General features: G+C 43.6%; 1 protein-coding gene across 2 annotated transcripts; it reads right to left on the bottom strand.

Moving 5' to 3' along the window:
• Positions 1-17,419: 17,419 nt before the first annotated feature.
• Positions 17,420-117,288, bottom strand: MAB21L4 (mab-21 like 4). 2 transcript variants are annotated; one of them, XM_030216874.1, is made up of 5 exons: positions 116,720-117,288; positions 89,418-89,649; positions 56,561-56,708; positions 35,213-35,569; positions 17,420-19,402 (listed from the first exon to the last, which is right to left on the bottom strand). In XM_030216874.1, the coding sequence occupies exons 1-5, from the start codon at positions 117,225-117,227 to the stop codon at positions 19,313-19,315; spliced, it is 1,335 nt and encodes a 444-aa protein (XP_030072734.1). In that variant the 5' UTR covers positions 117,228-117,288; the 3' UTR covers positions 17,420-19,312. The 2 variants fall into 2 exon arrangements, with proteins under 2 accessions (XP_030072734.1, XP_030072735.1); XM_030216875.1 differs by having other exon boundaries at positions 116,924-117,288.
• Between the last annotated feature and the right edge of the window lie 15,342 nt (positions 117,289-132,630).

Raw genomic sequence — 132,630 nt, 5'->3', positions numbered from 1 at the left:
TAAAGTAACTTTAAATTCCTCATTTGCTAACCTAATGCCCTGAATGTACTGATGTTTTCTGATTGTTGCTGCAAGCGACTTAACATCTAGGACAAAAAGGAGTGGGAATAGGGACAACTGTAACGTGTTCCCATGTACAACCTAAATTGGTTAGAATACCCTCCATTTACCCATGTTCTTGCTGTAGGAGAGGAATATAGTGCTAATAACCACTGCCTAAAATTTGGACCCAACCCAAAATGAGTTAATGTCTGCATAATAAATCCCCATTCTACCTGATGAAATGCTTTTTCAGCATTGATGGTGAGAAGAGCCATGGGGAATTTTGTTCTTTAGAGATCCATATTAAATCTTGAGCACATCTCACGTTATCTCCAGTGGATCTTCCAGGTATGAAACCTGCCTTCCTTCTGGAGATCTACCCTACTATAGTCCCAATCACTCCATTAACTATGTTTGCTAAAATGTTATCTAGGATTCTAATATCTAAATTCAAAAGGGATATGGGATGGTAAGATCCACAGGAGATGGGGTCTTTCCCCGGTTTAGGAATTATCATAACTCCTGCTTCTAGCATGGATTGGGGCAGTCCCCCCCCTTCAAAATATTATTAAAAATTTTAGTCAGTACTGGAGCCATGTATCCCACAAAAGTTTTATAAAATGTAGTTGAAAGGCCATCCAAACCAGGTGATTTACCAGATTTTAAAGTAGATCAGGCTTATTTTCGAAGGAGAAGGGCAGCCATCTTCCGACACAAATGGGGACATGGCCGGCCTTCTCCTAAGGCCGGCTAAATCGGTATAATCAAAAGCCGATTTTGGCCAGCTTTAACTGCTTTCCGTCGCAGGGCCAGCCAAAGTTCAAGGGGGCGTGTCAGCAGTGTACCGAAGGTGGGACAGGGGCATGGCTAAGAGATGGCCATCCTCGGCCGATAATGGAAAAAAGAAGGCAAGCCCTGACTAGCATTTGGCCGACTTTACTTGGTCCCTTTTTGTTTAAGACCAAGCCTCAAAAAGGTGCCTGAAATGACCAGATGACCACCGGAGGGAATCGGGGATCACCTCCTCTTACTCCCCTAATGGTCACCAACCCCCTCCCACCCAAAACAAAAATTAAAACATATTTTTTGCCAGCCTTTATGCCAGCCTCAAATGTCATACCCAGCTCCATCACAGCACTATGCAGGTCCCTAGAGCAGTTTTTAGTGGGTACTGCAGTGCACTTCAGGCAGGCGGACCCAGGCCCATCCCCCCCCCACCTCTTACACTTGTGGTGGTAAATGGGAGCCCTCCAAAACCCAAACAAAACCCACTGTACCCACATCTAGGTGGCCCCTTACCCTTTAAGGGCTATGGTAGTGTTGTACAGTTGTGGGTAGTGTTTTTTTGGGGGGGGGTTGGGGGGGCTCAGCACCCAAGGTAAGGGATCTATGCACGTGGGATCAATTTGTGAAGTCCACTGCAGTGCCCCCTAGGGTGCCCGGTTGGTGTCCTGGAATGTGAGGGGGACCAGTGCACTACAAATGCTGGCTCCTCCCAAGACCAAATGGCTTGGATTTGGCCGGGTTTGAGATGACCGCCATTAGTTTCCATTATCGGTGAAAACCAATAGCAGTCATCTCTAACACCGGCGATCTCTAAGGGTGGCCCAAATGTTGAGATTTGGCTGGCCCCGACCGTATTATCGAAACGAAAGATGGCCAGCCATCTTGTTTTGATAATACAGTCAGGTTCGCCGCTTAACGGGGCCATCATTAGAGATGGCCACCCTTATAGATGGGCGCCCCCATTCGATTATGCCCCTCGATATCACATCTTTAACTTCCTGCAGTTGGATCTGCTGATCAACCTTATCAGTCTGTTCTAGAATCAACTTAGGCAAGCAGGCTGCTTCCAAATATGGAGCGTTTTGAACCAGATCTAGCACCACTTCTGAAGTGTATAGTGATTGGTAAAATTGTAGGAAGCACTTCCGTAGTTTGGCAGAATCAGAAACCAAGTTCCCATGTGCATCTCTTAAAAATGATATATAGGATTGCAATTTTTAAGTCTTAAGTTGGTGGGCTAATAACCTACTGGGCTCATTATCTTCCTCAAATATTCTCTTGGTGAATTGTAACTCATTTTGAATCTCATGTGCCCGTAAAGCTTTGAAGTATTCTCAGAGGGCTTCTAGCCTAGCTCTTATTTTAGAGGAAGAGAATTACTGAAATATTGCTGCACACACATAGGTATCTCTTGTCTCAATTTCTGGTCCTGTTCTTGCCTTTGTCATTTGAACCAATTTAATAAAGTGCCTCCAAACATAAGCTTCAAATCCATCCCATATTGCCTGCATAGAAGTCTCTGAAGTGTGTGGGTAAAGTATTACGGTATTTCCTTATGGAGATCTGCCATAACATCCTCATTATCCAATCGGCTATCATTCAGTTTGCAAAATTGAAGGGGTTTATCTACAGAACCTGAGCCTAGGATCATTTGTACAAGTGCATGGTCTGACCAATTGATAATGTCTATCTCCACCTTTGTGACAGCTAATACCAACATTTTATCCAAGAACAGATAATCTATTCTTGAATAAGAAAGATGAATAGGGGAATAGAATGTGAATTGAATCGACTTGGCGTGGAAATGCCTCCACTTATCTATAAGATTTATCTAATAGGTAAAATGTTTTGAGGCAAGTATTGTCTAATAGAGGGAACAGAATAATGTTGAAAAAACTCCTCACCACCCATTATCCAACAACCCACTGGCATATCAAGCATTTTTTCTGTCAAAGCCACATAAAACTCTTTCTTTTGATCATTGGGAGCATAGACTGAGACAACATTAAATATAGTACCAGCAATATTGATTTGTAAAATAATAAAATGACCCCCTGGATTAGAGACTTAACTTAAGATCGTGGCCTGAATTCTACCTGAAAAAGTGTACCAAACCCTGCTATCTTTTTAGTTGGGCGTGAAAGAAATCTTCAAATAGGGAAGGTTTTAGAGCAGAGTAAATGCTCATTTTGTCTTCTAAAATGTGTCCCCTGCACCAAAAATATAGTAGCCTCAAACCCACTGGCCTCCCTTAGCAGGGATTTGAGCTTAAAGGGAGAATTCAGGCCTTTTGCATTAAAAGTAACAACCTTAATGTTTGTCTTAATAATAAAGAAGAAAAAATATATAAAGATCCTATTGCTAGTTGTAGATGTAGAAACTTCCCTAAAAAAGAAACACACACTGTAATCCACCCATATCCCCCTACCCAACCCCAAAACTCCATCCTTCCCAATACCAACCCCTACATACCTCCACCCCAACTCTCATAGCAGAGTGTTGAGGCATTAGGAAGGAAAGACCTCGCAACCCAGGCAAATCCCCTAGAAGTAAGTGACCCAAAAGCCTAAGAATAAAGCTACAGCAATTTAACACATCATGAGTCTAAACTATAGTGGACAATATAATTTATTTCATAAACATGGTAGGCAGTTCACAGTGTAGCCCACTGACCATTATTCTTAAGTTGAGAGTGCAAACCATACAGTCCACCATTGGGCTCATTTTTGAAAGAGAAAGGCGCCCATCTTTTGACACAAATCAGAAGATGGACATCCTTCTCACAGGGTCGTCCAAATCGATATATTTGAAAGCCGATTTTGGACGTCCCCAACTGCTTTCCATCACAGGAACGGCCAAATTCAAGGGGGCGTATCAGAGGCGTAGCGAAGGCGGGACTTGGGCGTGCCTAACACATGGGCGTCCTCGACCCATAATGGAAAAAAAAGTGCGTCCCTGACAAGCACTTGGACGACTTTACCTGGTCCTGTTTTTCTTATGACCAAGGGACAAAAAGGTGGCCAAAATGACCAGATGACCACCGGAGAAAATCGGGGATAACCTCCCCTTACTCCCCCAGTGGTAACTAACCCCCTCCCACCCTCAAAAAAACATTTTTAAACATATATTTTGCCAGCCTCTATGCCAGCCTCAGATGTCGTACTTAGGTCCATCACAGCAGCATGCAGGTACCTGGAGCTGTTTTAGTGGGTGCAGTGCACTTCAGGCAGGTGGACTCAGGCCCATCCCCCTCCCTACCTGTTATGTTTGTGGAGGAAACAGCAAGCCCTCCAAAACCCACCAGAAATCCATTGTACCCACATCTAGGTGCCCTCCTTCACCCATACGGGCTATGGTAGTGGTGTACAGTTGTGGGTAGTGGGTTTTAGGGGGGGGGGGGTTGGTGGATTCAGCAGACAAGGTAAGGGAGCTATGTTCCTGGGAGCATTTTATGAAGTCCATTGCAGTGCCCCCTAGGGTGCCCAGTTGGTGTCCTGGCATGTCAGGGCGACCAGTGTACTACAAATGCTGGCTCCTCCTATGACCAAAGGGCTTGCATTTGGTCGTTTCTGAGATGGGTGTCCTTGGTTTCCATTATCGCCAAAAATCAGAAATGACCAAGTCTAGGGACGACCATCTCTAAGGACAACCAAAATTTCAAGATTTGGGCGTCCCCGACCATATTATCGAAACGAAAGATGGACGTCCATCTTGATTCGATAATACGGGTTTCCCCATCCCTCCATCGGGACATTTTGCGAGGACGTCCTCAACAAAACTTGGGCGTCCCTTTCGATTATGCCTCTCCATATGTCACATAGGGCTTCTTTTACTAAACCGCATATCAAAAAACTCTAGTTGTTGCCATATGTACTCACTATGTTGTTTTCCCAGTGCAGAAATTACTTCCATGTGTTCTTCAGTTCACTGCTTCACCTTTTCTATAAGATTCCCGAGCTCAGCAATATTGGATATTAAATCAAAGTTCAAGGAGGCCAAATCTGCTCGGGATTCCTCAATCTCGGTTTTGATATCCTCACAGCCTAGTCTGGGTGACTCCCAGGTCCACCCCGATCCATCCAGGGCCTCTGCTCCAGGTGTCTAGCACTTCCACCAGTTGCCTTCCAGATGCTGTGGAGGACTTGCAGCCCATCTGCATATCCTCACAGCCTTGTATGGGGTGACTCCCAGGTCCACCCTGATCTACCCAGAGCCTCCACTCCAGGTGCCTAGCACTTCCAACAACTGCCTTCCAGTTACTTTGGAGGACTTGCAGCCTGTATATCCTCACAGCCTTCTCTGGGGTGACTCTGAGGTCCACCCTGATCCACCCAGGGCCTTCACTCCAAGTGCCTAGCGCTTCCACCAGCTGCCTTCCAGGTGTTGTGGAGAACTTGCAGCCCATCTGTATATCCTCACAGCCTTCTCCGGGGTGACTTTCAGGTCCACCATGATCCACCCAGGGCCTTCGCTCCAGGTGCCAGCTTCTTAGGAATTCAGTTTAATTTTTGCCAACATATTTCTAGTTTTAGTTTTTGTGATTACTTTTGTTTGGCATGGATCAATCTTTGTTCTCTGTGTGAAAGAAGCCAGGTACTCTGTTAGCACTGAATGCCTTGGTAGGACTGATTTGTACTAGTCTGTTTTTTTTTTTTCTAGTACTTGTATTGATGTTCTATTGGCCATTGCAGAGTTTACAGTGCTGTCTTTTCCTAGGTAGGCCCTTGTTGTGTGAATCATGGAAGTTAATTCTATTATGGTATGGTAGAATTGCTGTATGGTGCTACGTGACATTTGTAGTGTTTTGTATGACTTTTACAATGTACTGGTAGTGGATTCTGGATTTGGATTTAGATCACAATTTTTTCAGTAGTAGCTCAGAGCAAGTTATATTCAAGTGTATTTCCCTGTCCTTGGAGGACTTACAATCTGCTTGTACCTGAGGCAATGGAAGGTTAAAAGACTTGTCCGAGAGAGAAGTGGGATTTGAATCTTGGCTTCCCTGGTTATTAGCCCACTTCTCTAACCATTAGGTGGAGCTAACATAGATAATACATATTCCAAGTGTTAACTACCTGCACCTAATATTGTAAATACTTTTCTGTTTAAAATCTTGCATTATTTTGATTTTTTTTGCACATAATTTCGTGGAGTGTATTCAGAGTCCATGATACCATCAGTAACAGAGGTACTAGAGAGAGGTAGCTGGTGCAGCTGCACCTCAGATACAGTTAAGGGTCCTTTTAGGCTGTGTTCAAAAGTTCCTCTACTGTCTCTTTAATGCTAATATAGATGTTGTTCTGAGGAATTTAACTTGCCCTACCTTAGCCCTGCCCACTGTAACCCTACCTACCTAAGCCTCCCCAAACAGTTGAGTCACTGACCACCCATGCCCCTGGACAGTTGGTTGAAGAGAGGTGCGGTGGGAGAAGAATGCAGTAGTAGGTGTGCCAAGGGAGTTGAGGTGAGGCATGGGGTTGGTACAAGGGAGTGGCATAGGTGGGGCAATGCAGGGGCATGAAGCAGGGCAGGTGCTGGGGTTTTCTCTATCAAAAAGTTGACAATCTTAAGCAGGACAGTTTTATATAGAAAGAGTACATGTGCTTGTGTATGTTTCTGTGTCTCTGGTGGGAACAGACTCATATAAATACAGCATCCCTTTGAAAATTTGGGCTAGAGTAGAGTAGTCCACTTCTACAAATATTGCTGTTCATATACTAAATGAAGGGAAATTGTCACCCTTGGGAATTTACCAGCTAATTATTAAGTTACCTGGGCAAATTCCTTTAAACACTGTCCTAATACTGCCTCCAATCTCTCTATATCCTTTCAGATGCACCAAAAAAAGCTAAATATTTTATTTTTCTTCTACCATTTATGAAGCTTTTTCACACATAAAGCTTTATAAATTTATGCCACTTTGACACATTCCCCAGGATTCTATATATAGCAACTAAAGTTGCATGCGCAAATCAACATGCACAACGTAATTGATTACTGCACCAGGCACAGGGGGCATTGAGATGGAAGCTAGAATGGAATGGCAGCTACCCTCAAGTTTTTTTTGGACCAAGTAAAAAGGAAGCCATAGGAAAGTGGACTTTAGTGGTTAGTACATAAGTACATAAGTAGTGCCATACTGGGAAAGACCAAAGGTCCATCTAGCCCAGCATCCTGTCACCGACAGTGGCCAATCCAGGTCAAGGGCACCTGGCACGCTCCCCAAACGTAAAAACATTCCAGACAAGTTATACCTAAAAATGAGGAATTTTTCCAGTCCATTTAATAGCGGTCTATGGACTTGTCCTTTAGGAATCTATCTAACCCCTTTTTAAACTCCGTCAAGCTAACCGCCCGTACCACGTTCTCCGGCAATGAATTCCAGAGTCTAATTACACGTTGGGTGAAGAAAAATTTTCTCCGATTCGTTTTAAATTTACCACACTGTAGCTTCAACTCATGCCCTCTAGTCCTAGTATTTTTGGATAGCGTGAACAGTCGCTTCACATCCACCCGATCCATTCCACTCATTATTTTATACACTTCTATCATATCTCCCCTCAGCCGTCTCTTCTCCAAGCTGAAAAGCCCTAGCCTTCTCAGCCTCTCTTCATAGGAAAGTCGTCCCATCCCCACTATCATTTTCGTCGCCCTTCGCTGTACCTTTTCCAATTCTACTATATCTTTTTTGAGATACGGTTCTAAGGTTTGTTTCCTTTGCATTGCTGAAAACACAAGAGAATGAATGCTGGGGGAGGGGCATGGAACCTATGGATAAAGTCTATGATTAACCTGTTCATTGGAGAAAATACAAGTAAAACCTTATTTGTTGTAATTATCCCCCTTAGTAGAAAGGTGAAAGTTTGCATAACATAACAGTAGCCATACTGGGTCAGACCAATGGTCCATCTAGCCCAGAATCCTGTTTCCAAACAGTGGCCCAGCCAGGTCACAAATACATGGCAGAAACACAATTAGTAGCAACATTTCATGCTACCAATCCCAGGACAAGCAGTTGCTTCCCCATGTCTGTCTTAATAACAGACTATGGACTTTTCTTCCAGGAATTTGTCCAAACCTTTTTTAAACCCAAATATGCTAACTGCTGTTACTGCATCCTCTGTCAAAGAGTTCTGGAGCTTAACTATTCATCGAGTGAACAATATTTCCTCCTATTTGTTTTAAAAGTATTTCCATGTAACTTCCTCGAGTGTCCCCTAGTCTTTGTACTTTTGGAACAAGTAAAATATAGATTTACTTCTACTCGTTCTATACCACTCAGGATTTGATAGACCTCAATCATATCTCCCCTCATCCATCTCTTTTCCAAGCTGAAGAGCCCTAACCTCTTTTCCTCATACGAGAGGAGTTCCATCCCCATTTTCATTTTGGTCCCTCTTCTTTGAACCTTTTCTAATTCTGCTATATCTTTTTTGAGATACAGCAACCAGAACTGAACACAATACTCAAGGTGTGGTTACACAATGGAGCGATATAAAGGCATTATAGTATTTTCGGTCTTATTCACCATCCCTTTCCTAATAATTCCTAGCATCCTGTTTGCTTTTTTGGATGTTGCTGCACACTGAGCATAAGATTTCAGTGCATTATCTACAACAACACCTAGATCTTTTTCTTAAGTGCTGACCCTCCTGAAGGAAAAAGAGGTAGTTTGGAGCATACATTAAATAGTTTATTGCATGTGTACAATCTGGAGTCTGGTTCTTGGTTAAAGGGAAAGGAGTCCTTAGAAGGCTTGGTAGCTTAGGCTGAAGAAGAGGAGAAAAGGCCTGTTACTTGGGGGAAGAGGGCCAGGTAGACAGAGTACCCTCTTTTTGGGCTATACTATTTCCAAATTGTTCTAGTTCACAGAGGCAAAATCAGGCAGATGAATGAGCTTGGGCTAGCTGAAGAAAAGGTGTTTGTGTGAGCTTGTGACGGAGGAGTCTAGGGACTGACTGCTGTCATGCCCATGCCCCCCCTACAATATACATCTCAGTTTGACATGCTATTTGTAGTCTCTGATGCTACCAATTGTAGATCTGGATAACTTAGAGTTAACATTTCTAGTCTGATATAATGCTAGAAAATTGCCTTTAGTTTATTTGAGAGCAATGTGCTGCTCTTAGCTTTTTCATTGATCTTAGGAGAAGGCCAAATCAATGAGAACTAGACTTTATTTGTAGTTGAGAGGCCCTATGAAGAAGAGTAAACTTCTCACAGCAAGGTGCTAGTGAAAATTGTTTTCTTTTCTTTTCCAGTCCACAAGCTGCTTAAAGAATGGTTTAGTTAGATAAGAAGACGTCAGTAATTGTTCTCTTTCTCTTATCAATGGTTGAGAAAACATGGTCAAAGTCTCTTTTCTTTCATTATTTTGCTTAGCTATTGAACTGAATGTCAGCTGACCCTCTGATGTACGCTTTTTTTATGTCTATATAATCTTGTACACTCTTTTAGCCCACAAGAAACTCATGAGATGGAAACTGACATGATTGTCAGTAGCCTGTCTCATGAACTTTCTTTTTGTTAGCAATTTATGTCTCTGAATAAAGGAAATTTTAAATGACCACTCTGCTTTGAAATGTTAATGAAGGAGCCTGGATCCACACAATCAAAATCAGGACTTCAGGTCCCATAATAATGTACAAGGATAGGATTGCCAGAAATCTAGTATTGGTCCAGAATTCTCTCTCCCCCCCCCCCCCCCCCCCCCCCCAGAACTGGGTAACTCAGCAACTCTCCAGCTCTAACCAATGAGCCATTCCATTCGAAACATGTGCTTGCCTAGTACCCATGATCACTCACAAACTAATATGTTTTAAGTTTCAAGTTTATTTCTGAATTTATTATCCCACCCATCAACAGTATGTCTAAGCTGCTAACACTCTAAAAAAAATTACAGAATAGAAAGGAGAGAAAATAAGAAATGTGGAGAAGAGGGGGCGGGGAAGAACTACAATTTTGATAGGATAGAAGGGTGATAGTAAAGAGAGGCGTGAAATCTAGTCTGCCAGGTCTGACACATTTACCTCTGTGGACTGCAAAGGGGGTTTAGAGAACGCATAAGAGAAAAGAAAAGTTTTAAGATGCATTTTGAAGTTTTGTAGGATGGAAATGGGACTTGATATATTGCCTTTCTGTGGTATTTTGCAACTACATTCAAGGTGGTTTACATATATACAGGCACTTATTTTGTACCTGGGGCAATGGAGGGTTAAGTGACTTGCCCACAGTCACAAGCAGCTGTAGTAGGAATTGAACCCAGTTCTCCAGGATCAAAGTCTGCTGCACTAAACACTAGGCTACTCCTCCAGGAGTAGCCTAGTGGTTAGTGATGTAGGATGATTGATGTTGAAGGGGTTGAGGAAGGTTGTCCCAGAGACCAGGACCTCGGACCGAGAATAGTTCCTTCCTAGTTTGTTGGTGGATTAGTTCTTGAAAAGATGGAACCACTAAAAGGTTTTGAGATGATGATCACAATAATCCTTGAATTAGAATATGGGATTCATTAACTATTACTGCCACCATGTCCATAGCTGGACTCTGCAGTTTTCCCTACTACTTCTGTAGAGGTGAAATGGGGTGGGGGGTGGGGGAGAGAATGGTGGTGAGAAAAAAAAGTTAATCTGGGAGAGGGGTGTTCATGGTAGAGGGGCTCACAAATAAATGTTTATTTATGGCCCAATGTAGTTTTAATTTGACTCTGATTGAGGTATGAAATTGTTTCACGTTTCTACACAACATATGCTATACTTTCAATGTGAAAATTTTCCCATTCAACATGTAGCAGAATAGCTTAAACTCTTTCAAATTGGCTTGGGATAATCTGTAGACTGCAGCCTTGCCACTGATTTTCTATTGGATTCAGGTCTGAGATTTAACTGAGTCACTCAAGGACATTCACATTCAGTGGCGTTTCTAGGTGGGGGGGGCGGTGGGTGCGGTCCGCCCCGGGTGCACGCTGCTGGGGGGTGCCACGCACGCCTGTCCTTTGTTCGAACGAAAGGACAGGCGCTCGCGTCACCCCCCCAGCGGCGTGCACCCGGGGGGGGTTCTTTTGCGGGGGTGTGTCCTTTCGCCAGGGGGGGGGGTGTCGTGCTGCATCCGGGGGGGGGGGCGCTGCACCCGGGGGCGGGGCGCATCAGCGATCCGCCCCGGGTGTCAGCCCCCCTAGGATCGCCACTGTTCACATTTTTTCCTGCTGAGCCACACCATTGTTGTTGTTATTGCTTAGCATCATTACCCTGCTGAAAGCTGTGTCTTCTCCCCAGTCCCAGGTCTGTAGCAGACAGGAACAGGCTTTCTTCCTGAATTTGCTTACACTTTGCACCATCTACCTTTCCTTCAACAGGAGATGGGATTTGATATACTGCCTTTCTGTGGTTATAAGCAAAGTGGTTTACATATTATATACTGGTACTTATTTTGTAGCTGGGGCAATGGAGGGTTAAGTCAGTGCCTTTCAGAGGGTCATAAGGAACTGCAGTGGGATTCAAACTCTGTTCCCCTGGTTCTTAGACCCCCTGCACTAACCATTAGGCTACTTCTCCACTCCAAACATACCTGCCCTGTTTCTGCTATGCAATCCCACGATATAATGCTGCCGTCACTATGCTTTATTGTATAGATGGGGCTATCAGGATTTAATTCAATTTAATTTTTGTTACATTTGTACCCCGCGCTTTCCCACTCATGGCAGGCTCAATGCGGCTTACATATTGTATACAGGTACTTATTTGTACCTGGGGCAATGGAGGATTAAGTGACTTGCCCAGAGTCACAAGGAGCTGCCTGTGCCTGAAGTGGGAATCAAACTCAGTTCCTCAGTTCCCCAGGACCAAAGTCCACCACCCTAACCACTAAGCCACTCCTCTTGGTATGATGTGTATGTTTTACACCAATGCATACACAGAAGAAACAAGGTCCTCGCAGACTTGAAGACACTCAGGACAAAACTACAAGCTGGACAATTACATAGAAAGTTTCAGACATACGGTAAAATCACAACTTTCCAACAAACAAAAGAGAATTCTATACAATCTTACCCCACCAGGAAGAGCGGCCAGAAGAACTCTACAAACTAACAAATGCATTATCATCAAACCCACAGACAAAGGAGGTGCAGTGGTAATTATGGACACACAAAAATACATTGAAGAGGGGCACAGACAGCTCTCAGACAATAAATACTACAGGAAACTAACTGAGGACCCCACACAGGATTATACAAACCACCTAAAAGACCTTATCAGAACATTTCCTAAACAAGTACAGCCACATCTGAAGAAACTCATACCAAACCAACCTTCTGTAGGCACATTCTACATGCTACCCAAAATCCACAAACCTGGAAACCCGGGCAGACCAATTATATCAGGTATTGGCACACTCACGGAGGAAATATCTGGACTCATAGAGAGAATTCTGAAACCTCTCGTGCACAAAACAAACAGCTTCATACAAGCAGTGGCATTCATGGGGGGGGGGGCGGTGGGTGCGGTCCGCCCCGGGTGCACGCCGCTGGGGGGGTGCCGCGGGCACCTGTCCGTTGTTCGTTCCATGCTCCCTCTGCCCTGGAACAGGTTACCTGGGACAGGCGTGCACGGCACCCCCCCAGCGGCGTGCACCCGGGTGGGGGGTTCTTTCGTGGGGGGGGTGTCCCTTCGTCGGGGGGGGGTTGTGCTGCATCCGGGGGGGGCGCTGCACCCAGGGGGCGTGGCGCATCGACGATCCACCCCGGGTGTCAGCCCCCCTAGGAACGCCACTGCATACAAGACACCACAGACTTTCTGAATAAATTGAAAAATATCAAGCAATTACCACCAAACACCCTTCTGGTCACGATGGATGTAGAATCACTATACAGCAACATTCCCCATGCGGACGGCATAGCTGCATGTGGGAGACTCCTAAAAACATCCACACTGGACCATCAATACTCACCAGAAACTATTACAAAATTAACCAAATTTATTTTAACTCACAACTACTTCCGCTTTAACAATGATATCTATCTACAAATAATGGGCACTGCGATGGGTACCAGGACAGCACCCCACTATGCCAACCTTTTTATGGCTGAGCTGGAAGAGACATTTCTGAATACATACCAGACCAAACCTCAAAAATACTACAGGTACATCGATAACATTTTTATAATTTGGACGGAGGGGGAAGAAACTCTGAAACAATTTTACTATTCCTTCAATACATACCATCCTACAATCAGATTCAAAATTGACTACTCCCTAGAAAAAGTAAATTTTTTGGACACCACGGTCTCCATCAGTGATGGCTATATACAAACATCTATATACAAGAAACCCACAGACAGATGCAGCTACCTCCACAACTCCAGCTTCCACCCTTCACATACAAAGAGATCCATTATTTACAGCCAAGCCACAAGATACCACCATACCTGCTCTGACCCAAGGGACAGAGACAGAACTCTTGAAATCCTGACTGCATCCTTCAAACAGAAAGGCTACAACCCCAAAATAATCTCCAAAAATATTGCCTCCTCCCTCAAAACACCCAGGGAAAATCTGCTACAATACAAAGAAAAAAAAAGCCACAGACAGAATCCCCCTTATAGTGACATACAATCCAGAGCTGGAAAAATTAAGAAAAATCATAAAAGATCTTCAGCCTCTACTCCAAGAGGATGAATTACTGAAAGAGATATTCCCAGCCCCACCAATGCTGGCCTTCAGACAGCCACCCAACTTGAAACACAACCTAATTAGAAGTGGGAGTTTACTCCCAACACAGACTGAAAAAGAAGAGAAGGGCACACATCCTTGCAATATATCCAGCTGCAAGCTATGCCAAAACATTTCACAGGACCCCACAGTCATTCACAAAGGAAACATATTCAACATAAAGGAATATTTCACATGCTCATCTTCCAATGTGGTATATATCATTCAGTGTAAAAAATGTAACGAAGGATGCTATATTGGAGAAACAGGCCAGATGCTAAAGACAAGATTTAATTTACATAGACATCACATGAAGAATACTGGTGCCAGCCGGGTTCTTGTAACTTGGATTGGCCACTGTTGGAAAGAGGATGCTGGGCTTGATGGAACTTCAGTCTGTTCCAGTATGGCAACACATATGTTCTTCTGTTCTTACAGGACTGGGGGGAGGGAAGATGCTGGATCTGACTGAGCGAGGCTGTCAGGCTGGCTGCAGCATCACTGAAAAAAGTGACTTTTCTATGTCCAGCGCTGGACCAGTGGAATCTCTCCCCCACCCCCACCCCCACCCCAGCGGCTCTGATGAAAGCCCATCCCATCTATTTGAGCAGCATGACTTATATAGGTAACTTTGTCCAGGCAACACTGAATATCAGCCCTGCAGGGACTAAGTAAAGCCACATTTTGAGAATGCTCTCGGTATGGCCTATTGCAATGTAGCTACATTTTGTGAACATTTACCCAGGGAGGATAATATTTAAATCTTGAGTTTTGTCCTGCTAATTCCAAAAAATACTTTGACACGCTCTTTGGAGGTCTGATTCAATCAGAGTGGTAGATGATGCAGTTCCCTGGATCTGTTTGGATCCTAAAATGTTTTTGTTCATTTCAGGGGCAATATTGCCAGTAGTGTACACTATTGCTCTAATTTCCGGGATATTTTTTTTCTACCATTTTGGATTAAAAATGGCATGAAACCATATGAAATGTCTTTTCTAGCATTCTCTGGTTCAAGAAGTGAACTTTTCATCTCTATAGTCTTAGCTGTGGAGAAGTTAATCCTGCATATGCTGGGTTCCTAATAGCCAGCTGTCATTCTATCCCTGCAGGTAAGCCACTGCAAAGTTTTTCTCAACCAGCTCATTTCAGTCAGTTCCAGTGAGCTATATTATGTTGTCTGGAAGTCGTGGGATTTCAGTCTGTCAGGCACTAGATCTCTTTAGGACTACTGCAAGTTCATAGAGGAGAAGAAAAAACATCATAACCTTTCAAATTCACTTCTCAAACTAAAATAAGCTTTTTGGAGGAGAGGACATAGCTTCTGAGGCCATTCACATAAGATTGAAATTTTATGTGTAGAAATGATAGATTGTCAGAAACTGCATGTAGCTCCTACAGAAGGCAAATGAGTTGTTCTTATAGCACAAGAGGTTAGAGTGTTAGGAGTAAGACACATCCTAAGTTTTCTATGCAATCTCAGATATTGTCAGTATGAAGAGTGGGACTATGGGAAACTGATTGAACAGTTACAGTGATTCCTATACCCTTCAGCACTATGCACTATTATGCATATGATAGTCCTGGGTGCTACAGATTATAGTAACAGACTTTATGTATCCATGGGGAAAATAATCTAAAAAAAAAGTTCATTAAAAACTGTAGGTATTTCAAAATGTAGCAGAGAGAACAGGCAAAGGCAGCTCCTGAAGGCTGAGTACTACATCATGGAGGGCAATTTTAGAACCAGCTGCATAGGTAGATGTAGGTGGTGTACATATAAATTACAGCACTCGTAGAAAAAGAATGTGCATGTATATTTTCTCTTCTACAATTGCTGCTTACATATGTATCTAGTGGCAGCAGGCATAGTGGAATCATAAACTTTGCTCAACTCCACTCCTGGGAACACCCATTTAAAATGGTTAAAAATATGTCAAGGATAGCCTCAATCACACTTCTATGCATGTGTCTGCCAAATTATTTAAAAACAACTCATTGCATGTGTAAAATCTGGTTTCCCAAGCTATCTAAAACTACCCCATTTTTGTGCAAGCTTTATTGGTTACCAGTTGTTGACAAGGCCAGATTTAAATTGTTGATTCTGGCTTTGTTTTTGTATTTAGTAATAGGGAAATATCCTTCATCCCATATCTTAAAAAAAGATTTTTCTAGATCCATGACCCCATTCTTTGAACTTCCAGAGGCTGCCCTGAAGCCTAGGTGTGGGAGGATAGGCCCTTACATATTACTATTGGGCTGAATGTTAAGTGCCAGTATGTAACTCAGCTGTGCTGGCATTTAATATTCATGTATTCACTTCACTCCACCACTGATTTGTCTTTGCTTATTGGTCCTTTCACAAATTACCCTGGTTACATCTTAATATTTATTAATTAATTTATTTTATTTTCCGTATTTATATAGTGCCTACACCTAAACAGTTTACAACTTTTTCAGGTACTGGTACTGTCCCTAATGGGCTCACAATCTAGTATTATATTGTACCTGGGGCAGTGAGGGCTAAGTGACTTGCCCAGGGTCACATGGAGCTGCAGAGGGAATTGAACCTGGTTCCCTAGGATCTCAACCCACTGCTGACTAATAGGCTTAAATGGGAATCACTCCCAGTTCCCCAGGTCTGCAACCAGCTGCACTAACCATTAAGCCATTCCTTCTCTCCACTGATTTAAATAAGTTGGAAGAAGAGTGGGTACTCAGCCACTATTTTATCCTGCTGATGGGAAGGTGAGGATTTTGCACCATTTGGGCTATTAGTTTCTGTTGTTCTCATTAGGGCATTTTTTTACGTAACCTAACTTAACCACAAAAAGTTTAACAAATAACACCTTTTCTCCTCCTAGACTTAACTGCAACTGCATAATTTTTGGCTGGATTCACAACTGTCTAGACTAAAGCTATAGACTCAGGAAATTTAAACTAGTTCTTTGGACAAAAATACTTTGAATATTGAGTCTAGTGTGATATGATATACTGCTCAGTCCTATTGTCTATGGGTCATCACTTCTCTGCTTTCCTTTCCAATTTTATTGAATTGCTGCAGGTAACAAGAGCAGGTAATAAGTATGAAAAAAAAGCAATTTCCCTTTTAATTAAGTGTAACATCATAATAACTAGTAAAAAAAAAGGCCCGTTTCTGACACAAATGAAACGGGCGCTAGCAAGGTTTTCCTCGGAGTGTATATGTTTCAGAGAGTGTGTGTGAGAGTGACTGTGTGAAAGAGAGAGTGAATGTGCGAGTGTGTGTGTGTGACAGAGAGAGAGTGAGACTGGGTGCGAGTGTGTCTGTTTGAGAGAGCGTGTGTGTGTGAGCATGAGAGTGTGTGCCAGGGCCCCCCTCCCTCCCAGTTCCAGGGTCCCCCCCTCCCTCCCGCCCTCTGAGTTCCAGGGTCGTCGTCCCCTCCCTCCCTCCCTCCAAGTTCCAGGGTTGTTGTCCCCCTCCCTCCCTCCGAGTTCCAGGGTCATCCCCTCCCTGCCTCCCTCCGAGTTTCAGGGTCCCCTCCCTCCCCTGCATTCATCCATATGCAGGCAACGTCCTCTGTACCCTGCCCCCTCCATCCATCCATGTGCAGCATCTCTCCCCTGCCTCCTCCACCTCCCTCCAAGTTCCAGGCCCCCCTCTCTCCCTCCCTCCCCCCTCCGAGTTCCAGTGTCCCCCTCCCTCCCTCCCATTTCCAGGGCCCCCCTCCGTCTGTCCCTCCGTCCCTCCCTCCTAGTTCCAGGGTCCCATGGAACTGGGAGGGAGGGGGGACGGAGAACATTGGAGGAGTGACGTCAGCAGGTGGTTACAATCCCAGTGACACACATTGGAACGTTGGAGGAGAACGTTGGAGGAGTGATGTCAACAGGTGGTTATGATCCCAGTGAGACACATTGGAATGTTGGAGGAGCAAATTATTATATTAGATACTTGTTCAACCATTCAAGTTCATATATTATTTTTATATATAGATTTAAACACTGTGATACATATTTATGTATAGAAGTATGAACATTATTCATTAAAGACTTTTCCCAGGAAAGAGTGGGAGAAAAGCCTTAATGAATCTGAACCTATAAACAGAAACAAGTGCATTTTACATAGAACATATAGGGGTCCTTTTACTAAAGTGCACTACTGAATTTAGTGCATACTAATGATCAGCGTGCACTAAGTGATAAGAAGCCCGTTATATTTCTTCAGGTGTCTTATCATTAGCGCACTAAGGGGCCCTTTTACAGAGTGGCAGTATGCCCAAATCCGACTTACCGCTCACTTTTTCGGGACTGCTGCTGGCCCAATGCAGCCACTGGTGGTAGTCCCGCCCTAAGCATGCGCCATTTCTGGGGGAAAAAGAAAACCCCTGGAAATGGCTTGTGTGGCAGTAATCTGGTAGTAATCGGGCATCCCTGAAGGGGAAGAAACCTCCATGTCTAAAAAGAAGGACACCCTTATTTAGACCTGTTTCAGGCAGTCCAGGATATAAAAAGGTGCCCTGATTGAGCAGCCATCCACTGAAGAGATTTGGGCTTGACACCTCCATAATCCCCCAGTGGATGTTGTCCCTCTCCCTCCCTCTCCCCTGAAAGTGAAGTTTCCAGTATTATCAGCATTCTTAACAGAACAGGAGACAGGGCTGAGAATTAGCCTTAGTGGTTAATGCATTAGACTGTAACCCAAGTGACCCAGGTTCAAATGCCACTTTAACTGATTTTATTTTACTGTTGTTTTGTGATTGTGAGCCCTCAAGAAACAGAAGATTATCTACTGCACCTATATATATATAAGCTACCTGCAAGCTTAAATGCTCTTGAAGTGGTGTACAATCAGATAAAGATGGATGTTTCTGTTCCTGTAGGGCTCACAATTACAACATAAAAAAGTTAAAGTGGGATTTGAATCTCAGTTTCCTGGTTTACAGCCTATTAAACTAACCACTAGGCTGCCCCTCTGCTATACATGGATGTCTGTGTGGCCATTTTCATAGAATGCTGCCATTCAGATGTCCTTGTCCCTTGTTTTCCCCAGTTCATAATTTGGACCTTCAAAAATATGTGTCAATTAAGCATCCATTTAGGAATTTCTGACTTGGATATCCTTTTGAAAATGACCCTCCAGGTGTCACCATTGTAATTCCCCAAGAGGTTTTAAATCTGAGCTTTGCAGCATTCCCTGGCCCAAGAACAAAAGCAAATCTTGGCCATCTCTGCAGCACAGCAGTTCACAGCAGCAATGAGTCACCAGACCAGCTTCAATACTAGTTTTCAAACCCCTGTTATAAACAGAAGAGGAAACTTATCTGGGTGCATTGGGAGAAGAAAAAAAACCCACTAGAACTGGACAAAAATTTCAAAATTGACATGGTTAAGTTAATATGGTTATATGTGGAACATATTAGAACTTGATCTACCACGTTTCCTACTGCAAATATTGATCACATAATAGCCTTTCTAAATACTGTTTTATAAAACAAACCAATGAAGAAGAGGTACAATCAATGTATAATTTATAAAATGCAGAAAAATGACACTTATCTAAAGCCAATAAACAGTTAGACCAGCATTTCTTTTCTTGCTTCTTCCCTTTGGCTATTTTCTTAGGCACCCAAGATTATTCTTAAGCCAATATAATGTGTTATATACAGTTAAGTTGTTTCTTGTCAGCAACTGCAGATTTTCAACAAAATGTTTGGGAATTTCCAGCTGGATAATGTTGCCCATTAAAGTTATTGAATTCATATTGATGAGTTTGTAGTCCTGATGGATACCAGAGTGCAAAGAGTTTAGTGCTGATTAGTCGTATCCTTGATTTTTAACATGAGATTTTGCATAGCAGAGATTCGATCCTTATCTTGAATGTGGTAGACCGAGAACTGCGCATCAGAAAAAACAGAAGACATTTAGAAAGCGCTGAAAACAGAACAAATATATAGACATGAAACTTGATAGAAGCTGGTAGCACTTTATAGATTAACCATTATATTAAGATATGAGCTTATGAGAACAACAGATAAAGTTGACTCTCCTCCTCATAAGCTCATGATTTAATATTTTATAAGGTGCAACAAGCCTCTGTCAATTTTGCTAATCCAAACTTACATAGGTACCCATCTGAAAGATATAAAACTTAACATTTAAGTTTTTATAGAATTCCTCACTTGGGCACAATAGCCCCAAACTGCATCCTGACCAATATTCAGCCTGCAGTAGTCAGTGGTTTTTTTTTTTAATTGAATATCCAGGGCTAATAATAGTGGGTATGGCCACTGGGGCTTATAAGGGGACCCACATAAGACACTTATTCAACTGGGGCTCACATATCAGCCAGGACCCACCTAAGGGATGCAGGTGCCCTCTGCTCCCCTCCCCCCTCCTAAAGGAAAGCAGGGTCGACCAAGACCACACCAACCTATCTCCCATGAACAGCCCTGGTTGTCCAGTGGAGTCTTAAGGGCAGGAGCGATGCCCACCAGCTCTGGTCTCTGGTGGCTTCTCCCATGCTCCACTCATGGACTGCCTCGGCACTAAATGGACAGTGAAGGGGTGGTCTCTGAGCACAGCAGGATATGATAGCCTTATATCTGGGACTCTCTAACTACAGACTGCCTTAAAAAAGGAAAGGGTTAATAAACAATGGTAACCAACAAACAAGAACTTGTAGCCTTTTTATTTTTTGGAAGGCAGTCTGGAACAGAAGATAATAAGCCTAAGGGGGTAGAGCTGGATTCTAGACTCCAAGTAGAATCTGGAGGGCTACTTAGCCAGACCAACTGTCATATCAGGAGTCTTGTGCTAAACAGATGTGAATGTGTGTTGAAGACCACATTGCAGCCCTGCTGATTTTTTCACTGGAGGCTGATCTCAAGTGAGCTACCAGTGTAGCCATGTCTCTGATGTTATGAGCCATGGCATGACCTTCAAGAGATGGTCAATAATAGACATAAGACAAAGAAAAGAAGTCTGTTAGATAGTTGGAAAGAGTGCATTTGTCAGTGGCAGCCCCCATCCTGTAAATGCACCACTGAATCAAGGGCCATTTTTGAAAGCCGAAGTAGCTGTGCAGCCCTTTGATGGGGCTACAGTAAACCCAGATTCTTCTGAGGAGTTGGCCAAGCTTGGCGCTATTGGAGGTAAGAATATGAAAGGAGAGAATTAAGCTGGAAAATCGTGCTAAGCCAGGTTGACCTGATATAGTTACTTTGGAGATGGTTTTGGATACCAGAGGTCTTTTGGAATATTCCCTGCTGAAAAAGTTTGATAATTAGACTAATATCCTTAATACCTTAGCAAGTTTTAAATTATTGAAAAACTTAAAAATACTAAGACAGAGATAGCAGACCAGCAGCGAGAGGGGTGCTAACCAGTCTTTTGCATTCAGTGTCACATGATTGATTATCTCCTAGTTGGTGAGTGGTTATATGTGTGTGCCTGATGCAAAGGGCTCCTAGCTCTCAAAAAACGGGCCCATTCTCTTGAGGCTAGAATAGCAGACGGAGGAGCTGAGGGAGACAGAGAGGTACACAGATGAGACCTACAGGGATGTTGTAGAGAAGTCTCACCTCCAGTCTGGCAAACCCTATGCTGCCTTGGAGAAGGAAGGTCTCCTAGAAGGAGAATATCACTCTGGTGAAGTAAGAAGTACTCCTGTAGCTGGGACCTGCCCACCAGGGGATGCACTATCCTTTTTCACAGAGGATATGTCTCCGAGAACTTCTGCCCAGTCAGGAACAGTTAGGACTGCTGTTGGTAATTTGATCATTAGGCATGTAGATAGCTGGGTAACTGGTGGACATGAGGATCGCCTGGTCACTTGCCTGCTTGGTGCAAAGGTGGCAGACCTCATGTATCACCTACATAGGATCTATAATAGTGCTGAGGAGCAGCCGGCTGTCATGGTACATGTGGGTACCAATGACATAGGAATATGTGGTATGGAGGTTCTGGAAGCCAAATTTAGGATCTTATGTAGAAAACTGAAGTCCAGATCCTCCAGGGTAGCATTTTTAAAGATGCTCCCCATTCCACGTGCAGGACCCAAAAGGCAAGCAGAGTTCCAAAGTCTCAATGCATGGTTGAGATGATAGTGCAGGGATGAGGGATTTAGATTTGTTAGGAACTGGGTAACATTCTGGGAAAGGGGGAGACTGTTCTGAAAGGATGGACTCCAACTTAACTGGGATGGAACCAGGCTGCTGGCGCTAACTTTTAAAAAGGAGATAGACCAGCTTTTAAACTAGAATGGCGGGGAAAGCCAACAGTCGCCCAGGAACTCATGGTTCAGTGTAGAGTATCTTTGAAACAGGACATTTAGGAAATCACAGTAGAGAGGTTTCAACAATGCTGAAAGTAAGCCAGCTATGCTTAATGAGAGAGCAGGATAAAGGATACAAATTATTCCCTTCAATTTCTAAGTACCTTGTAGATCAAAGGAAAAAACACAATTTGAAGTGCCTGTATGCAAATGCTATAAGCCTAAAAAATAAGAATGGAGAGTTAGAGTATATAACACTAAATGATGAGGTAGATATAATAGGCATCTCAGAGACTTGGTGGAAAGAGGACAATCAATGGGATACTGAGTTAACAGGGTACAAATTTTATCACAATGATAAAGAGGATAAAATTGGAGAGGGGGTTGTGCTATATGTTAAAGAGGTAATTGAGTCAAATAACAAACATTCCTCATGAAACAGACAGCAGCATGGAATCATTATGGATATAAATTCCATGTGTGAAGGAAAGGAGTATTCTTGAGGGCTGTACTACTGTCTGCCGGGACAAAATGAACAGATGGAAGAAGAAATGTTTACAGAGATTAGGAAAGCGGGCAAATTGGGAAATGCTATAATAATGGATGATTTCATTTACCCTGATATAGAATGGATAACCGTTACATCAGGGAGTGCCAGGGAGATAAAATTTCTAGATTTAATAAATGACTGCTTCTTGGAGCAACTAGTCCAGGAACCGACGAGAGGGAGAGCCATTTTGGACCTAGTGCTTGGTAGCATGCAGGGCATAGTGCAAGAGGTGGCAGTGTTGGGTCCCCTGGGAAACAGTGATCATAACATGATCTACTATCTGGTAGGAACTCGCAAAGGAAATCTACTGTAGCTGCATTTCATTTTCAAAAGGGTGACTATAATAAAATGAAAAAAATGGTTAAAAATAAACTAAAAGGATCAGCTGCTAAGGTTAGGACACTAAATCAGATGTGGACGTTATTCAAAAATATGATCTTGGAAGCCCAGTCCAGATGCATTCCACGTATTTGCAAAGGTGGAAAGAAGAGAAAATGACAACCAACATGGTTAAGAGGTGAGATAAAAGAGGCTATTGCAGCCAAAAGGTTGTCTTTCAAGGGATGGAAAAAGGATCCAAATGAAGAAAATAAGAAGCAACATAAGCAAAGCATTAATAAAGAAGGCTAAAAGAGAATATGAAGAGAAACTTGCCGCAGAGGCTAAAACTCACAGTAACAACTTTTTCAGGTACATCAGAAGCAAAAAGCCTGTGAGGGAATCCATGGGACCGTTAGATCACAAAGGAGCAAAAGGGGCACTCAGGGAGGACAAGGTCATAGCGGAGAAACTGAATGAATTCTTTGCTTCTGTCTTTACGGAAAAAGATACAAGAGACCTGCCGGTACCAGAAATGGTTTTCAAGTGTGATGATGCGGAGGAACTGAAAGAAAACTCGGTGAATCTGGAAGATATACTGAGCCAAATTGACAAATTAAAGAGTAGTAAATCACCTGGACTGGATGGCATATATCTAAGGGTACTCAAAGAACTCAAGCATTAAATTGCTGATCTGCTGTTAGTAATATGTAAACTGTCATTAAAATCGTCCATAGTACCTGAAGGTTGGAGGGTGGCCAATGCGACACCGATTTTTAAAAAGGGTTCTAGGGGTGATCCAGGAAATTAAAGAACGGTAAGCCTGACGTCGATGCTGGGCAAAATAGTGGAAACTATTATAAAGAATACAATTACAGAACACGTAGACAAACATGGTTTAATGGGCAAGAGTCAGCATGGGTTCTGCTGAGGGAAGTCTTGCTCATCAATTTGCTTCATTTCTTTGAAAGCCTAAATAAACATGTGGATTCCGATATAGATACATTTTCCTTTCCCTCTTTCCAGTTTAAACCATAGCGCTTCTTCCCTACCCCACTTGTCCTGCAGTTCTGTCACTTGGATATCAGCATAAAATGCCACACCTCCACCCTTTTTTACTACTCTGTCCTTCCTGAATAGATTATAGCCAGGTTTAGCAACATCCCAGTCATGGTTCTCCGTGAACTATGTCTCTGTGACCGCCACTAAATCCAAATCCGCTTCCATCATTGTAGCCTCAAAGTTTTAGAAGTTTGTTTCCCATACTACGGGCATTGGTATACAAGGCTCTCCAGATTTTACTCTTTTTATTCCTTTCTATAGAGGCATTAGATGTCCTACCTTCCTTGGGGTTAATTATGGCTTCGTGGCCTTTTATACCCATCTCCATCAATTTTAGTTTAAAGCTCTCTTTAGTACTTTAGCCAGCCTGTTGCTGAAGACACTCCTTCCCTTCCTTGACAGAAGGACACCATCACCGCTCAGTGCCTCTTCGAAAATCATCCCATGGTCTACAAAACCAAAGCCCTCTCATCGGCACCAACCACGCAGCCACGCATTTATCTCCAAAATGAGAGCTTCTCTCATTTGACCTTTACCTTCAACAGGGAGGATCGATGAGAACACCGCCTGTGCATCTAGATGCTTCACCCTCTGACCCAAAGCCTCGAAGTCTCATATGATACGTTCAGTAGGATACTTAGCTGTATCATTTGTGCCAACATGGATGAGTAGCATAGGAGCGTGGTCTGTAGACTTGATGAGTCTAGGCAATCTTTCCACAATATCGCAAATCTTGGCACCCGGCAGACAGCACACCTCTCTGGACAACATATCTTGCCGGCAGATGGGCGCTTCAGTACCCCTGAGAAGTGAATCTCCAACCACCACTACCTTTTGCTTTCTTTGGGCCAATTGTCCGGCCTTGATGGCATTTTTGGTCATTATTTCCTCCTGTTTTTTAGATGTTTCTAGCTCTTCTACCTCCAGGGCTGTGAACCGATTCTTTAGCTGAATAGAAGGAGTTGGAGTTGGAGGATTGATCTTGTGGGACTTGGTGACCTTGGATTTCAGCAAAGCCTTTGACATGGTTCCGCACAGGCGACTGATAAATAAATTGAGTTCCCTCAGTGCGGGACCTAGAGTAACTGAGTGGGTAAAAAATTGGTTGAACGGTAGGAGACAGAGGGTGGTGGTAAATGGAGCTTGCTCTGAAGAAAAGGAGGTCGTCAGTGGAGTACCGCAGAGATCGGTCCTAGGGCCGGCTCTTTTTAACATCTTTGTGAGCGATATTGCGGAAGGGATGTCTGGTAAGGTTTGTCTCTTTGCGGATGATACTAAACTCTGCAACAGGGTGGACACCCTGGAGGGTGTGAATGACGTGAGGAAGGACCTAGTGAAGCTAGAGGAATGGACCGATATTTGGCAACTAAGGTTTAATCCCCAAAAATGCAGGGTCATGCACTTGGGTCGCAAAAATCCAAGGGAACGGTACAGTATATGGGGTGTAGTGCTTCAGTGTGCGAAGGAAGAGTGGGACCTGGGGGTGATTGTGTCCGACGACCTTAAAGCTTTCAAACAGGTAGAAAAAGCGACGGCCAAAGCCAGAAGGATGCTTGGGTGCATAAAGAGAGGCATGACCAGCAGGAAAAAGGAGGTGATAGTGCCGTTGTATAAGTCTCTGGTGAGGCCTCATTTGGAGTACTGCGTGGAGTTCTGGAGACCGCACCTACGGAAAGATGTAAACAGGATGGAGTCGGTACAGAGGGCGGCTATGAAATTAGTAAGCGGTCTTGAATGCAAAAATTATAGGGACAGGCATATTAACCTCAACATGTATACACTGGAAGAGAGGAGGGAGAGAGGAAACATGATAGAAACATTTAAATATCTCAAGGGCATTTATGTTGTGAGAAGCGCAGAAACCACCGATCCCAGAATGCATGGCGGGAGAGGGAAAAGCCGGAGCAGAAAAACTACAGATCCCAGAATGCATTGCAGGGGAGGGAAGGACAAGTCCAGAACAGCTACAGAACCCAGAATGCACGGCGGGAGGGGAGGAGGCAGGAGCGTAGAGAGCACAGATTTCAGACTGCCTGGAAGAATAGGGGTGGTCATGACAAATGAGAACGGGAGTGGCAGGAGAAGGAAAGAGAGGTGGCTAATTGGGAAATGGAATCAGCTGAGGAGAGGGTGGAACGTCTGAGTGAGGGGGTGGAGAATAAGAGGATGGAATGGGAGGAGTTGGAGGAGGTAGGAGGAGAAGGGGGGGAGGAGGAGATGGAGGTGGGTGAGGAAGAGGCTGGAGGAGAAGAGTGATTGCTGGAGGAGCCCAAGGTAACAAGGAAAGCATAATAGTTAGGGGAGATCCGGTGGGTGGATGTCAAGAGTTAAGTTGTTGACAGTTGTGGGTGGTGGATCGTTTTAGCCTGACTTGTGGAGCTGTGTAGGAAAGCCTGGCTGGCTGAACTGTGAATAAAAGCCTGGCTGGTTAGGCTGAGTAGAAAAGCCTAGTGAGCTGAACTGTGTTTAAAAGCCTAGCCAGCTGAACTGTATTTCAAAGCCCGGCTGGCTGAACTGTGAATAAAAGCCTGGCTGGTTAGACTGAGTAGAAAAGCCTAGCTAGCTGAACTGTGTTTAAAAGCCTAGCCAGCTGAACTGTATTTCAAAGCCTGGCTGGCTGAACTGTGACTAAAGGCCTGGCTGGTTAGGCTGAGTAGAAAAGCCTAGCTAGCTGAACTGTGTTTAAAAGACTAGCCAGCTGAACTGTATTTCAAAGCCTGGCTGGCTGAACTATGAATAAAAGCCTGGCTGGTTAGGCTGAGTGGAAAAGTCTAGTTAGCTGAACTGTGTTTAAAAGCCTAGCGAGCTGAACTGTAGGTAAATGCCTGGCTAGCTGAACTGTGGAGAAAGGCCTGGCTGGCTGAATGGTGAAGGGAAGAGCGAACTGCACTAACGAGTGGGGAGTCAGTAGCGGACAGCACGGACAAGTGAAAGAAGGAGAGAGAGACGATTGCTCGGCTAAGCGGAGAGGGTGACAATGTACAGGAAGAGAGCCTTTTCCAAATGAAGGAGAGCTCTGGAATGAGGGGGCATACGACAAAATTGAGAGGGAACAGGCTTAGGAGTAGCCTAAGGAAATATTATTTCACAGAAAGGGTGATGGAGGCGTGGAATGGCCTCCCGGTGAAGGTGGTGGAGTTGAGGACTGTTCCAGAATTTAGAAAGGCATGGGATAAACATGTGGGATCGCTTAGGAACAGGAAGAATTAGGGGTTACAGAGGATGGGCAAACTGGATGGGTCATATGGCCTTTATCTGCCGTCATGTTTCTATGTTTCTATAAAGGTGAGCGGGTTGATGTAGTGTATCTGGATTTTCAGAAAGCTTTTCATAAAATTCCTCATAAGAGACTCCTGAGAAAATTAAAGAGTCATGGAATAGGAGGCAAGATTCTGGTGTGGATTAGGAATTGGTTATTGGATAGAAGGTATGGCTAAATGGTCATTTCTCTCAGTGGAGGAGGGTGAACAGTTGAGTACTGCAGGGATCTGTATTGAGACCAGTGCTATTTAACATATACATAAATGATATGGAAATCGGAACGATGAGTGAGGTAGATGATACAAAACTATTCAAGGTTGTTAAAACACGTGCGTACTGTGAAATATTGCAGGAAGACCTTAGGAAATTGGAAGACTGGGCATCCAAATAGCAGATGAAATTTTATGTGGACAAATGCAAGGTGATGCACATTGGAAAAAATAATCTGAATCATAGTTACCTGATGCTATGGTCCACCTTGGGGGTCAGCCCTCAAGAAATATATCTGAGTGTTGTTGTAGATAATATGCTGAAATTTTCTGCTCAGTGTGTGGCAGTGGCCAAAAAAGCAAACAGGATGCTAAGAATTATTAGGAAAGGGATGGTGAATAAGACCAAAAATACTATAATGCCTTTGACTGCTCCATGGTGCGACTGCACATTGAGTATTGTCTTTAATTTTGGTCGCTGTATATAGCAGAATTAGAAAAGGTTCAAAGAAGAGCGACCAAAATGATAAAGGGAATGGAACTCCTCTTGTATGAGGAAAGGCTAAAGAGGCTAGAGCTCTTCAGTTTGGAAAAGAAACGGATGAGGGGAGATATGATTGAGGTCTACAAAATCCAGAGTTGTGTAGAAAGAGTAGAAGTACATCGATTTTTTACTCATTCCAAAAGTACAAAGACTAGGCGACACTCGAGGAAGTTACATGGAAAAACTTTTTAAACTAATAGGCAGAAATATTTTTTCATTCAACGAACAGTTAAGCTCTGGAACTCTTTGCTGGAGGATGTGGTAACAGTGGTTAGCGTATCTGGATGTTAAAAATGTTTGGACAAATTCCTGAAGGAAAAGTCCATAGTCTGCTATTGAGACAGACATGGGGAAGCAACTGTTTGCCCCAGGATTGATAGAATGGAATGTTACTGCTAATTGGGTTTCTGCTAGGTACTTGTGACCTGGCTTGTCCACTGTTTGGAAAACAGGATATTGGAATAGATGGACCATTGGTCTGACCTAGTATGTCTACTCTTATGTTTTTATGTAAGAAGAGCAGGGTCAGTGGACAGTTTTGATTTCTCTAGGTTTCTTGAGGGATTGTGTCCTGTGATATCTGAAGTCACTCTGATTATTTCCTTTACCTTGGAGCCAGATAAAAACTGGATTCTAAGACTGTCTCTTCAGTAAAAAGATGTAATTTTCTCAGATCGAAGGGGGTAGGCCAAAGAAGTTCCAAACCAGTGGTTTACTAAAAGCAGTCAAAAAGGGACTCTCTTTTTTTTTTTTGTAAGTGACATTGTCGAAGGGTTAAAAGTTTATAGTAGATTTGTAGTAGAGTGGACATCCTGGAAGGAGTGGAAAACGTGAAAAAGGATCTGTAAAAGTTAGAAGAGTGGTCTAATATTTGGCAGTTAAAATTTAATGCAAAGAAGTGATGCACTGGGGAAGTAGAAATCCAAGGGAGTCGTATGTGATAGGAGGTGAGAAGGACCTTGGGGTGATGGTTTCTGAGGATCTTAAAGCAACAAAACAGTGTGACAAGGTGGTGGCTGTAGCCAGAATGGTGCTAGGCTGCATTGAGAGAGGCATAACCAGCAGAACAAAGGAGGTGTTGATGCCCCTGTACAAGTCGCTGTGAGGTCCCATCTGGAGTATTGTGTTCAGTTTTGGAGTCTGTATCTTGCTAAGGATGTAAAAAGACTAGAAGCGGTTCAGAGTAAGGTGACAAAAATGATATGGGGCTTTTGCCAAAAGACATATGAGAAGAGACTGGAAAACCTGAATATGCATAAGCTAGAGGAACGAAGGGACAGGGAGATATGATACAGAAGTTTAAATACTTGAAAGGTATTAATAGAGAAATCTTTTCCAGAGAAAGGGAAACGGTAAAAATAGAGGACATGAACTGAGGTTGTGGGGTGGTAGGCTTATTAATGTCAGGAAATTCTTTTTCACGGAGATGGTGGTCGAAGTCTAGAATGCCATCCCGAGGGAGGTGGTGGAGAAAAAAAAATGGTGACAGAATTCAAAAAGGCTTAGAATGAACACAGAAGATCTTTAACTAATGAAAATGATGGTATAAAACCCCCCAAAACGTTAGATGGCTAACGTATGTGGATGTGTCAAGTGACACTTACTCCGGCTGTGATGAACTAAGGCTTGTGGCTTGTACAGTCTGTGTCCCGTATATGACAATCCGGTTTAGGATGGGCAGTAAAGGGTTTAGGTGACTTCAGTAGTTGGAACCTGAGTCCAGTGCTGGGTAGATTTTTATGGTCTGTGTCCCACACATGACAAGATGGATTCAGATAGGCTGGAGTAGGCTTCAATGACAACTCCAGTAGTTGGAATATAAGGAAAGGGCTGGGCGGATTTCTACGGTATATTTCCCAGAGACACCAAAGAAAGACCATGATCAAGTATATAATATCACAATCCCTCCAGAACATTGCAATCAAATTACTTTTTAATGCCTGGCGTTCAGACCATGTAGTTCCACTACTTATATGTTCTCAGTGGTTACCGGTCAAAAAACGTATAACATAAAAGATAGCTCTTCTCACTTTCGAAGCACTAAGAAATGGCCTCCCGGACTATCTTTCATATCTGGCCATTCCGTATGCCCCATTCAGACTTCTCTGCTCCATCAATGTGTTATGATTGGGGTCTGAACCCCTCTCAAACTTACCTCTTTCCTGGGAGTCAGCTTCTTAGCTGGCTTCTGTTTCTTTCTCTGTCCTTTCTGAGCTGGCTCTGCCTCTCTGTGCTGGCAGCTTCCAGCAGCAGGGCTCTAATTGTTTCACTATACTGCACCTGTGTGGGTAGTCTGAGTTGCTCTAACTCTCTTTGGGTGTACTGGCTTCAAGTGTTTCACAGTTTTGCATTGGTGTGGGTTGGGCCTCTCTGGGTCAGTGCGCTTTTGCCTAGGTCTAGGGAGTGTGACATCATCAGGGAGGGCCTTGATAAGGAAGTGGGTTCTTTCCTTCAGGGCCTTTGCAACGGTTGTGTTTGCTTTAGGTAGGGTGGTACAGTGTGCACTTCTGACTTTGTGTCTAGTTTCCCTGCTTGCTTTTGCTAAGGGCCAGGTTAGTGTTAGTGCAGTGTGCACTGGTGACTGTGTATTTAGCTTTCTTGCTTTTCCCTCTTGGTTTTGAAAGCATTGCTGTGTGTAGGGCTTTGGAAGCTCTGTTGCTGATAGAAGTACTTCAGGGTTTGGTGTTGTTAGGAACACTGCAGAGTTTGCTGTTAGAAGTACTTCTGGTGTTTGTGCTATTGCAGTCTTTGCTGTTGGTGTTTGGTGCTTTAGAAGCACTTTTGGCTTATGTGTTAGCTTCCCTGTTTTTTCCTTGTGGCTCCCCTGTCTTCCCTTTTAGTGCTAGGAGCTCTTCTGGTTGCTTGCCAGAGTAGTGCTTAGGAAGCACCTTGTTAGTTGTATCTAGCTTGCTAGAGCAGTGCTTAGGGAGCTGGTTAGTTCTGTGTTTAGCTTATTAGTGTAAAGCTCTGCTTGTAGCTTGGTGCTTAGTAGCACCTGTGTTAGCTTTGTGTTTAGTTCCCTGCTCTGTTAGTTTAGGGCTTAGGAAGTCCCTTTCTTGAGCAGGGATTAGGAGCTCTTGTTTAGTATAGGGCTTAGGAAGTCCTTTTGTCAGTTTACTGTTAGGAACACTCCTGCTGGTTTAGGGCTTGGGAGCACGTAGATCAGTTTAGGTTTAGGAGCACTTCTGTTTCCAGTCCTGGTCCCTATGTCATCCGGTATCCAGTAAGTCCTGTCGGCTACTCGAACCCAGGAGCTCAATTTCGGGGGGGCTTAGTAGCTAAGTGCAGGTGAAGCTGTGTGGACCAGTCCGGTGTGCTCCAGTCCAGTGTTCCAGTCCTGTGTCCTCCAGTCCGGGGGATTCCAGTCCATGTGTTCCGGCTCGCTGGGCGGTGCCTGCAGTCCCTGCCGGTGCCGGTGTGCTTGCCCAGCGTTGGTTGGTGGGTTTTGCCTGCTGCTGTCACTCCTCGTCAGCAGCCCAAGGGCTCACGTTTGCTCCAGAGCCCGGCCCCGCAGGCTCTGAACCTGAGAACCTGACACAATGATCATTGACTCGTTCTTCCCAGCCCCAAAAGTGCACACTATGAATCCACAAGGAATACTACATTCCTTTCCCTTTTTCCTTTCATTTGGAATTTGTTCCCTATTCACCTCCATAGTGATCTCTCTTTAAACTCCTTTAAAGTTAATTTAAAAACGTTTCTCTTTAAACAGGCTTTCGGGACACAGGGTGATGGACCAGCCAGCATAGGATTTTATTCTATATTCTTACCCTAACCCTGCCTTTATTCTTTTGAAGCATGAATGAATATCTTTTCTATTATTTATATGGTGTTCCTTTCCTTTGTCCTATTAATATATTTTGTAATTTTTATGTAAACTGCTCTGCTCTGCCCTGGCAGTTAGAGTGGTATAGCAAGTTTTAATAAACATAAACATTTAATCATGAATTAATAATTAGTGTGACTGTTGGGCAGACTGGATAGACTGCATTTCATTTACTATAAGAAATATTTTCCATTGTCAAGATTTTCTTGATTAAATATTGAAAAAGTACAAAAATAATTTTTTAAAAGAATTTGAACATTGCCTTAAAAAGGAACTTGGGATGTGTGCACAGAACCACTCTGTTATTATAAAATGTTGTGTAAGATAGATCAGTTATTAGGGCCTGGAGCTTGCTGACCCTGCATGCTGATCGCCACCAAAGTTGAACCTTCCAGGTCAGATACTTCAAGTTGCAAGTATCTAGAGGCTTAACAGGAGATTTCATCAGCTGTGTTAAAACAGCATTAAGATCCCATGATACTGCAGGATACTTAATGCGAGGTTTTAATAGAAGCAAGCCCTGCATAAAGTGATGTTTAAAGATGAGTTTACCTTATACCTAATGATGATAGCTACCAATTGAACTGAGGTAAACCCTAATAGAATTGGTCTTGAGACATGACTCAGACAAGGGTAGAAGGTATGCAAGCAGTTTTGTGTAGGACAGGAAAAGGATTGAGGGTGTTGCCCTCATACCACACAGTAAACCTCTACATTTTAAACCATATGACCTCCAAGCTCATCCTTTGTTTTCACTAGGGAAATGGTTGGGACTCCAAGAACAAGATCTCTGAATTGTCTTGGAGAACCATGAGGGTGGAGGATACCAATACCTTTAAGAGTAATACTGTAGGACATCTATTTTCTCTGTTATAATGCCTCCTGGGAGAGGAGGTCCAGCCAGGAGTGGGCCTGGAGAGGGTCATAAGTGTGTCTGAGTCCTGCTTGATGAGACTGGCAGCATCTTGTACCTTTTCTCCAAACAGATTTTCTTCAAGGTAAGCACATCCACCACTTGTTGAATCTTGGATACTAAATCATTGCTTAAAACTCAATAAGGAAAAGACTAAGGACCCTGTTTACTAAGGTGAACTAATGTTTTTAGCACGTGCTAAAATTAGCATACCCTCAATGCTAGAGTGCGAGCTAATTTTTAGCATGCGCTAAAAACACTACCATAGAGTGCAGGAGTGGTCTAGTGGTTAGAGCACCCATCTTGATATCCAGAGGTGGCCAGTTCAAATCCCACTGCTCCTTGTGATCTTGGGCAAGTCACTTAACCCTCCATTGCCCCAGGTATAAACTTAGATAGTGAACCCCTGCTGGGACAGGGAGCCATCCAGTATACCTGAATGTAACTCACCTTGACTACTACTGAAAAAGGTATGAGCAAAATCAAAATAAATACATGTACAGCTTAGTAAACAGGACCCTGAATTTCTCTTGTTGGGGCAGAATGATAGTGCCTGGACTGATGAAATCTTAACTAGGACCTGCCAGAATTTTCACTTTGATATAAAACTTTTAGGGGAAACCTTTGATAGATAACTGTTATTTGAGACTCAAATAAACATGCTTGTGAAGAAGTCCTTTTCTGTTGATGAAAAAACTGAAGATGATTCATCGTCTGTTTGTTCAACCTGTTTTTGGTTTGGTAGTATGAAGTTTACTTATGCCATTACTAGATTATAGTAATAGTGTTTAAATAGAATGTAAAAAAAGATAGTCCAGAATACAGCTGTACATTTAATTTACCATGCTCGTTTATGTGATAGAGGCACTCCCCTTTTGATTGATCTGCACTGGTTGTCGATCGAGGCTTGTATTTGTTTTAAGGTGTGTACACTAATGTTTTTAAATATTTTATGGTTTGGCTCCAATATATTTGTCAGAATTAGTAGAGCTACCTTCCCAGAACAGAAGATTATGTGATTTTATGACATTGCATATTCCCTTGCCTAAAGGGGTTAAATATAAATCTTAATTCTAGTTTCTGGTATCAGACACCTTGTATTTGGAACTCTGTTCCTAGACATATTAGAACTGTATGGAATTATTCAATATCAAAATCTAATATACTGCTCTACAGAAAAATGGCAACTGGTTAGGTCCCGTGTGAGAGCTACAAGTGGGAAGTCATGTGCATATGCAGCGCAGCACTCTCAAAAGTTTGTTGTAAATAAGCTGGAGAGCATTCCTGTATGGGCTCTATTGAATGATACCACCCCAGATAAGATATCCTGCTTGTCCTTGGAGAATTCTAATTTACAAATTGCATTTTCAGTAAGAAAAGAAAGATTATAAGTAACTGCATGCACTGGGCTAAAACTAGGGCTAGATCAACTCTGTTGGGTGAATCCAGAGCCAGTTGTTAACACTAACCCACAGCCACACTTACCCATAGCCCCACCCCACACATTTAGCCCACATCCCTACATAGGCACCCCCACTTACACCTTAATACACCTAATATACCTTGCTCACACATACACACTCCCATTCAAGCTCCACATATTCCCATGCACACCTTCACAAACACCTCCAACATAACTACACACACATTCCAACCAAACATGTTTCAACCAGTAGCGTACCAAGGGCAGGGCGGTAGGGGTGGTCCACCCCGGGTGCAGGCAGTAAGGGGGTGCAAACAGCAGTCGTGTGACAGTTGGTTCTGCCAGTTCCCTCTGACTTTACTTCCTATTCTGGGGTAGGGGACTGGTGGAGCTGACAGCTGTACTACTGCTCCGTGCACTCCTAGGTTGTGAGGATGATGCGCTTTGGAGGAGGGGGAAGGTTGTGATGCACCAGGGGGCGTAGCGGCAATCTGCCTCAGGTGACATCCAACCTAGGCATGCCACTGGCTCCAACACATACACAAACACATGTACAAACACCCAAACCCCATATACATTTGCACGCATATCCCAATTCCACCTCTTATATTCTTACCACACAAATACTACATCCACCTACCTCCAGTCACACTCTCTATATACCCTACAAACATGCACACCCCTTATACATCCCTCACACCTTTACTATCTTCACATAGCCACATATAAACCTATACATACACCTCCTTACCCACATATATAGGTACCCCACATTTTCCCCACAAACGCATCTCCATGCACACATCCACACACTCCAGTATCACACATTACACCCACAACCTCCACACATAGTCTCAAACACCACAGCCCACCCCTTACCTCTCCACACCCACCTTCCTATATGTACACACAGGACAGGACACGAACACATATCTGTCTTGGACACCACTGATATAGAGGTAGTCATAAAAGGAAGACTGGAATAATTGGGCCTTGGGTCTTCTCTCAACCTGGCTACATTTCTATATTTTGTCTATCCTGACAAGCATGCCAACTCTAGCATTTGAAGATCAAAATTCAGATTTTAGTTCCATCTCTATGTGAGCTAGAATAAATCACTTCATTACCAACATTGGATAATAAATATGATACTGGCATTGCTCCAACTTACTTTTCTTGCAAGATGGAATGTATGATTTCCACAGATTTCTGATGAAAAAGAACATTAGCATACAGCTTGGATGAAAGATGTTATATGCAACTAATTTTTATGGTGATAAGTTAGTATCTCTTCCCATCTAGCATCTGCCCATGACACTGAATTACCTTATTAAGCAGAATATCGAAGAAGGGAGTATCCCAGTAGCTTCCATCATTAGCTGAAAGCTGCAATAATGTCTTAATGCCATTTTCTACCCGCTGACTTCTTTTAGCCACCAGATGAGTGATGTGAATTTTCAAGAATTGCTCAGGTTTATTAGCAAACTCCTCCACCTTACTGTACAAAGAGCTTAGGTCTAGATCCACCCCTTGGAAAAGATTTCGATCTGGATACAAAAAGTCAGGTAGATTCTTACTGGCCAAGCAGCAAAGCAGGATCACTAGGAGCCTATACACAGAGGCTTCCAGGTCATCCCAGTCCTCAGAGGAGGGAAACAGTTCTGTGGCCCAGAAGAGTATGATCTATAACACAAGAAACAGTGATACTGATGTCAAAAGTATGAAACAGTAGAATATAAAGAAAGTAAAATGACATCACAATTTTCTGAACGATATCAAAAAGCACCCAGTTAACCATAAGCATGAAAATGTTATGTAAACATGTACTTCATAATGAAACAACCACAAGATGAGGAGCCCAGTGAAACATCAGCAGTCAAACTCACTCCCTAGTTATTATACATTACATTTAAATAGAAAGAAGATATCAAACAGTTTGATGGTGACATATCAGAAATGAGCAAAATAACTTATATGGGCCCTATTTACTAAGGCACCTTATTGTTTTTAATGTGCCTACAATTAGCGCGCATGCTAAGCATGTAGGCGCCTATAGGGATAATGTAGGAGCGTATAACGTTAACACACGTACATGGTTAACACGTGTTAAAATGCTAATGTGCCTATAATGTGGCTTAGTAAACAGGGCAGTCATGATACAGAGATCCATAGAAGGAACTGTACTTGTGGTGTAAACGCAGAAAAATCTGAATACATAAGTATTGCCATGCTGGGAAAAACCAAAGGACCAACAAGCCCAGCATCCTGTTTCCAACAGTGGCCAATTCAGGTCACAAATACCTGGCAAGATCCCAAAAAAGTACAAAACATGTTATACTGCTTATCCCAGAAATAGTGGATTTTCCCCAAGTCAATTTAATAATGGTCTATGGAATTTTCCTTTAGGAAGCCGTCCAAACCTTTTTTAAACTCCGCTAAGCTAACCGCCTTTACCACATTCTCTGGCAACGAATTCCAGAGTTTAATTACACGTTGAGTGAAGAAAAGTTTCTCTGATTCATTTTAAATTTACTACATTGTAGCTTCATCGCATGCCCCCTAGTCCTAGTATTTTTGAAAACCGTAAACAGAAAAGCTCACTGTCGATGTTCAAGTAGCATCTATTTTACTATGAAATATCTCCTCCAAATATTTTTCCAAAGCAGCCGGGTCAGCAAAATCTCTTTTACGATTATGGTATGTCACCACATAGGAGTGGGGTACAACAGCCCGAATTGGGCGTTGATTTCCTATTTGTAGCTGTTTGAGAGGTTTAACTGTATTCTTATTAAAATCAGGAAAAAAATTAATTATGTTACCTTCATATTTGACCAGAGCCCTTGAACTAACACTTTGCATGATTTCTACTATCTGGGAGTAGCATAATACTTTCAAGAGTACCGGTCATGGATATTTACCTTGTAGGTTGCGATTAGAAGGCACTCGGTGGGGCCTGTCTATTTCGAAGTCTTTAGCAAATTGAATTTCCAGCAAAGAAGGAATAAGCTTTTCCAGAATTGTAACCAAGTTGGAGTCTTCAGCATTCTCAGATAAGCCAAGAAGTCTAATATTGTTTCTTCACATTTGATTGTTACCATCTTCAAAATCACATTCAAGTTGCGCAATGTGCTTGCACTGTCTCTGAAAAGTTTTAATATTGTCTTCTGCCACAGATTGCTTGGTTTCCAATGTTTCTATTCTGTTTTTAAAAAATGCCAATCATTTTTGATCGAGGTAAGTTTTTCCTTAATCCCCCTGATGTCTTCTTTAGTTTTAGACAAGAGCTTTTTCAGAGCATGAATCAAAGTAAGTATGGCTGCCGAGCCATCCTCGGCCTCGGATGCAGAGCCCTTCTTTGGAGAGTTGGGCTCAATTGTGTATCTTTTTCCAGTTTTCCCCACAGCCATTGCAATAAAGTGGACATCTTCATACATTAAAAAGGGATCAGCAGGAGCTCTGTTTTAGTGCTGCTGTCTCACATGGTGCTCGACAGTACCCCCTGTACTGCTCATCTTGTCCTCTCTATATATCTCAACTGCACTAGGCCCCTCACCTACATAATAAGATATTTCATTGTATTGTAAGAACACCATTAGCATCATATCTATGATATTTAAATATCCTACACATGCCTATTAAGTGTTTCATTGGTATTATGCAGACTTTGTATCAAGTCTTTGTAATCTGAAAGTTCTTCTATACTGTCTATTATGGTATCATTTATATTGTACTAACATTTTTCATATTTCAGTTATATGATTGCTCTACAGTGCTGTTAAATGTGTATATTTCTGATACTGTTTCATATTAGTCCTAGGTTTTAATTTGCCATTTCCAATTATAGATCATTGTTATTTATGCATATATTTGGTTATTTTACTATTATTATGCTGTCACCAAAATTCAACGTTTTATGTTAAATTGTACTTGCTGTACACCACCTTGGGTGAATTTCTTCATAAAGGTAGTTATTAAATCCCAAAAAATAAATAATTAAAAATGTTGGACAAATATCTGGAGCAAAAGTCCAAACAGTTATTAAGGCAGACCTGGGGAATTCCACTTTTATCCCATAGACAGGGCTGGCTTAACCACTGGACCAGGTGAGGCTCTGGCCCAGGGTACTGGTGATTAAGGGTGCCAAAATACCCAAACTCTGTCCTCACCTTGTCTACAGGTTAAGCCTTTTCTTTCTCTCTCTCTCTCTCTCTCTTCCCCCCTCCCCCAGTCCAGTCTCTCCCTTCTCTCTTCATCTCCCTGCATGTTCAGCACTGCTCCCTCACCTCTCTCACTCTCCTGTGGTCCTGTAAAGTTTAGGTCAGTGGCTAGTAGCAATAGCAGCATGACAGGCTGCCTTTGGCTAGCTGCTGGGTCTTCCCTCTATGGCATCTTGCCTCTTCTGATGCAAGTTCCTGTGGGTGGGACGTGGTAGAGGGAAGACCCAGACGCTGGCCGAAGGCAGCCTGTCATGCTATTGCTGCTGTTACTGGCAACCAAGTAAACTTTACAGGACCCTTTGTAGGAATATGTGAAAGACAAGTGCTGCATGCATTAACTGTCAACAATTCTATGAGCTATGATGTCATTGGATATAGTGTAATGTCTTGTGGGTGTGTCTGAGCTACTCTAGTTGCAGTGTTGCCAGGTGAGCGGTTTTACCGCCCAATTGGGCGGTTTTCCGCGACCCGCCGCGGGAAATTTTTGCCCGCGGCGGGTTGCGGTTTTTTGGGCTGCTTTTTGGGCTTCGGGCGGTTTTTTGGGCTGCTTTTTCGGCCGCGGTGGGCGGGGTTAGCGACGTTTTTGGGCGGGGTTAGTGACGTGGGAGGCGGGGCCGATGACATAGGAGGCGGAGCCGATGACGTAGGAGGCGGGGCCGATGACGTGGGAGGCGGGACCGATGATGTGGAGGCGGGGCCGATGACATGGGAGGCGGGGCCGATGATGTGGAGGCGGGGCCGATGACGGCGGGGGCGGGGTTGATGACGGCGGGGGCGGGGGTGTCAGGGGCGGGGTTTGAGTTTGGGCGGGTTTTGGGCTGGATTTTGGGCTCCTTTGGGCTGGAAAAATATTTTCCACATGGCAACCCTGTCTAGTTGCTCTGTGAGTGAGTCAGTCTGTGTCAGCATAAGATGGTGTTAGCAATCTCTCTTCAAGCTGTATGATAACCAACGGACAGAATTTTGTATTCAGTAGTTTTACCATGTCTACTGCAAGTATGATGTAAATAGTTATCTGAAGAAACTGTAAGTAAACATCATTTTTGTTTGGAAATTAAAGAAGAGAGAGTAATTGAATCTTTTATTCAAGAGTCTGTGTGAAAGAGAGAGAGAGAGAACAAAACAATGGGAGTTAACACTTCTAAAGCTCTGCTGCGTGTGGTATAAATCTGCTGAAGTAAAAGTCTATTTTTTCATTTCTCCCCATCATATTGGGTTATGGGCCCAGATCACTAAAATAAAAAAAAGAAAACATTAAGAAATTTTTTTTTTATCTCTCCACACACAAAAAAAAACCAACAAGATGGCAGCTGCACCTTTACTATGTTCTCTCAAAGTGCCCCAACTGAATGAATATAACTATATTCAGTGGGAGATGAGATTTAAATGTATTATTGAAGCAAAGAAGCTAAATATATGTTTGGATCAAGTAAGAAATGCTGACAATTTTGAAGAATGGAATACTGCAGACTGTTATGTCAGAAGTATGCTATATGAAGCTCTGACAGAGAAACAGGCAATATTGATTGATGGAACAGACACCTCAAAAGAAATATTGCAAAAATTGAAAACCATGTATGGTACTTCATATACAAAACAACAGCCTATATGGTTATCAGAAATAATTCAATTGAAGTTGAATGACAAGAAAAAATGTAATGATCATAAAACACATTTAATGTCATTATTTAAGAAGCTAGAATTATCGGGTATACCTATCTGCGATGCTTTAAAGAGAGCTTTTATGTTTACATCTCTGTCTAAAAGTTTTGAAGTATTTAGGACAGTGAATGAAGCAATTGAAGGACAATCTTTTGAACAGGCTGTCTCTAAGCTTAGACAAGAATGTATTATAACAGAGGAGATCTGTTCACCAAGAGAGATTAACCAGAATGAAACATTTTTCTCAGCGATGCATAGTAGGAGGCGGAGCTATAATGAAAAAAGCCTGCCCAGAAACAAGCTGATTTGCTATTCATGTGGTAAAGAGGGACATGTATCAAAATACTGTAACAAGAAAAACCACACCCCTTCTAGCTCATTTAAGCCAATGGAGAATAAGCATGGTCAAAGAAGAAATTATGACCATGACAACAGTAAGAATAAAGCTGTATAATGACAGAAAAATCTTTTAATATAATGAAGAACACTTCAGATAAAAATAGTTGGATATTAGATTCTGGCAGCACAAAACATATAACCAATAATAAAGAATTTTTCACAGATATGAGACCAGAAGATGGTAGTCTTCACACAGCAAATGCTGGCTCAACAATGATCAAAGCAAAAGGAAATGGACATTTAAAATGCATAGTATCAGATGGAGTAAAAAAAAACTCTTGTAAAAGATGTCTTATATGTTCCACGAGCAGTTTGTAATATGCTCAGTGTATCAGCATTAGACAAGAAAGGTTTTTCAATTCATTTTGAAAATAGTAAATGTACAATTTCTGATGGTAATGAAATTTATGCTGAAGGTTACATGAATAACAATGTCTATAAGTTAAACATTACAGGTGAATCATCACATCTTATAAAAACAAAGAAGAATACAGAATGTAATCTTGAGACCTGGCATTGTCGAATGGGACACAGAGATCCAAAGGTGATCTTGGAGCTGCAAAGTAAGCAACTTGCAACAGGCATAAAAATAAGTGCCAGTAATGGTAAGATGGAAAAATGCATAGATTGTATTACTCAAAAGGGGGTAAGACCCTCATTTCCATCATATAAAGGAAAAAGAAGTAGTAAAATACTGGACTTGATACATAGTGACTTATGTGGACCATTTAATATTCCATCACTAGGGAATAACAAATATGCATTAATATTTGTGGATGATTTCTCTAGATACTGTATGGCCTATCTATTAAAAGAAAAGAATCAAGTTGCTGATATGTTAAAGAAGTTTGTAGCCTTGGTAAGCAATAAATTTGATAAAAAACCAAAGATTATACAGACTGATAACGGTGGTGAGTTTACTTCACATACCATACAAACATTTCTAGAACAAGAAGGTATTCAGCACATAAAGACAGTTGCATATACACCAGAACACAATTCTGTAGCTGAAAGAAAGTTCAGATCGCTTGTAGAAATGAAAAGATGTATGCTATCTGATAGTAATCTTCCAAAGAGATTATGAGGCGAAGCAATTCTCACAGCAGTATACCTACAGAACAGACTACCTACAAAAGGGACTGATCGCACCCCACATGAAATGTGGCATAGTAAAAAACCAAATCTGTCACATATAAGAATATTTGGAAGTACAGCATATGCTCATGTGCCGAAACAGAAGAGACATAAGCTGGATTCCACAACAGAAAAAGGAATTCTAGTGGGCTATGATTCAGGTCACACAGGTTATAGAATTCTGAATCTAAACACTGGATTTGTTGGTGTAAAACACATCACATATTTTGATGAAAATAAAAAAATTGATAAAGACTGGAAAATTCCAAATGAACCTTATCATCCAGAATATGAAAAGAAACCAATAATCAATATCCCGGTGATTATAAACACTAACATACCAGAATTGTCTGATAATAATTTTTCTGATTCTAATGAGGAACAGGAAAATGAAATAGATACAGAAAGTGTTTATACTGAAGACACTACCACTGATGAAGGGGAAATGATTGGAGATACAATCTTGATCTCAGATGACACGGAGAGGTCAGACCAACAAAATGTCAGACGCTCATCCAGAGAAAATCGAGGTAATCCACCCCAAAGACTATCTTATTTAACAACTTCTGATGATGCACAAGAACCTTTAACTTGGGATGAAATTGATCAAATGTCTGAAAAAGAAGCAGAAGAATGGAAAAAAGCTGCACAAGATGAAATTGATGTGTTGCATAAAAACAAAACATGGAACTTAACTGAATTACCCCATGGCAAAAAGGCCATAGGATGCAAGTGGGTATTTAAGTTGAAAAGAAATGCACAAGGACAAGTAGAAAGATATAAAGCCAGACTGGTAGCAAAAGGTTATCTTCAAAAATATGGTGAAGATTATGATGAAGTATTTGCACCAGTAGTGAAACACACAACAATCAGAACTCTCCTAAGCATAGCTGCATCAAAGAAAATGCAAGTGAAACACATAGATGTTAAAACAGCATTTCTTCATGGAGATATATCTGAAGACTTGTATATGAAACAACCAGAAGGTTTCATAGATACAAATAACAGTCATTTAGTGTGTAAACTGAACAAAGGTTTATATGGTTTAAAGCAAAGTGCAAAATGCTGGAATGAGAAAATGCATGAAATGTTAACTGATTTAGATTTTAAGCAAGGAGAAGCAGATAAATGCTTGTATACTAGACAAAAGGAAGGTCATTGTGTGTACATTTTAGCATTTGTAGATGATTTGCTTATAGCAAGTGAAAGTGAAAAAGAGTATAAAGACATTGTAAAGTGTTTAAATCAGAATGTTGAAATAACTGAACTTGGAAATGTGTCATACTATTTAGGTATGAATATTGAAAAACAGAAAGATGGTTCTTATTTAATAAGTCAGAAACAAAAGATTAATGATCTTATTGAAAGTATGGGTATGCAGGAAGCACACTCAGTAGGTTCACCTATGACCACAGATTTTCAGAGGGATGAAACTGAAAGGGAACCATTACCAGATAACATTCTATACAGATCTGCAATAGGAAAACTTTTGTATCTAACTACCACTTACAGAGTTGATATAGCTAATGCTGTAGGAATTTTAAGTAGAAGAGTGAACAAGCCTACTAAGACTGACTGGACTGCTGTAAAAAGAGTGGTAAGATATTTGAAAGGTACAATTGACTGTAAATTGGTGATTCCGGTAAATAGTAATCAGAAATTGATTTGTTACTGTGATTCTGATTGGGCTGGAGATCATTCAGATTACAAATCCACAAGTGGGTATGTGTTTATGTATGGAAAAACATCTATTTCATGGGCAAGTCATAAACAAACCATTGTAAGTTTATCATCCACAGAAGCAGAATATGTTGCTGTGTCTGAAGCATGTCGTGAACTAATGTGGATAGAAAAACTGTGTACAGATTTTGGTATAGAACAGCAGAGACCGATACAGATTTTTGAAGACAATCAAAGCTGTATAAGGTTGTCAATAAATGATAGGGTACAGTCTAGAACAAAACATATTGCAACAAAATTCCATAATGTCAGAGAATTGTCAAGACAAGGAGTAATAAGTTTGCAATATAAACAAACTGACCAAATGATTGCTGATATCTTGACGAAACCGCTAGCTGTAAGAAATTTTGAAAATCTACGAGAAAAGCTAGGACTGTATGTATATAAATAAATATATAAGAATTGAATTGTTGGACAATAATGCATGTGAAGGGGTATGTAGGAATATGTGAAAGACAAGTGCTGCATGCATTAACTGTCAACAATTCTATGAGCTATGATGTCATTGGATATAGTGTAATGTCTTGTGGGTGTGTCTGAGCTACTCTAGTTGCTCTGTGAGTGAGTCAGTCTGTGTCAGCATAAGATGGTGTTAGCAATCTCTCTTCAAGCTGTATGATAACCAACTGACAGAATTTTGTATTCAGTAGTTTTACCATGTCTACTGCAAGTATGATGTAAATAGTTATCTGAAGAAACTGTAAGTAAACATAATTTTTGTTTGGAAGTTAAAGAAGAGAGAGTAATTGAATCTTTTATTCAAGAGTCTGTGTGAAAGAGAGAGAGAGAGAGAGAACAAAACAATGGGAGTTAACACTTCTAAAGCTCTGCTGCGTATGGGCTAAATCTGCTGAAGTAAAAGTCTATTTTTTCATTTCTCCCCATCACCCCTAGGGGAGTGAAAGAGGTGAGGGAGTGGAGGAGAAGGAAAGAGAGACCATACTGGGGGAGGGGGGAGAGAGAGAGAGAGAGAGAGAGAAAGAGAGAGAGAGAGAGAGAGAAAGAGAGAGAGAGAGAGAGAGAGAGATGTCAAATCCACATGGGGGGCACCAGAAACAATGTGATGGGGAGGGCACCACCAAAACAAGTTGGCTTAGGGCACCACTATCCCTTGAGCCGGCCCTGCCTTTGGATTAAGTAGCATGGAATCATGCTACTTTTTAGAACTATGCTATGTATTTATAACCTGGACTGGCCACTGTTGGAAACAGGATACTAAATTAGATGGACCATTGGTCTGACCTAGTAGACAACTTTTATATGGAGGAGTAGCCTAGTGGTTAGTGCACTGTGCTTTGCTCCTAGGAAACTGGGTTCAATTCCCACTGTGGCTTCTTGTAACTCTGGGTAAATCACTTAACCCTCTATTGCCCCAGGTACACATAAGTACCTGTATATACCATGTGAGCTACTTTGAATGTTGTTGCAAAACTACAGAAAGGTATATCAAGTCCCATTTCCCTTATGTTTGTTTATTTTTCTTTTTCCCTCTCCCTCTCTCTCTTTGACGGCTTGTCTCCAATTCCACAACAAAATGGAGCACTAGATGTACAAGTTTCAAATGCTTCTACCTGGAATAGTTCAATTCCTCCCATCTGCAAGGAGAGAGGAATTGGGGCTCATAAGGAAGTATACTTATTGGACATATGGTTTGTTTCACATGTTGAGGAGATGTTACAAAGAACAGTGGAGGAGTAGCCTAATGGTTAATGCAGTGGGTTTTGATCATGGCAACCTGGGTTCAATTCCCACTGCAGCTCCTCGTGTTAAGGGCAAGTTACTTAACCCTCCATTGCCCCAGTTACAAAGGCTTAGATTGCGAGCCTTCTAGGTGCATATAAAGTGTATAGCACTTCATACATGTAGCAGCACTATATAAATGATTGGTAGTAGTTTTGCAGGAAACTCTAACAAACTTGAAGAGATGGATAAAGCTATTGTTGCTTTGGATACATGTTACTAATATGAAGTTACTATTTACATCAATTCAATCTGCTAATATGGCTGCAATTAAAGCTAGTTTAAGTTTGCATTATAAGAATAAGCAGCTGGAGACTATAATAAGATCTTGCATTTGAGGTTCCTTAATTAACCAATGACTCATTTCTGAAAACCAAATATTCTTTTGACTCACATATTTCAGGGATATATTGAAGATTGCTCAGGCTGATCAAATTTATATTATTAATTGATGTTATTTTTTAATTAGAGGGAAAACAATGAACCTGACTGAAGGGAGAGCCTAATAACTTACAGGTGTCCAGGAGTATGGACATGTCTAAATTTTTAGAAGATTCTTAGGATAACCTAGAAGCCTGAGAAATTCAGCAGTAAGGAGTGTTGCATGAATCCTCAGTGCTTCTACTATAAACCACCAATAGAAGAAAACTATCTGACTGACTTTATATGCAGACAGGCAAACTGGTGTTCTTTAGATGAATGTTCTAACTTCCTGACTTTCCAGAAGGAAATAGAAGAAATAGAAGATTCAGATAGAAATAGAACAAATGGAACGTCCAGTATAATCAGTGGGAGCTTCTGGTGGCAGAAGAATCCTCCTCTGACTATAAAACTGAGACTCCCCCTTGAAACCATATCTTAGATTTGAATCTCCTGTCTCTGACCATACCACAGCTAGGGAGAACTTTCCAGCCTGCCTTACCAGCATCGTACCCGGGCTAAAAAGCCCATTAGATGTGTCATTCAGACCAATGAAATATTAAATATAAGAAGACAGATTGAAGTGTCATGCATTGTCTGGATCCCTTGATGGGTGGGGACCCCTCTACATACCTTCTATTCTACTCCCAAAGAAAGGGGAAGAGAAGAATGGACTAATGTTGCTGTAATTTCCTACACTGGACCAGAAACCTTGTGCTTTAAAAATAAAACATCTTGAGCCTGAAGGACTACAGTGTATATCACCTCTGCTGGAGAGTTTGTGGGTTCCAGGAAAGCTAACAGTCCTAATCAGAGATTCCATTCTGGATAAAGTAAAGAAGGAAAATGTTCACTAATCTAAAAAAAAATGTGCAAACACAATAGAGACAAATAGTGGACAAAGCCCACCAAAAGGTGAAAACTTAATATTTAATAACATTTTTAAATGACATTTTTAATACATTTTTTTTAATAAAGGAGGAAAAAGACCTCATTGAGTCAGAAGCATTTGGACTATTTATTATCTGGCGTCATGCAGGATATGCTATTTTGAGCTGTTCATGCTGGTTTTTTATGAAGAAAATTTCTTGTATCCTTGTCCTGATATATTATTTGATACCGCTCTTATTTAAGAAAGATACAGACTAGCCCCTGACGCAGCCCTATCGTTGGGCGAAACACGGCCTGTGTCGGGTATTTGTCTCATTCACGGTATCTTCAATAAAGTTTTTTTGGGATATTTTACTGATCTGCTAGTTTGTTTTCCACGTTGGATTTTGCAAATCCGTTGCCTTATTGTTTTCTCAGACGTCGCTTCAGACAGGCTGTGGTTCACTGTTCCTCTGGTCCCACCCTCATTTATTCAAGATTAATCTTATGAACCCATCTACCTTACATATACCGAAGAGAAAACAACATTGACCCAGACTCTATCTCCCACCTTACCTTCCTCTCTATCACCTGTCTCTACCTACCTACCCATCCATCCTATTACTATGTTATACTTAATTTCCTACTTTACATAACAAAATTCTGTGTTACCTATTACTATGTAAGCCGCATTGAGCCTGCTTTTAGTGGGAAAGTGCGGGATACAAATGTAATAAATAAATAAATAAATTTCCTGTTTGCGGAAGGGCGGGACCACAGAAACAGCGAACCACAGCCTGTCTGAAGCAGCGTCTGTACTTGGTGGACTTGAGGCCACAGAGACAGAGAGTAGTAACATCTCCTGATGTCAGGCAAGCAGGCTTCTACTGCGGCAAAGTGACTTCAGGAGATGGTTATGAACGCAGTGAGAGACATTGGAATGTTGCAGGAGCAAATTATTATATTACTACTACTACTACTATTTAGCATTTCTTTTTTTTTTTTTTAACAAGAGGCTTTATTGAGAGAAATCACAAGGTACAACTTAAAACCGTACAAATGCTTATCATACAGGTTCCTCTCACATTACTTTACATATTATATGAAGACTCCCAATGCAATGTGCATAAAAAGCAATAACATTTCTTGTAACATTTAAACTTTTTTATATGTATCTAGGAACATCCCCCCACCCTCCCCATTCCTTCTTCTCGTCTTTGTCTCATTCCTAAAGAAGATTCCAAAATCCATATCTACAATGGAGATTTGGTTACATGTGCCCAAATCTGTTTCCATTTTGTTAAGGTTTTATTCTCCTCGGCCTTTAATTTTTCCATATTACTTATATACCATACTAAATTATACCATCTCCGTATTGAGGGACAGCTTTCCTGCCTCCACATCCGAGCTATCGTCAGTCGTGCAGCATTAAAACATTGTTTTGCCAATTGGCCTCCCTGAGTGGTGAGTCCCATAATTGGTTTATTAAATAAAAACACTGCAGGATCCCACGGTATGGAACCCCCCACCCACCTATGTATCCTATCTCGCACCGATTTCCAGAATGCTTGCACTTTTCTACATGACCACCAAATGTGTCCCATTGTACCAAGCTGCCCACAGCCTCTCCAACATAATTTCGATGTCCCAGGATACATATGACACAAACGTGATGGGGTGAGATACCAACGGTATATTACTTTTGTACAATTTTCTTGAATATTAATTGCTGGTGAACTACACACTGAGGCTCGCTCCATCTGCTGCCATTCTTCAAGGGTATATTTCACTCCCAATTCACTTTCCCACTTGTCCCGATGTTTACAGCTTATCTTCATGGAGTCTCTCAGGTACCTATATAATTTAGAGATTAGTCCCTTGGACTTTTCAGTTTCTACACATAGCTGCTCCAAGAGTGTAATCTCCCCTCTTAATTTGCATTTCAGACCTATTGTTTGAAAATAGTGAATGATCTGATTATATGCATATTGATCTTGCTGAGGCAAGTCATATTCATTAGCCAATTCTCGAAATGTAATAAAACTCCCATCTTTTATCAATTGCCCCCACCATATCAATCTCTTTTTCCACCAGTTAACAAAAGGGGACACTTGACATCCAGGAGGGAATGCCGCATTATAAGCTATGGGTGTAAGGCGTGTTTCATAAAATCCCTTCGTCCTCTCCAACCTGTCCCAGCAAGAAAAAGTGTATTGAATAATTGGATTTAAAGGTTGAGCTAAATATCGATATCTGGGTGCCAACCAAAGGAGCTGCCCCAACCGAAGAGGGCTTCGTATCATGTACTGCTCCATCTTAATCCATAGCTTATGATCCGATTCATGAAACCACTCAATTGCAGCTTTCGCCTGGGCAGCTCTGTGATATAGTCCCAAATTGGGTACCCCTAGTCCACCCTTATTTTTCCTAGCAGCATATAGAAGGGACCTAGGGAGACGTGCCCTATGACCTTGCCATATAAAGTGTTCTATTTTTGTTTGTAGCAAGGTGAGCATACGGTTATTTATGGAAAGTGGTATCGACTGAAACAAATAGAGCAGACGCGGGAGAATATTCATCTTTATAGTTGCCACTCTTCCAAACCATGAAAGATATAAAGGGTCCCATCTATCCAAATCTTTCCTAATTTCCTTAATCAGGGGCAAATAATTTGTTGCACTCATATCATTCAATTTACAGGTAAGTACAACCCCCAAATATCGCAGTCCCCGAGAGACCCAAGTTAGTGGATAAGTCTGACAGCAAGTCTGATACTCTCCTTCCTCCATAGCCACTGCCATGGCCTCAGTTTTTGTATAGTTGATCTTAAAGCCCGACACTTGACTATATGACTCAATTTCAGCGAATACTGCTGACAGTGATGTTAAAGGAGAGGTTAAGGTCAACAAAATGTCATCTGCAAAAAGAGCAATTTTTGATTCCCATCTCCCCGCTTTTACCCCTTGGACATTCTGATTAGATCTAATAGTGTGAGCTAGAGGTTCCATAACAAGAGCAAATAATAAAGGGGAAAGAGGGCAGCCTTGACGTGTACCTCGTGATAGTTCAAAAAAAGGAGACGTATTACCATTAATCTTAATACATGCCCTAGGTGTAGTATATAATTCTTGTATTAGTCCCCTAAACATAGGTCCAAATCCAAACTTTTGCAATACCGAGTGCAAAAAGGACCAATGCACTCGGTCAAAAGCCTTCTCAGCATCTATGCTCAATAAACAGCAAGAGGACTGTTGTTGTTGTGTCAAGTATATGACGTCCATTGTTCTCCGAATATTATCTGAGGCTTGTCTGCCCATTATAAAGCCTACCTGATCCAAGTGTATTAGGGTTGGCAGGATAGTTACTAACCGAGTGGCCATCACTTTTGCAAGGATACGTACATCAACATTTAGTATGGAAATCGGGCGGTACGAGGCACATTCAGTAATTTCCTTATTGGGTTTGAGAATGACTGCTATCCATGCATCCTTCATGGTTGAGGGCAAATTCCCTCCATCCCTTACAAAATTTAGTACTTCTGTCAATACAGGTGCAAGGTATGGAGCAAACATTTTATAATATTCTCCAGTATACCCGTCCACTCCCGGAGATTTGCCTGTTTTCAATGTCTTAATAGCCTGGAGTACCTCCTTAACCTCTATCGGAGCCTCTAATTTGCTCCAGTGCTCTGGAAGCAGTGCTGGGAGATTTAATTTCTCTAGGTACGCCTGGATAGCAGTGTTTTGTATGGAGGAATCCCCAGTATATAATTCTGCGTAAAATTCCCTAAATCTCTCCCTGATAGCTCGGGATGTGGAAAGAGCAATGCCCCTTTTATCTTTAATCCGGAATATGTTTCTGTCCATCTTAAGTTTACGCAAACGAAGTGCCAATTGACGGTTAATTTTATTTCTTCCATTATATACATGGAGCCGAAGTTTCTCATTAATAAAATCAAGCTCCCCTAGAAGCAACTCATCCAAGTGGAGCCTCGCCTCCTGAAGAGCTCTATATGCTTTAGTAGAGCCTGTTCGTTTGTGAACAGCCTCCAACTCATCAATCTTGCCCCTCCAATATTGCTTCAAGGACTCCCGCCTTCGTTTAAGATGACCCGCTACTGATATAAAATGGCCACGTGAGACTGCTTTCAATGCGTCCCATACGACTGCAATTGAGGGCCCCGAATCCAAATTAAATTTTAGGTATTCTTTAAGCATTTTCACATAATCTGCACATAGGCATTCATCTTTTAACAGGGTATTATTAAAAGTCCACATTTTCTGTCCTTCATCAACCTCTGAAAGTACCATTTGTACCTCACATGGAGCATGATCTGAAATAGTAATATTTCCAATTTGTGCCTCCTTCACTTGTCCTCCCAGCAATTTATCCAGGAGGAGATAGTCTATAAGGGAGTATGAATCATGCACCGGGGAATAGAATGAGTAATCCCTGTCCAGGGGGTGTCCATCCCTCCATGTATCAAAGAGACCCATCTCTTCCACCCATAGTGCCATCTGATCAGCTAATGTTCTATCTGCCCGAGACACAGATCCCGAGCGATCTAAGCTCAGGTTCATGGTAGCATTGAAATCACCTCCCAATATGAGTTTGCCACCCACCATGGGTCTAATATTTCTTTTTAGTGTTTTTAAGAAGGAGGTTTGGTTCACATTTGGCCCATATATGGATCCCCAGGTATACTCCCTAGACTCCAACTGTCCCCTGATTAGAAGGTATCGCCCTGCTGTATCTCTCTTAATTTGCTGGGTCTGTATGGGTATACTATCGTGAAAGAGTATTGCAACCCCTCCCCTTTTACTATTGGTAATATCAGAAGCAAAATAAATTTTTGAATAAGAGGCAGGGCGGAACAAGTATTCATGTGCTCGCTTCAGATGTGTTTCTTGTAACATTACCACCTGTGGATGTAATCTAGCTAACTCTTGGTATATCATCTGTCTTTTTCTCGGAGAATTTAAACCTTTAACATTCCAAGTAACTATTTTTAGATCTGACTTCATTTACTTTCCTGAATCAGAGAAAAAGCCTGTACCAAAGCATATAACAGCCATTGTAATAGAATCTTTCCCCTTTACAAGTATAGAAGAAGAACAATCCCTCCCACCCCCTCCCCCCTCCCCTTTCCCATCAGTGTATTCCAGTAGGGAAGAGCAGAAAACAAGATCTCCACCCTTACCCATCTAGATCTCCCAGAGAGGACAACAGCCTCATTCACAGCCCAACCCCCAACTCCCCCACATCCTTGAAATACAACACCTCGCATTGATATAAATGCACTTCCTCTCACTTCTCTAGACGTTTTCTTATCATGAATATTCAAAACTCTAATAATGTTCCAGTTCATGTTACGGATCGTGTTGTCGTCTTTCGTGGCTTTTTTGCTGTATTGAAGACTTGCTTCCATTGATGAATTTTATCTCTCACTTTATTAGCCGCTGTTGTTTCCTCAGTTCCCATCTCCATTAGGCCTGCCAATTGAAGTAGTTGTTTCGCATCCGCAACTGTACGTACACGATGTGATTTGCCTGCTATGACAAAGCAAAGGGCAAATGGAAAAGCCCATCGATATTTAATAGTATGTTTATTCAAAGTATCCAGGATCGGTTTCATCTCCCTGCACCATTGCAGTGTATATGCTGATAAATCTTGGTAAACTGTTATCAAAGTATCATTGTACTTCAGTTCTTTCTGCTGGCGAGCTAGGGTAAGTAGTTGCTCTTTTTCAGAAAATTTCCAGAACCTGACAATAATATCTCTTGATCTATTGGTTCGCGGACTACCCAATGCTCTGTGAGCTCTTTCAATCTCAGTTACAGGCATATTTGGCTGTGCCTCCAGGAGTTGCCTACAAATTTCTTGTATAATTTTCAGGACGTCTTCCTGGGCTCCTCCTTCCGGCACCCCACGAAACCGCAAATTTTTCCGTCTGCTGCGATTTTCAATGTCATCTATCTTATATTGTAGCTCAGACATCTGCGTTGTAATACCTTCCTCACATTGTCGCATTTGTTGTACTACTTCCACGTGCTCATCCATTCGCACTTCTAAATCTTCAATACGGGTGCCTACCTCTTTAAGTTCACCCCTTAGATTATCAATGCGCTCTACTATATCCGCTTTCATGTGGGCCAAGTCTTTTTTTAAATCCATAAGCAAACGGGTGGAATGTGATTTCCTCACACCGCCCGTGTCTTCTTCCGATCTTTCCGATTTGAAATCTGAGGCCTCTTCATGGTGCGGGGAAGCATGGCGCGAAGGTGTTTTGGATGTGCGTTGGCTACTGCGCATCGCGCTTCGCGCCTCTAAATTTTTCATTTTTTGTGTCATGTCGCCTTCCTATCTTTCAAGCAAGGTTGTGCCAGCGAAGAAACAACAAAAGTCGTCGTATTTACCGCTAAAGTTCGCTATTGTAGCTGGATGGGTCGGGAGCTACAGAGTCAGGCTTCCATCGAGGACTGTGACGTCACCGGAAGTCCACTATTTAGCATTTCTATAGCACTACAAGGCGTACGCAGCGCTGCACAAACATAGAAGAAAGACAGTCCCTGCTCAAAGAGCTTACAATCTAATAGACAAAAAAAAAATAAAGTAATCAAATCAATTAATGTGTACAAGAAGGAGGAGAGGAGGGTAGGTGGAGGCGAGTGGTTACGAGTCAAAAGCAATGTCAAAGAGGTGGGCTTTCAGTCTAGATTTAAAGGTGGCCAAGGATGGGGCAAGACATAGGAGCTCAGGAAGTTTATTCCAGGCGTAGGGTGCAGCGAGACAGAAGGCGCGAAGTCTGGAGTTGGCAGTAGTGGAGAAGGGAACAGATAAGAAGGATTTATCCATGGAGCGGAGTGCACGGGAAGGGGTGTAGGGAAGGACGAGTGTGGAGAGATACTGGGGAGCAGCAGAGTGAGTACATTTATAGGTTAGTAGAAGAAGTTTGAACAGGATGCGAAAACGGATAGGGAGCCAGTGAAGGGTCTTGAGGAGGGGGGTAGTATGAGTAAAGCGACCCTGGCGGAAGATGAGACAGGCAGCAGAGTTTTGAACTGACTGGAGAGGGGAGAGGTGACTAAGTGGGAGGCCAGCAAGAAGCAGATTGCAGTAGTCTAAACGAGAGGTGACAAGGGTGTGGATGAGGGTTTTGGTAGAGTGCTCGGAAAGAAAGGGGCAGATTTTATGGATGTTGTAAAGAAAGAAACGACAGGTCTTGGCAATCTGCTGGATATAAGCAGAGAAGGAAAGAGAAGAGTCAAAGATGACCCCAAGGTTTCGAGCTGAGGAGACAGGGAGAATGAGAGAGCCATCAACAGAAATAGAAAACGGGGGGGAGCGGGGAGGTGGGTTTGGGGGGGGGGGGGGGAATGAGAAGCTCTGTTTTGGTCATATTTAATTTCAGGTGGCGTTGAGACATCCAGACAGCAATGTCAGACAAGCACGCTGAAACTTTGGTTTGGATGCAAGGTGAGATATCAGGGGTAGAAAGGTAGATTTGGGAGTCATCAGCATAGAGATGGTAGGAAAAGCCATGGGATGAGATTAATGAACCAAGGGAAGAAGTGTAGATAGAAAAGAGGAGGGGACCAAGAACAGAACCCTGAGGTACGCCGACAGGCAGAGGGATAGAAGTAGAAGAGGATCCACCAGAGTGAACACTAAAGGTGCGGAGGGAGAGGTAGGAAGAGAACCAGGAAAGGACAGAGCCCTGGAATCCAAGTGAGGACAGGGTATCGAGAAGTATGCTGTGATCGACAGTGTCAAAAGACTTTAGTAAGCGCAGTTTCGGTTGAGTGGAGAGGGTGAAAACCAGATTGTAGTGGGTCAAGAATAGCATGTGAGGAGAGAAAATCAAGGCAGCGGCGGTGAACAGCACGCTCAAGTAATTTGGAAAGAAAAGGAAGGAGGGAGATGGGTCGGTAATTAGAGGGACAAGTAGGATCGAGTGAAGGCTTCTTAAGGAGAGGTGTGACCACAGCATGTTTAAAGGCAGCAGGGACAGTCGCAGTGGAAAGTGAGAGGTTGAGAATATGACAGATAAAAGGAATAAGAGCAGGAGAGATGGCATTAAGAAGGTGGGTGGGGATGGGATCAGAGGAACAGGTGGTACATTTTGAGGAAGAAAGGAGAAGTGTAGTTTCCTCAATAGTAACTTCAGGAATGGAGGAAAGGGAATGAGGGGAAGGAGAGAGCGGGGAACGGACTAGTGGAGGGAGAGGTGGTGAGGTAGAGAAAGCAAGGTTTATCTTTTGAACCTTGTTGTGAAAGAATTCAGCAAGGGTCTGAGGAGATAATGAAGGGGGAGTTGGGGGAGGGGGCACCTTGAGGAGCGAGTTCAATGTGGTGAAGAGAAGTCGAGGATTAGAGCCAAGAGAGTTGGTCAGTTTGATATAATAATCCTGTTTGGCACGTAAAAGAGCAGATTGGAAGGAGGTCAGCATGAACTTAAAGTGTAAGAAATCAGCAAGGGCCCGAGATTTCCGCCAGAGGCGTTCGGCGGAGCGGGTACAGGAACGTAGGTAGCGGATATTAGAAGTCAGCCAAGGTTGGGGTTTTGTACGCCTTACAGGGCGGGTCATCAAAGGTGCAAGAGTGTCTAAGGCAGAGGATAGAGTATTGTTGTAAGAAGAAACAGCCTCGTTGACAGACGTGGATGGTGCCACAGTAGAGAGGAGGTTTGAAACATGGGAGGATAGAGATGAAGGGTCAATATCGTGAAGATTCCTAGATAAATTAGATAAGATAGGACAGGACTGGGAGGGAGGAGATTTAAGTGTGAAAGTTATAAGATGGTGATCAGAGGAGGGAAGATCAGAGGCAAGGAAACTAGAAGGTGAACAGTTGGAGGAGAAGATGAGATCAAGACAGTGACCATTTTGATGAGTGGGGGAGGTGGAGCATAGTTGGAGATTAAAGGAGGACGTTAAAGCGAGTAACTTGGAAATATAAGAGTTGGAAGGATCATTAGCAGGAATATTAAAGTCACCAAGGATGAGAGAGGGGGAGGAAGGATCATGGAAGAAGGCAAGCCAGGCGTCAAAGTCACTGAGAAAGGATGAAAGGGACTTATCAGGGGGACGATAAATGACCGCTATTCGAAGAGGCAGAGGAGAGAAAAGGCGGATAGAGTGGACTTCAAAGGAGGAAAAACAGTGAGATTTAGGTGGAAGAAGGGGTTGAAATCTGGAGGAGGGAGAGAGAAGTAGTCCAACACCGCCCCCACGGCCAGCAGGGCAAGGAGTATGTGAAAATAGATAACCGCCATGGCACAGGGCTGCGACTGAAGCAGAGTAATCAGGGCAGAGCCAGGTTTCTGTTAGGGCGAGCAGATGGAGGTGACGCGAGATAAAGAGGTCCTGGATATAGGCGAGTTTGTTACAGATAGAGCGGGCATTCCTTAGGGTGCAAGAGAAGGGCAGAGAAGAGGAGGGGAGTAGAGAAATAGAGATGAGGTTAGAGAGGTCGCGGTGAGATCTGTAGAGTTGGGATAATAGTTGGTGAGGGGGGCCAGGATTGGGATTGATGTCACCGGCTGAGAGTAAGAGAAGGAGTAAAAGAGAGCGGAGGAGAGTAGGAGAGGTGTGGTCACGAAGGCGTCGAAAGCGAGAGGTATTTAGGTGGAATGGGGAAGGCAAAATGGACGGAAGAAAGAGGCGAAGATTAAAAGCCACGAGGGAGGAAGAGGGTAGGAGAGAAGGTGAGGTGATGAAGTCAATGGATGGGAAGTGAGTTCCTGTAGCGGAGAGAGGTAGGGGGTGAGGGAAAAGATTAGGAAGGGACAGAGCTAGGAAGAGAATGTGAATAGGGGCCATAAATGATTAAGGTACTTTAGCAACTGGAAAAAGATTAGATACAAAGAGAAAAATGCCCCAAGCGCCGTTAGATATGGAATTATTAGATATGGAATGCATATTGTTAAAATCATATAAATAAAATATGATAGACTCATAATCTTGAATTTGTTGTCCATTCTCACTGCTCTCAATTTACTCCTCAATGTCAATGTTTCTCAAATTGGTTCTGGAATATCACCCCTCCCCCATCTGGTCTTCAGGATATCCACAATGATATACATGAGATAGATTTGTATGCAATAGAGCAGTGGTTTCAACCCAGGGACCACCTGGACAGTCAGGTTTGCAGGATATCCACAATAAATATGCATGAGATAGATTTGCATGCACTTCTTTCTTGGTATACAAATCTCTCTCCTGAAAACCCTGACTGGTCAGGTGGACCCTGAGAATTGGGTTGAAAACTACTGCAATAGAGGCAGTGCATGCAGATCCATGTAATGAACATTCACTGTGAATATCCTGAAAAACCAGACTGATTAAGGGATACTCCAGGACCAGCTTGAGAAATACTACTTACATGACTAGGTTCTGTCATCACTGTACCCCATGTTTAACTTTTTGTTTTATCTGTTACCCTCTCTAAAATTTAGCCTGGAAAGGGTTAACACAAACTCTGAAAATGTTACCTTCAGGTGATAGAAGGAAAGTCCCCTGTCCCCTTCTAGCCAGTATTCATTGTTCACCCTGTCCAGAATGGAAAGACTGTCCAGGCGGTGGCCTCCCAGGGTATCAACAATGTCAAAAAGTTTCCTAAGTAGCTGATGAGAGGAGTACCTGAAAATCAAGAAAGAAAACTCTGCTACTAGGCAAACATTATTGCTCAAGATTGTCATAGAGTCAAATGAATATTTTCAATTCATGTAATGTACATATTTATACTATGAAGTAGCTGACTGGAAACATCATTCAGGTTAGATAACACTAAGTCGATCCATATAATACATATTCTATTACAATTCCATAAGTATCATTACACTGCCAGTTAAAAGGAGAGTATAAAATTTGTGGAAATTTATGATTTCACAGTATGTTTATTCTCAATGTAATAAACCAACCCCCCACCCTTTTACAAAGCCGTGCAGCAATGCTGACATAGCCCATTCACTTTGAATGACTGTGTCGGCATTACCGCACCGGCAGCCACTAGTGTGGTTTTGTAAGGGGGGGGGACAAGTTACTTACCCATAGCAGGATACAAGTCCTCAGAAATGGGTGATGTCACCAACAGATCCTGGTGCAGGAAGCTATTCTAGCTTTCAGTTTCTGTAAACTTTTGAGTAGGCTCAGCGCACATGCATGCCATTTCCCACCTGCCACTACTGCATAGTCCGTTTCTATAATACAACTCAGCAGGAAGGTGTGAGGGTATGTGAGGTCTAGCTTGTATCCTGCTGTCCATGGAGAACATCTGCTACAGGTAAGTAACTTGGTTTTCTCCAAGGACAAGCAGGACAGCAGGTCCTGTCATCATAGGATCCCCTAGCTACAGGCTGCTTTTAACAGACAAAAAGGAAAAATAATACAACTAATACATCTGTTACAGGGAAACACCAACAAGCCCCATGGGGATTTGTTTTACTGGGTTTTTATTTTGTTTGCTTTTTGTTTTGTTTTAAAGAAGGCAGACTGGAACTGAAAGAAATGAGCATGGCGGCTGGAATTGGATTCTAATCCCCAAAGAAATTCTGGAAGACTGACTGGTCAAACCTACTATTGTGTCAGAAGTCCTATTCTAGAAAATATAAGCTGGAATAGCATTTCCTGTGTTGGGTTCCATCCGTGACCTTACCCATGTTGTGAGGAGTTGCTATCTTGCTTGTCACTGCATCTCAAAACAGACATAGTGGAATTAGAAAAGGTACAGAAAAGGGCAACAAAAATGATAAAAGCAATGGGATGACTTCCCTATGAGGAAAGGCTAAAGTGGCTAGGGCTTTTCAGCTTGGAGAAGAGATGGCTGAGGGGAGATATGATAGAGGTCTATAAAATACTGAGTGGAGTGGAACAGGTAGATGTGAATCGCTTGTTTACCCTTTCCAAAAATACTAGGACTAGGTGGCATACAATGAAGCTACTAAGTAGTAAATTTAAAACAAACCATAGAAAATATTTCTTCACTCAACGTGTAATTAAACTCTAGAATTTGTTGTGAGAGAATATGGTAAAAGCAGTTAGCTTAGCAGAATTTTAAAAAAAGTTTGGATAATTTCCTAAAAGAAAAATCCATAAGATATTATTAAGATGTACTTAGGAAAATCTACTGCTTATTTCCAGGATAAGCAGCATAAAATCTGTTTTACTCTTTTGGGATCTTGCCAAGTACTTGTGACCTGGATTGGCCACTGTTAGAAACAGGATACTGGGCTAGATGGATCTTTGGTCTGTCCCAGTATGGCAATGCTTATATTCTTAATAAAATCATTGCTATTTATTTCTGCTAAAATCATTATTTTAAGTGTTAAGCTGTTTCCCTGAGCCCCTGGGACCAATCAGGAGTTTTCTTTGTTCTATGCAAAGTATGCAATATCATATGTTTATAGTTTATTTGCACTCTGACCTCATAACCAATAAAAACCAACTGGAGCAATGAGTGTGAACCATTTTGTGACTTTCTAATTAACTTGACTTGGAGGTTCAAGAAAATTTTAAAGAAGCTGAATTAGCAAAATCACTCCATATTAACATTTCAATATTACTGCTAGTATTCTATGCCTTCAAAATTCTTTACAATCTGCATATAGGTACAACTTTCTTATGTCCTTTTCCCATTGCACTGCTCAAGATCTGTGAATATTCTTTTTTGTTACATCTGAGTAAGGACACAACCAACTCGATCACCCTTAGTACATGTACAAATAGATGGGTGTCCTGTTCACCAATCATATGCCTCTGTTATTGAGACACGTTTGGAACTGTATTAAAAAACCAACCATCTACCTGATCATCTGTCTGTGCTGCCATGTGCATACAAAGCCAGTAACACCTGTAAGATGTATACAACTCTAACAATGATCTACCCCCTCTAATACTCCCCACCCCCACCCTTGCCAGTGCCAGGTTTCCCAACTCATATGGGCCATTTCTCAGGCACTTCCCTTTGTATTCATTGGAATGAGATTAATCAGGATGAACTCATGCAGCACTGATGTGAGCTTTCCATGCCAGTTTTCCACCAAGATCTTATTGATAATAAGAATATTTTATGATAATCTGTGATACAGGAGGGTGGCAGCTAATCCAAACAGAAACTCCTGGGAGCTCATTAAGCTTTGGGCATAATAGAGTGAAACCAATTCCTGTGAGTTTCAACCCCCCATTTTTTGTATGGTACCTCTCTCCAGTATTTTGGGTGAAAGCTTATTGTTTTGTGAGCAGGTTAAGAGTGTTATGCAATCCTTATTTTCAATTATGAATGGTTAGTAAAATAAATCCCATGATTCCTTTTGAAGATCTAAGGATGGTAATGCAAAGTTTAGTATTATCTTGACTAGACTATTGCAATGCTTGTACCTGGGCCTCTCACAGGCAAGATTTGAAGGCATTGCAGTTTCCAAGTTTAATTACTTGATATACTGCACCTTCAGTTGATCCAAAATGCTGCTGCCCAGGGCAATTTTGGCTGTTCAAGATATTACCATGTTACCGCTTATTTGCAGGATTTACATTCATTTCATAAAAGGTTTAAATTTCTGGTGCTTCTTCAACAGGCATTGTGACAAGATGCTCTGCGGTATATGTGTCAAGTGTTGACTTTGTATTGCCCTACATGCTCTCTCCAGTCAGAGGGATCATTTCAGCTTTCTGTTCCATCCAGGGCCATGCCTAGGGTCTCTGGCGCCCCCTGCAGACTATCAGTTGGCACGCGTGCGCCCCCCCCCCCCCCCCAGACCTGCCTGGTTCTAAGGCGCATGGAAGAGCTGGGCTCCATCCCCGATTCCCCAGCGCTTTAGATTTACCTCTCTCCGCCTCCGACGTCTGCGCAGCGTCAGTGAAAGCGCTGCCTGTCTGACGTCTCTCCACCAGCCTTCCCTTCGCTCTTCGTTCCCTCTGTGTCCCGCCTTCTTCTGATGTCATTTCTTTGAGGGCGGGACACAGAGGGAACGAACGAGTGAAGGGAAGGCTGGTAGAGAGACGTCAGACAGGCAGCACTTTCACTGACGCTGCGCAGACGTCGGAGGCAGAGCGAGGTAAATTTAGAGTGCCGGGGAATCGGGGATGGAGCAGAGGAGTAAGGTTTTTGTATAAATACAACTACGGCGCAGCGCCCTTGAAGGCAGGCGTCCCCCTGTGGCGCTTACCGCACTTACCGTGTTGGCACGGCCCTGGTTCCATCATTGTTGAAGATGCAGCTGATAAAAACAAGATTCAGCGGCATTTAACTGCACAGTACCACTGAATATCAGCACTCACCGGCCATTTTGAAAGTGGGAAGGAAAGGAGCAGTAAAGGGCATGGAGCCAGGGAAGAGCCAGGAGTTATGTGGGTGCCAGCAATATTCAGTACCATTGCCTGCAATAGCTATCAGGGTATGTAGAATCATATAAAATGTAATCCTAACTTTGTCCTGTTAGCTATGCAGGTGCCAGCAAGGACTCTGTCATTTCCTGGCCTAGCAACAGGTCTTTCTGTTCCGTTTCAGCCATACACTGCAAGTTCTGGTCAGTAACGATGTTTTATGATTCTGTCAGATCAATTACTGGTGGGTAACCCTTGGCCTCATGTTATGACTTGGTGAATGTGAGCCCTTGTGCCCTGACTGAGCACGGCGAAGATGAAGTGGCACCGCACTCGATCAGGCAGCCAGACAACCCCTAGCTTCACCTGGGGAGCGACCACCATTCCCTGGGAGTTAAGCCCCCAGGTGCAGGCGGCCACCAGGACTTCTGGAACCGGCGGGGTTGCACAACCGCTGACCAGGCTGGCAGGCAGGCAGACACAGTCCAAGAGCAAAGAGTCAGTGAAGCAGCAAAACAGAGAGCAATCCGAAAGTCTGGGCAGGCAGCACCACAACGCGTGGTCAGTAAACAATCCAAGGTCAGGAACACAGGAAAACACTGGAACAGATGAAGACCACAACCTCTAAGCGAATAGAAGCCGAAGCATGGAAGGATTGGAAACAGGGCTTTAAATAGAGCAGGAATTAGGCTCAACCATGAGCAGCTGTTCCAAGATGGCTGCCCCCATCAGCAGAGGTGCCTACATCCAAATATGGGCTTCCTTCCTGACCTCATTACTCCAAGATGGCTGCCCCCTCCTGAGCTAGCCAAGATGACTGCTGTCCATGATCCAACCCGGATGACGGCTGCTAGGTTAGGAAACAGAAACCAACCCATCCTGGAGAAGTGTAGCAGAGCGTAACAGTACCCCCTCCGGAAAGATCTCCCCTTCACCGGTTCGGTCTGGGCTTAGCAGAATGATGAGTGTGGAACTCCCGGATCAGATCTGGAGCATGCACATTGTCCGCCGGCTCCCAGGAGTTATCCTCTGGTCCAAAATGCTTCCAGGCGAGGAGATAGTACAACTTCCTTCCACTACGCTTGGAATCCAGGATGCGATCCACCTCATACTCTGGATCTGGATCACGCTCAGGCACGACCACCTTCTTGGGTTCAGGATGCCACTTTGACCTGCGGAAAGGTTTCAGGAGGGACACATGAAAAGCATTGTGCACCCGAAGTTGACCGGGTAAGTGTAGTTGGTAAGTCACTGCTCCTATCCTGGATCATACAGCAAAAGGTCCAATGAACCGGGGAGCAAACTTCAGAGATGGGAGCCGCAGTTTCAGGTATCGGGTGCTCAACCAAACCTTTTCTCCTGGCAGGAATGTGGGAGCCGCTTGTCTTCTATGGTCATAGGTCTCCTTGGTCTTGACCACGGCTCGTCGTAACTGTTCCTGGATCTTCTTCCAAGCTTCCTGAAAGGAACAGACTGTGGACTGCACCTGAGGTGGAACTTCTGCAGGGGCAATTGGAGGAGGTAGACGCGGGTGGCGTCCATAGATGGTGCTGAAAGGTGTCGTCCAGGAGGCCGAATGCAGACTGTTATTATAGGCAAACTCAGCCCAGGGTAGCAGCGTAGACCAGTCATCCTGGCGCTGGTTAGAGTATGCCCGAAGGAACGCCTTCACCGTCTGGTTGACCCGCTCCACCATACCATTGGTCTGGGGGTGATATGCAGACGAGAATAAAGTGGTAACCCCAAAAGCTGAACACAAAGCTATCCAGAAGCACGAGGTAAACTGCGAGCCTCGGTCACTAATGATCCTCTGACGCAGTCCATGGAGCCGGAAGATGTGTGTGATGAAGTTTCCAGCCAGGGTAGCGGCAGTGGGTAAAGCCTTCATAGGAATGAAGTGGGCCATCTTGGAGAACCGGTCGATCACCACCCAAATGACCGTGTTGCCCTGCAAGGGTGGCAGGTCGGTGATAAAATCCATGGACAGGTCCTCCCATGGCTGTTGTGGTATCGGCATGGGCTGCATCAGCCCCCACTGCTTTTGATGTGAAGATTTAGTTCGGGCGCACACTGGACAGGTAGATACGTATTGTAGAACATCAGCCATCCGAGGCCACCAATACGATCGAGAGATCAGGTGTAGGGTCTTGTGGAACCCGAAGTGTCCAGCAAATTCGGAAGCGTGCCCCCAGCGCAGCACCTTCCTACGAAGCCTCACAGGAACGGCCTTCTGGCAGGTGGCACTGGCCCCGGGCATGGAGGGAATGCATGCCGGATACAACATTGGGTAGGGCTCCTCCTGGTCCTCGGGAGCCTCGAAGCTGCGGGACAGGGCATCCGCCTGGACATTCTTTTCCCCTGGTCTGAAGATCAGACGGAAGTGAAACCGGGCAAAGAACAGAGACCACCGGGCTTGGCGAGGATTCAGTCTGGTAGCATTTTGCAAATAGAGCAGGTTCTTGTGGTCGGTTATTACAGTTACTGTATGTGCTGCTCCCTCTAGTAAGTATCGCCATTCCTCAAAAGCTAGTTTGAGCACCAGAAGCTCCCGATCCCCCACCGTGTAGTTTCGTTCCGGGGGGGGGGGGGGGGGAACTTCCGGGAGAAGAGGAAGCAGGGATGTTTTTTCCCGGATGCCGATGTCTGAGAGAGAACTGCCCCTACTCCCAGGGATGAGGCGTCCACTTCCACCAGGAAAGGCTGAGTAGGATCCGGACTGCGGAGTACCGGGGCAGAGAGGAAGGCCTTCTTCAATGTGGAGAATGCAGAGAAAGCCTCCGGCGTCCAATTCTTTACATCGACCCCCTTCCTCGTGAGGGCCGTCAGAGGAGCCGTGATGAGAGATTAATCCTGGATGAACTGCCGGTAGTAGTTCGCAAACCCCAGGAACCTCTGCAAAGCCCGCAGACCCTGAGGCAACGGCCAGTCTCGGATCACTGTCAATTTACCGGGATCCATCTGTAACCCGGTGGAGGAAATGATATATCCCAGGAAAGGCAAACTCTGTTGGTGGAATGAACATTTCTCCAACTTGGCATTCAGCTGATGTTCCCGGAGGCGCTGGAGCACAGTGCGGATGTGAGTAACATGTTGTGACAATGAAGCGGAAAAAATCAGGATGTCGTCCAGATAGACGATCACCGAGGAGTAGAGCAAGTCCTGGAAAATGTAATTCACAAAGTTCTGAAATACTGCAGGGGCATTGCAGAGACCGAACGGCATCACCCGATATTCAAAGTGTCCTTCGTGGGTGTTGAAAGCCGTCTTCCACTCATCTCCCTCCCGGATCCGTACAAGATTGTAGGCCCCGCGCAGGTCCAGCTTGGTGAAGATCTTGGCCCCTTGAAGACAGTCAAACAGCTCCGGGATGAGTGGAAGCGGGTACCGGTTTTTAATGGTAATTTTATTCAATCCTCAGTAATCAATGCAGGGACGAAGTGACCCATCCTTCTTCGAGACGAAGAAAAATCCTGCCCCTGCAGGGGAAGTGGAGGCTCGGATGAACCCCTTGCGAAGATTGTCCTGGATATACTCCCTCATGGCTCGGGACTCCTACCGGGACAAGGTGTAAAGGCGCTCCCTAGGTGGGTTGGATCCAGGCAGTAGGTCTATGGCGCAGTCGAAAGACCGATGGGGAGGCAGCGTGTCAGCCGCCCGAGCACTGAACACGTCACGGAATTCCTGGTAGTTCTCCGGCAGCATGGGCGAACCTTCCTGTGGGGTCTGCAGCTTAGCTAAGCAGAGCGGCAAAGGTGGCTTGACCTGCTGGAGACAGTGCTCGACACATCGGGAACACCATTTCCCGATCTCCCCGGTGGCCCAGTCGATAACAGGAGTGTGTAGCCGGAGCCAAGGCAGTCCAAGGATCACCGGGTGAATGGCTCGGGCAAGAACCAGGAACTGGATCTTCTCCTGATGTAATGCCCCCACCTGTAGACCCAGGGGTGAGGTGATCCAGGTGATGGTTCGAGGAAGACTATCCCCCTGGATGGAGGTGACCCTGAGCTCCGATTGACAGGGCACCGTGGAGCCACCTAGCTGTGACAGGAATTCGGCATCGATGAAGTTCCCTCCGGCCCCGGAGTCTAGCAAGGCCCTAGTATGAGCCTGGAAACCCTCTCCTTGGAGCAGTATGGGAACAGAGAGCAAGTTGTCCGGAAGGGCAGACAGCCGGCCCAGAGTCACCCCCTTCATAGGGCTCGGGCCGGAGCGTTTCCCGATCTCCCAGGCTTGTTTGGACAGGAGCCCGTGAAGTGTCCGGCCTGCCCACAGTATAGGCATAACCGGTTCTGGAGACGATAGGCCCTCTCCTTCTTGGACAGGCGATGCCGCTCCAATACCATGGGTTCCTCCTTGGTTCCTTCCGAACCCTCTTCGAAGGACCGGGGCGTCTCGGGGCGACGGGGAAGGCCTCTGGATCTCTGCGCTGCCGGCTGCATGACCCTCTCCTGGGCTCGCTCCTGGAACCGGATATCGATTCTAGTGCAGAGTGCAATAAGGGCGTCCAAAGTAGCGGGAATCTCTCGGCCGGCCAATTCATCTTTTATCTGGCCGTCCAGCCCCTGCCAAAAAAATGGCCGTTAAGGCCTCCTGGTTCCACCTGAGTTCCGCAGCCAGGGTACGGAACCGAACAGCATACGCCCCGACCGACCCGGAGCCCTGCTGGATCCACAGCAGCTCCCCAGAGGCAGAAGAAGGTCGGCCAGCAACGTCGAATACCATCCAGAACTGCCGCAAGAACTCCTCCAGGTTTGCTAGAACCGGACTCCGCTGTTCCCATAGCGGGGACGCCCAAGCCAGCGCGGCACCGAAAAGCAGGGAGATGATGTAGGTCACCTTTATTTTGTCAGATGGGAAAGCCTCCTGTTGCAGCTCAAACAGGATCTGACACTGGTTCAGGAACCCCCAGCAAGCTGCAGGAGTACAGTCAAAGCGAGGCGGCTCTGGAAGTCGCAGACGTGCGGCAGAAGTCTCCGCTCTCGGGACTGGAGGATAGGGTTACCATATGGCTCCAGAAAAAGGAGGACGGATTGAGCCAGCCGGGTTTTACTTCCATTGCTTTCAATGGAAGTATTTGAGCCAGCCAGGTTTTACTTCCATTGCTTAAAGCAATGGAAGTAAAACCTGGCTGGCTCAATCCGTCCTCCTTTTTCTGGAGCCATATGGTAACCCTACTGGAGGAACCGCGGCCGCTTGCCGCTGGAGCCCTGGTAGCTGACTGCAGACCTCCTGCAAGGTACTGGACAGGCGGGTTAGCTGCTCCTGCTGCTGGTGGAGAACCTGAGCCAGGTGAGACAGCTCAGACCTGTCTGGCAAGCTCATGGCTTCGGCTTACTGTTATGACCTGGTGAATGTGAGCCCTTGTGCCCCGACTGAGCACGGCGAAGATGAAGTGGCACCGCACTCGATCAGGCAGCCAGACAACCCCTAGCTTCACCTGGGGAGCGACCACCGTTCCCTGGGAGTTGAGCCCCCAGGTACAGGTGGCCACCAGGACTTCTGGAACCAGCGGGGTTGCACAACCGCTGACCAGGCTAGCAGGCAGGCAGACACAGTCCAGGAGCAAAGTGTCAGTGAAGCAGCAAAACAGAGAGCAATCCGAAAGTCTGGGCAGGCAGCAACACAACGCGTGGTCAGTAAACAATCCAAGGTCAGGAACACAGGAAAACACTGGAACAGATGAAGACCACAACCTCTAAGTGAATAGAAGCCGAAGCATGGAAGGACTGGAAACAGGGCTTTAAATAGAGCAGGAATTAGGCTCAGCCATGAGCAGCTGTTCCAAGATGGCTGCCCCCATCAGCAGAGGTGCCTACATCCAAATATGGGCTTCCTTCCTGACCTCATTACTCCAAGATGGCTGCCCCCTCCTGAGCTAGCCGGCTGCTGTCCATGATCCAACCCGGATGATGGCTGCTAGGTTAGGAAACAGAAACCAACCCATCCTGGAGAAGTGTAGCAGAGCGTAACACCTCAGTATCAAGACCTTTAAGAGAAAAGGTGAAAGATTTATTCCTGCTGAAGAGAGATCAGAGAAGAGAAAGACTGAGCCATTGCCCTCTCTTTAACAAGAGCTGTTTACCCCTTCTGGACCTCTGTATATTAAGGGTTTCATAGGACTCTGTCACATGTCCTGGTGGGGAGGGGGCAATGTACACATATGGTGAGGAGGGACAGGGTACTGGGTGATATTAATCACTACCTTACCTTTTTTTAAAGCAGCCAAACTTGCAAACAGTCTAAAATGTGTGGGATGTGCATACTCACACAGGAAGCAGCACATGACTCTGTCTCTGTTTTAAAATTCGATGCTAGTTCTTTTGTCTATGTAGCCGTTAAAACCTAAAATATGTTATTTTGTTTTTTCCCTACATCAATTAAAAAATGTCTTTTTTTCTTTGACGTCTTAAAAGCAAACCTCTTCAGCATAGGCGGTCAGTGGCCCAACTGTTTGGGGAGGCTAAAGGGGGCGGGGTTAGGGGGTGGGGCCAGGGGTGGAGCTTAAATGCATAATTGTCTTATAACACACAGAAAAAAAAAATAAAAGTCACAATTAATACCTTTTATTAAATTTAGATATTAGATATGTATCATATGTCAAAGAATAAAGTGGTTGCTCAAAGCATATTCTAAGCACAATTGCTCAACTGCAAAACACTATACACAACTTTGTGCAAAAACACACTCAGAACCTTACTGTACCATAAATATTACACTGGGCAGAACCTAATACACCAATATACCACCCATACGGAAAATGCAGACCGTCAACAATATGAAACAAGGGATCATATCATCACAATTCTCATGTAGAGCCACAAAACACCCTAATTCATGTTTAATGTGGGATAAAATACCATAAATAAGTAAATAAATATAAGCTTTTAATGTTGAGCACCTGATTCTCAAAGTGGACATATTCCAAACACTATAATGAAAATAACATGATCTTTTCTACCTTTGTTGTCTGGTGACTTTTTCTGATCATGCTGGCCCAGTATCCGATTCTGCTGCTATCTGTCCTCAGTGCAGGTCAGGAAGTCATCCTCGTTAAATATCTCCCTGGCAACCCAAGACACCTCCAGCCAACCCCCCTTGCTCTCCCAGCAGTAAGGTAAACTAACCATAAACCAATTTCTACAACTGGTTACACAAGGCTAGAGGGCTTTCACAGCAGCTCCTGCTGTGAGGATGAGGTAAATCAACAATTTAAACCCCTCAGAGCACAGCAGGGGAGGCTTAGCCTCTCCAAGCCTCTTATACCGGGCGCCTATGCTCTTCAGGCACAGAAAACAGAAGCTTTGTGAGAGGAGGGGCACAGCACATCCTCTTCACACTAGTTCTTTTGTCTATGTGCCCTTTAAAGCAAAGAGGAAGAGGAGGAGGGTCTGGGGTTGAGCCTCTTCTTTTAAAGCCTAAAATGGCTGTCATTCAGCACAAGGTATCCTTTTGAAAGAAAAATAAAAATAAGCACAAGGTATCCTTTTGGAAGAAAAAGAAAAAAAGAAAACAAATGCCTATTTTCTTTCCTGTGAGAAAAGTGTTAAGCTGCACACATTCCTCCACGGCTGTAGGGTGTGGTGTTGGGGGTGCTTAACGTCACTTTCCATCATGTGACCCTATCCAAGATGGCAGTTAGTAGTGAAAACAGGAAGTGATGTGATGTGTCCAGCTGTAGCCACCATTTTGGAAAATGGTGCGTGGCTATGATGTCACTTCCTGTGATATCATCAAAAGGGGTGGGATTATGTAATTGGGGGCAGGGTTTGGGATGGGGCTGTTTATATAAGGTTGGGCAAAGAGCATGGTAAGAAACAGGAGCGGAGCTTGGGTGTGACTATAACATCACATCCGGTGATGTCATCAAAGGGTATGCAGTGTGGGCTGGGGAGTGGGCATGGCTTGGACAGAATGTGGACATGGCTCGGGCATGTCCTCAGTTCTGCTTGACCGGAAGTGGGCATGTCACTTGTCAAAATACATTAGTTTGACAAATGCCGGTACATTGGTTTGAAAAAAGAATAATCAAACTAGATAGGGCTGTTCCACATACCCAAATGACAGAAGACTAATGGGTGTATTGAGATTTGATATACCGCCTTTCCGTGGTACAATCAAAGCGGTTTGCATTTAAAATATTTAGTGTCTATGGCAGTGGCGTAGCCACAGGTGGGCCTGGGTGGGCCAGGGCCCACCCACTTAGGGCTCAGGCCCATCCAACGGTAGCACACGTTTAGTGGTAGCTGGGGGGGATCCTAAGCTCCGCCACCTGAAGAATTCCCCCTGATGGCATTGAAAATGCTACTCTCCACGATACTGGCACTTGTGCATGCTCAGTTTTCAGTGCATGCCTGCTTCAGACTCCCAAAGTGGAAAGAAGCATTTTCCTGCCAGCTGACATATTTTTGTGGTGGTGGTGGTGGGGGGGGGGGGGGGGGAGAACACTTGGTGCCCACCCACTTCTTGCCCAGGCCCACCCAAAATCTATTATCTGGCTACGCCCCTGGTCTATGGATGATTCTGTTATTCATAGAGAAAACACATTTCTATAAAATTACCCACGATATCACTTTCAGAAGAAAGCTTTCTCAGGAGCATAGTACCTTTCCACTTCCCCTCCCCCTCCCTCCCCCCTCCCCCCCAGCAGCATGTAGGAGCAGCTGCTTCGGTAGTGGCTTGGAGAGAAAAGTGCCTTTTAGAGAGTCATGTACAACACACTATCCAATGTTTCATGAAGGTTTTCCATCCAAGAACTGACATACTGGCATGTTACAAAACTATTTGGCTCCTGGTAATATGATTAGAACCAGTTGTGATTTTCTAAACAAATGGTACCAGGTAAGAAGAGGTCTGTGCCAGCCTCTTTTCTGGCTCCCTTCACCTCCATATAACTTTCCTTCCAATAATAGAGGACCTCTCTCTTTGCTTTGGCAATTGGTGGGATAAACTACTGTGACTACTGCCGTTATAATCGTAATTCTCTTTTCTTCAGAAGTTGATAGAATGAGCTCTACCTGCTGCCACAGCCACAGTCTACCTTCTCTCTCTACTTTTTTTTTTTGTTTGCTGCAATGAGACTGTGCCAGGCCACTTGATTAAAGTGGGCAGCAGGCTGTCCCTCTTTTGCCATGGGTAAGCCCACATTCCTGAGAAGTTCTGAGAGAAGAGAACATTTCTCTGGTAAGTGAAAACTATTTTGCTTTGTGCTTTGGGTACTTAAAGATTGGAGTTTAAAGGAGGAATTGTAGGTTAGTGATAGGCAAAATAAAAACATAAAAAAGCAAATTTTATCAACTACTCTCCATAGTCTTTCCCCCTTAGTTTTAAAACCTTGAACTTTGTACCACAGCATTAACAGATAGACTTCTATCAGGCACTGCAGGATCTAATTTAGTATTAAGGGGTAATAAAGAGAGAGAAAGAGAGAGAGAGGGAAAAGCAAGTAGGACCTACTGTAGTTTAGTATTAAGGGGGGAATAGAGAGAGAGAGAGAGAGAGAGAGAGAGAGAGAGAAAAGCAACCATTATTAACTAGTTGCCATAGAGGGGCATTTTTGACCGGGGACGCCCATCTCTAAGGGCGCCCATCTCCGAGGATGGTGCCACGAAGGGGCGGGGCCGACCATATTTTCGAACGAGATGACCGGGTTTGAGATGGCCAGCCTCGGTTTTCGCCCATAATGGAAACCGAAGCCGGCGATCTCAAATCTGGCCAAATCCAAGGCATTTGGTCTTGGGAGGGGCCAGGATTCGTAGTGCACTGGTCTCCCTCACATGCCAGGACACCAACCGGGCACCCCAGGGGGCACTTCTAACAAGTAAAAAAAAAAATTAAAATAGCTCCCAGATGCATAGCTCCCTTACCTTGGGTGCTGAGCCCCCCAAATCCCCCCTAAAACCCACTCCCCACAACTATACACCATTACCATAGCCCTTATGGGTGAAGGGGGCACCTACATGTGGGTACAGTGGGTTTGGGGGGGGGGGGTTGGAGGGCTCTCATTTACCATCACAAGTATAACAGGTAGGGGGGGATGGGCCTGGGTCCACCTGCCTGAAGTGCACTGCACTCACTAAAAGTGCTCCAGGGACCTGCATACTGCTGTCAGGGAGCTGGGTATGACATTTCAGGCTAGCATAGAGGCTGGCAAAAAAATGTTTATTATTTTGTTTGGGTGGGAGGGGGTTGGTGACCACTGGGGGAGTAAGGAGAGGTCATCCCCAATTCCCTCCGGTGGTCATCTGATCAGTTGGGGCACCTTTTTGAGGCTTGGTCGTGAAAAAAAAGGGACCAAGTAAAGTCGGCCAAATGCTCATCATGGCCGGCTTTCTTTTTTCCATTATCAGGCGAAGCCAGCCATTTCTTAAGCACGCTCCCGTCCCACCTTCTGTACCCTGCCGACACGCCCGCTTGAAGTTTGGCCGGCTCTACAACGGACTGCAGTTGAGGCTGGCCAAAATCGGCTTTCAGTTATGCTGATTTCGCTGGCCTTGAGAGATGGCCGGCCATTTCCCGATTTGTGTCGGAAGATGGCCAGCCTTCTCTTTCGAAAATAAGCTGGATAGTGTACAACCCTTTTCCCATAGTTTTAAACTGAAATTTTCTCTAGAAATAGGCATTTTCCCCATAGTTTTAAACTGAAACCTTTTCTAGAAGTAGAAACTTAACAGCCAAAAATTCTTGTTCTAAAAGGCAGTTCTTTTCTGCTCTTTGGCTGCTGGAGAGGTAGCACGTCCAGCGACCTCAATTAGGTGCTAACTAAGGTGTGGGGAAATAGAATATTTGCATAGGTTGCTGAGTTAGCTTCAAAGAGCCTGTTTAAAAAAGGCCCCTTAGATTCAAAACTATATAAAGAGGAAAAGTCCCACTGTACTTGAAGTTCTGAGAGAAGAGAACATTTCTCTGGTAAGTGAACACAATTTTGCTTTGTGCTTTGGGAATGTAAACATTGGGGTTTAAATGAGGAATTGCAGGTTAGTGATAGACAAAATAAAAATATAAAAAAGCTAATTTTATCAACTAATCTCCATAGTCTTTTCCCCTTAGTTTTAAAAACTTGAACTTTGTACCACAGCATTAACAGGTAGACTCTAGCAGGCACTGCAGTATCTAGTTTAGCCCTCAGCTCCCCGACTGACAGCCCTCCTCTCCGTTTCTCCCCCCTCTTGCACGTGTTTAACCCTTTTACTTTCAGGCGCAGTGACGGCAGTGAAGAGGACAACACAGCGGGCTCGCCTCCAGCTTCTCCCTTCCCTCACACAGTGTTCCGCCTTCTGCAATAATGCATTTCCTGTTTCCGCGAAGACGGGACACTGTGTGAGGGAAGGGAGAAGCTGTGCTGTCCTCTTCACTGCCGTCGCTGCGCCTGAAAGTAAAAGGGTTAAACGCGCGGGGGGGGGGAAGGAACAGAGAGGAGGGCTGTGAGGGAAGGGAGAATCGCTGGACATGGATGGGAGGGCGGGGGAGAGAAGAGATGGCTGGAATTGGAGAGAAGGGAAGGGGAGAAGAGATCACTGGACAGGAGAGGAGGGGAGGACAGGGGGAGAGAAGAGATCACTGGACAGGAGGGGAGGGCAGGGAGAGAGTAGAATTGCTGGACATGGATGGATGGAGGGGAGGGCAGGGGAGAGAGGAGAATTGCTGGGCATGGATGGATGGAGGGGGCAGGGGAGAGAGGAAATTTGCTGGATATGGATGGATGGAGGAGAGGTAAGGGGAGAATGGAGAGTTCCTGGACATGGATGGAGGGGAAGGGAGGGCAGGGGAGAGAAGAGAATTGCTGAACATGGATGGATGAATGGAGAAGGCAGGGGAGAATGGAGAGTTGCTGGACATGGATGGATGGAAGGGCGGGATGTCAGGAAGGAGATGCACATGGATGGAGGGGACGGAAGAGAAGAGAAATGTGGGACATTGATTGAGGGGAGGGAAGAGAGGAGAAATGCTGGACATGGATTGAGGGAAGGGAAGAGAGGAGAAATGCTGGACATGGATGGAGTCTGCGTACTCTTTATCTTTTAAAAAATACTATAAATAAAAATCACAAAAAAAGAAAGATTAAAACAAAAAAAAAACATACATAAAACAATCCGTATCTCCTACCCCTGGAGCATCTTACTCATTATACACCCTTCCCAATTATTACTTATCATGACAGGACATTTCTCCTAATGGTTCCCTTAAAAACATAATCGCCATTACATGATAACCTTGCTAGCGCCCGTTTCATTTGTGTGAGAAACGAGCCTTTTTTACTAGTATACTATCCAGCTTATTTTCGAAAGAGGTCGCCGGCCATCTTCCAACATAAATCGGAAGATTGCCGGCGATCTCCTGAACCCGGCCAAATCGGTGTAATCGAAAGCTGATTTTGTCTGGCGCCAATTGCTTTCTGTCGCAGAGCCGGCCAAACTTCAAGGCAGGGTACAGAAGGCGGGACGGGTGTGAGATGGGGTGGGGGCGGGGCAACAAGATAGCCGGCTTCGCCCGATAATGGAAAAAAGAAAGTCGGCCGTGACGAGAATTTGGTCCACTTTATTTGGACCATTTTTTCAGGCCCAAGTCCCAAAAAAGTGCCCGAACTAACCAGATGACCACTGGAGGGAATCGGGGATCACCTCCCCTGACTCCTCCAGTGGTCACTAACCCCCTCCCACCCTCAAAAAAACAACTTTCAAAACTTTTTTGCCAGTCTCTATGCCAGCCTCAAATGTCATACTCAGGTCCATCGCAGCAGTATGCAGGTCCCTGGAGCAGTTTTAGTGGGTGCAGTGGACTTCAGGCAGGCGTACCCAGGCCCATCCCCCCCATACCTGTTACATTTGTGGTGGAAAACCACCCGAAACCCACTGTACCCACATCTAGGTGCCCCCCTTCAACCCTTAGGGCTATGGTAGTGGTGTATAGTTGTGGGGAGTGGATTATTTTGGGGGGGGGTTGGGGGACTCAGCACCCAAGGTAAGGGAGCTATGCACCTGGGAGCTATTTTAATTTATGTTTTTTACTTGTTAGAAGTGCCCCCTAGGGTGCCCGGTTGGTGTCCTGGCATGTGAGGGGGACCAGTGCACTACGAATCCTGGCCCCTCCCATGAACAAATGCCTTGGATTTGGCCGGATTTGAGATCGCCGGCTTCGCTTTCCATTATGGGCAAAAAACGATGCCAGCCATCTCAAACCCAGCCATCTCTGACATTTGGCCGACCCCAACCGTATTATCGAAAAAAAGATGGCTGGCCGTCTTTTTCGAAAATACGGTTGGCTCCGTCCACTTGCGGAGCCGGCCCCTCTATATAAACTAAAAGACATTTTTATATTAGGTTAATATCCTTAATACTGTAGCAAGTTTTAAATTATTGAAAAACTCAAAAATACTAAGATGGAGTCAGCAGTCCAGCAGCAAGAGGGGTGCTATCCAGTCTTTTGCATTGAGTGTCACATGTATGATTATCTCCCAGTTGGTGACATGTCATATTTATTTATTTATTTATTGCACTTGTATCCCACATTTTCCCACCTGTTTGCAGGCTCAATGTGGCTTACAAAAACCTGTCATGGCATCACCATTTCAGGGTACAGAGATACATTTGGTAATACAAAGATATCAGTAATAGCAAGGCTAACAGTCCATCTACTCAAGCAATAATAGAAAGAAGACGATCAAAGTATGGGTGAAGAGTTGCTGCGTTGTAGTTAGTTATGGATTTTCGTGGTAGGCTTTGGTGAAGAGATAAGTTTTTAGCGATTTGCGAAAGTTTGTTATTTCGTTAATTGTTTTCAAGTGGTTGGGAAGAGCATTCCACATCTGCGTGCTTTTGTAGTAAAAGCTGGATGCATGTGTTAGTTTGTATTTTAATCCCTTGCAGCTGAGGAAATGCAGATTAAGGAAAGTGCAGGCGGATCTTTTGGCATTTCTAGGTGGGAGGTCCACGAGGTCAAGCATGTAAGACGGGGCGTCTCCATGAATGATTTTATGAACAATCATGCAAATTTTGAAGGTGATCCGTTCTTTAAGTGGGAGCCAGTGCAGTTCCTTTCGTAGGGGTTTTGCGCTTTCATATTTTGTCCTTCCAAATATAAGTCTGGCTGTGGTATTTTGGGCAGTTTGAAGTTTCTTAATAGTTTGTTCTTTGCAGCAGCGTAAAGGGTGTTGCAGTAATCCAGATGACTTAGCACCATAGATTGTACTAGTGTTCGAAAAATGGCTCTTGGGAAATAAGGTTTTACTCTTTTGAGTTTCCACATGGAGTGGACCATTCTCTTAGTTGTGTTCTTCACGTGGTTTTCAAGTGTGAGATTTCGATTGATGGTAACTCCGAGAATTTTCAGTGTGTTAGAGACAAAAAGGGAGAGGTTTGGGGTGGTTATGATGGAGAATTTGCTTGTGTTATGTTGTGAGGTAAGTATGAGGCATTGTGTTTTTTCTGCGGTGAGTTTTAACTGAAATGCGTCCGCCCAGGAGTGCATGATCTGGAAGCTTTGGTTAATCTCGTTGATGATTTCGTTTAGATCGTGTTTAAACGGGATGTAGATCGTGACGTCATCTGCATATATGTATGGGTTGAGGTTTTGATTGTCCAAGAGCTTGGCTAGAGGCATCATCATTAGGTTAAATAGGGATGGTGAGAGGGGGGATCCTTGGGGAACTCCCCATTCAGGTGTCCATGGGGCTGATGTCGCTGCTGTAGTTGTTACTTGGTATGTTCTTGTTGTTAGGAATCCTCTAAACCAATTGAGTACGTTTCCTCCAACTCCGAAGTATTCTAGGATGTATAGTATTATTCCATGGTTGACCATATCGAAGGCACTGGACATGTCAAATTGCAAAAGAAGTATGTTGTTGCCAGTTGCTATAATTTGTTTGAATTTATTCATTAGAGTTACTAGTACTGTTTCGGTGTTGTAGTTTGATCTGAATCCTGATTGAGATTTATGCAGAATTGAGTGTTTGTTTAGGTGGTTCGTGAGTTGTTTCGTTACTGTGCCTTCCATAAGTTTGGTTGTCAATGGGATCGATGCTACAGGGCGATAATTGGTTAGGTCACTTGTGGATTTCTTTGCATCTTTAGGTAGAGGTGTGAGTAGGATGTTTCCTTTGTCTTTTGGGAAAAGACCACTTTGTAGCATGTAATTCATGTGTTTCGTGAGGTCTGTTTTGAATTGTTGAGGGGCAGATCTTATAAGATAGCTAGGGCAAATGTTTAGTTTGCATTGTGATTTGGCGTAATCTTTTAGTAGCTGAGAGATGTTGTCAGTCGATAGTATGTCGAAATTAGTCCAAGACCGGTCTGCTGGATATTCCCCGGGTCTAGGCATTCAAGGAGATTTGCATAATCAGTTGTGTTGATGGGTATCGTGAGTCATAGCTTTATAATTATTTCTTTGAAGTAGTGTGCTAGGTTGTCTGCTGAAGGAGTGTCTATGTTGTTAGAAGTGACCGGGGTGGTATTCATTAATGTACTCACAAGTTGGAAGAGTTTATGTGTATCTTTGTAGCCTGGTCCGATTTTAGTTTTATAGTAAGATCTTTTAGTTTGTCTAATGGTGTATTTGTATTTTCTTTGTAGTTGTTTCCAATCGTTGAATGTAGAGTCATCTTTTTTCTTATTCCAGGCATGCTCTAGTCTTCTGACTTGTTTTTTTAGTTAAGTTCTTCATTAAACCATGGTATTGAATTTTTTCTATGTGAGGTTCTGGTTTGAAGTGATGCTATGTGGTCTAGTGTGTTTCTGCATCTGTTGTCCCAATCATGAAGGAATTGGATAGACTCTGTTGGTGCTGTCCATTCGTTGTTATACAGTTGTTGCCAAAATATTTGTGGATCTATTTTGCCTCTTGTGGTATAGGTTAGTTGTTCTTGTTTTTTATGAGAATTTTTCTTTCACCGGTGAAGGGCGAGGTGTGCTTCTTAGTGGTCAGACCATGGTACGGCTGTCCATTTTATATCTTTTAGTGTGATATTTAATTCTGGTGAGAATTTGTGGGTAATGATGTCTAGTGTGTGTTCTTTAACATGAGTGGGTTGAGCATTTGGCCAGTGGAGCTCCCAAAGTTGGAGGAAGTCCTTACATTCAGCTACGTTTGTTAGATTTGTATCCTCAAGGTGGAGGTTGATATCTCCTACAATGATGAGGTTTTGGGCAGAAACACATGTATTCGATAAGAAGTCCATGAACTGTGTTTGGCATTCTTGCCAATTGCTTGGTGGTCTATAGAATAAGATGAGGTTTAGGTGGTCTTGCAGGGTTGGGTGATTGATTCTGACTGAAGCAATTTCCAGTTGGGGAAGTATGGATTTGGCTGTTGTAGTGACGGTGAAGTGGGATCTGTAGATTATGGCTATGCCTCCTCCTCTTTTTCCATTTCTTGTCCAGTGGGTGATTGACCTGCTTATAATCGAATGAGAAAAACGCCCAAGTTCCGACCTAAATCGGGAGATAGACGTTTATCTCACAAAAACGAATAAATCGGTATAATGGAAAGCCGATTTTGGACGTTTTCAACTGCACTTCATCGCGGAAGCGTACAAAGTTGACGGGGGCGTGTTGGAGGCGTGGCGAAGGTGGAACTGGGGCGTGGTTATCGGCCGAGGAGAGATGGGCGCCTTTCGCCGATAATGGAATAAAAGTATGCGTTTGTAGCTAGAATTTAGGGCACTTTTCCTGGACCCTGTTTTTTCACGAATAAGGCCCCAAAAAGTGCCCTAAATGACCAGATTACCACCAGAGGGAATCGGGGATGACCTCCCCTGACTCCCCCAGTGGTCACTAACCCCCTCCCACCACAAAACATGATGTTTCACAACTTTTTATTTTCACCCTCAAATGTCATACCCACCTCCCTGGCAGCAGTATGCAGGTCCCTGGAGCAGTTGTTAGGGGGTGCAGTGGACTTCAGGCAGGTGGACTCAGGCCCATCCCCCCCTACCTGTTACAATTGTGCTGCTTAATGCTTAGTCGTCCAAACCCCCCAAACCCACTGTACCCACATGTAGGTGCTCCCCTTCACCCCTTAGGGCTATAGTAATGGTGTAGACTTGTGGGCAGTGGGTTTTGAGGGGGATTTGGGGGGCTCAACACACAAGGGAAGGGTGCTATGCACCTGGGAGCTCTTTTACCTTTTTTTTTGTTTTTGTAAAAGTGCCCCCTAGGGTGCCCGGTTGGTGTCCTGGCATGTGAGGGGGTCCAGTGCACTACGAATCCTGGCCCCTCCCACGAACAAATGCCTTGGATTTATTCGTTTTTGAGCTGGGCGCTTTCATTTTCCATTATCACTGAAAAACAAAAACGCCCAGCTCACAAATTGTCGAATAAAACATGGACGTCTATTTTTTTCGAAAATACGGTTCGGTCCGCCCCTTCACGGACCCGTTCTCGGAGATAAACGCCCATGGAGATAGACGTTTTCGTTCAATTATGCCCCTCTTTATATCCCAGGGGGCACAGTTCTAAAATTATGGGATCTTTGAGGTTATGGATCCATGTTTCGCTTATGCATAGCAGATCGAGGTAGTCTGTAGTAATCCAGTCTGTTATTATAGTAGTTTTGTTATCTGTGGATCTAGCATTTATATAACCTATTTGTATTAGTTGTTGGGGTTCAGTTGGGTTCGGGGTTGTGATGATTTTTATTAGTTGTCTATCCTCTTGATGTTTGAGTTTGTTTTGACCTTTCTTTTCTTTCTGTTGGTTGTTTCCATGGGTGGTGAATTTTCCATACCATTTTTTAATCTTTTGGGAAGGTGAGTTATGCATGGGATGTGTGCATGGTGTTTTTATTGTGGGTGAATGGTTGTCTGTGAGAGGAATTGTCAGTGTGTGGTGGATTAGGTACAGGCAGTAGATGATTATGAGTAGATTGTTCGTATTCATGTTGTCGTTAGGATGTGTTAGTATTTTTGGAGGTTAGAGTCAATGAGCGTTTCGATATGCAGTGCAGTAATAAGGCAGTGCAGTGCGTTCGGCGTCTAGGTCTTTAGGATACGCAGTGTGTTCGGCGTCTAGGTCTTTAGGATAATTCTATTATAGTTCGGTACACTGTTATAGGGTGGCTAGTGAGCGTGGAGTTATCAAAAGAGACAGTAGGTCTTATAGTCCTATTACATTGCAGTATACTGCTCTATGATGTCTTGAGAGCTTGAGGTTAACAGGCAAGACAAACGGTCCTGCTACAGTTTGGTAAAGCGCTATAGATATTTTGTAAGCATAAAATCAACAAACAGGATAAAAAGCAGATAATAGGTTTTATGGCATATCAGTACATCATTATAAGCTATAGACAGAGCTTAAATTTAGCATGTATAGCAATGTGTGTGCCCAATGCAAAGAGCTCCTAGCTCTCTGAGAACGTGTCCGCTCTCTTGAGGCTAGAGTAGCAGACTTGGTGGAGCTGAGAGAGACAGCTACAGGGATATTATACAGAAGTCCCACCTCCAGTCTGGTAGCACCTGTGCTACCTTGGAGGAAGGAGGTCTCCTAGAAGGAGAGCATCACCCTGGTGAAGTAGGAAGTACTCCTGTAGCCAGGACCTGCCCACCAGGGGATGCACTATCCTTTCGCACCAAGGATATGTCTCCAAGTGCTTCCCAGGAGGGAAGGGTTAGAACAGCTGTTGTAGTTGGTGATTCCATCATTAGGCATATAGATAGGTGGGTGGCTAGTGGACGTGAGGATCGCATGGTGAGTTGCCTGCCTGGTGTGAAGGTGGCGGACCTCACGCATCACCTAGATAGGATTTTAGATAGTGCTGGGGAAGACTCGGCTGTCTTGGTACATGTGGGTACCAATGACATAGGAAAATGTGGGAGAGAGGTTCTGGAAGCCAAATTTAGCCTCTTAGGTAGAAAGCTCAAATCCATTCAGATCCATTTTCTGAAATGCTACCCATTCCACGGGCAGGGCCCAAGAGACAGGCAGAGCTCCGGAGTCTCAATGCGTGGATGAGACAATGGTGCAGGGAGGAGGGTTTTAGATTTGTTAGGAACTGGGCAACATTCTGGGGAAGGGGGAGCCTATTCCAAAAGGATGGGCTCCACCTTAACCAGGGTGGGACCAGGCTACTGGCATCAGCATTTAAAAGGAGATAGAGCAGCTTTTAAACTAGAAAGGGGGGAAAGGCTGACAGTCGCTCAAAAGAGCATGGTTCGGGATAAGGTATCTTTCAAAGATATCACCAAAACAGGGGTATCCTGATAGTGAGGTTGCAAAAGAGACCACAGTAGATCAGGTGTCCCTAAATAAAAATAAAAATCAGACAAAAGATTGCAAATTAATACTGTCAAGTACTGAGCATGATGTAAATAGTAACAACAAGCATAGTTTGTAATGTCTATATGCGAATGCCAGGAGCCTAAGAAATAAGATGGGAGAGTTAGAATATACTGCACTAAATGAAAAATTAGATATAATAGGCATCTCTGAGACCTAGTAGAAGGAGGATAACCAGTGGGACACTGTCATACCAGGGTACAAATTATATCGTAGTGATAGGGTGGATCAAGTTGGTGGAGGGGTAGCATTGTATATTAAGGTGAGTTTTGAATCAAATAGATTGACAATTCTGCAGGAAACAAAACACTTCTTGGAATCACTGTGGATTGAAATTCCATGTGTAAAGGGGAAAAGGATAGTGATAGGAGTGTATTACCATCCGCCTGACCAGGATGAACAGACGGATGCAGAAATGTTAAAGGAAATTAGGGACGCAAACAAACTGGGCAACACAATAATAATGGATGATTTCAATTACCCCAATATTGACTGGGTAAATGTAACATTGGGCACGCTCGGGAGGTAAAATTCCTTGATGAAATCAAGGACAGCTTTATGGAGCAGCTGGTACAGGATTCGATGAGAGAAGGAAAATTTCTAGACCTAGTCCTTAGTGGAGCTCATGATCTGGTGCGGGAGGTATTGGTACTAGGGCCACTTGATATCAGTGATTATAATATGATCGGATTCGATATTAGCTTTGAAGTAAGTATACATAGAGGGGCATAATGGAACAGAAACGCCTATCTCCATGGGCGTTAATCTCCGAGAACGGGTCCGTGAAGGGGCGGACCAAACTGTATTTACGAAAAAAATAGACGCCCATGTTTTATTCGCCAATGTGTGAGCTGGGCGTTTTTGCTTTTCAGCGATAACGGAGAATGAAAGCGCCCAGCTCAAAAACGAATAACTCCAAGGCATTTGTTCGTGGGAGGGGCCAGGATTCGTAGTGCACTGGTCCCCCTCACATGCCAGGACACCAACCGGGCACCCTAGGGGGCACTTTTACAAAAACAAAAAAACAGGTAAAAGAGCTCCCAGGTGCATAGCACCCTTCCATTGTGTGTTGAGCCCCCCCAAATCCCCCTCAAAACCCACTGCCCACAAGTCTACACCATTACTATAGCCCTAAGGGGTGAAGGGGGGCACCTACATGTGGGTACAGTGGGTTTGGGGGGGTTGGACGACTAATAAGCATTAAGCAGCACAATTGTAACAGGTAGGGGGGATGGGCCTGGGTCCACCTGCCTGACGTCCACTGCACCCCCTAACAACTGCTCCAGGGACCTGCATACTGCTGCCTGGGAGGAGGGTATGACATTTGAGGGTGAAAATAAAAAGTTGTGAAACATCATTTTTTTGTGGTGGGAGGGGGTTAGTGACCACTGGGGGAGTCAGGGGAGGTCATCCCCAATTCCCTCTGGGGGTAATCTGGTCATTTAGGGCACTTTTTGGGGCCTTATTCGTGAAAAAACAGGGTCCAGGAAAAGTGCCCTAAATTCTAGCTACAAACGCATCCATTATCGGCGAAGGGCGCCCATCTCTGTTCGGGTGATAACCACGCCCCAGTTCCGCCTTCGACACGCCTTCGACATGCCCCCGTCCACTTTGTCCGCATCCGCGACGGAGTGCAGTTGAAAGCGACCCAAATTCGGCTTTTGATTATACCGCGTTATTCGTTTTTGTGAGATAAACGCCCATCTCCCGATTTAGGTCGGAACTTGGGCGTTTTTCTCGTTCGATTATAAGCTGGATAGCAAATCAAATACATTAGTGTTTAACTTTAAAAAAGGAGACTATCCAGCTTATTTTCGAAGGAGAAGGGCGCCCATCTTCCAACACAAAATCGGGAGATGGGTGCCCCCTCCTAAGGGTGGCCAAATCGGCATAATCGAAAGCCGATTTTGGCCGTCCTCAACTGCTTTCTGTCGCAGGGACGGCCAAAGTTCAAGGGGGTGTGTTGGCAGTGTACCGAAGGCGGGACGGAGGCGTGGTTAAGAGATGGCCATCCTCGGCCGATAATGGAAAAAGAAGGGCGGCCCTGATGAGCATTTGGCTGACTTTACTTGGTCCCTTTTTGTTCATGACCAAGCCTTGAAAAAGTGCCCGAACTGACCAGATGACCACCAGAGGGAATCGGGGATCACCTCCCCTTACTCCCCCAGTGGTCACCAACTCCCTCCCACCCAAAAAAAAAATGTAAAAACATTTTTTTGCCAGCCTCTATGCCAGCACTTCAGGCAGGCGGACCCAGGCCCATCCCCCCCCCCCCCTGTTACACTTGTGCTGGTAAATGGGAGCCCTCCAAAACACACCCGAAACCCACTGTACCCACATCTAGGTGCCCCCCATTATCCTTTAAGGGTTATGGTAGTGGTGCATAGTTGTGGAGAGTGGGACATCCAAGTTTCAAGGGGCATGTCAGAGGCGTAGTGAAGGTGGAACTTGGGCGTGCCTAACACTTGGACATCTTTGACCCATAATCGAAAAAAGCAAGGACGTCCCTGACGAACACTTGGACGTTTTCACCCGGACGTGTTTTTGTTACGAATAAGGCTCAAAAAGGTGCCCAAAATGACTAGATGACCACCGGAATCGGGGATGACCTCCCATTACTCCCCCAGTGGTCACTAACCCCCTCCCACCCTCAAAAAAATATTTAAAAATATGTCATGCCAGCCTCTATGCCAGCCTCAGATGTCATATTCAGGCCCATGACAGCGCATGAAGGTCCCAGGAGCAGTTTTAGTGGGTACTGCAGTGCACTTCAGACAGGCGGACCCAGGTCCATACCCTCCCTACCTGTTACATTTGTGGAGGAAACAGCTAGCTCTCCAAAACCCACAACAAACCCACTGTACCCATATATAGGTGCCCCCTTTACCCGTAAGGGCTATGGTAGTGGTGTACAGTTGTGGGTAGTGGATTTTGGGGGGGGGGCTCAGCACACAAGGTAAGGGAGCTATGCACCTGGGAGCAATTTGTGAAGTCCACTGCAGTACCCCCTAGGGTGCCTGGTTGGTGTCCTGGCATGTGAGGGGGACCAGTGCACTACAAATGTTGGCTCCTCCCATGACCAATTGGCTTGGATTTGGCTGGTTTGAGATGGTCGTCCTTAGTTTCCATTATCGGCGAAAACCAATGGCGTCCATCTCTAAGGGCGGCCATCTCTATGGTTGACCCAAATGTTGAGATTTGGCCGTCCCCGACCGTATTATCAAAACGAAAGATGGCCGCCCATATTGTTTCGATAATATGGTCGGGGATGCCACTTTACAATGCTGTCCTTAGAGGTGGGCGCCCTTATAGATGGGTGCCCCCGTTCGATTATGCCCCTTCACGATACAATGATAAGAATGGCGAAAAAAAAAACTTCAAAAACACCATCCTGGAGGCCCAGGCCAAATATATTTCGCGTATTAAAAAAGGAGGGGGTCAGGGAAGAGAAAGCCATAGCAGAGAGATTAAATGGATTCTTTACTTCAGTCTTCACCGAGGAAGATTTGGGTGGGATACCGGTGCCAGAAATGGTATTCGAAGCTGACAAGTCGGAGAAACTTAATGAATTCTCTGTAAACCTGGAGGATATAATGAGGAAGTTCTACAAACTGAACTGAAGAGTAGCAAATCTCTTGGATGGTATTCATCCCAGAGTACTGATAGAACTGAAAAATGAACTTGCGGAGCTATTGTTAGCAGTACATAATTTATCCTTAAAATCGAACGTGGTACCGGAAGATTGGAGGGGGGCCAATGTAATGCCAATTTTTTTTAAAAGGTTCCAGAGGAGATCCGGGAAACTATAGACCGGTGAGTCTGACGTTGGTGCCAGGCAAAATGGTAGAAACTATTATAAAGAACAGAATTACAAAGAACAGAATTACAGAGTATATTCAAAAGCATGGATTAATGAGACAAAGTCAACATGGATTTAGTGAAGGGAAATCTTGCCTCACCAATCTACTACATTTCTTTGAAGGGGTGAACAAACATGTGGATAAAGGTGAGCCGGTTGATATTGAGGGGCATAATCGAACGAAAACGTCTATCTCCATGGGCGTTTATCTCCGAGAACGGGTCCGTGAAGGGGCGGACCGAACCGTATTTTTGAAAAAAATAGACGTCCATGTTTTATTCGACAATTTGTGAGCTGGGCGTTTTTGTTTTTCAGCGATAATGGAAAATGAAAGCGCCCAGCTCAAAAACGAATAAATCCAAGGCATTTGTTCGTGGGAGGGGCCAGGATTCGTAGTGCACTGGTCCCCCTCACATGCCAGGACACCAACCGGGCACCCTAGGGGGCACTTTTACAAAAACAAAAAAAAGGTAAAAGAGCTCCCAGGTGCATAGCACCCTTCCCTTGTGTGTTGAGCCCCCCCAAATCCCCCTCAAAACCCACTGCCCACAAGTCTACACCATTACTATAGCCCTAAGGGGTGAAGGGGGGCACCTACATGTGGGTACAGTGGGTTTGGGGGGGTTGGACGACTAAGCATTAAGCAGCACAATTGTAACAGGTAGGGGGGGGATGGGCCTGGGTCCACCTGCCTGAAGTCCACTGCACCCCCTAACAACTGCTCCAGGGACCTGCATACTGCTGCCAGGGAGGTGGGTATGACATTTGAGGGTGAAAATAAAAAGTTGTGAAACATCATTTTTTGTGGTGGGAGGGGGTTAGTGACCACTGGGGGAGTCAGGGGAGGTCATCCCCGATTCCCTCTGGTGGTAATCTGATCATTTAGGGCACTTTTTGGGGCCTTATTCGTGAAAAAACAGGGTCCAGGAAAAGTGCCCTAAATTCTAGATACAAACGCATATTTTTTTCCCATTATCGGCGAAAGGCGCCCATCTCTGTTCGGGTGATAACCATGCCTCAGTCCCGCCTTCACCAAGCCTCCGACACGCCCCCATCAACTTTGTACACTTCCGCGATGGAGTGCAGTTGAAAACGTCCAAGTTCGGCTTTCGATTATACCGCGTTATTCGTTTTTGTGAGATAAACGTTCATCTCCCGATTTAGGTCGGAACTTGGGCGTTTTTCTCGTTCGATTATAAGCAGGATTGTGTATCTGGATTTTCAAAAGGCGTTTGACAAAGTACCTCATGAAAGACTCGGAAATTGGAGAGTTATGGGATAGGAGGTAGTGTTCTATTGTGGATTAAAAACTAGTTAAAAGAGAGAAAATAGAGAGTAGGGTTAAATGGTCAGTATTCTCAATGGAGAAGGGTAGTTAGTGGGGTTCCCCAGGGGTGTGTGCTGGGACCACTGCTTTTTAACATATTTATAAATGACCTAGAGATGGAAGTAACTACTGAGGTAACTAAATTTGTTGATGACACAAAGTTATTCAGTCGTTAAATCGCGGGAGGATTGTGAAAAATTACAAGAGGACCTTATGAGACTGGGAGACTGGGCATTTAAATGGCAGATGACATTTAATGTGAGCAAGTGCAAAGTGATGCATGTTGGAAAGAGGAACCCGAATTATAGCTACGTCATGCAAGGTTCCACATTAGGAGTCACAGACCAAGAAAGGGATCTAGATGTCGTCGTTGATGATATGTTGAAACCTTCTACTCAGTGTGCTGCTGCGGCTAAGAAAGCAAATAGAATGTTAGGTATTATTAGGAAAAGAATAGAAAACAAAAATGAGGATGTTATAATACCTTTGTATCGCTCCATGGTGCGACTGCACCTCGAATATTGTGTTCAATTCTGGTCGCTGCATCTCAAAAAAGATATAGTAGAATTAGAAAAGGTACAGAGAAGGGCGATGAAAATGATAAAGGGGATGGTACTACTTCCCTATGAGGAAAGGCTAAAGTGGCTAGTGCTCTTCAGTTTGGAGAAAAGGCAGCTGAGAGGAGATATGATAGAGGTCTATAAAATAATGAGTGGAGTTGAACGGGTAGATGTGAAGCATCTGTTTACGCTTTCCAAAAATACTAGGACTAGGGGGCATGCGATGAAACTACAATGTAGTACATTTAAAACGAATTGGAGAAAATGTTTCTTCACTCAACGTGTAATTAAACTCTGGAATTCGTTGCCAGAGAATGTGGTAAAGGCGGTTAGCTTAGCGGAGTTTAAAAATGGTTTGGACAGCTTCCTAAAGGAAAAGTCCATAGACCATTATTAAATGGACTTGGGGAAAATCCACTGTTTCTGGAATAAGTAGTATAAAATGTTTCATACTTTTTAGGGATCTTGCCAGGTATTTGTGACCTGGATTGGCCACTGTTGGAAACAGGATGCTGGACTTGATGGACCTTTGGTCTTTCCCAATATGGCAATTCTTATGTACCTTAGACCAGTGGGTGTTGGGAGGTGGTGAGTCAAGGCTACAGCTTGGACCCATTTCAGAGGCCTTCAATATCTCCTCTTATGGTGTTGGCCAATACATTTCTTCATCCAGCTGGAGGATGTAGAAGTGGTGCCTCCCAAGGACCAGGGCAGAGGATGCTATTCCATCTATTTTGTGGTGCCAAGAAACAGGGGCTCCTTCAGACCCGTCCTAGAGCTCAGAGGTATCATCAAGGGCTATATTTATTTTCTTTCACTACCTCTGCCATAATCGTCTTTATTTGTCCACCCCACCCCACCCCTCCTTGTTGAAACTGTCAGGCTACTGCAGTGTTTCCAAAACCTGGTTATGGAGTAGCCCTTGAAAATCAGGATATCCACAAAGAGATCTGCATATAATGGAGGCAGTGCATGCATTTCAAGTTCATACATATTCATTGTGGATATCCTGAAAATTTGACTGGCAAGGAGTACTCCAGGAATGGACTTAGGAAACACTGGGCTACATCTTCCTGCCTGCTGATCTCGCAAGCAGAAGATTAGCAACTAGGAAGTGCAACCACCTGTTTTGAAAAATCTGGTAGAGCCTTAAAATGTGCAGTGCAAAAAGATTCCAGGTCAATGACCTGGCTTGACCCAGCAGAAAATCATTACTGTTATAAGTTCTAGAATCCAAAGTTGTATGCCAACAGAACACAAATGCACTAAGCTAAGAACTAAGATGTAATCTATATTTAGTTGAAAAGAGGTTAAAAAGTATTATGTGATCAAACTTGTACCGCAACACAGGATGTAAAACTAAACTTTCACACAAAATAAACTCCCTGGTACAATGTATCATGATATCAAGCCAATGTTTCTAGAACACCTAATGGGCAGATCATGTCTGTCTGTCTGTTACCTAGAATTAACAGAGTAAAGAGGCAAGGAAGAGAGGCAGTGTCAGATTTGTTTTAGGACAGGGTCTGTGTTAGCAAAAAAACACTGTTGGCATTTCTGTATCCAACTAACAGGAGTAGATATTGTGAACGTTTTTTAAATTAATTCCAAAGACAAAGTAATAGAGTACATGTTTAGAGAGATCTTGAGTTCTAGATAAGAATGCCATATCTGGTAAACTCATTTCCATTTAGAAATACCATATAGTTGATGCCATTAAGGACAGGCTGAACCCATACTGGTATTATTCCCACTGCGTGCATGGATTGTAGTTCCACTTCCCAAGAACTGCCGGGTCAATATAATGCCAATGGTGGGCCAGCATTTTTAAAAATGCTGACCGCCATTGGCTTAATATTGACTTGGCAGTTCTTCTTTATAAATGCTGACTGGAACTGTCTAATTTAGACCTGGATATTGAGTGTTGAGTCATTTGTAGGCACCAGCACTGAATATCCAGGTCAGTGGTGGTACCCAGAAGTTACAGTGGGGGAAATAAGTATTTGATCCCTTGCTGATTTTGTAAGTTTGCCCACTGACCAAGACATGAGCAGCCCATAATTGAAGGGTAGGTTATTGGTAACAGTGAGAGATAGCACATCACAAATTAAATCCGGAAAATCACATTGTGGAAAGTATATGAATTTATTTGCATTCTGCAGAGGGAAATAAGTATTTGATCCCCCACCAACCAGTAAGAGATCTGGCCCCTACAGACCAGGTAGATGCTCCAAATCAACTCGTTACCTGCATGACAGACAGCTGTCGGCAATGGTCACCTGTATGAAAGACACCTGTCCACAGACTCAGTGAATCAGTCAGACTCTAACCTCTACAAAATGGCCAAGAGCAAGGAGCTGTCTAAGGATGTCAGGGACAAGATCATACACCTGCACAAGGCTGGAATGGGCTACAAAACCATCAGTAAGACGCTGGGCGAGAAGGAGACAACTGTTGGTGCCATAGTAAGAAAATGGAAGAAGTACAAAATGACTGTCAATCGACAAAGATCTGGGGCTCCACGCAAAATCTCACCTCGTGGGGTATCCTTGATCATGAGGAAGGTTAGAAATCAGCCTACAACTACAAGGGGGGAACTTGTCAATGATCTCAAGGCAGCTGGGACCACTGTCACCACGAAAACCATTGGTAACACATTACGACATAACGGATTGCAATCCTGCAGTGCCCGCAAGGTCCCCCTGCTCCGGAAGGCACATGTGACGGCCCGTCTGAAGTTTGCCAGTGAACACCTGGATGATGCCGAGAGTGATTGGGAGAAGGTGCTGTGGTCAGATGAGTCAAAAATTGAGCTCTTTGGCATGAACTCAACTCGCCGTGTTTGGAGGAAGAGAAATGCTGCCTATGACCCAAAGAACACCGTCCCCACTGTCAAGCATGGAGGTGGAAATGTTATGTTTTGGGGGTGTTTCTCTGCTAAGGGCACAGGACTACTTCACCGCATCAATGGGAGAATGGATGGGGCCATGTACCGTACAATTCTGAGTGACAACCTCCTTCCCTCCGCCAGGGCCTTAAAAATGGGTCGTGGCTGGGTCTTCCAGCACGACAATGACCCAAAACATACAGCCAAGGCAACAAAGGAGTGGCTCAGGAAGAAGCACATTAGGGTCATGGAGTGGCCTAGCCAGTCACCAGACCTTAATCCCATTGAAAACTTATGGAGGGAGCTGAAGCTGCGAGTTGCCAAGCGACAGCCCAGAACTCTTAATGATTTAGAGATGATCTGCAAAGAGGAGTGGACCAAAATTCCTCCTGACATGTGTGCAAACCTCATCATCAACTACAGAAGACGTCTGACCGCTGTGCTTGCCAACAAGGGTTTTGCCACCAAGTATTAGGTCTTGTTTGCCAGAGGGATTAAATACTTATTTCCCTCTGCAGAATGCAAATAAATTCATATACTTTCCACAATGTGATTTTCCGGATTTAATTTGTGATGTGCTATCTCTCACTGTTACCAATAACCTACCCTTCAATTATGGGCTGCTCATGTCTTTGTCAGTGGGCAAACTTACAAAATCAGCAAGGGATCAAATACTTATTTCCCCCACTGTATGTGGGTTCAGTCAATATTTGGCACTGTACTTGCATAACTAACCAGGTAAAGATAGGGCCGCTTTTTAAGCAATCCTACTTTCCTGTTTAGCTAAGCGGGAACCAGAACTGAATATCACCCTGGCCCATATAATTCCTGGCTCCTCACAGGTACTGCTTGGACAATGCCATGGTAGTCAGAGGGGATATTCAGTGGCACTGCCTGACTAAGTGCCTTTGAATATCCCCTCCTGACCCACTTAATGCAATTTAACTGGGCAAGAGCCTCTCATGCTCAGTTAATTTTTTTTTTTAATATTGGGCCCTGTAACTATAAGTTCTTATATGTAGTCTAAGTAAAACCAGTACTAGTTCAGGCTATCCCTTTTGATATAGCACTATCTAGGCTTGGTCCTTAGATGTTACCAATGAAAATATAAACATGCTTTGGGTTGTATTTACCTCCATTGATAGTGAGTTGCAGGTACCAGATCAGCACCTAGAGTTAATGCTGTCTGCAATTTATCCTGTAGAAAACCTCCTACTTTTCCTTTATGTTTCCTTTCCAGCTTGATTGTGCCCTCTTGCCTCTTCACAACAGGGACAATGTTAAAATGGACCATCTTCACACCACACTGTACCAGAAGCAGTATCTGTAAACTGTCTTTGTTCAAGTCCACAGCACAAAGGTCTCCTGAGTAAGGAAAATCATATTAAGTCAGTGCATTCTTTCCTTTAGTCCTAAATTTTCATTGCTTTCATTATTTCTTCCCCTAAGTCTCAGCAAATAATTTACTTCACCAGCCAGCTTATAATCGAAAGTGATCGCCGGCCATTTCCTGACACAAATCGGGAGATGGCCGGCGATCTGGGAAAAGCGGCGAAATCGGTATAATCGAAAGCTGCTTTTTTTGACAGCATCACCGCCACCTCGCCGGCGAAAGTTCAAAGAGGCGTGTCAGCGGCGAAGCGAAGACGGGACATGGGCGGGTATGGGCGTGGCTACCAGATAGCCAGCTTTCGCGGATAATGGAAAAAAAAATACAGTGTTAAGCAGTATTTCACTGGCTTTACTTGGTCCTTTTATTTTCACGACCAAGCCTCAAAAAGGTGCCCAAACTGACCAGATGACCACCGGAAGGAAGCGGAGATGACCTCCCCTTACTCCCCCAGTGGTCACTAACTCCCTCCCACCAAAAAAAAACACTTTAAACACTTTTTTTCGAGCCTGTATGCTAGCCTCAAATGCCATACCCACCTCCATATAACAAAAGAGAGGGAACGAAGTACAAACTAAAGTCCAAACAAAAAAAACAGCACCACGGGCCTTTAAAAATGGAACACAGTTCTTTAATGAATGAGCCTTGACAAAAAGACCCGACACGGGCCGTGTTTCGGTGACTAGCACCTGCGTCAGGGGTCACAGTGGTGTCCTGGCATGTGAGGGGGACCAGTTCCCCAAGTTTTCCACGTCATCACTGTGACCCCTGACGCAGGTGCTAGTCACCGAAACACGGCCCGTCTCGTGTCTTTTTGTCAAGGCTCATTCATTAAAGAACTGTGTTCCATTTTTAAAGGCCCGTGGTGCTGTTTTTTTTGTTTATACCCACCTCCATGACAGCAGAATGTGTTCTGTCCTCCGACAGCCTTTTCCTGCTTGTGATGTGGCTCTGGGGTGAGTGTGACACCTTTTCTGTTATTTGCACTGCAGAGTCACATTAGCAATGCATTGTGGTGGGTGTAGGTATTGGTAGTTGGTAGGCTCTACTCCCCTGGTGCTTTCTCCCTGCTTACTGGGTCAGAGTGTGCCCTGTTCTGTTTCCTGTTGTAGTCCATGCGGTAGTGGCCATTTTTGTAAGCCACTTTTAGTTCCCTTTCCTGTGTTACCTACGTTAGAGAACTTAGTTATTACCTTGAATGGTGCTGAAAGAGGGTATTGTACACCATTGTGCCAGCTCTGACCTACTGCTAATCTTAGTACCAGGGGACTCTTTGCCAGTGGGGCACAACCTCTGATCTGCAGTTAACTGTGAGTAAACATGCTTATTTCAAGAAAGGACTTTTTCAGAGAGATTAGTCTTCAGGTGTGAACTGGTGTGCCAAAGTTATACAGCAGCAATAAGTCCTAGAGGCTGTATGCAGGTCCCTGGAGCAGTTTTAGTGGGTGCACTACATTTGTGGGTAGTGGGGTTTGGGGGGGGGGGTTGGGGGACTCAGCTCCCAAAGTAAGGGAGTTATGAACATGGGAGCTTTTCTGAAGTCCACCGCAGTGACCCCTAGGGAGCCCGGTTGGTGTCCTGCCATGTCAGGGGGGCCAGTGCACTAAAAATGCTGGCTCCTCCCACAGCCAAATGCCTTGGATTTGGTCGGGGTTTGAGATGGCCGACATAACTTTCCATTATCGCTAAAAAACGAAGCCAGCCATCTCAAACCCCGGCCAAATCCAATTCATTTGCCTGGCTGGAACCGTATTAGCAAAACAAAAGATAGCCGGCCATCTTTTTAAAAAATACAGGTCTGGCCAGCTGTTTGCGGCGCTGCCAAAGTACATTGCCAGCCATGTATTTCGCCGGCGCCGTTCGATTATTCCCCTCTAGATCACCTATCTGCTTGTCGGCTTCATCATGATTCTATCATAGATCCATTTTTTCCCAGTTATCTAACATCATCACCTCCTAAATAGCATATCTAATTCTGATCATAAATAGCACTAGTACTCACCATCAGTGGTCATATTCAGCAGCACTATGTATTTATTTATTTATTTATTTAATTATTAGGATTTATTTACCGCCTTTTTGAAGGAATTCACTCAAGGTGGTGTAAAGCATTTAAACAGATAGCACTGCTGAAAATGATGATAACATTACAGTCAGTTCCAACACTTTTAACTTGATATACTGACCAGATCAGCTGAAAATACAACCCATACCCACAGTCACACTCACCCCTATACCCTCCAACATTCTCCTGAACCCACATTAACTTACATTAACCCTCACTCCTCTGAACTCCCCCACCCCACCCCACCCCACCGTACACTCAGAGACCCTCCACACTCCAGATAAACACTGACAGCTATACCCTCCACACTCATACACACCCTTCTGCACCCCATACCAAAAGTCATATCACTCTCACTTACATCCTCTCTGCTCACATCCACCTAGCCACTAAATTCCACCCAATTACTGGTCACACAATCCCACACAAACTACCTACTCATCAAATTGTGCATTTGCACAATACTTAGAGAATACTCTAAGAAGAAGGACGTCCATCTTTTGACATAAATCGGAAGATGGACATCCTTCTCATAGAGACGTCAAAATCGGTATAATTGAAACCCAATTTTGGACGTCTCCAACTGCAGTCCATCGCAAAGGACGTCCAAATTTCAAGGGGGCGTGTCAGAGGCGTAGTGAAGGCGGGACTTGGGCGTGCCTAACACTTGGACGTCTGTGACCCATAATCGAAAAAAGCAAGGACGTCCCTGACGAACACTTGGCCATTTTCACCCGGACGTGGTTTTTTTACGAATAAGGCTCAAAAAGGTGCCCGAAATGACCACATGACCACCGGAGAGAATCGGGGATGACCTCCCATTACTCCCCCAGTGGTCACTAACCCTCTCCCACCCTCAAAAAACATCTTTTTTTTTTTTTTTTTTTATATTTATTAGTTTCAACTTTTAAACAAGTATTACACTTGAAACAGTAAAGGTACATTTGTCTGAAATAAAACATTTTTAAATAAAGAAAGCAAAATATTTAACAAAGTACACTCTAGTCCACCATATAGATCCAAGATTAACAATGCGGAGATTTTACCAATTATTACAATAAGAAATTAAGACAGGTCGCTTTGGTATCCATTTACAAATTCAATGCTTAACCTCTAAGACCTTCTAGCTGAGATAAATTCAGAAAGCTGTATAGATTAAAAAAAAACATACTTAACCGACTGATAACAAATTATACACTTGCAAGGATAATGTAAAAGAAATGTAGCTCCTAGCTGGAAATTGTCTTCGTTTTTTTTTTTAGTGTCTCTAGACACATCAGGAAATATACGGACATTGAAACCCAAGGAAGTTTTCTCTCTATTTCTAAAAAACTTTTTCATAATCAAGGCTTTATCTAACGATAATGCCAATGTTACTAACAGAGTTGCTGATGTTGTTAAGTCTGTTGTTGAAGCTTCTAATTTAGCAGAGACGTCCAAAGGTTGATCAGTTATCAAAAAACATCTTTAAAAATATGTCGTGCCAGCCTCTATGCCAGCCTCAGATGTCATATTCAGGTCCATGACAGCGCATGAAGGTCCCAGGAGCAGTTTTAGTGGGTTCTGCAGTGCACTTCAGACAGGCGGACCCAGGCCCATAACCCCCCCCCCCACCTGTTACATTTGTGGAGGAAACAGCAAGCTCTCCAAACCCCACAACAAACCCACTGTACCCATATATAGGTGCCCCCTTCACCCATAAGGGCTATGGTAGTGGTGTACAGTTGTGGGTAGTGGATTTTGAGGGGATTAGCACACAAGGTGAGGGAGCTATGTTCCCGGGAGCATTTATGAAGTCCACTGCAGTGCTCCCTAGGGTGCCCAGTTGGTGTCCTGGCATGTGAGGGGGACCAGTGCACTACAATTGCTGGTTCCTCCCACGTCCAAATGGCTTGCATTTGGACGCTTTTAACATGGATGTCTTTAGTTTCAAAAATTGCCGTAAATCAAAGACGTCCATGTCTAGGGATGTCCAAATCTAAGAACGTCCAAATTTAAGGATTTGGACGTCTCTGACAGTATTTTCGAAACAAAAGATGGACGTCCATCTTTTTTCAAAAATATGGTTTTTCCCTGCAGCAGGATTTCGATGTTTTGCAAAGACGTCCAAATCGGAACTTGGATGTTTCTTTCGAAAATGCCCCTCCAAGCCACTTACCTATCCAATCACTGACATTACATAAGAATATAAGAATTGCTATACTGGGTCAAATCAAAGGTCCATCTAGCCCAGTACCCTACATCCAACAGTGGCCAATCCAGTTTACAAGTACCTGGCAAAATCCCAAGTAGCAGCAAGATTCCATGCTATTAATCCCTGGGATAAGCAGTGGCTTTCCCCCTGTCTGAAGTAAGAACAGTTTATAGACTTTACCTCCAGCAACATGTCCAAAACTTTTTTAAACCAGTCTATTCAGGATTTTGTAGACCTCTATCATATCGTCCTTCAGCCGTTCCTTCCATATTCATATTTTTCATATATTTTTAAAGACTCTTTTTTGCTTCAAACAGCTTAATCCAATATTCAAAATCTGCAAAATTGTACTTAGCTTTGAAATAAACTCTTTTCTTCTTAGTTTCTATTAAGTTTCATTCATGACAACTGTTCATCTCGGAGACATCTATTCCGACATGAATTCATGTTTCGAACATAGTGCTGTATCAAGGTTCCGTCTCTTCTATCAATAGGCTTTCAGGTCATATAAGCAAGATATGAATAAATCAATAAATTTGGTAATATTGATAAAGTGATAAATGTTTTTCAATTTATTGCAGTTACATTTGAAATAGACTAATTTATAGTGACTGGATTTAAATTAAGGGTACTTGTTGCTGTTGGTTAATAATGAATATGTATGAGATATCTCATACATATTCATTATGGTTATTCCCCCAAATCCAGCTCTTTCTCCCTTCCTTCCTTCCTACTTTCCTCCTTATCTAGAACTCCCTCTTCCTCTCCAGTAGTATTACTTCACCCCCTTTCCCATCCCATGCCAGTGTAGACCTTAGAAATGCATAAGCTCTATATGTAGATCCTTCAAGAGGCAGTGTGTCATGATTTAGGCTCTACACCCTTTCTGATGTTTTGGTGCCACCTCAGTAAGGCCAACACACAATCTCTCCACTGCAAAACACTATACACAAACTTGTGCAAAAACCCACTCATATCCTTACCAAACCAAAACAGCACTAATTCCAAGGACAGGATGAGCTACAACCTTATGCGTGTAAAGGCAGCACTGTAATTACACCGGGCTCTAAAACACCAGTACACTACCTAGTGACAAAAAAAAAAAACACTAGCAGAATACTGCACCTTGATCACACATGAAAAACACATGACACAACAGATATGACACAAGGAACTAGAAATAAAAAAAATATGAAGGCAAAATACTGAACTGGAAAGTTACCTCAAGAAGTCAGACTCAGCATGCAGTAATACTAGAAAAATTGAAACCACCAGAACATTCCAAGTGAAAGTAAACACTAATATATCATTACCTTGGAAGGCAGACTGCGGAGTACCTCAAGGATCACCACTATCACCGATCCTTTTCAACCTAATGATGACCCCATTAGCCAAGTCCTTATCCACTCAGGGCCTTAACCCAATCATCTATGCAGACGACGTCACAATATACATCCCTTTCAAACATGATCTGACAGAAATCACCAACGAAATCAACCTTGGCTTCCATATCATGAACTCATGGGCAAACGCATTCCAACTAAAACTCAATACAGAAAAAACACACTGCCTTATCCTCTCATCACAATACAACACGAACATACCCACAAACTTAGTCACCCCAGATTACGCCCTCCCCATTTCAGATAGCCTGAAAATCCTTGGTGTCACAATTGACCAAAACCTTACACTCGAGACCCAAGTTAACTCTACAATCAAGAAAATGTTCCACTCAATGTGGAAACTTAAACGTGTGAAACCATTCTTCCCAAGGGCAACCTTCCGCAACCAGATACAATCAATGGTACTCAGCCATGCTGACTATTGCAACGGACTTTATGTGGGATGCAAAGAACAACTCATAAAGAAACTACAGACTGCTCAAAACAGAGCAGCCAGGCTTATATTTGGAAAATCGCGATTCGACAGTGCCAAACCCCTACGAGAAAAACTGCACTGGCTCCCAATCAGTCAAAGAACGTATTACTTTCAAAATCTGCACCCTAGTCAACAAGATTATCTATGGCGAAGCCTCAGGTTATATGACTGACCTCATAGACCTGCCAACCAGAAACACAATCAGAACATCACAAACATACCTAAATCTTCACCACCCTAGCTGCAAAGGACTCAAGTACAAATCAATTTATGGATCCAACTTCTCCTATATATGCTCGCAACTATGGAATGCATTACGGAAAGCCATAAAGACAACGCACGACCATCTCAACTTCCGGAAATCACTGTTCGAAAAAGCATACCCTACTGACCCAACTTAAGTGCCTGAATTCAGCAACACAACAAAACCAAAACTTGCAATGAACATTACATAACTCGTCCTCTCTCGTTCCTCTAATGTGTCTGTAACGCATATATCCCATTCTCTTTAACATCACTCTGTATTTGTTTCATCACCGGAGGTGGTAACACCTCACGGTACTACGTAAGCCACATTGAGCCTGCAAATAGGTGGTAAAATGTGGGGTACAAATGCAACAAATAAATAAATAAATAAAACATCACAGATGCACATTTCCAAAAGCTGACCTATTCCAATTAATAAATTCTGAATAAAATACTTTTTTCTACCTTTGTTGTCTGATCATTTAGTTTTTTCTATTTGCTTTGGTCCCAGTGTCTTCTGTTTTATGCAGTGTCTTCTTTCCATTTGATATTTTTTCTCTCACCATGTCCACCATCCTCCTGTGTCCTTATGCGTCCTGTCTACCATCTGTAGCCCTGTCCTTCCTCCAGTTTCAGCATCTGCCCTCAAATTGTTCCGATCCAGCCCTTAAATTCAGCAATTTCCCCTCCATCTGAATCCAGCATTCTCCTCAACCCCCTCCCCTCCCCTCCATCCATGTGCATCTACTTCCTCTGTCTTTCCTCCTCTCCATCCATGTCCAGCATTTCTCCTCTCTCCCTTCCCCTCCATCTGTGTGCATCTCCTTCCTTTGTCTTTCCTTCTCTCCATCCTTGTCCAACATTTCTCCTCCCTCCCCTGCCCTCCACTACATCCATGTCCAGCATTTCTCCTCTTTTACCTCCCCTCCATCCATGTGCATCTCCTTCCTGACTTCCCTCCCCTCCATCCATTCATGTCCAGCAACTCTCCATTCTCCCCTGCCCTCTCCTCCATCCATCCATATGCAGCAAATTTGCTCTCTCCCCTGTCCCCTCCATCCATCCATGTCCAGCAATTCTCCTCTCTTCCCTGCCCTCCCCTCCTTTCCTCTCCAGCGATCTCTTCTCTCCCCCTGCCCTCCTCTCCATGTCCAGCGATCTCTTCTCTCCCCCTGCTCTGTCCTCCTCTCCATGTCCAGCGATCTCTTCTCTCCCCATACCCTGCCCTCCTCTCCATGTCCAGTGATCTCTTCTCTCCTCCTGCCCTCCCCTCCCATCCATGTCCAGCGATTCTCCCTACCCTCCCCAACAGCCCTCCTCTACGTTCCTTCCTGCCCCCCCCCCCCCCCGCGCGTTTAACCCTTTTACTTTGAGGTGCAGCGACGGCAGTGGAGAAGACAACACAGCAGGCTAGGCTCCAGCTTCTCCCTTCCCTCACACAGTGTCCCGCCCTCGCAGAAACAGGAAATACCTCATCGCAGAAGGCGGGACACTGTGTGAGGGAATGGAGAAGCTGGAGGCTAGCCCGCTGTGTTGTTATCTTCACTGCCGTCGCTACACCTGAAAGTAAAAGGGTTAAAAGTGTGGGGGGGGGGTGGGGGAAGCAATGGAGAGGAGGGCTGTCAATCGGGGAGCTGAGGGCGGGAAGGAGGGACCATCCGAGAACTGCCTTCTGTGTTGCGCCACGCTGGCCCTGCGTTTGGGGGGGCAATGCCCCCCTTGCCCCCCCCAAACTATGCCCATGGGTGTGAGCATCCCTTAAGTCCAGAGAATATAACCAGTCTCCTCTTTTTAGACAGGGAATGAGGGTGCCTAGGGAAACCATCCAGATCTTTTCTGTTACTAGATACTGGTTTGAGGCCTGTAGGTCTAGGATGGGACCAAATTCCCTCATCTCCTTTGTGATCAGGAAATATTTGGAGTAGCATCCCTGCCTCTTTCCTCTGGTGGAACAGGTTTTCACCATATTGGCCTCAAAGAGGTAAGAGAGCTCCTTGGTAAGTATTTTCTGATGCTAAAAGCCTGGCCAAGGTACTCTTCCAGGACAATTTGATGGTACATTTAGATAAAGCTGACATAGTTTGTATGATGGAAACTTGGTTGGTACCAAACCAGTATTGCTGAAGTATCACTCATATCCTGGCCTGTTCCTCATTTCATTTCTTTTATGCTTTGTTGTAATATATTGGAGCTCATTTTTGAAACAGAAAAACATCCAAAATGCGTCACAAAGTAGAATTTGGATGTTTTATTTGCCAAAACGTCCAAATTACTACTTTCAAAACACATTTTAAAGATGCTTTTCTATGTAGTTCATCTGCAATGCATGTATATCACAAGGGGGTGTGTCTGGGGCGTGTTGGGGGCAGGATTTGGGCATTTCCAAAATGTGGATGTTTTTCTGCCATAATGGAGCAAAACAAAAACGTCCAGGGCTACAATTTGGGTTTTGGTCTAGACCTGTTTTGCTCACGACTAAGAATAAAAAGGTGCCCTAAATTACCAGATGATCACTGGAGGGATCAAGGCATGACCCCCCACCACCCCCATTACCCCCACCCCCAAATTTGTGAAAGAAACAGTACATACCAGCCTCTATGACAGCATCAGATGTTACATCTAGTTTTATTAGAGCAGCAAGCAGGTCCCTGGAGTAGCCTAGTAGTCGATGCAGTGCACTGTAAAGAAGGCTTCCAGGCCCATATCCCATTCTATCTGGTACACTTGTGGTGGAAAGTGTGAGTCCTCCAAAACCCACTATACCCACATATAGGTGACACCTGAAGCCATAAGGGCTATTATAGTGGTGTATAGTTGGGCACAGGTATTTGGTGGGTTTTGGAGGGCTCCCCATACAATATAAGAGGGTAATGGTGAGATGTGTACCTGAGACCTTTTATATGAAGTCCACAGCAGTGCACTCTAGGGTGCCCCACTGCTCTGCTGGGTTGTCTGTCTGGCCAGTCTACTAAGAATGCTGGCTCCTCCTATATCCCAGTGGCTTGATTTTGTGCATTTGTCACTTGGATATATATATTTTTTAATGGTCCAAAAAGACAGACACATTGAGCACAACGTCTAGCAAATGGCCGTTTTTGAAACAAAAAGATAGACATTTTTCTGTTTTGAAAATGGCCATGTTAGCTCTTGGATTCTTGGACGTTTTCCATAAAACATCCAAAGTCAGATGTAGGTATCATGGGTCTTATTCTGTAAAGGTCATGCTCCTAAATTTATGCTCCTAAGTTTATGCTTTTAAATTATGAGCGTACTCTATGCTCAAAAATAGATTATGCTCTTAATTTAGGAGCATAAATTTTAGGAGTGTAAATGTAAGATTATAACCTATATACAATAAGGCCCCATATGCCCCTTATTGGATGTGGCTTCACAATTATCAATTCTTCCTAAACTATTATGGAACAAACCTTCAGTTCAACAGATCTGTGGAACGGAGAAATGCTTAAAGGTGGGGTTATCAAACTTCAATCCTTTGGTGCCACAAACTGGTCTCATCTCTAATTCTAACTATCTCAATCCTTGTTCTTTCCAGATTATTAATGGAGGAGGAATGGCCTAGTGCATAGAGCAGCAGGCTGAGTCATGAGACCTAGGGGATTTTTTACTAAAGATTAACTCAACTTATCTGCAGCAGTTCCCATTTTATTCCTATGAGCCCTGCTGCAGGTAACTCGAATCCCATTTCTGCCACTGACACATTCTGCAAGTTTACATAAGCCGCATGTTATTGATGGGGCACATAACCACTTAGATTTTAAGCTCATCAGCACAAATCCTTAAGAATTCTATGAATGGGCCCTGTTAAAGTTTCCTTGGGGGCGGGGGGAGGGGGAGAAATTATAGGATGTTAAATTGTCTACCCTGAGTTTATCCTCCAACTTAAATGTAATGGCTTTTGCAATTTTTCTGATAAACTCAATAAAGGAGTTCCCCGGGTGGGGACTTTCTCCTTTCATATGGTAGTGATTAGGGAAAGGTAGCTCAAAATATTTTGCTTCATCTCATTTGCTGTGTTATGTGCAGCATGGTTCATTTTGTTCTGTTTTGCTCTGGTTAGTCTTTATTTTTGTTTCAGGGGCAATGTCCATAAGAGTGCATGCTGTTTCAAAAAATGCTCTTTTTGTAATGAATGTACCAGGAGCGAAGACAGACCTTGGAGGGAGAGGGATCCAGAGTCCAAGGTGGGAGGGCACATTTTAGCCCACCTCCGCCAGCCGCCGACCCCCCCGCCACTTTCAAACCCCTCCCCCCCGCCGCTGCCATCGACCCTCTACCACCACTTTTGACCCCCCCCCCACACCGCTGCAAGGTACCTTTGTTGGCGGGGGTCCCCAACCTCCGCCAGCCTTAGTCTTCTGCAGCGGCGGCGCTGATCTCCAGCACGTTCGCTCACTTCGCTGATCTGTGCTGCGAGTCCTGATGTCCTGCACGTTCCCACTTAAAGGAACATGCAGGACGTGCTGGACTTCAGGACTCACAGCACAGATCAGCAAAGTGAGTGAACGCGCCGGAGACAGGCGCTGAAGAAGACTAAGGCTGGCGGGGTTGGGGACCCCCGCCAGCAAAGGTACCTTGTGGCAGCGGGGGTGGGGGGGGTGGGGTCGAAAGTGGCGGGGGAGGATCGGCGAGGAGAAGGGTCAAAAGTGGAGGGGACCAGGACTAAATCTGTGGGGGCCCATGCCCCCGTGGTCCCACCTAGCTATGACTCTGTAATGTACGCTCTTACAAAAAAAAGTGTGCACTCTTTCGCAGTAGTACATGCATATGTGATGGTTTGCACAGGCATGCACTATCTGGATAAAGTGCACACTTTCTGAATGAGTGCACCCTCTTTGCAAAGAGAACACACTCTAGTGTACACTATTATCTGCAAGCTCAAAAACACAAAGGGGCCCTTTTACTAATCCTCATAGGCGCCTACGCGTGCCCAACACGTGTCAATTTTGAGTTACCGCCTGGCTACTACTGTGTGGCCCTTGAGGTAATTTCAATTTTTACGCGCATCCACTACGCGTGCCAGAAAATAATTTTTATTTTCTGGCATGTGGCAAAAACCAGGCAGTATCATCATTCTACACACGTAGACGATTACCGGATGGTTACCTTGTGAAACCTTACCACTAGGTCAATGGCTGGCGGTAAGGTCTTAGACCCAAAATGGACGTGTAGCAACTTTCATTTTGCCGCTCATCTATTTTTCGGCAAAAATTTTAAAAAGGCATTTTTTACAGGTGCACTGAAAAATGATTCTGCACGTGCCCAAAACACGTGTCTACACTACTGCAGGTCCTTTTTCAGCATGCCTTATCAAAAAGGGCCCCATAATGTGTTTTTTCTGGTCATTTTAAAACATTTTGCATGGTGTTGCAAACAGCCCATCACTATAGTCTCAGTGCTAACCCCACCCCCAGAAACACCTCTGTGAAATGCTGGCAGATGCATGTATGTTGTGGAACGTGTACATTTTTGCCTGCACACAGTGCAGACAGTTTTCAAACAGCATATTGTAACAAAAAAATGTTTACTGCAGCATACAGGTGCCTCCACCACAGCCCCTTTTAACCTGCCCTCAATTGAGTTTTGAAATGCAATACTTTTAACACTTTAGTAAAGGTGTCCAATTTGGATAGCAGTAAAGCCAATCTAAACTTTTCCTGATGTAAGTATTTCTGAATTCTTCTCAAATTACGTAAAATCCAAAAACAGTTCTTAACAAGGGAATTCTCTTGGGACAATTACGTATACTAAACACTGAGACACATTTTACATACAGTATCTGCTGATTTACACTGCAGTAAGATGAACTTGTAAACACTAGGATACATACTAATCTGCCCTGCTATAGCATTCTTCCATTCAGACCTGCAGATATTCTCTGTCTTTCCTTGTCACAATTCACAGAATTAAACAAAGAAAATAAATTATAGTACTCAAGCAAACTGACAGGACAGACTGGCTTTGAATCTCCACCCTTCCAACCCTGTCCTCCCACATCACTACCTTTGAATAGATTTGCCACCCTAAATGAAAAAAAAAATGTTTTACGAGTAGGAGCAAGATCTGTTGACATAAGCAAATTTGAAACCTTGCAGTTTAGTTTTACATAGAAGACAGGAATGTGACAAATATTTCATGAATGTCTACTGTATTCAAGGCTTTGTGTTATTAGCTGGCTTTCCCAATGGCAGGTGATGTGCATTGCTATGCAAAGGAGAAGGGTTCAATTACCAGACCCAGTTTCTGCTCCCCACACCAACTGGAGCTAGAGGTGCTACAAAAGGAAAGTTCACGTGTTTTAGCCATCACATACAGTGATGCCTGTAATATTAAATAATGAAGCCTTTCTATGAGTAAGACATGCAGTGTATGGGTTGGGAGGTCTCTTTAATGGAGGTAAGTCACAGGGTGTCATCTAAAGACTTGTGATACCCTATTTGTTTTTAAGGAGTTTGTATCTTATTTCGTATTTAGCTTTTGCATTTTTTTTCTTTTTTTGTAATTCACCAGGGTTGTTGAAAGGGGATTGGGCACCCTAGGTGAAATCTCAGACCTTTTATTTATTATACTGTTAAAATAAAACGAAACGTACACACCAAATATGCCAACAGAGAGCTTTTATTAGAATATTGTCAACCTTAGCAAGACAATATCTTGACATTTGTTATACCATACTCTATCATCTTCAACAGCCAACATTGGGGCCCTTTTACAACGGCATGCCAAAAAGTGGGCTGTGGTAATGTGTGTGTGTGAGTGTGTGTGTGTTAGATGTGCACTGGACCATTTCTCCAGTGCGTCTGGAAGAAAAAGGGATTTAGAGGGGGGGGGGGGCGGGAAATGGACATGTGTCAAAATGAAAACCAGCGTGCATCTATTTACAGCCTGCGCCCTTAACGCCACCCATTGACTTAGCAATAAGGGCTCACGCATTACCTGTGTGGTAGCCATCCAGCATGTGCCAACTGCCAATTATCGCTGGGAACACCACAGCGGTAGAAAATAGAAAATTATTTTCTACCGTGTGTTTTCGGCGAGTGCCAAACTCAGAATTACTGCCAGGCGCATGCGCTAGCTGGGCAGTAATTCCAATTTGATGCACGCTGCATGCATGTAGGCCCTTATGCGCCTTTGTAAAAGGGCCCCATTGTGCGTAAGCACTTTTAAATTTAACAGCACAACAAATAAAAGGAGGAGGTCAACTTATTCCTTGCAGTAGGTGTTTGCATGTGATAGATGGTGAGGAATTGTGTCATAACATTACAGGCAATAAATATTATTTGAATTTTGAGACAACCTGCAATACAACTTTTGTTGTGAATTTCATTCAATGGCCTTGCAATCTCTGTTGTGTTGGCAGGACAATACGACCAGAAAAGTTGAGATTAAATGAACACAAGTCGCATATCAGCACGGGGAAGAGGATGCCCCCTTAGTGACTGATTGGCAACAACAGCATGAACTTTTGGTTATCGGGGATGACCTCCCATTACTCCCCCAGTGGTCACTAACCCCCTCCTACCCTCAAAAAACATCTTTAAAAATATTTCGTGCCAGCCTCAGATGTCATACTCAGGTCCATGACAGCGCATGAAGGTCCCAGGTGCAGTTTTAGTGGGTACTGCAGTGCACTTCAGACCAGGGCCGGCCCTGGGGTTTCTAGCGCCCTCCTGCAGTCTATTAGTCGGCGCCCCTACCCATCCAGAGGCGGGATCACTATGGCTCCGCCCCCACAGTAGACACACCCCTTTTACCAGCCATGGCATCATTGAAAATATTACACCAGTATAGAAGAAAAATAACTTAGCACACAGACCAGGAATTAGGAGAACAGACAGTCTTGCCAACTCTGAAAAATAATGTGTTATCAAAATTTCAGAATCTAACAAACAGATCCCTATTCAGACACTTGGCCTTGCAGTCACACATGTAGAACAGAGATAGCCCCTCTTCAAATTCTTCAAAAATTAACCTGAAATCCTAAGAAGTTAGACTCTGCATGCAGCACAATAGCCTTCGCATCGAGCACAGCTTAGGATCTAGCTAGGACAGACTTAATCAGCATAAACTAACATATTCTACAATCTGAGTTGGACAGACTAACAGGAGTTACTGAAGTGGGAATGAGAGATAGGTGATGGTTAGGAATTGAAAGCAGGCATCTAGCCCTCCTGTCCTGTGAGTTGCTGTGTTGGGGGTGGGGGGGGGGGGTGCGGGTGGAAAAGGGTGGGTCAGGTGCAGCACTAAACAGCAGTCTCTGACAAAACAAGGGTCCAGGCTTTGCTGTGCTGTCTCTGTCTGAGCCCTCTCTGGGCAGAGGACAGAGGTTAGCTGAGCTCCCACAAGTTATTTCAGAGCCAGATTCAGTTGGAGCAGTGATATCCTCTGACAAACACAAGGAGGATATTTCTCTGCTTGGGAGGGGGAGGGGACGGGACAGAGAGCAGTGGGAAGGGGACGGGACAGAGAGCTGACAGCTTTGGAGCCAGACTGAGATGAGCAGCAGAGATGAGATACTCAGCAGAGCTTGATTGCTTGCAAAGTGGCGCCCTTGAAGGCGTGCGCCCCCCTGCAGTGCTTACTCTGCTTACCGGGTTTGACCGGCCCTGCTTCAGACAGGCGGACCCAGGCCCATACTTCCCCTACCTGTTACATTTGTGGAGGAAACAGCGAGCTCTCCAAAATCCACCACAAACCCACATATAGGTGCCCCCCTTCACCCGTAAGGGCTATCTATGGTCAGGGCCCCCGAGGGGGGAGGGGGGGCAAAATTACTCAGGGCCCAGCATCCAAGGGGGGCCTGCCCGGCATTAGCATTACTCTCCTGTTCCTGTGCACAGCAGTGCCACAGAGCAGGGTACTTCCTTCCTGCCTCGTCCAAACAGACACTTTGGACGCAGCTAGAAGGAAGGAAGGAAGGACTCTGCTCTGTGGCGCTGCCGTGCACAGGAACAGGAGAGCAATGCTAGCGCTGGGCCCTGGGGAAGTTTGCTGTGCACAAGACAGCCTGGAGCAGGAGTGCAGGACAAATAAGCGGGGCGGTGGCAGGGCGAGTGGTGGGCCCACCCGGAAAGGGGGCGGGCCCGCCTGGAGAGGGGGGTGGGCCCAGGGGGTGTTTGCCCCAGGCCCTGCTCTGTCTCTCGGTGGCCCTGGCTGTGGTAGTGATGAATAGTTGTGTGTAGTGGGTTTTGAGGGGCTCAGCACACAAGGTAAGAGAGCTATGTTCCTGGGAGCATTTTATGAAGTCCAGTACAGTGCCCCCTAGGGTACCCGGTTGGTATTCTGACATGTCAGGGGGACCAGTGCACTATAAATGCTGGCTCCTCTCATGTCCAAATGGCTTGCATTTGGACGTTTTTGACATGGACGTCTTTGGTTTCGAAAATTGCTGAAAGTCAGAGACGTCCAAATCCAAGGACGTCCAAATGTAGGGACGTCCAAATTCAAGGATTTGGGCGTCTCTGATGGTATTTTCGAAATGAAAGATGGACGTCCATCTTTTTTAGAAAATACAGTTTTCCCCTCCCCTGGATTTCGACGTTTTGCAAAGACGTCCAAATCGCAACTTGGACGTTTCTTTTGAAAATGCCCCTCCAAATGGCACATACTTCATGTGGTAGAACTGGGGTGGGAGAGTGGAGATTATGAACAGCATTTAAACTTTAAGGAACAGCATTGTATTTTTAGTTTGACATATGGAACGGGGAGGCTCCATTGATGTTTTGTGCCACAAAGAAAAAAGGTTGATTTTCTTGGGGCATGGTTCTACCTCATGAGCTGAACCAAGATGTGCAGTGGATGTGAATAGCTAATGAGAAGCTAAGTCATGTGATTGACTAGACCTGAATTTAAAATGCAGGAGAATGAATGGCACTATCACACAGAACGTCCCTAGAGGGCAGGGCTTTGAGATCCCATCGAGGTGTTTGGTGAAAGGCGTTGTCCATCTAAAACTTGTAAGTAAAGAAAAATGTATTCAACATATCAGGTATGTGCGTTATTTGACATAGAACTAGAGGATTGATTTAATTTTATGTTTATGTATTGGTCTCCTTTTGATAAAGCATTGCAAAACTTGGCCAGAGTCAAGGGGACAATATTAGGAGCACGGGTGGTGGGAATAATCATGGTATTATAGGGTATGCAACATCATGTTACATCATGGGGAAGGGTGGAATCGAATCAGTTCAAGGGAAGTAGATGATGCGAGATCTGAAATAGAATCCTACTATATAAATGAGCTGTTGTGACCGACTCACCCGCAAATGCGCAGTAGAGAGCAGCTGCCATCAACATTCCACGCATGCGCAACAGGTCTCACAGATCCATTGCCAGCGTCGCTGTCCTGCCCCTTCCACTGAGGGAGGCTATTTGCCTTGCTAATGGGAGGGCGACAGCAGATACAGCAGCAGCAGCACCCCTCACTCAGAAGCGGACGACCACAGAGTCCAGCGTGGGAAGCATCTTTATCCCTACCCCCACCTGCTTTCCCTTCTCTCTCAGCTGACAGCTCTGCCTCTGGTCCCGCCCTTGCGGAAAAAGGAAATGAGGGCGGCACCAGAGACAGAGCTCTTAGCTGAGAGAGAAGGGAACGGGGAAGGCAGGCTCAAGCATCCAACCTGTTCGCCTTTCACTGCCACCGGACTCCGAGGTAAGAACTTTAAAATCGGAGGACAGGCAGGGAGGGGGGCCTAGAACTAGGAGGACACAGAGGGGGGACTGGAACTCGGAGGGAGGGGGCCTAGAACTCGGAGGGGGAGGGGGGCTTGGAACTTGGAGGACACGGAGGGGGGCCTGGAACTCCGAGGACACGGAGGGGGGCCTGGAACTCCGAGGACACGGAGGGGGACCTGGAACTCCAAGGATGGGGAGGGGGGCATGGAACTCCGAGGACAGGGAGGGAGGGAGGCCTGGAACTAGGAGGACATGGGGGGGGGGCATGGAACTCCGAGGAGATGCACGGAGGCCTGGAACTCTGAGGACAGGGAGGGAGAGAGGGGGGAGGAGTGGGGCCTGGGAGGGGGAGGGGGGCCTGGAACTTGGAGGGGGGGAGAGGGAGGAGGGTCTGGAACTCAGAGGGGGGAGGGAGGGAGGGGGGCCTGGAACTAGGAGGACACGGGGGGGTGTACTGTAGACATCAACTCATTTCTTCCGTTCACTATTTCATTACATTTTTCTAAATCAAAGCTTGCCCATTTTAACAGGCTTAACAGCTTGTTAGACATAAGCAATAGGAAACTGAGCATATTCTATGGAATGTTTTCTTTTGTTATTAGTTCATTAATTGTTAAATCCATTTCATGTTGTAACTCAGATGCTTTCCTTCTTTTCCATTTATACAAACATATATATCTAAGCATATTTGGCTAAAACTTCAATGATATGCTTATGGCAGTTATGCATGTGTTTATTTTTACTACTAAAAGGCATAAGAACATAAGCATTGCCATAATGGGATAGGCAGAAGGTTCATCAAGCCCAACTTGGCAATATCCTAAACGATAAAACAGATTTTAAGCTGTTTATCCCAGAAATAAGAAATGGATTTCCCCAAGTCCATCTTAATAATAGCTTATGGACTTTTCTTTTAGGAAGTTGTCCAAACTTTTCTAAAACCTTGCTAAGCTAACTGCTTTTACCACATTCTTTGGCAACGAATTCCAGCACTTAATTACATGTTGAATGAAAAATATTTTCTCCGATTTGTTTTTAAAATATATCCTTTAATCACCTGCCAACTCAAGAAAAATAAACCATACATAGAAAAATAAACCTTCAAACATTTGCAATGAACTATAAAAGCCTGCAGTTTAACTTCGACCACCACTTAATTTCATTTTAAATCTCTATAATCTTTAACAAAAGACTGTTTTTTTTCTCACAGGTATAGTGCGATGTCATTAACATTTTAGATGAAACACATTTTTCAAAGTCATATTCGACGGCACTTATTTGGGTAGAAGCAGCTCTTTCCCAGATAAGTACCTCTCACCAGGGCTAATGGATAATTTTCAGTGGCATTATTTATTTAACATATTTATAACCTGCCTATACCTAAGCATGAATATATGAAAATGTACATAATCTAAAAACATTAAAAGTCCACAATACAAAATCAGACTTTTAATATAGACGATCCAAATAAAAAACAAAACTCCAGCAGCCAACAAGACCTTGCAAAATATCAATATAGTAAAAGCAAGTGTCCTTCTCCACACCTCAAGATCATATGCATGCAGAAAAGGCACAGATTTAAGCTGCTTTTAAATCTGGGTGTATCAGACAGCAATTTAATATACCCAGGCAAGTGGTGCTATCCCTCAGGACCAGCAAATGAAAAGGCACACCTTCTCATCTCTGCAAGATTAAAATTCTTTAGCGATGGAATGACCAAAAGTTGTGCTTCTTCTAATCTCAGTGCTCACCATGATATATAGGGTTGTATCCTTGTCATCAAATAGTGAGACACTTGTTGCTTTAATGCCTGATGTACAAACAGCAATCTGAATAAGGCCACTGAAAATTATCACTCACCACTCTGGTGGTTTCCGGAAAGTGCCAAGGTGGTCAGGGATGGAGCCAGGAGTTACCTAGTTAGCAACAATATCCCCATCCCATGAATCTGGGTAGTTATCTGGAACCAGTCTGAATTTCACTGGTACCTGGATAAGTGCTGGTGGCTGCTATATATCTGGATATTCATCACCAGAAGCCAAGTACAACCCAGTGCTGAATATCCAGCTATAAAAAAAACCTAATTTTAAAAACTACTGACTGCCATGGGCTGAATATTACCCCTGAAATAGATACACTAAATATCACTAAATTGATCAAATGTAACCCAAAGGAAACTAATGAATTACTGACTGCCTTAGGCTGAATATTACCCATGAAATAAATACACTAACTGATGGATTCTATATAGCATGCCTAGAGATCTGCGCCAAAATCCAAGCATGTTCTATAACAATGCACATAACTTAATTGGCAAAAAAAAGCTAATCAGCGTTATTAACAGCACTTAACAAGCAATAATGAGTTCTAATTGGCAATAATTAGAATTTACGTGCACAACTTGCTAAGCGTATTCTGTAATTAACTGCGCCTAAATTCTAATTCATGCAGTTAAAAAGGGGCATGGCTATGGGTGTTCCAAAATTTACACGCGGAATTATAGAATATGTAAATCTATGTGCAGGGATTTACAACACATTTTCATTGGTATAAATGGTGGGGCGGGGGGTGTTGTTTTAGGCACTGGGATATCAACTTAGTATATTCTATATACCATGCCTAAACCTAGGTGCCACTTATAGAATACGCTTAGGCAGCAATGTTTACTGCATGGATTTTTTTAGACGCCTTAAATAGAATCTGGCCCTAAATGTCACTAAATTGATCAAATGTAACCCAATGGAAACTTATTATCAACAAAAGTAAATGTTAGCCTATGAACTCTTACAGTGCTTTTTGCAAATCAAATCAATAAAATGAATGTACACAACCCCATGTACACAACTATGTAGACTAGTGAGCATTATTATTCAACATGCTTAACATAAAAATGAAAAGTAAAAAAAAAAAAAAGAAGACACGCTCCACCGGCCATTGTGCAGCATACATCTGCTCCTCTTCTGGCTGCTGGATGTAGGCCCCAGAAGGAAGGTTCTGACCTTGTTCAACTCTTAGTTCACATTTATATTTGTTTCAGTACGTCCATCTTTATTTGCTTCATACCCACTTAATTGCATATCCTTCAGGGCTCTAATCTCTCTCTATTACGGTTTAACCTATTCATGAGCCCACTTGCCTCACTCATCCAATCCCTGGGTATTAGGGATTACTATTTTGCAGAGGACATGTCGCTTATGTCGATCCTACCCAATCATAGTAACATAGTAAATGATGGCAGATAAAGACCTGTACGGTCCATCCAGTCTGCCCAAAGAGATACTTTATATGTATACCCGAGTTTGATTTGTCCTTGCCTTGTACTAAGTTCTGAAGCTAACATCGAAGCCCCTTAAAATTTACACTCCAGCCCATCCCTATCTATTCAGTCACAATCAGGGCATAGACAGTAGAAGTCTGCCCAGCTCCCGTTTTGTTTCCCAATTACCGGTGTCACCACCCAATCTCCGCTAATATTCCGCGGAACCATTCCTTCTAAACAGGATTCCTTTGTGTTTACCCCACGCATGTTTGAATTCCATTACCGTTTTCATCTCCACCATCTCCTGTGGGAGGGCATGCCACATATTCACCACCTTCTTCGTGAAAAAATACTTCCTGACATTAGTCCTGAGTCTGCCCCCCTTCAGCCTCAATTCATATCCTCTAGTTCTACCGCAATCCATCTCTGAAAAAGGTTCTTTTGCAGATTAATACCTTTCAAATATTTGAACGTCTGTATCATGTCCTCCCTGTTTCTCCTTTCCTCCAAGGTATACATGTTCAGGTCAGCAAGTCTCTCCTCATACGGTTTGCAACGCAAATCCCATATCATTTTTGTAGCTTTTTTTTTTTTGTTACGATTCTGCCCGTAGTTCAGGCTCACAGTCATCTCGCCACCCGGTGGCCAGACCTGGTGGCTGCATTGAACTGGCTGGTGATTGTCATCCGTTCCAGATTTCAGGTCAGTCCGGTCCGGATCTTCCTGACTGCCAGACTTGCTCTGTTTGTTTGAACCTGCACAGCCCCCGTAGTTGCCTGGTGATTGCTGCAGCTGAGCCTCAGCTGCTGCTGGGCTTATTAGTCAGTTGGAAGTTTTCTGCCTTTGCCTTTGCATCATCTAAGGCCCTGAGGTTTGTTGGGGTGCTGTGTGCACTTCTGCTCAGTCTGATTTTCTTGCCTTGATTCTTGTCTGTTTTAGTTAGTCTTTGGGTATTTACATTAGGTTGTTGCTTGTTCTCTAGTCTTGTCTCTGGCTTGTAGTTTTGTGTCTAGTCCTTGTCTGTTTGTGTTTTTAGTGGCTGTTCTGCAGCTTCAAGTCCTGTCTCCTCTCTATCAGTATTTGTCCCCTGTTTCAGTGGCTGCTTGCAGCTTTCAGTCTTGTCCTTTAGCTTTTCCTTTCCTTGCCCTGTGGTCCCTGTATATTCCTTTCCCCTCTGACCCTTAGTCCCTGTGCTGCCTTGTTGGGATCCTGTTCCTGCCCTGTCAAAGGACACTTGCAGCCAGGAGCTCAACTCTTGGTGAAAGGTGGCCAGGTGCAGGTGAAATCTCACTGTTTGTCAGAGTTCTGCCTTGCCTTTAGTGTGGAGTGGTTTTGCCTGCCACTGCCGCTCCTCGGCAGTGGTCCAAGGGCTCACAAACCCAGTTCCTGCTTGGGAAATGTGACATTTTTGCACCACTTCCAGTCTTTTTACATCTTTAGCAAGATACGGCCTCCAAAACGGAACACAATACTCCAAGTGGGGCCTCACCAACGACTTGTAGAGGGGCATCAACACCTCCTTTCTTCTGCTAGTTATGCCCCTCTCTACGCAGCCTAGCATCCTTCTGGCCACGGCTATTGCTTTGTCGCATTGTTTCTCCACCTTCAAATCCTCAGACACCAACACCCCAAGGTCTCTCTCCTGAGTCGAGCTTACTAATTTCTCCCCTCATATTCAGTATCTCTCTTTTGGGTTTCTGCACCCCAAATGCATCACTCTACACTTCTTGGCATTAAATTTTAACTATAATAATAAATCTTCACAGAAACCAAATAATTCAAAAGAAAAACAAAAAAACAATAAACAATAAATATAATTAAATTATTAGTGTGTGCTCAGTTTTTTTGGTGTATTTTAATGACCCCAAAATTTGAGAAACATATACACACTTTGCTGGCATCATTGCACACCCCTCCTCCCACCTCCCACCTAGCAGTTTAACCTTCAATAGCTGACATTGCAAAAAAATACATATATGATCATATATGAAAAACTACTTAGCTGGGATCCGGAGTGGACAAGTCTGCTAATCTTCAATCAGTTCTCAAATGTACCGCTGGTATAAGTCCATTATCGCTCTATAGCTAATAAAAATCCACGGTCACTGAAATTCATTTTGGATTTGAGTCTGTGCAAAAATCGAAACTTGTAAAGTTCCCAATGTTCTTTTTTTAAAATCCCCAGTTCCCTACATTGGCCATGTTTCGCCAAAAACGGCGTCTTCAGGGGAACTGATCTACAAAAATAAAAATAAAATCATTGAACCCAAAAACAAAAAACCATCCATTCAAATTTCATCTACTATACCTCTTATTTAACAATGCTCTCAAACTCAATCTAATAAATATAATTACTCACTTTTCAGCAATACCAGGGAAGAACCCCAAACCCGGTTTGAAACCTGCAAAAGAAAGCCCACACATGCGCAATAGTTATAGAGGAACAGGGAAATTGAATGGCAAGCACTTATTTGATTTCAGGTTTCCCGCGCTGGAAAAACAGCTGATTTCCTCTATAACTATTGCGCATGTGTGGGCGTTCTTTTGCATGTAGGGAACTGGGGATTTAAAAAAAAGAACATTGGGAACTTCACAAGTTTCGATTTTTGTACAGACTCAAATCCAAAATGCATTTCAGTGACCGTGGATTTTTATTAGCTACAGAGCGATAATGGACTTATACCAGCGGTACATTTGAGAACTGATTGAAGATTAGCAGACTTGTCCACTCCGGATCCCAGCTAAGTAGTTTTTCATATATGATCATATATGTATTTTTTTGCAATGTCAGCTATTGAAGGTTAAACGCTAGGTGGGAGGAGGGGTGTGCAATGATGTCAGCAAAGTGTGCATATGTTTCTCAAATTTTTGGGTCACTGAAATACACCAAAAAAAAACTGAGCACACACTAATTATATTTATTGTTTTTGTTTGTTTGTTTTTGTTTTGAATTATTTGGTTTCTGTGAAGATTTATTATTAAGATACTGGAAACCGTTTGTGTTAGAACACCTAGGAATGTTTAGATTAAATTTTAACTGCCAGACCCTCGACCATTCGTCTAAGGTTCGGAGATCCCTTCTCATCATTTCTACTCCCTCCAGGGTATCTACTCTATTGGCTATTTTCATGTCATCCGCAAAACCGCACACCTTTCCTTCCAACCCTTCAGCAATATCTCCCACAAATATATTAAACAGAATAGGCCCCAGCACCGACCCCTGAGGAACTCCACTGCTCACCTTCCTTTCCTCCGAGCGGATTCCATTTACCACCACCCTCTGCCACCTGTCGGTCAATCAGTTTCTTATCCAGTTCACCACTTTCAGTCCTAAGTTCAACCCTTTCAGTTTATTCACGAGTCTTCTGTGGGGGACCATATCAAAGGCTTTGCTGAAGTCCAAGTAGATTACATCTAGCGCATGTCCTTCATCCAGTTCTTTGGTCACCCAGTCAAAGAAGTTAATAAGATTCATTTGGCAGGATTTTCCTTTGGTAAAGCCATGTTGCCTCAGGTCCTGTAACCCGTTGGCTTCTAGAAAATTAACTATCCTTTCTTTCAGCAGCAACTCCATTATTTTTCCTACCACCAACGTAAGACTTACCAGTCTGTAGTTTCCAACTTCTTCACTGTCTCCACTTTTGTGAAGAGGGACCACATCTGCTTGTCTCCAATCTCACGGAACCTCTCCTGTCTGTAAAGATCTATTAATGTCGCCTCTCTTTACATCTTTAGCCACTTTTTCTTCCGCTTGTGCTTTCACTAGCCGTATTTCCCTCTTTGCTTCTTTGAGTTTAATCCAATAATCTTTTCCATGATCCTCTCATTGCGTTCTTTTGTATTTCTTGAACAAAGCCTCTTTTGCTCTTATTTTTTCAGCTACTTGTTTGGAGAACCATATAGGCTTCCTGCTTCTCTTGTTTTTGTTTACTTTCCGCACAAAAAGATCAGTCGCCATATTTAGAGCAGCCTTTAGCTTGGACCACTGTTTTTCCACATCTCCTGCACTTTCCCACGCCAACAGCTCCTTCTTCAGGTATTCCCCCATTTTATCAAAATCAGTACGCCTGAAATCCAGTACTTTGAGTTTTGTGCGTCCGCACTCCACCTTAGCCCTTATATCAAACCATATGGTGTGATGATCACTATTACATAGGTGGGTACCCACCCGGATATTGGAAACACTACCCCCATTCGTGAGCACTAGATCCAGCATCAACCCTTCCCTTGTGGGTTCCGTCACCATTTGTCTGAGCAAGGCACTTTGACAGGCATCCACAATCTCCCTACTTATTTCCGATTCCGCAGACGGGATGTTCCAATCCACATCAAACAAATTGAAATCTCCCAACAGTAGCACCTCCCCTTTCACACCAATCTTTTGAATATCTTCTATCAGATCCTTGTCTAACTTCTCCGTTTGCGCAGGAGCTCTGTAGATAACCGTGTGGATACAGGTTCCATCTTCTCTTTCCATCTTCTCTTTTCATCAACCAGATCTTTCTCTCCTCAATGGCTGTATCTCAGCAGTAGTGCATTAGTTAGATAAACACCACCTGAAACTCAAAGTGCCTAAATCCCAGTCCTTGTGGGTCACAGGCTCTGTTGCTATTTCTGACCATCTGCCACACATCTCCAGTCAGTCTATTCAACTAGTTTATTTATTTATTTGTTACATTTGTATCCCACATTTTCCCACCTATTTGCAGGCTCAATGTGGTTTACATAGTACCGAGAAGGCGTTCACCATTTCGGTTGATAACAAATACAAGGTTATATTGTGGTCGAATGAGATTGGTGTGTATCAGGCACCATGATGGTCAGAGGGAATGAAGATTGTATATTGTCTAGTACGATCATTGGTTATGTGGTGTTGCTGAGTGTGGGGAATTACGGTGGGCCAGTGGGGTAAGCCTTTTTGAAGAGGTTGGTTTTTAGTGATTTCCTGAAGTTTAGATGGTTATGGATAGTGTTCACAGCTTTTAGGAGTCCATTCCATAGTTGTGTGCTTATGTAGGAGAAACAGGATGCGTAAGTTGTTTTGTATTTAAGACCTTTGCAATTCGGGTAATGTAGGTTTAGGTATGATCTTGATGATCTGATTCTGTTTCTGGTTGGTAGGTCTATGAGGTCTATCACATAGCCTGGGACTATCCCGTAGATAATTTTGTGGGCCAAGGTACAGATTTTGAAGAAGATCCGTTCTTTGATTGGGAGCCAATGCAGCTTTTCTCGGAGGGGTTTTGCACTTTCAAATCGTGTTTTACCAAATATCAGTCTGGCTGCTGTGTTTTGGGTGGTTTGTAGTTTTTTTGTGAGTTGTTCTTTGCATTCCACATAAATTCTATTGCAGTAATCTGCATGGTTTAGGAACATTGACTGTATTAGGTTCCGGAAGATTTCTCTCTCGGGAAAAAAGGTTTGACTCAGTTTCCACATTGAATAGAACATTTTCTTCAGTATTAAAGGTAATTAGTTGCTGCTTAGACTCAATTATCTTTTGAAGCCCAAGTCTCATCTGTAGTTAAAATTTTATGCACCACAACACATTTGAAGCACTGCTGACACTAGTTCATGCCTTAATTATTGATGGGCTCAAACTATCTGCACTCAAGCATTTACATATTATCCATAAAGCTGCAGTTTCACTCATCTCTTACTCACAACAGTGTGATCATAATTATTATACATTTATTAAAGGAGCATCCCTGATTACCAAACTCATATAGGATCAAATTATGTTGCTTTGTAGATTTCTTCAATCCTAGAGTGATTAGATGTTAAAGTTCCCTTCTCTATTGGCAATGAGATTAGAGATCTCGTACCACACTACCTTTTCTTACTTTTCTCCATCACTATGGAACTCCATTCCTCAGAACCTGAGGACCAAGTCCTCCTTTGCCAGATTTTAATCTGGATTAAAGGCGTATTTCTTTTCTATGCATTTTCCAATTTTCTTTTTTTTTTTTAATTAAACTTGCATACATTTCCAATATCAGAAAGCAGCATAGAAATGGAATGCAAGAAACAATTATGTATAACATAAATTCATCAATTATCCAACTAGTCCACATCAAGAGAAAAGAACAGTGCAAAAATTAAAGGAACCTGAGCAATAATGCCTAATGTGGGTAATCTCAGACACTTTGAGAAGCAATGCAGAACTCCTATTATATTCTTCAGGTTTCCCCTCATCTTTCCCTTTCTTCCGTGATTCTTTTTCCTCCCATCCTCTCTATAATCTACCTGTTTCTCTTTCAATTGTCATTTTTTGACTGGATGCTTGCAAACCACTCTGATATTGTGGAGAAGAGTGGTCTATAAAGTCAGAAAATAAACATAAATAAGTTATGGCCAAAACAGAAGAGAACAAATAGCAAAAGACTGAGATCCAAAGGGAGGGGGCAGGAGAAAGAGCACTTTTTGAAAGGTATTGGAAGAAACGGCAGGGGTGATTAATGTGGAAAAGGTGTTTCAAAGTGGTAAAACTGAGAAAGAAGAATGCAGTAGCTTCCTGTTATTCTACACTTCAGAGGAGCCACCACAGCAATCATATTTCACAAAACAATTTTATTGTTACCTAGTGGAAATAAAGTTGAGATCCCTCCTTGTGGAAACATCTGCCCAGATGTTAATCTTCAGGTTTTCCCTATTCCTGTTTTCACAATAATATTATTAATACATAGACACGATGCCACACCTGGCACTTACCTGGTGCTATGAGAGCGTGCTGCTTACAGTGAACAATGGCACCCACTATTAGGTCCTTTAGAAGTTTTACCACTTTTCCAGGTACAATATGCCCACTGCTTCTGGAATCATCTATTGCATCAAATACATCATCTTTGCGCCAGCATTCTGGCACAGCAGAATCCTTTTGTACCTCTAGATAGTAAGAATCATAAAATGTTAGACCTTTGCTGTTAGAAGCCACATGACTTCCTTGCTGATTATCCAAACTCTCCTGTACCAAAAGGGCTTCAGCATTCAGCCACAGGGGCACATCCATGGTTAATCCATCCACTGAGGTACGTAGGGAAAACTCAATAGCTTCATGGTCTCTGCAGTAATCCACTCTGAAGCGAGAGTCCATGGCACTCACTCTTTCCAGTATTGTGAACAGAACATTCTCTGCTCTCTGGAAATGTTGGATCCTCTGGCTGCTCTGAGATTTAATTACATGCCGGTAGTGATGCCAAGGAGAGATTTTAACAGCCATTGTGGTGACAGGAATGTCTTGTGAACTATTGCGGGGAGCAGAGTGCACAGCAGCCTCTCAGTGTACTGTAGAGTATGCATATATGCTGAAAACTCAGGTTAGTACTTTGTTAAGTAAGTGGGAGGGAAGGCAAAACAAGGGCGGAGATATATGAAGGGCTTGGAACGAACAAAAAGAACAAAAGAGAGAGAGAGAGAGAGAGAGAGAGAGGGAGGGAGGGAGGGAGAGAGAGAGATGGAGAGGAGTAATAGCGAGAAGGAAGCATGGAAAGAAATACCAGATCAATAAGGATAGATAGCAAAGGAAACGAAAAAGATGTGCTGTAAGGCAATCATAGGGAAGCTCAAAATATGTGTAACTTAGTGCTAAAAATAAAAAATTCATGGAAATGGCTGGATAAGGGCCAAGAGCTTTGGAACTGCCCCAGGTCAGGTTAGTTAAATAATGACAGGTCACATCAATTAAAATTTGTGTTGGGCATGATGGAGTGACCTGTCACATGGCTACCTTGAGGAAGGATGAAGAAATCACCCATGTCATCTATTCATTTTTTAATATTGTACTCCTGAATGTACTTCTAAGCATGTGCTGTACTCTGAGTCAAATCTTTCACTCATTTATTGGCCAAGAGCTGATGCACTTGTTGCAAAGGAATGAAGTCAAACCTCATTCCAGGCAGATACTATGGTGTGCAAATGATACCAGACATGCACAGGTAACACATAGCTGCTTACACATGTATACACACTCATTCTTACCTGCACATACATAAGCACTTGTACATATGTATGCATAGAAGGTAAGTGGTAGAAATTGCACCTGCCTTGCAGACGCAGACATTTACACCTGCACTGGAGCAGATATAAATGCCTATAATTTGAAAGTACATAACTGTATTTGATAATCCACCTATGTACAGTAAAGTCTTGATTACTGACCCATAAGTGAAAAGTCAGATAATATGGAAAACAATGCATAAACCCCTCAAACAAAGCATAAACAAAGGCACAGAGTTCCCGTTTTCAAAAATTGTTAACAACACTACAGCACATTCTGCAGCATGATTGGACCACTGCAACATAATTACGGTACATATGCCTGTTCTAAAACAAAGATTTTTAATAGAAATAAATGCGATTACATCACTGGGTGGTATGTCGGATATGCTGGATGGTCAGGTTAGCAAAGGTCAAATAATCGAGAGTGTACTGTACTTGCAAACTATACTCACACTTGGCCCAGACTCTGCCCTACTGGCAAAGCATGAACCATCATGTCATGGCATGTACTTTCATGCCAGATAGTATTTGATTATAAGAGGCCATTTATAAGCATATGTGACCACATGCATGCAAAAATGACTCTATAAAACTTTCACTAGATATAGCATGAGAGAAATAAAAATATATATTTATTTTTTATATATTCTGGGTTAAAGCAGCCACTAAATAAGTATTGATTTAGGCTAGCTGAAATTACAAAAAAAATTGTAATAATTAAGGGCCTCTTTTACCAAACTGTGCTACTGATTCCCTCATATGACAATGAAGCCCATTCAAAGTTTCACATACAAAAACAATATAATAACTTTTAATATTGTGAAATGTGTTCAGAAAAACAAAATGTGACCACACATGAAGTTCATGGTCACTGTTCTCTATCATCGCACACAGTTCTTAATCTTAACTGATTCTACTGATATTATTCTTAATGAGACATTGATCAGTTCTAGTTTCTAATCTGAATTATGCCACCTCCAGCTCTGATATGGTTAATCTTGCTGAAGCTGTTTCCACAATCCAAAAGTTGGTAAAGTTAATTGATTATTGTGAAAGGTACAGTGCCATGATTATAAAACAGTTAATATTGTATCCATTCATGGATCCATGTTTTGTTTTTCCAGCTTCTTCAGGGTAAACTTTTAATAAGAGGCGAGAGAACACACCCATATTCAAAATGGCGCAGGAAAGTGGAGGGAAAGGTGGTGCAGTACTGGGAGCGGGAGGGAGGATTAGAAAGGGGACAGCCTGAACTCCTCTGCCGCTATCTGTAGTTGTTGTCTTCATCCTCCATGTTGTGTTCAACTTCCGCACTGCTGGAAATGCCCCTCTCAAACAGGAAGGTGATATCAGAGGAAGTGGAGTCAGCAGCCCTGTACATAGTATACATTCCTTCCCCTTTTATAAATTACAATAGAGGCTGCGATCCTCAGATCAACACCAGCAGCAGGGCTGAGAATAGCAAATGAGGATCAAGAACATTAGAAGATAAGAAAAGCCATACTTGGACAGACCAATGGTCCATCTAGCCCAGTATCCTGTTTCCAACAGTGGCCAAGCCAGGTCACAAGTACCTGGCAGAAACCCAAATAGTGGTAACGTTTTATGCCACCAATCCCAGGGCAAGTAGTAGCTTCCCCATATCTGTCTCAACAGCAGACTATGGACTTTTCCTCCAGGAACTTCTACAAACCTTTTTTAAACCCAGATTCACTAACTGCTGTTACTACAGCCTCCATCAAAGAGTTCCAGAGACTAACTATTCATTGAGTTAAAAAAAATTCCTCTTATATGTTTTAAAAATATTTCCATGTAACTTCCTTGAGTGTTCCCTAGTCTTTATACTTTTGAAAGTAGTAAAACATTGATTCACTTCTACTCGTTCTGCACCACTCAGGATTTTATAGACTTCAATCATATCTCCCCTCATCTGTCTTTTTTCCAAGCTGAAGAGGCCTAACCTCTTTAACCTTTCCTCATATGAAAGGAGTTCCATTCCCTTTATCATTTTGGTCACTCTTCTTTGAACCTTTTCTAATTCTGTTATATATTTTTTGAGATATGGCAACCAGAACTGAACGCAATACTCAAGGTGAGGTCGCACCATTGAGCGATACAGAGACATTATAGTATTTTCAGACTTATTTACCATCCCTTTCCTAATAGTTCATAGCATCCTGTTTACTTTTTTGGACACTGCTGCACACTGAGCAGAAGATTTCAGTGTATTATCTACAAAGACACCTATATCTTTTTCTTGGGTGCTGACCCCAAGGTGGATCAGGCATCAGGTAATAATAATTCAAAGTATTCTTCACAATGTGCATCACTTTGCATTTGTCCACATTAAATTTCATCTGCCATTTGGATGCCCAGTCTTCCAATTTCCTAAGGTTTTCCCACAATTTTTCACAATCCACATGTGTTTTGACAACTTTGAATAGTTTTATGTCATTTTCAAATTTAATCACCTCACTTGTTCTTCCGATTTCCGGATCATTAATAAATATGTTAAATAGCACTGGATACTGATCCCTACAGCACTCTACTATTCACCCTCCTCCATTGAGAGAAATTACCATTTAGCCCTATTCTCTGTTTTCTGCCCAATATCCAATTCCTAATCCACACCAGAACATTATCTCCTATCCCATGACTCTTTAATTTGCCCAGGAGTCTCTCATAAGGAACTTTGTCAAAAGCTTTCTGAAAATCTAGATACACTACATCAACCGGTTCACATTTATCCACGTGTTTATTTACACCTTCACAGAAATGAAGCAAATTGGTGAGGCCGGACTTCCCTTGGCTAAACCCAATGCTAATTCTGTCCCATTAATCCATGTTTTTTATGTGTTCAATAATTTTATTCTTTATAATAGTTTCCATTATTTTACCCAACACTGACGTCAGGCTTACCAGTCTATAATTTCCCGGATCACCCCTGGAACCCTTTAAAAAAATTGGTTTTACACTGGCAACCCTCCAATGTTCAGGTACTATGGACAATTTTATTGGCATTTTACATATTACTAACAGCAGATCAGCAATTTCATACTTGTGTTCTTTGAGTACACTTGGATGTATGCCATCCAGTCCAGGTGATTTACTACTCTTTAATTTGTCAATTAAACTCAGTACATCTTCCAGGTTCACCAAGATTTCTTTCAGTTTCTCTGCATCATCACCCTTGAAAACCATTTCCTATACAGGTATATCTCTTACATTTTCTTCTGTAAAGACCGAAGCAAAGAATTTATTCAGTTTCTCTGCTATGGCCTTGTCCTCCTTGAGTGTCCCATTTGTTCCTTCATGATCTACAGTCCCACAGATCCCCTCATAGGCTTTCTGCTTCTGATGTATCTGAAGAAGTTTTAGCCTCTGCTGCAAATTTCTCTTCATATTCTGTTTTAGCCTTCTTTTTCAATGCTTTGCATCTGACTTGTCAATACTTATGTTGCTTCTTATTTTCTTCATTTTAGTCCTTTTTCCATTCTTTGAAGGACATTTTTTTGGTTCTAATCACCTCTTTCACTTTACCTTTTAACCATGCTGGCTGTCGTTCTCTCTTCTTTCCACCTTTATAAATAAGTGGAATTCATCTGGTCTGGGCTTCCAAGATGGTATTTTTGAACAACATCTATGCCTGATGTGGAGGGGCATTTTTGATATGACGTCTAAGTCCGACGTTGGATGTATTGTGAAAAATGTCCCAAATGCGAATAGGAAAGAAGGTCATGCTAAAAACGTCTATCTTTTGTTTTCGAAAATACTGTTGCAAACACGGATTTGTGATTTGGACATTTTCTTTTATGGTCCATTTTCGAAAAAAAAATGTCCATGTGCAAAACGCACAAAATCAAGCCACTGGGATGTAGGAGGAGCCAGCATTTTTAGTAGACTGGTCCCCCTCACATCCCAAGACAGCAATAGGGCACCCTAGGGGGCACTGCAGTGGACTTCATAAAATGCTCCCAGGTACACATCTCACCATTGCTCCCTTACCTTGTGTGCTGAGCCCCCCCCCCCCCCCCCCAAACCTACCCCAAACCCACTACCCCCAACTGTACACCACTACCATAGCCCTTACAGGTGAAGGGGCACCTATATGTGGGTACATTGAGTTTTTGGTGCGTTCTGGAGGGCTCACAGTTTCCTCCACAAGTGTAACAGGTAGGGGGAGGTAGGATCCTGGGTCCACCTGTCTGCAGTGTACTGCATCCAACCCTAGACTAATCCAGGGAAGTACATGCTGGTCTAATGGACCTGACTATAACATATGAGGCTGGAAAGTAATGTTTTTCATCACATTTTTTGGGGGTGGGAGGGGGTTAGTGACCACTGGGGGAATAAGGGGAGGTCACTTCTTCCCGAGATACGTATTCCGTACCCTGGTACAGTCAATGGTAATAAGTCATATTGATTACGGCAATGCACTGTACGCAGGCTGCAAAGAGGAGAACATCAAGAAACTCCAAACTGCCCAGAATACTGCAGCCAGACTCATATTTGGAAAACCTAAATATGAAAGTGCAAAACTCTTAAGAGAGAAACTCCACTGGCTCCCACTTAAGGAACGTATTACATTTAAGATCTGCACACTGGTACACAAAATCATCCACGCAGACGCCCCAACTTACATGTCAAACCTTGTGGACCTACCTCCCAGAAACGCCACAAAATCATCCCGAAAATTTCTTGATCTGCACTTCCCCAGCTGCAAAGGACTAAAATACAAGCTGATGCATGATACCACCTTCTTGTACATGGGCACAAAGTTGTGGAACACATTACCTAGAAACCTGAAAACAATCTACGAAACAACTATCTTTCGTAAATCCCTCAAGACATATCTCTTCAACAAATCATACAATGAAAACCTAGAACCTTACTAATCCACTGCTGAGAACCTACCGTTCACTATACCTAATAAATGCCTCCCTTCTACTCTCTACTTCTTCCCTTAACTAATCTATGTACAACAATAATTGTACTTGACATCCAAGAACAATTGTGTTAACAAAACTATGTAAGCCACTTTGAGCCTGCAAATAGGTGAGAAAAAGGTGGGATACAAATACATAGTAACATAGTAAATGACGGCAGAAAAAGACCTGCATAGTCCATTCAGTCTGCCCAACAAGACAAACTCATATGTGCTACTTTTTGTGTATACCCTACTTTGATTTGTACCTGTCCTCTTTAGGGCACAGACCGTATAAGTCTGCCCAGCACTATCCCCGCCTCCCAACCACCAGCCCCGCCTCCCACCACTGGCTCTGGCACAGACTGTATAAGTCTGCCCAGCACTATCCTCGCCTCCCACCACCGGCTGGCTCTGCCACCCAATCTCGGCTAAGCTCCTTAGGATCCATTCCTTCTAAACAGGATTCCTTTATGTTTATCCCACATGTGTTTGAATTCTGTTACCGTTTTCATTTCCACCACCTCCCGCGGGAGGGCATTCCAAGCATCCACTACTCTCTCCGTGAAAAAATACTTCCTGACATTTTTCTTGAGTCTGCCCCCCTTCAATCTCATTTCATGTCCTCTCGTTCTACCGCCTTCGCACCTCCGGAAAAGGTTCGTTTGCGGATTAATACTTTTCAAATATTTGAACGTCTGTATCATATCACCCCTGTTTCTCCTTTCTTCTAGAGTATACATGTTCAGGTCATCAAGTCTCTCCTCATACGTCTTGTAACGCAAATCCCTTACCATTCTCGTAGCTTTTCTTTGCACCGCTTCAATTCTTTTTACATCCTTCGCAAGGTACGGCCTCCAAAACTGAACACAATACTCTAGGTGGGACCTCACCAATGACTTATACAGGGGCATCAACACCTCCTTTCTTCTGCTGGTCACACCTCTCTCTATATAGCCTAACAACCTTCTAGCTACGGCCACCGCCTTGTCACACTGTTTCGTCACCTTCAGATCCTCAGAAACTATCACCCCAAGATCCCTCTCCCCGTCCGTACCTAACAGATTCTCCCCACCTAACACATACATCTCCCGAGGGTTTCTATTCCCTAAGTGCATCACTTTGCATTTCTTCGCATTGAATTTTAATTGCCAAACCTTAGACCATTCTTCTAGCTTCCTCAGATCCTTTTTCATGTTTTCCACTCCCTCCCGGGTGTCCACTCTGTTGCAGATCTTAGTATCATCTGCAAATAGGCAAACTTTACCTTCTAACCCTTCGGCAATGTCACTCACAAATATATTGAACAGAATTGGTCCCAGCACCGATCCCTGAGGCACACCACTACTCACCTTTCCCTCCTCCGAGCAAATTCCATTCACCACCACCCTCTGGCTTCTGTCCGTCAACCAGTTCCTAATCCAGTTCACCACTTCAGGTCCTATCTTCAGCCCTTCCAGTTTATTTAAGAGCCTCCTGTGGGGAACTGTGTCAAAAGCTTTGCTGAAATCTAAGTAGATTACGTCCATAGCTCGTCCCTGATTCAATTCTCCTGTCACCCAATCAAAGAACTCAATGAGATTCGTTTGGCACGATTTCCCTTTGGTAAAACCATGTTGTCTCGAATCTTGCAACTTATTGGCTTCCAGGAAATTCACTATCCTTTCCTTCAGCATCGCTTCCATTACTTTTCCAATAATCGAAGTGAGGCTTACCGGCCTGTAGTTTCCAGCTTCTTCCCTATCACCACTCTTGTGAAGAGGGACCACCTCCGCCGTTCTCCAATCCTTCGGAACCTCTCCCGTCTGCAAGGATATGTTAAACAAATCTTTAAGAGGACCCGCCAGAACCTCTCTGAGCTCCCTCAATATCCTGGGGTGGATCCCATCCGGTCCCATGGCTTTATCCACCTTTAGCTTTTCAAGCTGTTCATACACACTCTCTTCTGTGAACGGTGCTCTATCCGCTTCAATCTCATTTATACTTTTTGCAGTCCATCGCGGTCCTTCTCCGGGATTTTCTTCTCTGAAAACAGAACAAAAGTATCTATTTACAAATTTGCTGTTTCTTCATCATTATCCACATAGCGGTTCGCAGTATCTTTTAGTCTCACAATTCCCTTTTTAGTCATTCTCCTTTCACTTATATACCTGAAGAAATTTTTGTCACCCTTCCTTACATTTCTAGCCATTTGTTTTTCCGCTTGCGCTTTCGCCAGACGTATCTCTCTCTTGGCTTCTTTCAGTTTCATCCTGTATTCCTCCTTGTGTTCCTTTTCTTTAGTTTTTGTGTATTTCTGGAACGCCAACTCTTTAGCCTTTATTTTCTCAGCCACTTGCTTGGAGAACCATATCGGTTTCCTTTTTCTCTTGCTTTTATTTACTTTCCTTACATAAAGGTTCGTGGCCTTATTTATAGCTTCTTTCAGCCTGGACCACTGTCCTTCCACTTCTCGTATTTTCTCCCAGCCCATCATCTCCTTCCTCGGGTATTCCCCCATTTTACTAAAGTCAGCACGCTTGAAATCCAGAACTTTGAGTTTTGAGTGGCCGCTCTCCACTTTAGCTGTAATATCAAACCAAACCGTTTGATGGTCACTGCTGCCCATCAAACAATAAATAATAATAATTCCCTCCAGTGGTCACTTGGATATTTAGGGCACCTTTTTGTGCTTTATTCATTATAAAAACAGGTCTTGCTCAAAATGTCTTACTTTTACATAAGTACATAAGCATTGCCATACTGTGAAAGACCAAAGGTCCGTCAAGCCCAGCATCCTGTTTCTAACAGTGGCCAATCCAGGTCACAAATACCTGGCAAGATCCCAAAAAAGTACAAAACATTCTATACTGCTTATCCCAGAAAATGATGATTTTCCTCAAGTCCATTTAATAATGGTCTATGGACCTTTCCTTTAGGAAGCCGTCCAAACCTTTTAAAAACTCCGCTAAGCTAATCATCTTTACACACATTCTCTGGCAACAAATTCCAGAGTTTAATTACACGTTGAGTGAAGAAAAAGTTTCTCTGATTTGTTTTAAATTTACTACATTGTAGCTTCATCGCATGCCCCCTAGTCCTAGTATTTTTGGAAAGCGTAAACAGACGCTTCACATCTACCCGTTCAACTCCACTCATTATTTTATAGACCTCTATCATATCTCCCCTCAGCCGCCTTTTCTCCAAGCTGAAGAGCCCTAGCTGCTTTAGCCTTTCCTCATAGGGAAGCCGTCCCATCCCCTTTATCTTTTTCGTCGCCCTTTTCTGCACCTTTTCTAATTCCACTATATCTTTTTTGAGATGCGGCGACCAGAATTGAACACAATATTCAAGGTGCGGTCGCATCATGGAGCGATACAAAGGCATTATAACATCCTCATTTTTGTTTTCCATTCCTTTCCTAATAATACCTAACATTCTATTTGCTTTCTTAGCCGCAGCAGCACACTGAGCAGAAGGTTTCAACGTATCATCAACGACGACACCTAGATCCCTTTCTTGGTCCGTGACTCCTAACGTGGAACCTTGCATGACGTAGCTATAATTTGGGTTCCTCTTTCCCACATGCACTTGCTCACATTAAATGCCATCTGCCATTTAGACGCCCAGTCTCCCAGTTTCATAAGGTCCTCTTGTAATTTTTCACAATCCTCCCGCAATTTAACGACATTGAATAACTTTGTGTCATCAGCAAATTGAATTACCTCACTAGTTATTCCCATCTCTAGGTCATTTATAAATATGTTAAAAAGCAGCAGTCCCAGCAGAGACCCCTGGGGAACCCTACTAACTAACCTTCCCCATTGAGAATACTAACCATTTAACCCTATTCTCTATTTTCTATCTTTTAACCAGTTTTTAATCCACAATAAAACACTATCTCCTATCCCATGACTCTCCAAGTTCCCCTGGAGTCTTTCATGAGGTACTTTGTCAAACGCCTTCTGAAAATCCAGATACACAATATCAACCGGCTCACCTTTATCCACATGTTTGTTCACCACTTCAAAGAAATGTAGTAGATTGGTGAGGCAAGATTTCCCTTCACTAAATGGAGTGGAGGAGCAGCCTAGTGGTTAGAGCACCAGTCTTGAATTTGAGAGGTGGCTGGTTCAAATCCCACCACTGCTCCTTGTGATCTTGGACAAGTCACTTAACCCTCCATTGCCTCAGGTACAAGCTTAGATTGCAAGCCCACCCAGGACAGAGAAATATCCAGTGTACCTGAATGTAACTCCCCTTGAGCTACTACTGAAAAATGTGTGAGCAAAATCTAAATAAATAATAATAATATTACTAACAATAGCTCCACAAGCTAATTTTTCACTTCTATCAGTACTCTGGGATGAATACTATCTGGTCCAGGAGATTTGCTACTCTTCAGTTTGTAGAACTGCCCCATTACATCCTCCAGGTTTACAGAGAATTCATTAAGTTTCTCCAACTCGTCAACTTCGAATACCATTTCTGGCACTGGTATCACAACCAAATCTTCCTCGGTAAAGACTGAAGCAAAGAATTTATTTAATCTCTCCACTACGGCTTTGTCTTCCCTGATCGCCCCTTTTATTCCTCGGTCATCTAGCGGTCCAACCGATTCTTTTCCCGGCTTCCTTCTTTTAATATACCTAAAAAAAAATTTACTATGTGTTTTTGCCTTCAACGCAATCTTTTTCTCGAAGTCCCTCTTAGCCTTCCTTATCAGCACTTTGCATTTGACTTGACATTCCTTATGCTGTTTCTTATTATTTTCAGTTGGTTCCTTCTTCCATTTTCTGAAGGATTTTCTTTTAGCACTAATAGCTTCCTTCACCTCACTTTTTAACCACACCGGCTGTCGTTTGGTCTTCCGTCCTCCTTTTTTAATACGGGGAATATATTTGGCTTGGGTTTCCAGGATGGTGTTTTTGAACAGCATCCACGTGTGATGTAAATTTTTGACCCTCGCAGTCGCTCCTCTAAGTTTTTTTCACCGTTCTTCTCATTTTATCATAGTCTCCTTTTTTAAAGTTAAACACTAACGTATTTGATTTCCTATGTATACTTACTTCAAAGCTAATATCAAATCCAATCATATTATGATCACTGTTATCAAGCGGCCCCAGCACCATTACCTCCCGCACCAGATCATGTGCTCCACTAAGGAATAGGTCTAGAATTTTTCCTGCTCTCGTTGTCTCCTGTACCAGCTGCTCCATAAAGCTGTCCTTGATTTCATCAATGAATTTAACCTCCCTAAAATAATCTAGATCCTTCAGTGCCTGCTAGATTCTATGTGTTAATGCTGTGGTACAAAGTTTTTAAAACTAAGTGGAGAAGAAGGGAATGGGGGCTCACGAGATGACCGGCTTCGCCCGATAATGGAAAAAAAAAGACAGGCTTGATGAGCATTTTGCAGGCTTTACTTGGTCCCTTTTTTTCACGGCCAAGCTTCAAAAAGGAGCCTCAACTGACCAAATGACCACCAGAGGGAATCAGGGATGACCTCCCCTTACTTTCCCAGTGGTCACCAACCCCCTCCCACCCAAACATTTAAAAAAAAAAAAGAACCTTTTTTGTCAGCCTCTATGCTAGCCTCAAATGTCATACCCAGATCCCTGATAGCAGTATGCAAGTCCCTGGAGCAGTTTTTAGTGGGTGCAGTGCACTTCAGACAGGTGGACCCAGGCCCATCCCCCCCTACCTGTTCCACTTGTGGTGGTAAATGTGAGCCCTCCAAAACCCACCCAAAACCCACTGTACCCACATGTAGGTGCCCCCCTTTCCCCCCTTAGGGCTATGGTAATTGTGTAGAGTTGTGAGGAGTGGGTTTTAGGGGGGATTTGGGGGGGCTAAACAACCAAGTAAGGGAGCTATGCACCTGGGAGCTATTTTTATTTTTAATTTTTACAAGTGCCCCCTAGGGTGCCCGGTTGGTGTCCTGGCTTGTGAGGGGGACCAGTGCACTTCAAATGCTGGCTCCTCCCACAACCAAATGGCTTGCATTTTGCCGGGTTTGAGATCGCTAGCATTATTTTCCATTATGGCCAAAAACCGAAGCCGGCCATCTCAAACCTGGCAAACTCTGACATTTGGCCGGGCCCCACTGTATTAGCGAAGAAAAAGATGGCTGGCTATCTTTTTTGAAAATATGGTTGGCTCCGCCCACTTGCGGTGCCGGCCCCAGAGATGGACGCCCATAGAGATGGCCAGCGCCATTCGATTATGCCCCTCCACGGCAACTAGTTAATGGTACTTGCTTTTCTCTCTCACTCTCTCTCTCTTTTTATTCCCCCCTTAATACTAAACTAGTTCCTGCTTGCTTTTCCCTCTCTCTCTCTCTTTTTATTCCCCCTTAATACTAAACTAGATCCTGCATTGCCTTCTAGATTCTGTTAATGCTGTGGTACAAAGTTTTTAAACCTAAGTGGAAAAGACTGTGGAGATTAGTTAATAAAATTTGCTTTTTATATTTTTATTTTGCCTAACACTAACCTACAATTCCTCCTTTAAACCCCAATCTTTAAGTTCCCAAAGCACAAAGCAAAATAGTGTTCACTTACCAGAGAAATGTCCTCTTTTCTTGGAACTTCTCAGAAAGAAAGATTAGTGGACATTTTTGTTTTGTTCCATTATGGCTGAAAAATGTCTAAGTCTTAGGAACACCCAAGTCCCTGCCTGAACATGCCCCTGACACGCCCCCTTGAGATTACCGCCGCACTTCTGATGGACTTCATGAAAATACGTCTAAAAAATAGGTTTTGAAAATACTGATTTGGACATGTTTGTGACAAAAATGTCCAAATGCTGCTTTATACCACTTTTTAGACGTTTTTCTGTTTTGAACATGAGCCCATTAGTGTTCTAACCTTTGCAGCTGATCCTTTTAGCTTCTTTTTAAACATTTTCCTCATTATAGTCACCCTTTCAAAAATTAAATGCAGCCACAGTAGATTTCCTTTGTGGCTTGATTCCAGATAGTAGCTCAAATTTGATCATGTTATGTTCACTGTTTCCCAGGGGACCCAACATTGTTACCTCTCGTACTATGCCCTGCACATCACCAAGGACTAGATCTAAAATGGCACCCCCTCTTGTCGGTTTATGAACCAGATGCTCTAAGAAGCAGTCATTTATTATATCTAGGAATTTTATCTCTCTGGTGCTCCATGATGTAACATTTATCCAGTCAATATTGGGGTAATTGAAATCACTCATTAATATACTGTTGCTCAATTTGCCAGTTTTCCCAATTTCTGTAAACATTTCTTCATTTGACTGTACATTCTGTCCAGTAGACAGTAGTACAGCCCTAAAAGAATAATCCTTCTCTTCACACATGGAATTCCAATCCATAATGATTCCTTGCTGTTATCCATTTCAAGTAGAATATTTATTTTATTTGACTCAATTCTCTCTTTAACACATAGCACAACCCCCTCCAATTTGATCTTCTCTATCATTGTGGTACAATTTGTATCCTGTTAACCCAGTGGCCCATTGCTTGTCCTCTTTCCACCAAGTCTCTGAGATGCTTATTATATCTGCCTCATCATTTAGTGCTCTATATACTCTCTCCCATCTTATTTTTTAGGCTTCTAGTATTCGTATACAGACACTTCATATTGTGTTTTTTCATTGGTGTGAAGGTGGTGAACCTTACTTGTCACCTAGATAGGATTTTAGATAGTGCTGGGTGGGGAGCTGGCTGTCTTGGTACATGTAGGTACCAATGACATAGGAAAATGTGGGAGAGTGGTTCTGGAAGCCAAATTTAGGCTCCTAGGTAGAAAGCTGAAATCCAGATCCTCCAGGGTAGCATTTTCAGAAATGCTCTCCATTCCATGTGCAGGGCCCAAAAGACAGGCAGAGCTCCGGAATCTCAATGTGTAGATGAGACAATGGTGCAGGGAGGAGAGTTTTAGATTTGTTAGCAACTGGGCAACATTCTGGGAAAGGGGGAACCTATTCTGAAAGGATGGGCTCCACCTTAACCAGGGTGGGACCAGGTGTCACTGTCCCAGGCTTTAAACAAACAGTCACAAACTCTGGAACAATCTGAGCCCTTGGCTTACTGTTGTTGAGAAGCAACAGGAGTGAACCTCCCCCCCCCCCCCCCCCCCCCCAAGCAGGACTGGACAGGATTCAGGATGCACTTGGCTTCGGTGGAATCGGATTCTGGAATGGACTTCGCTTGGCTGGAACAGGATTCAGGATACTCAAGCAGGATTCAGGGTTTTCAAACAAGTTTGACAGAAACAGAATTCAGGATACTGGAACAGGACTCTGGATATTCAAACAAGCTTGGCAGGAACAGAAGCTGAAAGCAAACAGGGCAGAGACAAGCAGGAAGGGGACTGGAGCTGAAGACAAACAAGGCAGACAAAAGCAGGATACAAAGCTGACCCACACAGACAAACAACAGAACTAACAGGGCAGACACAAGCATATTATTATTTAATGTTAGCATTTCAAGGTTTTCTGCTCTAACCCCATAACTGAAGGGCAGTGAGCCAGGAACATGAGGGGAGGCTAGGTTAGACAGGGAAAAGACACCTACGTACCACCCATGGGCTGTTTAAGGCTAGGATTGCAGCTCTGAAGTTGCTTTGGTTCATCAGACAATACATTCTGCTTCTATCCAGACCCATAGTTTGTGAGCCGAGTGTTATAATGTAGTTGGTATAGATCGAGGGCTAATGCATGGGCAAACTGAAATGGTTGCTGATGTATTATGCCAAATTGACAAGTTAAAGAGTGATAAATCACATCTGTTTCATCTTTGCTTATATTTTATTAAAATGCTTTATTGCTGTAACAGTAAAGGAAAATATACAGTAAATTGTTGTATGTATTTTTCCCCTTACTGTTCCTAATAGTGCATCAGTGTGTGTACCTAGTTGATGGCTGGCAACCTTCTTTTCTGTCAGCCCATAAGGATAAATGGTTGGTGGCTTTGGGGTTTGTTTGTTTGTTTTTTGCCATCTGCAAACCTAGGGTCTCTAGGCTGCACTTCTGATCTGCTGTTTTTTCCTATGTGCTTCTTGCACCTGTTCTAGTGCAAAATGTACCCAGACCGTCTGGCACCAGATCCTGCCAGAGGATTAGAGCAGTTTCTAGTAGTTTCTGGAAGGAAGCCTAGAAGCAGAGGAGGAGTTGAACCTTTCGAGGGGTGTTGCTAAGTGGCAGTATTGTATTCCCCTGAAGAAGATTTAAATTCTGAATTTGCCATCAAAATCTGTCTTTGGAACCTCTCCCACCACTGACCATACCTGTCAAAGAAGAGTACCATTTCTGCCAATGCTTGTAGCTGGTCCCAATGTGTGAGAAAGAGAGAGAGAGAGAGAGAATATCAGCCCGTCTACACCCAACCAGTTAGACATTCATCGCACTTTCAGGAACAAGGATTCAGAGACTGAGGCAAGTGACAGATCTGAAACCTGGTGTTGGCATGCTGTAGTGAGGAGGTGTGGTGAACCTTCTCACCCCTTATAGTCTCTTTGGGAAGGACTAAGGTGATTCTCAGGTAGCTTAGCCTTATCACCCAGGCAGCCTATACACCACTTCTATTGGTACATCTGTGGCAGAGTGGAGGAAATTTATTTATTTTGCCATTTATACTAGAGAGTTGCACATTCCCACTGGAATCCAACCCATCCCTATTTGTCCCCGTAGGGAATCTAACCCATCCCCGCCCGTCCCCGTGGGGAATTTTACCAGT

The sequence above is a fragment of the Microcaecilia unicolor genome, chromosome 10 (assembly GCF_901765095.1).
Source record: "Microcaecilia unicolor chromosome 10, aMicUni1.1, whole genome shotgun sequence".
In the NCBI taxonomy this organism is placed as follows: Eukaryota; Metazoa; Chordata; class Amphibia; order Gymnophiona; family Siphonopidae; genus Microcaecilia; species Microcaecilia unicolor.
Note: the sequence above shows the minus strand (reverse complement) of the source record. Positions and strands in the feature narration are given on the sequence as shown.

Bases quoted from the DNA above. Each gene is read 5' to 3' on its own strand.
- MAB21L4 (XM_030216874.1), bottom strand. From the start codon at position 117,227: ATGGCTGTTAAAATCTCTCCTTGGCATCACTACCGGCATGTAATTAAA. The intron at 89,650-116,719 runs GTAAGTGCCAGG...TTCCTTACTCAG, and splicing joins GCACGCTCTCATAGCACCAG to GAGACCTTTGTGCTGTGGAC. The intron at 19,403-35,212 runs GTAATTCAGTGT...TCTGATGCGCAG, and splicing joins TCGATATTCTGCTTAATAAG to TTCTCGGTCTACCACATTCA.